Below are 121,896 nucleotides of genomic sequence, written 5' to 3'. Positions count from 1 at the left end.
ATCTCCTTGACAGAGATAAAATGCCTGCTGTGTACCTCAGTGTTTAGAATCCATACAGTTCTTTTCAGCTATGGGTACTATGACCATAATCCAGGGCCATAAGGATGAACTGTTAAGTCAGAACAATTGAGAAGATTCTGAGACAGGAACAGGTAACCTGGAGATCCCTGAATAGCACAAGGAAAAGAACATCATGCTGGAGGGAGGACTTTTATGACAACCATCTCTTGGGAACACCAAAAAAATCTAAACTCTGCCATGCTATTTTACAGAATCACTACCAAAGAATAAAACTATCCCCTACCCTGAGTGAAAGCAAATTTAAAGCAGTCTGTTTACTCAGTCTGCAGTTTTTTTTCCTCTGTTCATTAAAATGTGTTATTGTAGCAGAAGTGGAATTCAAGAGATCATCTCTGGCTGATGGTTTGGTTGGTGAGAATATTAGACTTCAACTTTACCTCAGCAAATAATGGGCTCTCTCTGCAATAGCTGAAACTTTGACAGGAAGGAAGAGACATTAGTGGGAATTTCCCCTAGATAACAGTCCTTGGTTTATAGAAATCCTGTTCTGTTACCTCTAAATGTTATACAGACATAAATATACAATTGCACCAGCATTTACTGTGCTGAATTCGGAAACACGGTGATTCTCTGTGAGAATCTTCAATATTTTTGCTTTACATACCTCTTTATACTCCCACTGACAATCACAGATTTGAGAAACTTAGTGACATAGATACAGAACTTCTGTTTTAATGGACTCAGCGTGTTTTCTAATTCTTGGTCTACCCCAGTTCTATGAAGTGAAACATACAGTCTACTCCTTTTTTGGAAAACTTTTCGAAGAGAGTGGAACAATTACAAATCCAGACCCTGCTGCTTGTCATTATTCTTTTAAAAGGCTGGATTACTGTCCGGATAAGATTCCTATCTACAGTCAATTGTGCTTTTCTTTTTTTTCCTCTTTGATCAGGACTAGGGTTACAACATATGAGGTGGAGAAAATTATCAATAGGGAGTTTTTAATTACACATGGAAATTTTGTTTTATGTAAATGTTTTCTGAGAGTTCTGAAAAGCACATTGTTATTTCTGCATCAGTCCTGTTTTTCTTCTATGATGTTGGATCTAAGTATTTTTTCCAAGTAGAGGTTGTGCATGACACTGCAGCTTGAAACATGAGGGGAAAAAAACATTGCAGAAAATACAAATAATTTTCCCCGTTATTTCTTTTATTGGTAAATACTACAAAAGTAAAATGCTCTGCACAAGATCAGTAATAGCTATGCTTCACTTTGCATGAAAAAAGTGAATGGTTCTCATATTAAAAAAATATAAAATAAAGAAGTTAATCAGTTCTCTATTGGGAAATGAAAATTTTCTAACACATAAAGTACATTTGCTTTTATTGTAAGACTATTTTATTATAAGACATTTATAATATAAAGCAATTCTGACTCAAAAGAATGCTTGTCCTCCTTAGATGTTTTCCTTCCCTGTCATAAAATGCTGTTTAAATAGGGATGCTATATTACCATTAATCTTATCATACACTTCATTTAAGATAATGTGTATGACAGCCTGCCAGGCAATCCTTATTCAAGGAAAAAACTCCCTTTATGTTTGGCAGCAACAGGCCTACAAGACAATTAGAGATCCATTGTGTAAAGCAGGCTAAAGTTTCCCATTTCAATCCAGCAATGGGCCTCAGTAAAATATTCTGATTATTTTACACTCATTGTGCAGTATTTCTTTTTTATTTCTACAAGTTTATAAAATTCAGAAGTTCATTTCTAAAATTTTTAACTAACTTGCAAAAGAGGAACAGTATTAAAAACTGTGATTTCTAAAAACCTGGAAGAACTACTTTTAAGAGTCTGTTGCCATAGTGGTGAATGAATGAGTTCAGCAATCTAGTTTTCCATGCTGGCTGTGGACATCTTTCATTGTTGGTCCACTGGGGCAGGAAGGAAGTGCCTGGATTCAGTTCTTGGTGTTCTGTAAAGCTTCTATGAGAGCTTTGTTGTATTCTGCAACCAGCTTTCTCACGTTCTTCATTATTGGCTGGTAGTCACTCTCCTGACTTTTTGTTGCTATGACTGATTAAAAGAATTAAGGAAACAAGCTGCCAGTATAAATATTAGGATATTAGGGACCATAAGGAAATCGCAATGCAGTAAGTTTCCTTCTGTGAAAACTGTCAAGGGGTGCAAATAATGGAAAAACCTCAAACTGGGTGTAAAAGATTTACACCGATTTACTAGCTGCAATCTCATGCCAAGCATTGTAAAAGAATAAAAAAAAGAGTACATGCCTGAGTCAGTTTTATTTTCATGTATATAGGCAATAGGTCCCTTGTGAAAGACTCTTCTCATTGTAACACTGCAAACAAAATAATTTCAAGTCATAGAATCATAGAATAGTTAGGGTTGGAAAGGATCTTAAGATCATCAAGTTCCAACCCCCCTGCCATGGGCAGGGACACCTCCCACTGAACCATGACTCCCAAGGCTCTGTCCAACCTGGCCTTGAACACTGCCAGGGATGGAGCATTCAAAACGCCCTTGGGCAACCCATTCCAGTGCCTCACCACCCTCACAGTAAAGAACTTCTCCCTTATATCTAATCTAAACTTCCCTGTTTAAGTTTTAACCCATTACCCCTTGTCCTATCACTACAGTCCCTAAAGAAGAGTCCCTCCCCAGCATCCTTATAGGCCCACTTGAGATACTGGAAGGCTGCTATGAGATCTCCATGCAGCCTTCTTTTCTCCAGGCTAAACAGCCCCAACTTTCTCAGCCTGTCTTCATACAGTAGGTGCTCCAAGTCCCCGATAAACTTTGTGGCCCTCCTCTGGACTTGTTCCAACAGTTCCATGTCCTTCTTATGTTGACGACACCAGAACTGCACACAATACTCCAAGTGAGGTCTCACAAAAGCAGAGTAGAGGGGCAGGATCACCTCCTTTGACCTGCTGGTCACGCTTCTTTTGATGCAGCCCAGGATACAGTTGCATTTCTGGGCTGCAAGCGCATGCTGCCAGCTCACGTTCATTTTCTCGTCAACCAGCACCCCCAAGTCCTTCTCCACAGGGTGAAGGCACTCAGCTATTTACAGCCATACATTCAGTTTGGCACTTTGGCTATAAAAGTCCCGGTCCAAGACAGCAGGACTACCCCAAGCAGATGTAAAATTCTGCAGAGGGGTTCACATTTGGATAGGCATTACACTGTAGAAAGTAAGGAGGTGCTTTTAATATAAACTTTTTTTTTTCTTGGCTTGTTTTAGCTTTTCATGTTAGAAAAAATAGGATCTAAGATTCCTGCCTTAGTAAAATATTCCTGCAGAGCCTTCTTTATAGAGGAGGTGGGGTCTAATTACCTTACATTGTCCAAGTTTTTTTCCTGATTTTTTTCACAGCACTTAATCAGATATGAGAAATGGAATATTTGGTATATGGAAAAGATAATGCTATATGTATATCCTGTATTATTATTGTTATTTCCCTGATGCACAGGCTGATACAGAGTTGCCCAAAATATATTCTCATGCCATTTGCTGAGACATGTAGTGAAGTACACTGTTCAACACGTAACACTTGATGGTGTGGTCTAGTTTTGCTGTTACTTTTACCAACTATATTTATACTGTAATAATCATATAACTGTGGGTTATATGAGTCTTTGAGATTATAGATTTTTTATTACCTGAATCATTTTAAAGAAGTTAATGTACTGCAGTGAATTCGAAGTCCCTAAAATATAAAAGTGTAACTATACCATACTCAGTTCTCTTCAATAACTATGGAGAATAATACGAGAACCATCAATTCTAAATAAAAAAATTTCAGTGCTTTCCCTAATTTCAAAAACTACCTTATGAAATACAAGATTTGCTGATGGTTTAGAAGGTCATATATGCCTCATCACTGGAAGTGCTCAAGTCCACGCCGCACAGGGCTTTGAGCAACCTAGCAGAAGGTTAGTCTAGTGGAAGGAAGGGGGTTGGAATTAGATGACCTTTAAGGTCCATTCGAACCCAAACCGTTCTATGATTCTATGATTAACGGAATGTAAGTTTTCAATAAGCAACGCATAATGGGAAAGCTACAATGCACTTCCCCCATCCCAGCACATTTTGCAGCAAAAGCACCTCTTGTCATATCTTACAATATTTGTCTAAATTTTCCCTCTAATATGCAATTTCTCTTTTATTTGATAAGAAATAGAGTAAATGCCCAGAATTTGTTTGTTTACTTTTTCATCAATGATGTCATGGTGTTATAAGATTGCAAATTACCATGTAAAGTCACCATACTACACAGATTTTCCAACAACGCTACACTTGCTGCGTGATTTCAGATAAGACTGGACAGATGACAGGATGATATTTGTATGAAACTTAATGCAAGACTGATTCAACAGGAAAACTCCGGACTGCAAGACCAATCTCATGCTTTAGAATTGTTCCAGATAACACATGAAAGTTTTGCTATATATAAAGTCTATCAGCTAAACAGACATTTGCAAGGCATCTCCTTTCCCCTCCTCCCCTGTCTTCTGCTGCCGTTTCATCCTGTCTTATTCTGCTGGAGGAAACAGACTTCTTCCTCAGCTAATACACTGTATGAATTTTACTGTATTTCTTAAAGAAAAGGATACATTCCTTCATCATAAAGTTATTTTGCTCATGGTGCTGCCACTTCCTCTCCAAATTTATAAGCTGAAAACACAAAAAGAACCAAAAATGAAAACTATTATTATTACAGATGTACTTTATACAAAGATTCTCCAAAAAAACCAGGTTATATGAATACCCTGTACCCTACCACCTGATAAGATCAAAGCTATTTCACACAAAAAACCCCAAACCCACAGAAATTAGAAACAATAGCAAAATTGTTTTAAAACTGACAATGATTAACCTATACATAATTTAGCACTTCATACTTCTATTTATATAAAAGCACAGCAGTAGGTGGAAAAAAAGTCAGCTGAGAATTTAAGACTTGTTGTACAGGGAAATGTGTAAGCAAGTCAGAAGTAAAAAGGTAAACACTGCAGAGAGATACTCATTCTCATTATAGTTCATATCATTTAAATCTCTTTTATAAAATCAGTAAGATCTAAAATCACCAAAGATACAATATTTCCTGACACTGTCTTTGACTTTCAGCTATACAGAAGAAACTTCCTTACTTCCATAGTTTAGTTTCCTGTCTGATGCCAGAAGCTGTGATAAGAACAGAGCTGCAGCAAGAAGATTGTAGGAGTGTGGGTTAAGTGCTGGCACTTCTTCAATACTTTCAGCATCAACAGGAAACTAATGTGGACATTATATCGATGGCTGCTTCCTTACAATACAATTTTATATTTGTTTTTCTGATGCTACTGTTCAAGGTTCTGTATTTCAAGATATGCAGATGTTATTTTTAAATGCAAAACCTGAAAATCATTCTGAGACTAAACTTTCAGTGGAAACTAAGGTAATAAATTAGTAAAATATTGTAAGATTTTACTTAAAAGCTTATTTTTAACCTAGAAGTTGATATGAAAATAATTCCTATATTACACAAAAATCTTTCAGTGAAGAATAAGTTATCTAGTGTATTGGTTCACTGCAAACATGCCAGTCATTTATTTCCAACATATGGTATTTCTGATCAAATATAATATTTAGTGGTGTCTTTGTAGACACTGCTACATGCAATATAGCCAGTACAGTAGCCTGTCTGATATATATAAAAGGATATATTCAGTGCATTTTTGTAGTAACTCCTTGAAGGCCACAGCTCATACAGTCGATTGCTTACAAAATTGCCCAAACCCTCAAGAGATGTAAATACTATTTGCACTTCAAAATGCTTGATGAATGTCAACTAGTCAGCCATTTTATATTTATTTACCCTCATGACTTTTGCACTCATGACATAAAAAGCAAAGAAGCAAATCCTTTTTGCAGCCATTGAAATAGACCTGCCACAGCTTAATGAACTAAAGAAACGCTGTACATTATAATGCTATTTTGTACAATTTTTTTTGCATCATTATGCATATCTTAACAGTGGCTGGGTATCCAGGTCTGATTTGCATAACCTCTAGGAATAAGAATCTGATTTTGCCATAAAACATAAACAGTAACTGAAGTCTTGCGAACTTTGGCATGTAGCTTTGGGGATTTATATCATCACCTTAGAGTTAGCACACAATAATCATATGCTATGAATCTATACATATACCTCCTCATTTACAGCTATGCCCTCTCATCTGCTCCATAAAATTCGCTCCAGAAGAAAGTTAATTTAAACATGTACAAATATCTCCTTCAACTTTTAAGTGAATCAGAAAAAAACAGTTCTAAAGACAAAGATTTCAACATCCTGAAACAATTAAAATCTGTGAAATGAAAATAATCAATTTCCATTTTTCAGCTTATTTTGATGTTGTCCATTTTCTTTCTGTGCATTCAAACCTATATGCCATTAAAGCTTTGTTGCCAAAATGACAGTGATTTTTGGATGTTTATAATGGAAGAAAAAAAGCTGCTCAAGAGTTTATAAACATCATCCTTCCTGATTCACTTTGGAAATGTAAAAGTAAATACAGTCATATACCAAAGTTCCTTGAGTTTAAAAAGTCTCATCAAACCCTAAGAATTCAGTGTTCTGCGAGAAGCAGAAGGATTGGGAAAACTGAAATGGAATTAACAGTACAAGTTGCAAGAAAATTTTAAAAGCAAAAGGGATCTTATCAGACTACCAGTGACTCTTTAAACTCCTCAAGCAAAAGAAAAGCAAAAGGGGAAGAGTTCTAAGCAAGATTAATACAAACAGTTAAAGATTCACCCAATTTTTAAGCTCAGAGAGACCTCTGCTAGTGACTTTGAAATCCAAAGCTTATGAGCAATTTATTGGCAAGATACTAACTTTTGTTTGAAAACAGAAAACAGGGCTACACATTTACAGCACATAACTTTGAAAACTCCCTGAGAAGGGATAAATGGATTCTGTCAATACAATGCTTCATGTGCATGAGAAAACTGAAACTACAATGGAAACAACTGAAGAGATAGTATGTAGCTTGATCTACACCTGAGAATGAGTCTCATTCTCTTGCAGCTCTCTCTTTACTGCCTCATACTCCATATTCAAGTGTTCCATTATTTTCTTGAAAGCATGGGTTCGTTTTGTTAATTTTTCTTTGTCATCCTGGAGTTTCTAGTTGGGAAAAAAAGAAAACACAAACCAGTTAATGGGTGAGTTAATATGCTTTGGGTTACAGACAAATGATTTGAATTTAGCTTTCCAGATGCTACTTTTTCTTCCTTTCAGAACACAATCATAAGCTTAAAGAACACATAATGCTTTTCTCTAGCATGCATGTTCTATCCTAAAAACATTATTCAATGGTTATGATCAAGTTGGAGGCTTGTAGCACTAGCAGGAATGCTAATGTTAAGAATTTGTAGGAAACTTATCACCTGCAAAGCGGGAAGTGCTCTAGATGGAGTTTGTCTTAGAGAAAATACATGCAGAATAATTTTTCTTTAGTGTTTTGATTCCATGATTGCTAAATTCAAACTTATGGGTAGACATGTTACAGCAGAAATGTTTAGATGAATCACTAAATGAGAAATTTTGGAGAAAGAAATTATCAAAAGGTATCCAGTTGATAGCCTGCTACAAATACCTAGTCATATATATAAGCAGAAACATATCTGTATTCATTTGCCCTGGAGTGCAAGCCCCATTTTCAGCCATCAGTCAGGATCCCCTCCACTAGGTGCTCAAAAGCACAAAAAGTCTGCATATGAAAGGATTCATTATTTTCATTACCTGTTTCTTCTCTTCTCCTGATGCTTTCAGAGCTGGCAAATTATTATAGACCTTCAAATCCATTTTTGTTTGTTCTATTTTGTCTTGAAGAGAAGCTAGTTCATCAACCATCTTGCCCTCCAAGAGTTCCACCTTCTGTAGGTCCATCTGCAGTTTCTGGCTTTCTAGATCACAAGTACACAATCAATTAACACGGCATTTTATTTCATGATACATTGTCTACTATATAAAGATTTATTCTATATCTAAGCAACACAAACAGCTCCTGCTTATCTTTCTGATTTTGATATGCATGGGAGTGTTAATGTGAAAGGAAAAAGCTGATCTTCAAAATCATCCTGTAAGTCAGACCCCTGTATTACAATTAGTGTATTATACTCTGTAAGTGAAGAGTATTGAAAATCTGATTCTCTGCATTGCAGTGTGGTATTTCTAATGTTTACAGCAGCAAGGCTGTGAACGGTGGTGATACTTAAGCAGTGGTGATACCTTATGAAGAGTTGACTGCAATAATGCAGACAAATTTATTTATTTATTTGTTATTTATGTTGGTTTTATTCATTTTGCTTGTTTATCATGACAGTTCTATGACAGTAAATAGCCAAATCTGCTTTAAGCATTCACTCTGTACAGGAAAACACTTCCATATATCCACAGAATAAGTACTGTCATAGATTATAAAATGAGCATGTGCTACAATATACAGCATTTACTTCTGACAATCCACTAAAAACAAACAAAAGAGATAATTAAAGGAGTTAGAAATATGGATGCTTACATGAAGAGAGATGGAAATACTGAAACTGTTCAGTCATGAGATGCTCAAGAAAGGACACAACAAAGATACACAAAATAAAAAAAATACACTTTGATCCAGTTCGAGTTTTATTCAGTTTGGGAGTAAGTTATCCACCCTGAGTGTGGAAGAACTAGATGTGGCTAGACTGGTTTTCTGACCTGTAGCCTTGACATTGTCTTTTCTTCATTTTCCTGAACACTTAAACACATAGCTACATAACCTTACGCTTCAGAGCAGTGTCTAACTCAGAAGAATGACACAAATAATGCACGGTTTTTCCTATATTCTAAAATCTTAGGCAAAGTGGGCTACTGGGAGGGATGGGACACCACAAAGGAGCTTCTATCAAAACAGACTGCATATTTTGCTCACAGACTTAGGTTTGTGCTGATCTCCTGGAAAAAAGGTTAGGATTTTTTTCCTCCAACTTTACCAAGGCAGGATAGATCTTTACGGCAGCAGGGAGTGGATATGCACACGTAATAGAGGGCGAGTTCATTTTTCCAAAAACTGTGGGTATGGTTTCCTTAGTGAAATTATTTTGGAAAAACTCATGTGATCAAAACCCTGTCATAGCAAGATTTTGATACTTACCTTTTATGTATTTATGCCATATACTATTTTTTTAGAGTTAAATATTTGCTTTAATTAACATTTCTGGCTTATTACAGAGTGCCTTGATGATTTCTTGAGGAACTTCAAAAATAACAAAAAGACAAGTCAAGACTTTTGTGTAGAGTATGAATCCACCTTAAAGCACTTAAGGAAACACCTTCCCTGTGTCTACAGTATTTTGTAGCTGCCTATAGCTTCACTTTGAAGTTCCTGCTAGATAGCAGAAAACAACTTTTGATTTTCTTATGCATTTACTTAGGCATAATCACAGTATTTTCACTCTTCATATAGCTGTTCTAATATATTTACTTTTTATTTTAAAATTATACATAATTGACTAATTGGGATTTTTTTTTTTTACATGTGAAGAGTCATAACAATATAAATGGCAAAATGCCAGAAAGGATTCTTATGACTGTTCTATCTATATACTGGTAAAAACTATGTTGAGATAGCAGTGGGTTATTCCTATCCATTCATGTTTTCTGGTGAAAAGGGAAGAAACTGGAAGGAGTGAATTTTATCCTTATCCAGCAACAGCCTAAATGAAAAAAAATCAAAACATAAAAAACTCAAAACTTCTCTAGGGGAAGAGACAGGAAGAGGATGCAGCCCAGTTCCTTCTGATACACCATGAAGCTGCAGTGTCTAGCAAGCAATGTGTACACAGTAGCAAACTCCCAGACCAAACTACAGTGACCCAGGGAAATGTTTTTTGGAAACTATGCCATCAGCACTTTTGTTTACTCTTCATGGTTTCCTTTTCTTTTTTTCCTTTTTTTTTTTCTTAAGGGTTCTGCTGGTAGACATTTTTACAGCAATGTAATTTGTTTAAACATAACAAAAGAATCCTGAAGATGACTGTGCTATAATTCAAGGGTTAGGAAGAATGTAAACTGCGCAAACTGAATATTCACTGTATTTTTTCAAGAATCTTATATTACTTAATATAGCATCTGTGACTCCTTGCTTTCATGAGTTTAGTGATGAGTCATATAAATGACCTACTGAAAATTATGTATTGTAACTTCCTTTCAACATGTCTCTATAGTGATATGTGCTTCCAGAATATCCTTATATTGCAAAGTAATAAGAAATGATGCTTAAATGAAAGACTAAAAAGTCAGATTTGAATTTGCAATGCATGGCCCAGCTTTTAAACTACGCTAGAATGGCAAAAGGAGCATTTGCAGACAAGCAACCATTACATGATAAAACACACAACAGAACAATCTATTTCTGTAACACTGTGTGTATAACAACTTACTTGCACATAACTACTTTGAAGTTACAACACAGGCTCCTACTTCGAAAATTACTACCAAGCAGAGCATGTAACAGCCTTCTATCAAAATGATTTATGGTTCTTAATTCCTGCCCCTTCTTTTTAGCCAAACAAGGAAAGGCTTGCTGAACCAATAATGATATTGGCAAAGGCTTAGACTTACGAGAATAATTCCACTGTAAACAATGAAAAAAAGAACTAAATAGATACTTGCCATGGAAATGAAAGAACAATACTGTTTTTTTAAATTACAGGCAAGATTCCACAGATTCTTACACTTACCTACTTCAGTAGATCCAAAATGAAGTAAAAATTAATATCCACTCTGCAAAATCAAAGCCTTATAATTTGAGAGCTATTCACTATTGTTGGAAATTATTCTTTCATGGTACATTCCCTTTTAGAAAAACACAAAACCATAACTAAGTGATTCTGAGAACTACATTTACAAATAATACATGGTTAGATAACTGAGGAAAGTGTCTACTTCAATTTATTAAACACTATTTTAAGACAATGAAAACTGCTTATATTCAAGGTGAATATTAATAAAGTCAAAATTCTATATCAAAGAATTTTGTACCCCTTTATTAAAATATATATGTTTAATGTATATCTGTTCAAAGAAGCATCATAATAGTAAGCTAAATACTCCTAAGGAATACAAAGAACTTGTTACCCACAAGAGTTTGAATTGATTAATTTGCCACTGTATTTTGGTATTTGGAGATCACTGACCTTGTACTTATTACTAATGTAACAACTCAGGTAATTTTAACATTTTTAAGGAATTAATTTGAAAATTCATTGCTGATCTCACCTGTAATCAGATTCTTAGCAGTGCTCTGTGATTTCTGCATTTCGTTTGATTTAAAAGTGAGGTCTTCCTGCATAATCTTCAGTTCTTGATTGGTAACAGATGAAATTTGTTTCATACGATTCACATTCTGTGTGTTACCAATAAAAATAATGAGAATATGATGTATCTTTGAAACAACAAATGGTAACTGGACTAGTAAAAAACTTTCCTGTCTCTGTACATTGTCTGTTATGGGGCTTTTCTTCTGCGAAGACTGAAAATACTGGAAATACTCTGAAGTGACTTAAATGTGACCGATTTTCATTCTGCCAACTTTAGACAAAAGATATACTGACAGGGCAGTGAAGACGAAACAAAGTTTCAGCAAGCATATGCCATAAAAATGCAAGAAAGGTATACTATGTTGCCATTATTAATCCCTACTAAACTGTCATTGCCTAAAATATACCTATGGAATACCATACTGAAAAAGTTTTAGAAGACAATGAAGTGGTGATATAATCAAACTATTACTCAGATAAAAGATTTGTATAAGATTAAAAAAAATCCATAGGAATTAAAGTTGTTGCAAGAACAAACGTTTTGAAAGTGCAAAAAAAAAAAAAAAAGCAGACTGCAAATGGGAACAATTTCTAAAGTGTTTACATTAAATATTACACAGCAGGGTACTGGAATATTGCCAACTACTTAACAGTAGTGACAGAATACCCATGAACTGATATTTGCAGACCTTACGTAAACAAAATATTGCAGTAGTTTTATTTGCAATATTCTGAGATGTTTATAATGAATGGAATAATGTTCATTATAGCAGTGATGATGAGTTACAGCAATTAAGCACACATTTCTTTTACTCTTGTGGCAAGTGTTATCTAATATACAAAAGTTTCTTTCCAGAAATGAAGTTAAATTAATCAAATATGCCTTGGTTTTGTTTTTTGTGGACTTGCTTTGTTTTTTTAACTACAGATGTACATGATGTAGTGTTTAATTCTCTTAGGAGATTGCAATGCAGATATTGGATGGATAATATATAAAAACTATCACCCTTCTTTAACCAAACATGCTCCTGTTCTGTCCTTTTAAATTCCTAGCTTACCGCAGGAAGAGAAAAATACACTTACCCTGCTTGAGTGCTCCAGGAGTGCAACAATGTTGGCTTCTATTTGGGCTTTTCGTTCCAATTCCTGATTCTTCACCTCTTCAAAAGTCTCAAAAAAATCTAGAGATCAACAAACATGATAAAGAAAGCTGCTGCTGTGTGGGTATAGCATAAGCCCTTGTAGTTTCCAGTGAAAACTTTCTAAGCTCTACAGTTTCAGACAGGTTACTTTAAGATAAATTATTTATTTAAGACACAGGTGATAGGGTCCTTGAAATACATCAACTTGTGGGTTAGAATGAAAAAGAGGACAATTTTTGCAGAGACGCATATTTGACATATTTGACGCACATCCTTCTTGGATGCTGTTTAGGTTTACGCCACCCGATGCATAAGGAGTTTCATCGTGATAATTTCTGACAGCGTTTTGAATGCTTGTCCCAGCAGCTGTCGGTCTTAATTCTTCTGAGGGCTATCAAAATGGGCTACTATATAAAGCGAAGAGGTACTTCACTAGGGACTTGATTAACTCTAATGGGGTGGACTAAATGTCAAACATTGCTAAGGACCTGAGACCAATATTCACCTGGTCTCTTTTTCTTTACCTATGATGTCCCTTTGCTACATTGCTAATTTATGTTCATTCTAGTAAGTGTCCAACTGAATCTGGCAAGACACTTGTAATGGTGGTATACCCCCTGTATGTGTGTCCTGGGCATACTACAATGTATTTCTGATGACAGGCATATTGAAAAAAGGGTGCTGGACACATCACATGAAAGTTATAGGTCTATCAAGATGCCAGCCAGGGCTGTAAGTTATGATCGTCCCTCTTCTTTCGGGTCTCCTCCTAAAACACGGCTTACATACACAGAAGCCCTCAGCAAATATGAGTTTGCAAACTTTCTAGCTAGATGAAAAAGAGCAGAAGTGCTTGTTTGAGCAAGAAGGATTAGATAATAGCAAATTCAAGAATGCAGAAAGATTATGAGGATCTACTTAATGGAAATACTGACAAATCCTGAAGGGACAAAGACTGACTAGAGAATTCTGGATTTCAGAGCATCCACGAGTTTTAATAAATATCTGATTTTAAAATTACTTACTAATAAAACATTCATGGATAAGAAAACTACTGTAATATCTGACATCATCTGCAACACTGCTCAAGAAAAGTTAACAGAGATGCTTCACAGAGTACAGCTTCTAAAACTTGCAAAGTGGAAAATTTGCATTACTGGAGCCAGTGGACAATACTAAGACACTACAAAGACTATCTCTGAGGCACAGATTTCAGAATTAAAGATACTACAAATCCTTAGAAGTCAAATGAATTATGTGCATTAGAAAACACATCTGTAATGTGCACACCTGGTTACTAAAAATAACTAGTTCTGATGCAGATTCAGTTGGCTCAGAAAGTTGAAATAAAGTTTTGGTCCAGCTGATGCTGACTAGTAGCTGTAGAGAACAGTACGTGTCAAAAATGTAAAAAGGTATACCTTTTCCCAACACTGCTGTGAAGTAGTAACCAGGAACAGAGTTAAAACCGAAGTGTTAAAAAGCTTGCAATTGAAAGAGGCTAGTCACTTCCCAAGTGCTGAATAAGACAGCCAGGCCTGTTTGTCTCCAGTACCCAGGCTACAAATGAAGCTATTTTATCTCTGTGATGTCCTTTTCTTTCAGAATGAATTTGTCTTGTTTGATTTTAAAGATGAGACAACTATACTTTAATAAGAGGGACAACAGTGTCAGCTCCAAAAAGAGCTCCTTTCTCAAAGGGCACTTACTTGAGTATTTCACACCATCAGTTGTTGTGAAATACAGACAGGAATCTTCTACACTAAGAAAATATCTCAGCACAACAGAACTAATGGAAAGGTAGTAAGGAAGCAATAGTACTGAAATTTTTGTTTAATGTTTTGTATTTAAAACATTTGAGCTCTTCTTTTTTTGTTTAAGTGATTATGTAGGCAGTTTTTACAAAGGGAATCATTCAAACAACCTACCTCAAAACTTTCAGTAACATTTAACTATTTAGTGCTCTAGTGGTGAGCAAAGGCTTCATTAATGTCTGTCTCTTCTGGGGGACTGAGCCACTTCTTTTTACATAACAGATGATGCCATGGACTTTGATGCACCTTAGCAAACAGGTCTTAAATAAGTTGACTGCGATATCTTGATAAGCCTATTTATTCACTTCAAAGGAAGCTGCAGACAATGAGGATATTGAATCTTCCAAAACATGTAGGTAGGTAAGGCAGAGGAGTGAAATAAAAGTGCCTTCATGAAAGAAAAGCATTCTCACATATTCGTAAAATGAAATAAGAACAAAACTAAAATACTTTACAACCACAAATACATAATTCTGTAAAACTGAGCCTGAGTGGAATTAAGACCTAAAAATCATACCTGTATGTCTTGACTAGTGTTTTTTTCCTTTGGCACTTTGGACCTTTTTAATTGTTTGTTTTATTGTTTGGGTTTTGGTTTTGGTTTTTTCAAACCTGCTTTGAATTTATTTAGAAACATCAAGCAAGGTCCATACTTATATCTCATCTCATCGTTTTTTCTGCAAGCAACTCTCCATTTTACCACAGCTGTCTGACTGACCTTGTTTGTCTTGTGGAAGAAAGCTTTAGTAGCATTTATTTTCAATAAACACATATAAGAAGCCTTGATTTTAAAGAATTATATGACGTCTATGCTTTTCCACTTTTAACTTCTGCTTTTAATCAGACCTGAAGAGCTGACTGCATATGTCTTTTATTTAAATTAATTTAAAAAATCATTTCAGTCTTGTTTTCATACAATAAAGCTGTATTCCTAAGACCTCTAATGCTTGATGAAAAGCCTTGAACAATGCTCCAAATATCTGTAACTGTAAGATAGCAATTATCTCGTCTTGAGGCAGATCACAGAAATTTTATGCAAAGATGAGGGCACTGGTTCTTTCCAGCTCTAAATTAATACAAGAAAACCTGTATTTTGCTGGAATTAGGCCTAATTAAAGTATATTAGACTACTTACTGTCCATGCTTTCTTCCCTCTTCTTCAGCTCTTTGTATCTCCAATTTTCTTCTCCTGAAAGGGATGTAACATGGATTTAACTTTATCTGTCTCAGTCCTGGATTCCTTTAGGAAGGCAAAATGTCAGTTTTAAAAATTCAGATTCTACATGCCTAGAAACTACAGGACTCACCCCATGTCGTTTAATGTAATCACTTCAAATGACTATGTCATACATATTTTTATATTAAGAAGAATAGATTAATAAATCATTCTCAATGCAGATTTTAGAACCTTTTAGACGTTAGCATTTTTTATAAATAAAAGTGGGATAAATACTTACTTTGAACAAAGGAACAAGATTTTTCTGATGTCAGGTGAATTTCAAGAAAAGATAACAAATGTTTTTGTATATATGGGCACCAAAATACTGACTACAAATAGCTCTTTAATTAAAATGCATTAATAAATCGTGAGATATCATATGTTACAAATTTCAAGAAGATTAGACAATTCAGCCTCCAAGAATAATTTAAATTTCAAAGAGCTAGATTTTTAATTGTTTGAGTTTTTGTCATTGATAAATTTTCAGCATAATCTTGTAACTTTAAAGAATATAAGGAAAAATAATGAAGTGGATACAGATATAACTGAGCAAGCAAATCTCTCTAGGTCTTTCTACTGGCACATCCCATGCTTTCCTTTCTATCTCATATATACAAACAATAAGAACACCAATGGGTCCCTAGGGAACTGTGATTCTGCTTCGACTTCCTTGCAGCTGTGGCTTTGTTCCTTGCTGGACTCTCTCTTTCATTGTGCAAGGCAAGTCCCCAACACTAAATAACTCAGTCTGTTCTACTCTTAAAAAGTCTAGCTACTGCGAACTATGAAACAGAGAGCTACATGACCTGCCAAGTATTTAAAGAAAAAAAGTTAAATAAAACCCACAACCTTTAAAAAAACTTTTACAGATAAGTTTTTGTTAAAATACAACATTATTACATCAATGTCTTAGCCTCTCATGCAATTTCTGAAGTGTTAAGTCTATTGCATTATGAGTTAATGTTGATTTTGACTAATCAGTTATTGGATCACAGAATCACATGATAGTTTGGCACCCTCAAAGGTCATCTAGTCCAACCCCCCTGAAATGAGCAGGGACATCTTCAGCTAGATCAGGTTGCCCAGAACCACATCCAGCCTGTTCTTGATTGTCTCCAGGGGTGGCACATCCACCACCTCTCTGAGTGACCCCTGCCAGTATTTTACCACCTTCATTGTAAAGAATTTCTTTCTGACATCCAGCCTGAATCTCCCCTTTTAGTTTAAAGCCATCACCCCTCATCCTGTTGCAAGAGACCCTACTAAAAAGTCTCTCCCCCTCTTTTCATAGGCCCCTTTTAAATACCAAAAGGCCACTAATATGGTCTCCCTGGAGTTTTGTTTAGGCTGAACAACCTCAACTCCATCAGCCTTTCCTCACAGGAGAGGTGCTCCAGTCTCTGATCATTTTTGTTAACGGCAAATGCTAACATATGGAACATATAAATGAGTGATTTTTTTTCCTTATTTAGATTTTCTTAAATGAAAACTAAAAATAGTTATTTCTATTAATGGTCTTTTTGTTTTGGTTTTCCTGCTTAAAAATGTTGCTAGCACTGAAATGTTTATCCTAAAACATTCAAAAAATCCTTAGTTGTAATTATTTTACTGGCTATTTTACCTGAAATTTAACTGAAAAAACTTAAAGAGATGAAGTTTTTGGAATGCTTTGTAATAAACAGTTTAAATACTTAGCCAGTATTTAAGTTGGCTGAAGTAAGTTGATGGGGGATGGTGGGAGGGAGGGAGGACAGGAACCTCAAGGGCACACCAAACTGCTGATTTAGAGCAGAAGTATGAATGGCTCACTGGGATTCTTTCTCTACTCACTAGAGAAAAGGACACTGGGAGTCTGGATTTCTGTGTCTTAAAGCAACTCCTTATGAATAACTTCTTTATCTCCTCTATGTTATATGAATAGGTACAATTCCCTCTCTTATATCACAAGTTAACGATATTCTGAATATCCTGTCTGTTCCTGATTGTTGAAAGAAAGCATGTGCTTTCTCCTACATATGCTTTTAACACCTCTTCAACAGAAGTCTTTTCCTAAAATAAAGACATGCAGTCCAGCAATGAATGATTGTGTCTGTAAAAGTTATTATAAAATGCAAAAAAGTAACTCACTTCTTACCTTCTGCATTTCTCCAAAGATACAAAAAAAAAAAAGTTGCAAGCCAAACAAAAAGGAAGAATTAAAGCAGAATACTAAAGTTGGCAATGACATTATCTGGAAATAACTAGTAAGACAGCCTTAATGAATTATTTGCACAGAAATAATGAAATATCTGGAGAAACATGAGATATTTTGTGATGCAAAAGATGAGAAACAGATGCATCTAACATTTGTATAGGGTCAATTTTAGAAATATTTGTTCACCTTCAAAAAAATTACAGCTAAGTTTTATCCTGATTACCTGAGAAAAGGCATAAAGTAAAAAGGACACAAATGCATTAATTCATCTGTCCTACAGAATTTAAATAACTTGGTAAAAAATTTTCCAGAATGTATGTATGTATTTATGCAACTCCTGTCTAATCAAGATTCCTTATAATTATAAGGAGGTTTTCCATGGGATCAATTTCCATTTTAAGGAGAATCTTCCACAGCTACTGAGGGCCTGCACTCAACTGTGGTTACATCAGAACCATATGGGCAATGCTAGGACAAATCCCATCCTAAACTAGCCCAGTGTACTATAGCAGGTGTCTGCTGGAGGCTAAGTTTCTAAGGAAATACTATTTCTAAGCAATTCCAAAACTCTTGTAAAGATCAACATAAGGACTTTGAAAGACAGATAAAAATTCTCTCTACTTTCTGAATTCTTTCTACTTTGTACATTATTATTAAACATCCTCAATTCCACATTTGCTGACAATAGATCAGATCATATAAAAGGTCAAATAAATAAAATCTGTTCTAAAGCTGAGCTGGTTCTGCAATGCTGCCATCAGGAGAAACTCCTATTCCCCAAGTATCCTAAAAACAAAACTGGGACAGAAAACCAGACAGCTGTACTATTATTTTATATGGTATTTTTACTACTTAATATAAACTTGATGAACTGCCCACTAAAGGTGGGTACTCCCCATTTCTTATATCTGAAAGGAGAAGAGTGCACCCCTAAACAGAAAACCTTCTTCTAATGGTGAATAACAGACATTTGCTTAAGCCTAAAAGTTGAAAGCAGCTAATGTCCATAACAATATGTACTATAATACAGATGCAGCTCTGCGTAGGCTGCTAAAACTCTAGTTATATTACCTTCATAATTCTCCAGGTCCATATCAAGTCGTTGTATGATCTTTTTAAAGTGGTTTGTTTTTTCTTTTACTTCTGCCAGCCTGAAAATGGATAATGAAATCCATGGTTAAAAAATGTGTGGTAAAATAATTGCTTTTTTACACAAAACTAGGACAGAAAAATCAAGAATAAAAATAGCAAACCTAAATTTTGAAAACAAAAAATATATCAGGAGGATTTCTGTTATTATAAAAGATTTACGCAAACCACCTGTCATGTAAGTACCTATATCTATTAAATGGAAGTACTGCTACTGTTTATTATAATTTTCCTTTTTTTGGGTCCTCAGTAGTTTTAACTTACTCAACTGGTCCCTCTGTTGGCTGCTATACCACTTTGCAGAGGTACAACATAATTCATAAAATGCAGCCAGGAGCTGTATTCCTGAAAATTACTCATGTGTTCACTAAAATCCATTCAGACATTGCCAAGTAAACCACAATATTACATAATCACCTTAAAAAATTTATGTAAATTCTCAAATATAATTCTCTGACCGTGTTTCTTTAAAAAAAATCTCTTAAGCAACTTGCATTATTATCCACTCAAAGGTGTTAATGTATTAAAAATTAATGAATTATTACAGTTGGGAGTACTGCTTTAAAGAATTCAAAATTGTTTCTAGGAGATTTCAGGAATTATTTCATTCTTTCTGTAAAGAGCAAGAGATCACAAGAGTAAGATTCACAAAAACATTGTACTGTTTTCTCTGCTACCTGCCAATATGTTACTATTTATTGTAACATCTTCCAGAGTTCCTGGCAAATCTTCAGAAAGGTTGAATACCCAAGAATCAAGAAACAATTCCCTGTTACTCTTTGGAATGGAATTTTCTGTAAGCAACTTTGTAACTTTTAGGTTTTAAGAACACATAACAAATAAACTCTTCAAAATGTTACTGCAGCATAATATAGGCTCAACTTCATAGATGTACCAGATGATTAGCTGTTGGATGAATGTCTTCTTCAGCATTAAATAAGTTTATGACAATGCTATTACCAATTTATTACCAATTGATGAGGTGGGCAGCTCGAGAGAGGACGCCTCCAACACGTGAGAGCGGGGAAGCTCAGCGGGCCGGGAGCCTCAGTTCAGAGCGGCGAGAGCCACTGAGGGAGGCCCAAGTCCTCGACAAGACCTGCCCAGGAGCCGGCAGCTCAGCTGACCCGAACAGGGACTCACAGGGGGCGGAGCCAGGAGGAGCGGCACCAGCCCTGAGTGGGTAAAAACCTGCCCCAGGGAGCGCGAGTGATCGGGCAGGTCGAGGCGGTTTGCGCAGCAGTTCGAGCGGCATGGTGAGCACTCGCCTTATGACCAGGGCCCGGTCTGGAAGCTGTGCTCTGGCTGCCCCGGCGGTGGCCAGCGTAGGCACCCAGACAGAGCAGACGAGAGGGGAGGACTTGGAGTATCGAGAGTGCCTGCACTGGCCTCCTGAGGCTAGGGTGCACAATGGGCAGGGCTGCACTCGGTGCGCCCTGGTGGAGATCCTCCTGCAGCAGGTGGCTGCGCTGCGGGACCCTGTCAATAGGCTGAAAGATGCCAGGGAAGCTGAGAGGAAGCAGGAATGCTTGACCCAGGCCCAAACTGTGCAGGGGCATCAAGCGTCCACTGTAGCTCATGGAGGAAAGAAGGAGGCCGTTAAACCGGGAAGCTGGGAAACAGCAACAAAAGAAAAAAACAAACAAAAAAACCCCAACCAACCAAACAAAAAACAACAGAAAAAGGAGGCAGAAAACAATTAAAAGCAAAGGGCTTCCTCCTAAATCTGTTGTCCCCGCCCAGAACTGCTTTGCTGTCTGTCCTGCAGGGGGCTAATGAGGAAGCAAACACCAGAAACAACCGGCTGATGCACTGGTAAATAAGATCACTACTGGTGCTGCCAGGAAAAAGTGGCAGGTCATGGTAGGGTTTTGGTAGGAGGCTTGCCAAGCTGGTCACAGAAGCTTTAAACTAGATGTGCTGGGGGAGGGGGGCATCATTCCATCCCAACACTCCCAGTCAGTTGTCAGCACCTATAATAAATGCTCAGAGCAATGTAGAGATATTCCAGATGCTCCAGCCAATGAGCCAGCTTCATTTGGAGCTTGGCTCAGATGCCTCTATACAAACGCCCGTAGCATGGGGAACAAACAAGAGGAATTAGAGATGTGCGCTCGTCTATGGGGGTATGATATAATAGGCATCACAGAAACATGGTGGGATGGCTCCTATGACTGGAGTGTTGGAATGGAAGGTTAAAGACTCTTTAGAAAAGACAGGCTCAGCAGATGGGGAGAGGGAGTTGCTATTTATGTTAGGGATAGGCTGGAGTGAATGGAACTCTGTCTGGGGACAGGTGATCAGTTAACAGAGAGTTTGTCGGTCAGGGTTAAAGGGAAAACAGTGATGGGAGACATTACTGTGGGGATCTGTTATAGACGACCTGATCAACAGGACTCTGTGGATGAAGCACTATAGACAGATAGGAACAGCTTCATGCTCACAGGCCCTCATTGACATGGGTAACTTCAACCACCCTGGTATCTGTTGGAGGGATGGTACAGCCCAGCACAAGCAATCCAGGAGGTTCCCCGATTGTGTGGAAGACAACTTCCTTCTGCAAGTAATAGAAGAGCTGACATGGAGAGGTGCCATGCTTGACCTCGTGCTCACCAACAGGGAAAGGCTGGTCATAAATGTGACGCTCCAGGGCAGCCTTGGTTGCAGCGATCATGAGATGGTTGAATTCAAGATCCTCAGGACAGTGAGAAGAACTTGCAGCAAGCTCACTGCCCTGGACTTCAAGAGGGCAGAATTTGGCCTCTTCAGGAACCTGCTTAGTAAGGTTCTATGGGCTATAGCCCTAGAGGGCAGGGGGGCTCAAGACTCTTGGTTGATATTTAAGGATCACCTACTACAAGCTCAAGAGTGTTGCATCCCAAGTAGAAGGAAGTGCAGCAGGAGGGCCAGGAGACCTCCTTGGATGGATAAGGAGCTCCTGAGGAAAATTCAAATGAAAAAAGAGCTTTATAGAAAGTGGAAGCAAGGACAGGCAGCCTGGGAAGAGTACAGGGTTATTGTCCGGGAAGCTAGGGACCAGGTTAAGAAAGCTAAGGACCAGTTAGAATTAAACTTGGCTAGGGATGTTAAGGATAACAGGAAGGGATTCTATAGGTACATAGCAAATAACAGATTAGGGACAACGTGGGCACTCTCTAGAAGCTATCAGGAGAACTGGCTATGCTGGATTTGGAGAAGGCTGAGGTTCTGAATGACTTCTTTGCCTCGGTCTTCACTGGCAAATGCTCTGACCACACCACCCAAGTCTTGGAAGGCAGATGCAGGGACTGTGAGAATGAAGACCTTGGGCCCACTGTAGGAGAGGATCTGGTTCGAGACCATCTTAAGAACCTGAATGTGCACAAGTCCATGGGACCTGATGAAATCCATCCTCAGGTCCTGAAGGAGCTGGCAAATGAAGTTGCTAAGCCACTGGCCATCATATTTGAAAAATCATGGCAGTCAGGTGAAGTTCCTGATGACTGGAAAAAGGGAAATATAACCCCCATTTTCAAGAAGGGGAAAATGGATGACCCGGGAAATTAAGACCAGTCGGTCTCACCTCTGTGCCTGGCAAAATCTTGGAGCAGGTTCTCCTGGAAGGCATGATAAGGCACATGAAAAACAACAAGGTGGTTGGTGACAGCCAGCATGGCCTCAGTAAGGGGGAATCCTGCCTGACCAATTTGGTGGCTGTCTGTGATGGGGCTACAGAACTGATGGACAGCAGTAGAGCAGTTGATGTCATCTACCTGGATTTGTGTAAAGCATTTGACACTGTCCCACACAACATCCTTGTCTCTAAATTGGAAAGACATCAATTTGATGAATGGACCACTCGGTGGATGAAGAATTGGCTGGATGGCCGCACAAAAAGAGTTGTGATCAATGGATCAATGTCCAGCTGGAGACCAGTAAGGAGTGGTGTCCCTCAGTGAACAGTGTTGGGACTGGTCTTGTTCAACATCTTTGTTGGTGACATGGACAGTGGGATTGAGTGTGCCCTGAGCAAGTTTGCCGATGACACCAAGCTGTGTGGTTCGGTTGATACGCTGGAGGGAAGGAATGCCATCCAGAGGGACCTTGACACGCTTGTGAGGTGGGATGATGCCAACCTCATGAAGTTTAACCATGAGAAGTGCAAGGTCCTACACCTGGGTCGGAGCAATCCCAGGCACAGCTACAGGTTGGGCAGAGAAGAGATTCAGAGCAGCCCTGCGGAGAAGGACTTGGGGGTGCTGGTCGATGAGAAAACGAACATGAGCCGGCTTCAGTGTGTGCTTGCAGCTGAGAATGCCAACTGTATCCTGGGCTGCATCGAAAGCAGCGTGACCAGCAGGTCAAAGGAGGTCATCCTGCCCCTCTGCTCTGCTCTTGTGAGACCTCATTTGGAGTATTGTGTGCAGTTCTGGTGTCGTCAACATAAAAAGGACAAGGAACTGTTGGAACAAGTCCAGAGGAGGGCCACAAGGACAATCAGGGGACTGATCCCTGTATGAAGACAGTCTGAGAAAGTTGGGGCTTGTTCAGCCTGGAGAACAGAAGGCTGCATGGAGATTTCATAGCAGCCTTCCAGTATCTGAAAGGGTCCTATAAGGATGCTGGGGAGGGACTCTTCATTACAGACTGTAGTGACAGGACAAGGGGTAAGGGGTTCAAACTTAAACAGGGGAGGTTTAGATTGGATTTAAGGAAGCATTTCTTTACTGTAAGGGGGGTGAGGCACTGGAATGGGCTGCCGAGGGAGGTTGCAAATGTTCCATCCCTGCCAGTGCTCAAGGCTAGGTTGGATGAGGTCTTGGGTGGCATGGTTTACTGTGATGTGTCCCTGTGCATGGCAGGGGGGTTGGAACTTGATGATCTTAAGGTCCTTTCCAACCCTAACTATTCTATGATTCTATGATTCTGCAATTTATATTCTTAAGGCATGTTCATAAGGATAGGAGGTATCTTCCTATGCAGAAATAGATGTCCTATCACCACAGATGTTGTTTAGCTGAAACAGAAGAGTATTTTCTATTCTCTGTGGCAGGTTAACACTAGCAGAGGCTGGAAAATGTGGTAATGTTCTAAAAGTCCATAGAAACATACAATGGAATTCAGCTATCTGTCTTTAGGCTCTAAATGTAATTTGTAGGAACAGTATAATGGGATTACTCACTGTCTGTCCATACTCGCTATTTCTTGACTGTCATCCTTAACCTATAAAAAATTATAACAATTTCAACATATGAAACAAAACCTACAAGTGAAAAAAGGAAAACAAAAAAAGATTTCTTAATTAAGTACACAGTGACTAGAGACTCAATATATGAAATCACAAACATGCTGCCACATTGTCCAACGACTCCTCGTTAAATAAAAGTGATATGATTTAAGCGTTACTTCTTCCAAACTTTCTCCTGCTTTCTGAGTACATAATGAAAAATCAGGCACACCAGTGTCATTCAGTCCAATAATTTGTACAGTATATATGGAAAGTTACACAACACAGCTCAGATGCTTGTAAACTAATTGAATTGTTCCTGGATTAATGTGTCTGCTCAGTACCTCACAAGGATACTGTCTGGAATTATGTTATGGAACTGTTCAGTAGGATCAATTTTCCCATAACAACATGACTGATGACTGTGCCAGTTTTGTTCTGTCTGAACCTGAAACATCCCATCCAGCCAATTCATTAATTGCTTTTAATTTCAGATGGTTTCTGCTGCTTTAAGAGCAAATAAAGGCAAGATTCAAACCAAAGTTTTATAAAATATTATCATACCTTAAAATACTGACTCAGAGAATATTTTACATGATATCATTTTATATTCTTACTTGCTTTAGTAACCTTTCTCTTTCCTCCTGCGGAGATTCCATATTCTTATCCTCAGCAATCATTTGATCTCGACGTTCCTCAAGCTCATGGAGCTTTTCATACATTTGCACAGCCTCCTTTTTCACCTGAGAGTGTTCTATTTCCTGTTGGGAAAAGCAAACACCTACTAGCTGTTTTCAGATGTCAAGACAGCGTTGCAGAAATTATGCTTTAGTTAAGCAACACTTACCTATACATTGAAACTGAAGCTTATTTATTACAAACAGTACAGAGACAGTCTAAACAATAAACTTTATAATCCATATTCTCAATATGGTATTTTTGGAATGGAATTACTCAATCAGTTACTTCTTCTTTATGTAAGCCTATCCTCAAGCCAATTTTCGGAGTAGATTAACTACCTCATCATTTCTAGGGGATTACAAACCATATACAGTTTTCAAAAGGACTGGTAAAATGTCTAGGAGTTTCTGAAATTTTATACTTTCTGAATATATATACATGACTGTATGTTTCAGCTGACAGATCCTTTTATCCATGGAAGACCCAGTACAAGAAAATTATACTCAGTGTATTAGAAGTGTTTATGTGTGCATGTGGGATAAAAAATATCCTAGTGAGTACCACTTTGTGTTTCAAGTACCAGCTGCTTTTAAAATGGAATGTGGAAGAAGAAAATCATTCTCACACAACCTGAAAGCTGAAAATACATTGAAAAATCAGGTCTCACAAATCCTTAAGAAGGACGTGAATGATAATGTCATGTTTATCTTTACAGAACAATTCCAAATTAATCAAAAGTCACACACCTCGCTATTGCCATAAAAATTTAATGCTTGGCATCCACAGAAACAATTTTTACCCAAAACACAGAAATCTCCACCCATAATTTCTGCATTATTTTTTACACGAGTTTAGCAAAGATTGGTACAGAGACCACTTGTTATCATACATACAGCTCTTAGAGCCTCCTCCTTTGTATTTAGTGCATCCAATTCCTGCTGTTGAACAACCAATTCCTAGAAAGAAAAAAAAATTTGCAAAATTCACATAAAAATTGCTACTTGGTAACTTTTTTGTTCCGAAACTTATTATTAATAAAATGCTGTAAAACATCTTATTGCTGCTCTAAAAAATTTAAAAGACTGTGTCCAGCTTCTCCAAGTGACTTAGATACAATATTCACCTACTTTCAGCATCCAGCTTTTTCAATAAGCTGTTAGCATTATTTGGAGTTAGACTATGATGAAAAACGTGTTTACCCTTTTACCACTATTTTGTGTAAAATTTAGTACTAGGGTGGAATTTGTCATTTCTTCATTAGAAGTTTAAAGTTAGATTTTAAAATCTGAACTAGCCACCTCAGTTTCTTTACAGTCCAGAAAGAGACAGGCCCTAATCAATGATTTAGCTCATCCTAAGATACCTGAGAAGCACAGGGCTCAAAAGATGCCTATCACTGTATACGCTATACAGAGGAACTTTCTACGACTGTGTGTCTGAAGCTAGATGATCCCAGAGAATCTAGAAATCTTACTGCTTTTGCTAATACAATTTGTGAAGTCAGAAAAATTTTACGAAGCCCAGTTCATTTTTCTGATATACTGAGATGTACAAGAATAACAAAAAAACCCAGATTCACTTTTGCACAGAAGAAAAGTTTCTACAGAAGTGAACTACAAAAATTGCTGTGGTTGTTCTTCCCTTTTGCTTGCTTTTTACACATGATGAAACATTTAAGCACTACAGTGACTTTTAAAATCCTTATATCAGCCCCCAAATTTAAAAGGAAAATAATGAGCATCATTTGTTCTCTATAAAAGATATACAAAAAGACAAAGTATTTTGTTTTAGTCAATCACTCTTTATTTTTAAGGCAATTCTACAACTGATTAAGATACAAGCAAACTTTTTTATTGCATTACTCTGTTCTCAAGCTCTTTAATAATTTGTACCCAGAATCAATAGAGCCAGGCTGAGAAACATTTTATGTAAGTACGAGATCAACCAACCTGAGAGAGTTTTTCATTTGCAGCCTTCATCTCCACGTATTTAGCTTGATTTTCCTTTGACATGTCTTTTATTATGTCTTCTGCTACAACCTTTGCATGTTCGATATCTTCTTCTACATTCTGAATTAACTTTTCTGTGCTGGAAAAACAGATTGCAGTTGTAACTTTTACTAGTTGATGTTTAAGAACCTATTTCAAACTCTGGTATTCCTCCAGCTTCACTGACAACTTGCTCTAGGAGCAGTAGCGCTGGACCATATGATTTCAGAAGCCCATTCCAACATCAGCTCTACTCTGCTTCTATGAATTTTTCAGTGTTCACTTAGCCTGAAATTATGCATCATATTTCAAGACTAAGGGCATTCTTGGCTGCAGTCATTGATCTGATAACTGTTGGTTAGCCAATTTAAAACTTTTTGCATCTTGCAACTTGGGAAGAGTTAATGAAAAATAGAAGGAAAAAAAAAAGTGGACCGCATCTAAAGGAGCGTGACCAGCAGGTTCAAGGAGGTGATTCTGCCCCTCCCCTCTGCTGTCGTGAAACCCACTTGGAGTACTGTGTGCAGTTCTGGTGTCCTCAACATAAGAAGGACATGGAGCTGTTGGAGCAAGTCCAGAGGAGGGCCATGAGGATGATCAGGGGACTGGAGCACCTCCTATATGAAGATAGGCTGAGAAAGTTGGAGCTGTTCAACCTGGAGAAAAGAAGGCTGCATGGAGACCTCATAGCAGCCTTCCAGTATCTCAAGTGGACCTATAAGGATGTTGGAGAAGGACTGTTCATCAGGGATTGTAGTGATAGGACAATGGGTAACGGGTTCAAACGTAAAGAAGGGAAGTTCAAGTTAGATATAAGAAAGAAGCTCTTTACTGTGAGGGTGGTGAGACAACGGAACAGGCTGCCCAAGGAAGCTGTGAATGCTCCATCCCTGGTGGTGTTCAAGGCCAGGTTGGACAGAGCCTTGGGTGACATGGTTCAGTGTGAGGTGTCCCGGCCCATGGCAGGGGGGTTGGACCTAGATGATCTTAAGGCCCCTTCCAACCCCAATGATTCTATGATTCTAAATCCTGAAGGCACGTATCCAGCTGATTTTGCCATTCTTAGCTGTAGGAATCACTCGGAAACAAGCACACAGCTGAAATAATCTTTCATGAACTGGGAAGGGAAGGAAGGTACACACTTCATAGTCTCAAGATTTTTTGTAGATTTCCTTTAGTTATCTTAATTGACTAGCCTCCAGGAATTTCTTAGAAATTAGTAGAAAATAAATGAAACAGACACGTGTCCTTAAGTGCTTGTAATTCTTTGTAAACAATGAACTTTATGTATCACACCCTGCAGCTCTTCTGATGTTTTTCCAAACCATAAGAATTAACACCAATTTCACTACTAGAAATCCTTACTTCAATATGCAAATATCTTGACATTTTCTTCATTTGATGACTGATCACATAAAAAAAAAAAAAAAAAAAAAAGCAAGTATTTTGCTGTCTCCAGCATATCTTTAACTGATTGTAACCAAACTTGCTTGTAAATTCCCTGTGGCATTTCAACTCAGTACTCTTCGTATGATCTGGAACTTGACACCTGAGCATACTACTATTAGACTTCCCTATTGGCTGCAGATCCAATTAAATCCAAGATGATTATAAGATGTTGCTCAACTTGGTCAATCTTTTCCTAAGGATCTTCTAGGTTTATTATTTTTTTTCACTGCCTGCTTATTCATCAGGTACAAAGGTTGAACAAAAACAAAGTGCTGTTGCATCATATTATTTCTTGTCAGTGCACTGAAAAATCTCTATTCTGTACATATGCTGCTCTAACAAGCAACAGAAAGGTAAGACATTTGCCATATCTTTTTCAAAAGGTAGGCAAAGATTTATTAGTATAACTTTATTGCCAGAGTGGAAAAAAATACATCTTGAGAGACATTAAAAGTTCAGGAATTACTATGAACCTTGGACATGAAAAGTTGCTGAGTAAATTGTACTTCAGTAGAAAGCGAGGGAATAGATTGTGTCTTCTCTGGAAAACAGACTAGCTGATTACATAAACTCCAGTACCTCCCAGAATCTGTCTTTTTCTTTACAAATTCAAGAAAACCAATAGGAATTACATTACTATTAAACAATAACATCTTAAAAAGTTCTCAGAGGAAAACTTTTTAAGAAAACGTTTGTAATTACAAGGTATTATGAATGTACTGCCATGCTCAGCTTCTTTCCAAAGTAATTATTTTAAATAGCAATTTGTGGAGTTTAGTTTTAGTAAAAAGCTAAATTGCAATTAAAATTACAGATACTTCCCTTTTCTTCTACTGTTCTTCCACAGGTTCCCACACGTACAATACAGGAAATCAAACTTGTAAAAAAACCCCTAACTTGTCATTAGAAACTAAAGTAAAAAATAGGAACTATGCTTTAGACATATGCCGAGCAAATTTTTATGCAGAGTGAAGTTTGAAACAAGAAAATGATTTTTTAAATTAATGTCATCTTTTTAATTCAGATATTTTAACTTTTTGCTTGAAGTTTTTAAAAACTTTAAAAATTACTTTTATTTTCAACTTGATTGTTATCCACTTACAGACTAATTTTAAAATAATATTCTAATACAAAATAATATTATAATATATTTTTCTCACTGTATTAGAGACAATACTTCTCTTGAAATCTGCAAACTACAACAATATTATTAATCTTTATTTCTATATTGCCTGGTTAAGGCCACTCTGTTTCTGAAAATCTTGGAAGCAGGATCTTTAAGGTTCAAGTATACTACAAGATCTGAGTGTTAACAGTCTGTACTGGGAGTTCTCAATCTGCAAAATGGTTTCTACTAGTAATATACAAACTGGCCCAAAAAATGAAGTACTCAGTTTACCAGCACCACCACTGACAATAACAGCACCTAATACAGAACATAATGGTTGCACTTGATGATCTTACAGGTTTTTCCCAGCATAGTTGATTCTATAATTTTATGATAACAACGTGGCTGCTACTGCTAGTACCCCTTTTCCGTGCCACTGACAATGCCTAACAAAATGGTTTATGAATTCTTTTTGTATTTAATGTACATTTCTAACAGCAGTAGAAATACACAATGGATAAGAGCAGTGTAAATGGCTTTTATTTTCTTATTTCCAAGAAGTTAGGAGGTTACCAGGCTGAACAGCTAGGTGAATGAGGTCAGTCCATAGACACCCTAATGTACAAAAGCAATCAATTAGACTTGACCAATTTGCTCTGTGCCCTCATGTACTCCATGCTTACTGGCAAAGGCCTCCTGGCACTCTTTTTAAACATTTGTGGAGTTTTTTTTAAATCTGACTGGCTGCCTAGGTTTAGCATCGTTCATGCAATTGAGCTTCCTTACGTAATTTTCCCCACTATTCTCTGTTAAATTCAGTGATACTTTCTACAGCTCAAGAGATAACAGGCATTTCGTCCTCGCTATGCAAAAAAGATATAGACAGGCTAGAGAGGGTCCTAAGAAGGGCCACAAAGATGATCAAAGGGCTGGGAAGACTGTAGTATGAGGAACGGCTGATAGAATTAGTTTTGTTCAGCCTGGAGAAAGGAAGACTCAGGAAAGGAAGACCTTATCACCATGTCTCAGTAATTAAAGGATGCCTACAAAGAAGACGGAGACTCCCTTTTTACAAGGAGTCACATGGAAAAGACAAGGAGGATTGGGCACAAGTTACTCCTGGCGAGATTCCCATTGGACATGAGGGAATTTTTTCACCATGAGAACAATGAGCCATTGGAATAATCTCCCCAGGGAAGTGGTGGCCTTGCTGGTGCTGGATGCTCTAAGATTAGGCTGGACAGGGTGCTGGAACATCTAGTCCAGGTCATGCTTTGCCTAGAATGGTTGGACTAGATGATCCATGAGGTCCCTTCCAACCGGGTATTCTATGATTCTATGAGATCTTGCAAATAATGCCTGATTCAAAGGAGATGGATGAGTGACACTTTCTCTGAGAGATGTTAGTGTTGCAGTGAATACCATTGGTCAGAAAAGCTTTCCTGACTCTCAAAACAGTAAGGCTCGAATTCATACAAAAACCCCAGGACCAAGACTGAGCAATGTTTACTTAGTTCCAAAGATCAGAGCAACAACTGTACCTTTATAATAATCAGAAGACCTGGTTTACATCTTATGTTATAGATAATAAAAACATTGGAAGATCAATCTTCTACGTAAAAATTCACAAAAAAACACTTACATAAGAATTGAATAAACCAACAATCCATCTAGTTCAGTATTTTACCTCTGTCAGTGGCAATAAGAAATTATTTCAGGACAGCACACAAGCCTGAATACTTTCTGCAGTATGCTCCTATGACTGTCTTCCAGTACCTTCAGCTGTTTTAACAGGGAATTAATAAGTACATCCATGGCTATTCATTTTACCCATATAAGAAACTGCTGTCTAGTAAATCCCTCTTCTATTTGCAGATACATTCTGCTCACTGGATTTTAGGTTTAGCTCAATAAAGTGAAAGCTGAATGCATTAATTCTAATAACATGTTCTTCCTCTTAATTTTGCATTTCATTGTTTTTGTGTAGAAGAAAAATGATTAAATTATCATTGAAATAACTATACCTATTAATTTGTTCAACTACAGAACCATTGTAGAAACCACTACAGAAGACAGCGTTATTCTCATATTGGTATATAAAAGTGTTGGTTTTTACTAGGCTCTAAACATGACACTGTCTTGGCTTGTGATCTGTGCTGGAACACTGTTTTTGAATTCTGTCTCTGCTGACTGCAACTTTACTTCTCAAACGGTAAGTTTTATATGTCTGTAAATTACCCTTATTTTTGAAAGTTACACTAGAAGCTGAAGGCATTTTTAAAAGCCAGCTTGTAAACATAGAAAGAAAGAAACTGAAGAAAGAAACACATAGAGACAAATAAGATTACATGGCTTTCTGTGAAATGGACAACTAGTTGCTGGCTGTCATTTTTAGTGGGTGAATAACACCGAAACATATTTGAGATGGATTTGTATACCAGCCATATCTCTTTGTTGACAACAGGAGTGCCTTCTTTACCTTTACATTATTTTGGAATAGACCTAAAAAGCAACAGTTATTTGGACAAAGCCAAAAACTGCTCAAGTTTGAGAGATTTACTGAGTTAGCACTTGCCCAAGTCAGATCAAAATGTATGTAAGAAATTTTAAAGGTTTTTTTTATTCCAGAGATTAATGTAATGGATTTTGTATTTACTAGAGAATGGAGGGGAAGGAAGAAAACTTGATTAACAGCCAAGTAATAAAATTGATAAAATTGGTATTGCACTACTTGCTCTGACTCATTGCCCATTGGTTTAGTACTGTATCTACTGCCTGTTAATCTCTGGGACAAAGATGAAGAACAAAAAAAAACACTTAGTGGGTATACAGTGTAGAAAAGGCACTCCACTACATTTGTTTTTAAACCAGCTACCTAGCTATACTCAATCTGGTCACAGCAGTAACAAGCTGAACACAGGCTACTTAGTTAGGAAGAGGAGTAACACAACTAATCAGTTTCCAAGACTAAGAATCTGCTTTAAACCCAGTTCAAGTATCTTGACACTAAACTATAGCTTGCAGTGATGCATGCATGCACATATAAAGAAATCTACTCTTCTCAGTAAACAGTAGTCCTTTAAGGTATAGTTAACACTCTCAAACATGAAAAGACTGCAGCTATGCTAAACTTAAACCCAGAAAATCAAAACTGTTATCATAAAAACAAAAAATCCAACAAAAATCCAACTAAATGTTTTGTTGAAGGTCTACTCGAAACATGATTTTAAAAGTGAATACAGCTGTTTTTAAAATAAAACAATACATTTGAAAATGCATATTTGAATTAATTTTCAGCCTTGGATCCACTTCTTCTCTGACACCTACTTTCCAGATTATGTGGGAAATGAATCCTTTTTCTACTTAGCCAATCTTCACATAGAATCCTAAAACAGAGAGCCCTAACTCCAAAATATTATGCAAAACTATTTGAATATTTGCCAAATAGTTTGAATAATCATCACATAAAAAACCTTGCATGCCAAACAGAGCTCAAGCACTAAGTGATCTGAAACTTCAGGTCTCTATATATTAGGAGCATTCATTCCCCTCTATCACCAGACTACGGGTGTATTAAGAAAAATATAAATAAAATTGCATTAAGAGCACTAGAACTTTTAAAGTCCTGGAACTAAAAAAACCAAAGATTTTTTGTGCCCTCAATAGCCATCACTGACTTCACTGGACTTCCCTATAGTATTTAACTGTTGTCTTTTTTTTCAACAGGTCACTTGTGAGACATCTGGAAAGAACCTCTCTAATATACCCACTAATCTTTACCAAAATGTTACTATGTTAAACCTCAAAAATAATAAAATCACTTTAAACGACATCGACAAAGAGATTCTTCAAAGTTTTATTAAACTCACTGAACTCTACCTGAATGAAAACATGATTATTGTACTGTATAACAATAGCTTCTGCAATCTGACAAAACTGGTAATTCTGGATATCAGCAGCAACCGTATTAGCACAGTTCATAAAACAGCATTTGCAGGATTAAACCAACTGTCAGTGTTGAATCTATCCTATAATATGATTACTCAACTAGATTCTTATACATTTACTTCTCTAAAAAGCCTGACAGCTTTAGATCTACAGCATAACTCTCTGAGATATTTTCATATAAAATCACCCTTTAAATTGATTAAAATAGTTTTAGCTGGAAACCCCTGGACCTGCTCCTGTGACCTCCTTGATTTACAGATATGGCTAACTGCCTCCAGTGTGACAATAGGTAAGTTTTGGTTAGAGCAACATTTCATACTTGTTTATATTAAACAGCCTTATCTTACTTTTTACTGATCTGGATAATATCCACTATCAACTTATTAGTTTTTTGCAATAATACATTAGGTTACCTATGATTTTTTTTTAGATCAGAGTGCCAATCAATTAACAATATCTCATAGCCTTTCCACTGCTTGCATCCACAGAAAATGAAAACAACACTATATGTACGTTCCCAAACACCAAAGAAAAATGCTCCATCAAAACAGCAGCTATTCAACCAGCTGACTGCAAAACTGAACAAGCTTCTTTGGAAAACACTGCAGCTTCCACTTCTGCCATTAAGCTTAAAAGTAGTGCCTTCCTAACAGCTCGGACTCCAAACATCACTGAAAACAATGGGACGCATGCAGGTAACATACTGATGTTCCATATTACTGCTTACAAGCTGTTGGATTTGCTATTCCACAATTTCATACCATTTGTACACCTCATACACTATAATTCTTTCACAAAAGCTGTGATCATGGAACAGGCGTATTTCCAGGTTTTGGTAGACTGCATACAGACTATAGTGAATACATAATAGCTAGATTCTTATTTTAGGACAGTGGCCAGCACACAAAACCAGATTCTAAATAAAGATTCCTGGAAACTACAGTCTATTGAAATTTTTATTTTAAAAGAAGTACAATTGAAAGGATATGCCAAACAAAAGATGTAATATTTTAGGCTGCAGACATCATCACCATACAGAAATTTAAGCCTGCGAAACAGAATTTGAAGTCAATTACTGTTTGGGGTTGTTTGTTTTTGTTGTTGGCGGTCGTGTTTTTTTTTTTTTTCCGAAGCTCAGTCTTGGAATATGAATTTTGCAAAAATATTATTTTTTAGTTTATATGCCCCCAGAATTTTTTCCAACTTTGAAGCTATTGTTTTTTAGAAATATGCATGGTGGATATATATTGCTAAGAAATATAAGATGTACGTGCATGTTTTGGTCACGTGATGTGGCTAATTCCCCAAGAACATAACACCAAAATTCTACTAAAGCTTTGGACATACTCAGTAATTCCCCTATGATTGTTTATTTTGTGAGTTCCCAATTTAACTATGAAAAAATTCATACTAGAGTTCTTGCTGGTATTCCTCATGAGGATGATACTTCCTTTTTTCCTGTCTGTTTTAAAGAGTTACCACTTCCTGGCAAAAGCTGGACCTTCCTAGCAGGTGTCCTAGGGTTTGTTCTAAGCATTACACTCCTGATATTTATGGCTGCAAAATGCCCAACATGGTATCGCTATTTGATAAGCTACAGTCACCGTCGTCTAGAAGAAAATGACTCGGAGATGTTTGAACAGGAATTCTCAGCTGACATGAGTTCTTTTCCTACATTATCGGATACAAACAATGAAAATCCAATTTCCCTTAAGAAAATTCATACATTTGTGCCTGGGGAAGATGGATTTATTGAGGATAAATACACTGATTCTTATGCAACTGAGGAGAGTTAATAATGTCTTATGGATGAAGAACTGATTTCTCAAAACTGTAGTACACTTGTACTTCCGTATTATGCTACTTATGTACAATATAAAAGGAGGTTAACCAGTCCATTTCCTCTCATCTTGTCAAATCCATAACAAGGTTTGCTGCATGAATCATGAAGTTAAAAAAATGTGGTGATGTGCGTGCCTCAGTGTCACAATAAGTAGTTCAAAACATAAAAAAAGTACTCATAATCCACCTTTCATAAAAACCTAATTGGCTACTTATGGCAGGGGGAGAGCTCACTGTATATTGCTTAACATTAACTCTTTACAAAGTAGCTTGTAAAGTTGGCATAATCACTAATGCTTTAATTGTGAATAAGTCCAGAAACGAAAAATAATTTCTCTAAAATGTTGGAGCAGATCACAGCCAGACTGGGGGCTGAATCCAGCTCATTAGGCTATTAAGTTAAACTAAAGCTATCAAAAGAACAGAGCATTTGTTGGGTTGTTTTCTTTTTCCTTTTCCTTTTTACCCAAATTAGCAGAGCAAGAAAGACCAACTGCTCCGTTCCCGTAAGTGAGCCTACATACACTACAACAATAAGTTATCATTACTGCATACCTGATGCCTTTACTCCTTAGTTTGCTACTGAACCAAGTTTCTTCTTTTTATACTTATTTCCTTAACACTTAAAAATGCATTCAGGGATAAAACAGACACATTTGTGAGCTGCCAAAAACTGCAATTTTATTGAAAACTGACTTATTATTACAAGGCAAATCATTTTTTTAAAGTGCTTATCTATACATAGAATCTCATAATTGAGATTGCTCTTGCTTGGAACAAGCAAGACCATATCTCTTTCTCTCGCACATCTCTCGTCCCTAAATTAAACATCTCAGAAACTCACCCTCTCAGCCTATAACTACACAAGCCATTCTAATGGCATACAAATTGTTACTGCAAGCATCTTGCTGTCATCTACCTAATCACACAGGAAACTCAGCAACAGTTCCCACTTCTGATTACTTTTTCCACTCTGGACTCCACAACACAACTCACAAAACTCAGGTTCCCAAAAGACAGGAGTCTCCACTGCCGCTTAAGTCCTCCTGGATGACACAGTAAGTATCTCCTCCAAGCAGTTAATCAGAAGAGTTTAAAGCTAGGAACCCAGCTGCTGTATGGCACTACTATACCATCCTGAAATTGCTCAATTAACACGTGGCATGCCTGGAATTGTTAAGGAACTTCTGAATCAGATACCACCTCAATTTTGTCAAGCTCAGTTATGATTTTAACAGCTTTGGAGAAACATACATTTCATGTACTCACGTTTGTCTTTCTGTGAAAATTTTATCCACACTCTGAGTGTCTTGGTCGTTCTGAACCTTTAACTTAAAAAAAAAAAAAAAATCTGATATAATATACAGTAATAAAGATACACATTCTATATATAAATTTGAAAGGTTTCCTTTGAAAGAGAAGCAGCAGCTCAGAATGCATTAGAGGAAAGAGCAGCAGAGGCCACATGCTCCAGAGGTTTTTCACAGTTGATACCAAGCAAAGGCTTTCTGAAATTACAGTCTTCTACTGGAAACCAAAGGAAGTAAGAAGGCATCTCTATGTTTAAAAAATATAATCAAGTTTGTTACAAATCAAGTCACTTACTGTGGGATCTATTCCTGCAACATTTAGTAAAATACTGTTTAAGCCTACAGACATGATGAAAATGTAACACTTGCAAAGCATTCTTTTCTTTATGACACAGACATTGTGACTTTATTGTGCAATCAAATGCAGGGGTAAATGTTGTTTTGACCAAAGTAACTATTCTAAAATCAAGCTAGTCTCTTCTGCTTATGGACAAAGTTATCCTAAGAGATCCTAAGGAACATGCTTAATGCCACCTGTGTCTTAAGACTTAGAGGAACACTCTATCTGTATTAGAAAATAAAGAAAGGCAAATGAAAGCTCATCGATTTTGTGGGTATATTTATTATTTAATAAATATTTAATATTTATAACATGGGACTAATTTAAAAGGCTGAAGAAACAATATAATTATCTTTCCAGAAGACCGGGCGGCTTTACAAGGCAGTGCAGGCTAGTGAATTTGCCTTTCATCAAACTAGTAGTGTTCTATGTTCCCAAGTCAAATAAAGAATATATCTTAACACTCAAAATTTGGGATGACATCCCTCTTAAATCTAAACCACAGAAAAATATCATGGGGCTGTTAATGCAACGCTTCAGACAACTGTCTCACGGCAAACATGTTGCCCATGGTTTATTTAACTTGGAAAAAAGGGTAAGTTTAAATTAGTGCTATGCCATTTTAGATACATTGTATGTTCAAAGTTCCAAGAATGTAACACAGCATTTCACCCTTCAAAGGTAGCTTATATCCTATTTCTTAACATATTCTTACCATATTGTAATCGTGAATCACTTCTGCCATATCTGTACCAGTATTAAGTATATCCACAACCTGAAATGAGACAGAATTCCAACATATTAATGCTCTCCTTTTGTTTTAAATTACACACAAAAAATCAGACAAGTAAGTAGTAACTCACAAAGCACTTACGAAAACACAGCAATTTTGTGTTATTTCAAATGGAAAACACATGATGTGGGAATCTGAATAGATTACATGCAGTTTTAAAATCATAGAATCATAGAATGGTTAGGGTTGGAAAGGACCTTAAGATCATCTAGTTCCAACCCCCTACTCATGAGCAGGGATGCCTCAGAGTAGACCATGTTGCCCAAGGCTCTGTCCAACCTGGCCTTGAACACCACCAGGGATGGAACAACTATCACTTCCTCAGTGCCTCACCACCCTCACAGTAAAGAACTTTTTCCTTATATATAATCTGAACTTCCCCTCTTTAAGTTTAAACCCATTCCCCCTTGCCCTATCGCTATAGTCCCTAATGAAGAGTCCCTCTCCGGCACCCTTTTAGGCCCCCTTCAGATACTGGAAGGCTGCTATGAGGTTTCCAAGCAGCCTTCTCTTCTCCAGGCTGAACAGCCCCAACTTTCTCAGCCTGTCTTCAGGTGCTCCAGCCCCTTATCATCCTTGTGGCCATCTTCTGGACTTGATCTAACAGCTCCATGTCCTTATGTTGAGGACATCAGAACTGTACACAGCACTCCAAGTTTTCAGAAATTATTGTCATTATATGTAACTGTACATAACCCACAAACATGATGCTGCAGTAGCTTCTTAAATCCATATGCAACTGCTTCTCCTAATGTATAGTACACTTTATTTTCTTTTATGATTTCCTTAGTTTCCATTGTTTTACTTTCCAACAACTGAAATTATTGAGGCAGTATTAACGAGTGTGTTTCATTATTAATACTGAGGTAGTACTAAGCAACGTATTTTTACAGAGAAAAGTTAATAAAAAAGATGCTAAAGTAAAGCAAAAGCAATACAAAGCAAACAAGATATGGGAGAGCATTCAGTATCATAAGTTGATAGCAGCATACCATGTTGTAGTCTGCTAGCTGACCTTGAAATTCTTTGATTTCTCCAGCTAGAGCCTCTGCCCTAAATATAAAACAAAATCAAACTTAAGACTTGTACATGTAAAAATAAAACAATGAAAAGAAAAAGAAAAAAAAAGATGTTAGTGGTTCCTGGAAGACAGCACAATATCTGAGAATAGTTTTGTTACTTAGAAAGTTAGCATTGCATTAGCTGCAACATCTCACCTTTTTTCATATGATAAGTAAACAGATTTCTCTTGCTTGTACATTTCTACTTCTTCCTGCAGCTTGTTAATTTCTGTTGTTAGTTCACTTGTTTTGCTTCTGCAAAAAAATAAACAAAATATTGGAATGTACAACTAAAACACAGAACAGAAACTGTTTTACTCTAGCTGTGCAATCAGCATCTCTTTCTTACACTGCATGAAGTTTCAAATCAATATTTCAAAGAAGAGCTGTGTAAGTGAGGAAAAAATGCGACTGTTTCTAGCAGATAAATTAGTAAGTAGTTAGAAAATCTGGATATGAAATAAAATGCTTTAATTAGCTGTGTGCCTGCTGGTGAAATAGATGTAAATTATTCTCAAATGGACAGGTAAAAAGATCATAGTATCATGGTATATATCATAGTATTTCACAGAGTATGGATATCATCCATATGTAAAATTATGTATTTTAGGACTGATCATTCAATACTGCAATATGATCAACTGACAAAATAGCCTTGTATACAGTACACTTTCTTCTAGGCCTTGCCTTTGTTAGCATTAGCTCAATGTATTATCCAAGTAAACCAACTGAAATGTACACTACAAAGTGCTTAGTTTGTGATGCTACTTCTTCCAATTGCAGCTATCAGACCTATCAAGCATTATAGGTGGAAGCTCAAAATCCCTGACCCTCCTTTTACTAACGCTGGGGGACTGCATATGGTTTAGCAAGTTTAATCACAAAATGTCAAAGGCAACCATTTGGACTTGAACATAAGCATAAAATTTCCTCCCTCCTACAAAATGACCATACCTCTTATAAGAGAACAGATTTTATTGTAAGTGAACACCACTTATCCCATGCTCCTGTTAAGCACAACAAATTTCACGTCAGAAAGTGAACACAGCATTAAACCTCCTGCAGTTTTAATGTGTTCTTAAGACATACCTCAGCAGACCAAGGTAATATGTTTTATCCATTATCTGTCTCTGAGGACCTGACAAAGGACAGTAAGATGACATTTTGTTAGAAAACAACTAATGTTGATGAAGTGTAAATTATGAAAATAACTTGCAGAATTTACAGGCAGAGATTGCCATCTTCTCAGTGTTCTTAAAAAGTACCTCATTATAACAAATCAAAGCAGAAATTAATTTCATACTGTTGCGAAGATATACATTACTTTTTCAGCTGTACTAATAGTTACCACATAACACAGTATTTTAATTATTCTGCAGTGACGGAAGAAGACACAATCTGCCTTCTTCTATGCTTCTGAATGATTTTTAAAGACAGCTCAGGCACAGAAAAGCCTTTGTCATCTATGACTGCCAAGAGAAAAGAAAATAACAGGGATGTTTTAATCTTCCTTTCCTTTCTCCTACTCCTATTATTCACAGCTATTTACCCAGCACTTTGTATAGGAATTAAAAAGTTGCCTTTACAAACCTACATATTTCTTTAAAATGTCTGCAGCCACCTTGATAGCTACTTTCAGTAAAAAAATACCTTTCATTGCAGTTTTCATTCCACTTAAACCATGTTGAGTCACTGGACGGTCTGCAACTTTAATCTGAGACGGTAAGACTCCTCCAGTAGCTGAAGGGCCACCACGAGAAACAGGTCTTGATGTACTAGGAGGCATCTATAAAAAAAGGACCAAATAACCAAACTACAAACCTCCCAACACTGAATTATGACTTTATTATCCTTATGCAACTGTCAAAGCAACTGAAAACTTCTCTACACTGTCTCTACAGTGTTCCTGTAAGTCTTCTAGTATTTACATCTCCTGAGAAAAAGCTTCAGTCAAATGTCTGCTGCAAAACGGTAAGAAATTACTTTTGAACAACTTTTCATTGTTCCTTCTGTCTGCAGCATTAATGCTATTAAGGTCTCCCAGCTGAATTTTTGATGCAAGGGTTCTCTTGAGCCCTTTCAGGCAAAATTAGGAAAAGAAACAAAACCAACAACTCTCTACAAAACTTAAATCTTAAAATTCTTCCTGAGAAACTATCACTCCAGTCACAGTACTAAAAATAAAAGGCACACAACAATAAAATAAACACAACAATAAAAATAAAACACAACAAAGCAAATAAACAAAAAAACCATCAAAATGATAAAAATCTATCAAGGTGTTTTTTTTTTTTTTTAACATACCCCTGTTCCTATTCTGGTTGCTGATGGAGTCCTTGATGAAGTGGTAGGCCTTGTGGTCAACCCTATCCCTGCTCTTGAAGAAGAACGAGCTATTGGAGGTCTGTGACTGCTGGCCATATTTGTTTCTTTTCAAACTTCTTTCTGGAACAATGGATAGAAATACTCCTTTATTTTGCATGAGGTCTTTGAAAAATTATAATGCATCAACTCTATAAAGCTTAATTCTTCCCTGTCAAAAGGAGTTTAATTTTCTTTAAAAATCTGTGAAGCACGTCATTACTGGAAAAGCACTGTACGTGAGAGACAGTGCTCAGAAGGGACCACAGAAGATCCATAAGTAAGGAGAAACAGCAGTGCCTTTTCAGTCTCAAGTGCTTATTCAGTCCTCAGGTGATACTGTTAAAACAGATGACTCCTCCTAATTCTTGTGGCACTTATCGTTTCGGCATCTGCCTACAGAATTCAAGTCTCTCATGAAATGAACTGGAAGTGAACAGCTGCTGTCAATACCCATCTCGGTTATCTGGGTTATCTGGGGACAGTCCTTCAGGCATCACCAGCAACCAACACAAACCCAGAATACACTCCCCCTGACAAATCCTAGCAGCTCTCACCAGCCCCTGAGGAGCAGCGCCACGGCCATAGTACATAGAAACAGCTCTTGAATGGCTGAGGCTGCCAGGCAGTGGATCAGATGGGCCTGTGAGATGGTGGTACTGTTGGCCGTGACCTAAAAGGGCAGAAGTGCCGCAGTTCCCCCGGGTCGACAAAGACCCTCCCCCAGGCGCGCTGAGGGCTTCTGGAGCTACAGAACCCCACGGAGCCGCAGGAGGGCGCGACCCCCTTCCTCTCACCGGAGTCCCAGGCAGCCATGAACTCTCCACACACCACACCGCTGGTATCGCAGCAACTCCACAACCAAACGGCGCCGCGCTAGAGCTATCGCGAGATTTAGAGAGCTCACCCCGGCCGCCGCCGGTTTGCAGCTCGCAGAACTACAACTCCCGGAATGCCTCACGAAGAAAGTGTAGTGCTGTATCCCGGCGCTGGGGCGCGCTGCCTGCAGGGACATGGAGTTTCCTCGCCTGCCTATGGCGAGCTTGCTGGTACTTCTTCCGGCGCGGCGCCCGGCGTTTTCCGCCAGTGGGGGGTGGTTGCTGTGTCAGAGCGCCTCGGCTGCCTCCGGCCATGGCGAGCGATGGTGGCGCGTACCGGCTTCGCTGCTCCCTGCTGGGGCACGGGCAAGACGTGCGGGGCCTGACCCGCAGCCTGTTTCCGCCGGGCGGTTTCGTGTCCGTCTCCCGGGACCGGACTGCGCGGCTCTGGGCTCTTGACGGGTGAGTGCCGGGCCGCGGCCCTTGTCGACAGAGGCGCCGGCGCTGGGCGGCCGCTGCGGGTTGTGCTGTGCGGAGGGAAGAGAGCGGATCTGCGGCTTTGGGAGCCCGCTTGCTGCCCCGAGGGTGTGCCCACTCCTGCGACCCGGCGGGGCTGTGTCGGCAGCGTGTGCCTGTGGCGGCAGTGGTGGAAGCATATTCGCTGGAGACTTCCCGATGGGTTTGGGAATGGCCACTACTTTGCCGCTCGCACAACTGCTTTGGGAGAACGTCGGGGTTGCTCAGGCAATTCACTTAGTGTCGGTGTGTTTAGCGTGCGTTGCAGGCGCGAGTGATGCCCGTGAATCTGTGCGTCTTTTCTCTGCGTGGTATTTATGTTGTTTCCACCTCTTGGTATTCAGTGCCAAAGTAATGCTGCTAAGTAGCAATGTTGCATTTTTGACAGTAAGGCGGTATGTTTTGAGTATTTTTTAAAGCCCCTTTTCTTGCTGAGCAGACTTTGGACATAGAAAAGAATGTGAATCATGATCTACACAGATTTAAATACACAAATGGGAATACTGGAAAAGGAAAAAAAAACCCAAGAAAGCAACACCCAACATTAGTTTCTCTTATTTTCATGTTATACAGGGATTTGTCTTCTTGAATTCACTCAGTGAATTTTTCAGGATATCACTGTGACCAGAAGAGGTACTGCTAAGCAGTGTGAATAGGATATGGGCATGTGTAGGGCAGTGAACACAGGACATATCTCCTTACTAGTCTATAATTCCGAGCTGTGAACTGCAGTCTGAATTTGCTAGACATGGGTATTGTTTCTACTGCTGTCCTGTTGGTGGAGAAGCTGCTGCCTGAGCACTCACACACCATTCAAGGAGTCGCTTACACACCAACCGCGTCTTTACTTGCTGGGACCAGAGTTCCTCTGAGTCATGGGTGGCCCTTCCAACTCGTTGCTCACCGCACCCAAACCCTCCCCATCCTTTAGGCTCACTGCAAGGTTTCCTGCAGCAGTGTCAGCTTTTCGATTCCAGTGAGAAATAATATGAGTGGTACAGCTCTGTGCTGGTGCCTCTGAAAAGGGACCTGAGCAAATAAATCCCTGAGCAATTAGGTCCTTATGAGCTGTGCACGCGCCCTTCACATGCCTTTGTAGTCCAGTTGTGGGTTTTTGTTTTTATCTGGGGTCTTCTAACACTTTATAGGACTCTGTCTCTGTCTTCATACAGGCAGGCTGTTAACTGTTTGAGTTACAGCTTCTGCTGATGGTGGCAGCCTTCTTGTCTTCTGGTTTGTGCTTCTTGTGCACCTTCTGGACCATGGGGCACTAAAAAAGTCCTAGGCCTAGGGTAAAAATTACTTAGCAACAACTAAAATATCAGTTTGCATTCTTCCCATACTAAACACAGAAACCAGCACGGTACCAGATTACTAAGAAAACTAACTGTATTTTAGCCAAAAGCATATCTGGGGGAAAGTCCAAAGCTTATGGCCCAAGGCTTTAGTAAATCTGGCTGTTCATGCTAAACAAACAGCATACTAAACCACACAATACCAGAACTCTAAGTGACTCAAACTATTTAAAACTACTTATTTAACCTAAATAACTAATATCTCTCAAAGCTTCCAGTGAAACAGAGATAATAGGCAAATGCACCTGGAAGCTCACGTATGTGTTCAAATTGAGCTTTGTAGCTCTGGAATTGAGGGAGAGGAACACTAATCTCACTAAGTGTGCCCTCACAAGGGGAAGAACTTGTTCAATTGCTTGGAAACTTACTGCAAGAAAGGAGGTCTAATTCCAACCCATAATTTTTGATGGCTGTGTGAGGAAGACATGAGTAACTTACACAGAGTCATAGCACTGGTGGTTATTATCTCTCTGCTTGGAAGACTCTGGGATTACAGTAGGCAGAGTTCAGTCGGTGAACAGACTGCTGTGTGTTATTTTTGTTTTACAGGAAGGTAAGTTACCTTCATTTGTCCTCTGTGCCTTCAGCAGAGAAGAAGTTTTAGAATTTAAAAGAGTATCATGATTTCTGTGCATATTCAAAGCATTTCAGACATTACAGTCTGAGTAATATGAGTTTGTTTTTTGAGAAGGATGTGTGAGGGGAAGGAAGAAACAAACACAGAAAACAAAAAAAAACCCAAACAAGCAAACCCCACTGCGGTCCATGCAGTTACTGTGTGGGAATAAGTAGCTTTTTCCAGTTAGTGCTATAACTGTTGAGGATGGATCATGATGAAGAGATGAGTGCTGCTCGAGTCAGTTATAATCTATTTAATTATTAAACATCTATTGTGCTCCTAATTAAGTGCCAGTGATTTGGCAGGCAGTAAATGTCCTTCGTGTAGGTACTCTCATATTTTAGGGTATGTTGGGATATGTAGTTGAGGCTTGAGACAGCAATAGATTTCAAAAGGCAAACTGTAACTACTTCTGATCAAATTGAACACAGTGTTTGCCAGTGAGCAAAGACAACCAAAACTAAGTCCTTCCAGGCCTGCCATGGAAGCTTTAAATATCGCAAAATGGGTTGGAATGCTGGGATATATTTTTTCTCTTAAGTTTTTCATTCTTTCTAAGTCATCCAGAGTTTTTATTCAGTGCAGTGCAAGCATAGTTATTAATTCAAGACTTGGAGTATAAAACACCTGCTGTAATTCAATGCCTCAAATAAGTGCTGTTTCTGTTACGACTCTGAACTGATTATCACTTATGTTTAGTCTTAACAGGGGGTTTACTGAAATCCACTGTATGAGTGGACACTCAAATTTTGTATCCTGCGTATGCATCATACCTCCAAGTGAACTTTATCCTCGTGGGCTGATTGCAACTGGTGGCAATGATCATAATATTTGCATTTTCACAATTGACAACCCAGCTCCTCTTTACATCCTTAAGGGTCATAAGAACACAGGTATGTAATAATTTTATTTTGGAGTTTGTTGCATAAAAGCTGACATAATTTGTTACAGAAGAAATGAAGCTAACTCAATTTTGATTTCTTTAATGTTTAGCATAGTAAACTACTTAATTATTGCCTCTGCAAATAGTATTTTATAATTGCAGTTCATATAGTGACAGTTCATTGGAAGGACTTCTGAGTCTCACTGATGAATGCTTAAGCTTTTACATGGCAATTTACAGAATTGTCTTTAAAACGGTCTGCCACCTGGTGTGTGATAGCCAGTTCACACACATAGCTGAGATGTTTGTTCATTGTTGATATCTGTGTTTTGAGGCTGAAACAGTCTTTAAGGAGTTTCTCCTGATTAGAGATACATTGGCCCTGTTTCTTAAACAATCTACACAAGGCCAAAGCCTTCTCACCTGCTGTGAGTTCTTTTCATTAGTCAGTACTGTTTTTCTTGGGTCATCCTGAAATTTTAGGAGGCCCTTGTATTTGTTCAGTCTTTTCAATAGTAACACAAGTTCAATTTTTTTAACTCTGTGTCTACATGACATAAGTCCAGTTTTTAAAACTATATGCCTACAATAGAATAACCTTTTTGCTTAGAGTTGCATGTTTAAGAAGCAGCAATTTAGCAGTTAAGAGCATTTAATTTAAAATGGTTAAATGAAGAGCAGCTAAGTTAGCTCTCACTTTAATAAGCTTAATTTTTATGTCAAAGTTGATATAAGTAGAAAAAATCAGATTCCTAAGTATCTTCTAAAATAAAAGATTTCGCTGCCCATTTTTTAACCTAGACAGGGATCTAATATTCATTGATGCTTTAAATACATAGTAAAGAATAAAAGCTCACTGGAGAAATTTCATCTCTCTTTAGTCAGGTCAGTACAACATGTGATGTATTAAACCAACTTTGTATACCTTCTTTTGAGCTATATAAAAGAAGATTCATCAATTTTCATATTAGCATACCAAGTTTTGCATTTTGTGAGCTGATCTAATATTTAACAGACCTTTGAACTGTCTAATCATTTAATTACTAGGTGTCAAAAATAAACATTTAGAGTCTTGGAGATTTTGAGGGGTTTTGTTTTGTTTTATTTTTTCCCCATTTGAGTTATTGAGTGGCTGTGGAGCATAGTTCAAAAATACCCTGGACTTTCAAAGAGCACTTAAAATGTATTTTTGTATTATAAACCCCCTGGCTTTCTCTGAGAGAATAATGTCATTGTGTAAGGAGCCGTGGAATAGCTTGTGTACTTCATGAGAAACATAGGATGGATGAATGGTTAAAATATTGTGACACATTACCTCCAGAGCTGTAAAAAAAAAAAAAGGCAATGAGGTATTCTAGGCATGGTATAAATTCCACTACAAATGAAGTATTTGTAGCAATTTTTACAGTAATGTAAAATTACATTAATTGTAAAATTGTGTGTTTCAGAGTGCGAGGAAAAATGACGAGGTACTCTTGACAAGTGGCAGGGGTAGAATACTGTCCAGTTCTCAGTGTGGAGTCAGAGAAGGAAGAAAGATAAGGCTATACATTCCTTCAATGAACAATTAGGTGTACAGGGTACTCTATGACTTAACTCTTTTTGTAAACTTATTAGTAAACCATATTATCGCTTCATTTTTACACTTACGTATTACTGGAGCATTTGCAGATTAACTTTTTGCAAAGTCTGTAAATGTTGCCACAGTTTCTTGGTAGTAGTATTTTGCCTTCCAAGGGGATGAGCTAAGTTTTTTTTGTAAGAGATCTTGCTTTTTTTGAGAAGGGACATAAATTAATTCATCATGTTTACCAAATCTTGTCTTTCTCTGTAATCTTAAACCTTTGCTTTAATTCTGTCTCTTGACTAGGTATCTAGCTAGCTTGTCAAAACACCATAGTCTGAGGAGATCTAATAGTAAGAGAAATGTAAAATATGAATGGGTAAAAGATGTGAAATTTTGTAATCTAAAGTGAACGGATTCTTAAGCACCTGCTTCCTAGGTTGCAATGCAACTACAATTCTACTCCTCAAGACTAAATATGCTACTAACACCAAGTAAATGTCCTTAAATAAATCTTTTTAAATTGCTGGTATACGATTGGCGGCAATGTACTTGTCAGTGCTAATTCTAATCTTCGTTCCAGTTTGCAGCCTTTCGTCTGGGAAATTTGGCACATTATTAAGTGGATCATGGGATACAACGGCCAAGGTCTGGTTGAATGACAGATGTATGATGACGTTACAGGTATGAAGTTCCTCAACATGAATATAAAGTAGGTAATCTGAATTTGATTCTGACAAGTCATGCTTGTGAGCTGGGCTGATGCCAACCTCGTGAAGTTTAACCATGCCAAGTGCAAGGTCCTACACCTGGGTCGGAGCAATCCCAGGCACAGCTACAGGCTGGGCGGAGAGGAGATACAGAGGAGCCCTGCGGAGAAGGACTTGGGGGTGCTGGTCGATGAGAAACTGAACATGAGCTGGCTTCAGTGTGTGCTTGCAGCCCAAAAAGGCAACTGTATCCCAGGCTGCATCAAAAGGAGTATGACCAGCAGGTCGAAGGAGGTGATCCTGCCCCTTTATTGTGCTCTCGTGAGACCTCGCTTGGAGTATTATGTGCAGTTCTGGTGTCCTCAACATAAAAAGGGCATGGATCTGTTGGAACAAGTCCAGAGGAGGGCCGTGAGAGTGATCAGGGGACTGGAGGACCTCCCATATGAAGACAGGCTGTGACAGTTGGGGCTGTTCAGCCTGGAGAAGAGAAGGCTGCGTGGAGACCTCACAGCAGGCTTCCAGTATCTGAAGGGGGCCTATAGGGATGCTGGGGATGGACTCTTCATTAGGGACTGTAGTGATAGGACAAAGGGTAATGGGTTAAAGCTTAAACAGGGGAAATTTAGATTGGATATACGGAGGAAATTCTTTCCTGTTAGGGTGGTGAGGCACTGGAATGGATTGCCCAGGGAGGTTGCGCATGCTCCATCCCTGGCAGTGTTCAAGTCCAGGTTGGACGAGGCCTTAGGTGATATGGTTTAGAGCGAGGTGTGCTTGCCTATGGCAGGGGGTTTGGAACTTGATGATCTTAAGGTCCTTTCCAACCCTAACTATTCTATGATAAGTCTAACAATGTTGTTTTGCAGGGTCACAAAGCTGCAATATGGGCAGTGATAATACTGCCTGAACAGGGATTAATGTTGACTGGTTCAGCTGACAAAACCATTAAACTGTGGAAGGCAGGCAGATGTGAAAGAACATTCACTGGTAAGCTTTGCTGCAGTTGGTAATTTCATCAGGGTGAAATGCTAATTTAAAAAATCTGACAAAACTGTAGATAGATTGAACAATGTTCAGGCAGGATTTTTAAAGGCCCTTCAGAAATCACATCACTTTTAAAAGAATTAATTTTTTTTTCCAGAGAATAATGAGCAATGAATTTTTTTATTTTATTTTATTTTTTTTTTAAACTGCTCCCATAACAAAGATTGGTTGTCAGGATTTAGATGTGAGCTAAACAGAAATGGTATACTGCTGCTAATGGAAAGACAAGATGCATTAAAAGTTCTCCTTTTATTTTGTAAAGGACACGAAGATTGTGTGAGAGGTTTAGCTATTCTCAGTGAAATGGAATTCCTTTCCTGTGCTAATGATGCTACTGTTCGAAGATGGCAGATATCTGGCGCGTGTCTGAATGTGTATTATGGACATACAAATTATATATACAGCATCTCTGTCTTCCCTCAGTGTACAGGTAGGATTATTTTTGTGACTAGAACCCAAAATTCTTCCAAAATGAAATGAGAGAGTAGGCATTCTGTAGTTCTGCGGCGCTGCCACAACTAAAGAACTTGGGTAGTGTTTACTTCTTTATTTACAATTATTTCCAATTAATTAAAATGTAATTGTAAAATAATTAAAATTTAATCGTAAATAATTGAAAAAAAAATATACTATGATTGGCTCCAGATCACACCCTTGGCAGAATTGCTCTGGTAGTAGGTGAGATGAAAGGTCCTGGGCTAGGCCAAATTATAATGCTTAAGTGAAACTTCAGCCAAATGATAGGCAAAACTATCATCCAGTTTGTCACCTGTTTTTGAAGTACATTATAAATAGTTTTAAGCATTTTATGTGTGGGGCTTTATTGTGTTTGTTTTCAGAGTTAGAGCTTTAGAGGTTCAGAGCTAACTGCAGATGACAGTTGCAGAAGAAATGCAAAGTCAGTGACCTTTGTGTGGCGTATGGGTTGGCTTTTGAACAAGGAAAGTTCATGCATATTGGTGCATATGCATGTAGTAAATCCCCTATGCTTTATCATTCTTCACTGAGGAGTTTATAGACTTCTGAGAGTGCTTTTATTACTGCATGCTTCCTGAAAAAGTGGGCCTACCTTGCAAAAATCTGAATTTAAAACAAATGCTAAACTATGCAAGTACAGTGCAAGATAAAACAGTGATGGTTACAGAATTTTTCAAAATTCTCTGTTTAAATTCTTGAAAGGAGGAACTAATCTTGTTTGTCCTGAGCATATTTTCATTCCCTGTTTGGCTGCTTGGGCACCAAGGTCTGCACTTTATTATTTTTTGAGAAGACAACTATGAGGTGGCTTTATTTTAGCTCTCTTTTTGCAGTTGAAGAAAACTGTAGATAGGTCCTTCACTGTTCTGATCTTTAGATACCCAGTTGCAGAATGGCACCTAGTATCACAGTACACTAAATATATACTTAAAAAAAAATTATATTTGTTTCTTTTCAGGTTTTGTGACTACTGGAGAGGATAGATCTCTTAGAATCTGGAAGAAAGGGGAATGTGCTCAAACAATCAGACTCCCAGCTCAGTCTGTATGGTGCTGCTGTGTGCTAGACAATGGTGATATTGTAGTTGGTGCAAGGTATCTGGGTTTTACCATCTGTATTTTTAAATCTAAATCTAATATTTTCAAATGCAGCCATCAAAGTGTGTATGGGGATTAAATTTAAACATGCTATACATCATCCAAAAAATCATTTTTTTATGTGAATCTCAGAGGTAGAGTGAGTTCTTCAGGAATGTGGTAAATCATGAATAGACTGAGAATGAAATTAAAAGTACTCTATAAAGACTCCTTGTGATAGGTATATCATACCGTGATTTTTAGATTATACTACAGACAAGGTTACCTGCTTAAGTCTTTCTCTGGGTGTTTTTAACATTAGAGCTAATTTGTTTCATAAAAATAGTTGGGATGGGTTAGAAATAGTTTCTTAAGACAAAAAAGTCACTATTAGAATGTATGTGTTAATTTTGACATTTAAAATAGTATTTTTATTTGAATCTTCTCTCTGCATGCAGCGATGGAATTATAAGAGTGTTTACAGAGTCTTCGGAACGTACAGCAAGTGCTGAAGAGATACAGGCTTTTGAATATGAGCTTTCTCAAGCATCTATTGACCCTAAAACTGGTGATTTGGGAGATATTAATGCTGATGACCTTCCTGGAAGAGAACATCTCAAAGATCCTGGTAAGTTCATATATTTATGTTAGAGATGCCTCCAAATCTTGGTTCTGAGATACTGAAACATCCCGTAGTTTCCAAAATTAAGGCTTTGATCACTTCCATTAGAATTGCTGGAAAAAACAACTTAATTCTGCTCTACTATTCTTTCATCAGTTCTGTGGAGGAAAGACTGTAGTTTAATTATATTTATTTTTGTACACTAAAACGGTAAAAAATACTTCTTTTATGAGATAATTTAGAAAAAAGTGGAACTTGGGATGCTGCAATGCCTTCAGTATGTTTTCAATCCATTATGCCAGCTGTGCCAGTAGTATATGAGGCAGTTAACGTAATTTGCAAAAGGACTACTGAATGTGGAATTTTTTTCCTAAAAAAAAAAAAAGTAAATACAAATTTTCTGCTTTAGCTTTCAGTTTGAAGAACAGTCTTGATTGACTCAGTTCATGCTTTCTGGGTAGTTGGGAGATTACTGACAACACACTGGAAGCAGCGGTAGCTAAGATTACTCTTAAATACACAAATACTTTTTCCCAAGGCAGAGTAAGCAGTGACCTCAAGTCTTGACTCTGGTCAGCAAGTGGCATATGCTTTCTGTCTTGTTAGACCATGGGTGACGCCCTTTTGTTAATTAGAATTTCCCTGGCAAATAGGTAAAGTTTTGAAATACTTGACTTGGATTGCTTTTGCAGTTTAGTTTGGTGGCAGATACCATCACTAATAACTGTAAAATGAATTTGTCAATGTTTTTGCTATTCTTGCGACATATAGTACTGTGCCAGTTTTGGCTGGGGTAGAGTTAATTTTCTCCATAGAAGCTGGAAACAGTGCTGATAATTCGGGGTTGTTTTCCTTGATGCTGAGCAGTGCTCATACAGAGTCAAGGCCTTTTCTGCCCCTCGCCCCATGATCAAGGAGGCTTGGGGTGCACCAGAAGCTGGGAAGGGGACACAGGTGGGACAGCTGACCCCAGCTGACCTAAGGGATATTCCCTATCATATAATTCCATGCTCAGCTTTTAAAGCTGGGAGAAGAAAGAGGAAGGGAGGAGGGGAGATGGATTTCAGAGCGATGGCATTTTGTCTTCCCAAGTCTCCATTACTTATGATGGAGCCCTGCTTTCCTGGAGATGGCTGAACACCTGCCTGCCCATGGAAAGTGGTGAATGAATTCCTTGTTGTGCTTTGCTTGTGTATATGGCTTTTGCTTTACCAATTAAATTGCATCTCAACCCAGAAGTTTTTTCACTTTTATCATCCAATTCTCTATCCCACTTGAGGAGAGTGAGTGAACAGCTGGGATTAAACCACAAGTATCTTGTTAGTTTCTTTGTTATGTCTTGAAATGTCAGTGTCTTTTCATCTTTAGATTTGAGTGGTATTTGAAGACGTTTTTACCTCCCAAAGTAGATCATATTCTTGAATGTGTTTGAAGTCTTAAACACTTCTGTCTACAGGAACAAGAGATGGGCAGACACGGCTTATTGAAGATAACGGGAAAGTCGAAGCTTATCAGTGGAGTGTTAGTGAAGGACGATGGATAAAGATTGGCGATGTTGTTGGTTCTTCTGGAGCCACACAACAAACATCTGGAAAAATCTTATTTGAAGGAAAGGTATATGCAATCTTAAATTGTTTTTATTTCTTCCTAAGTAAAATGTCCAATTTCCCATTAAGCATTATTTCCGTATTTGCTTAAATGAAATATAATCTAGAAAATAGGTATTTGTGGGTACTTTTTTGTCTTTTTTGATCTGTTAAAACTCAGAGGTGTAATTGGGTACTGCTTCATATGTTACTTTCGAAACAGTGGCGAGGAATTATTTTGGAAAAAGGTAAACTGTTAGAGAAATTACCAAGTTCTCTGACAGTTATTGCTAACACCCTGAAAAGTTACTTTTAACTTCCTTTCTAGAGGAAGTGAATTTTACAATTTATAATGGAAAGCTTACATGAAGTATTAGGCACCAGGCTTTCTGTGCCCCTTTTCTATAGTAACTTGAGCCTAAAGACAGATAAGCTGAAAAATGTTTCCTTTACTGAAATATATGCAGGAAAGACTTGTCTGGTGCCACCATAGAAGGAAAGCCTTTGAGATACTAATTTTCTCTCTTATATGTTTTAAAGAAATCTTAGGAATTTGTTATTTTCAAGTATTAGTAGCACGCTTTTAATACTGAAGTTTTATGAGGCATCTAACTGCCCTATAGTTTATAGTATTGTTATTTTGTAATACATATCTGCATACGCATTATCATGCTATATTGTTTTACTCTGCTCTTCTTGAGACAGAGAATTCTGCAAAACACAGGATGTGCTTTCAGTACTTTTTAATTGCAGCCCGTGTAGGAGAGTATTATTGCTACAATCTGCAAGTAGCAGTGTTAAAGTTTTCAGGCTTAGCCCTGGTTGATTATTGGTCTGTTTTTGATACATCCTCATGTAATAACTGCTGACAAACTTCTGTTTTAATTTTTGTTCTTATTCTGCTTAAAGGAATATGACTATGTTTTCACTATTGATGTAAATGAAAGTGGGCCTTCCTACAAACTGCCATATAACATCACTGATGATCCTTGGATGACTGCATACAACTTCCTGCAAAAGAATGATCTAAATCCTATGTTTCTGGATCAGGTGGCCAAGTTTATTATGGACAATACTAAGGGACAAACACTGAGTACAAGTTCTGAATTTTCTGATCCATTTACAGGTAAAAATTTTAAATTTGAATGATGACATCAGTCATTTCTCCTGGTTTTGTGTCATCAGCAGACTTGCTTAGGGTGCATGCTGCCCCATCATCCAGATCATTAGTGAAGATATTGAACAGGACTTGATGTAGTACTGACCCTTAGAGTGCATCACCAGTGTCTGGCCTCCAGCTAGATACTGTGCCACTCCTTACCACTGACTGGGCCTTGCTCTTCAGTCAGTTTTCGATCCACCCCACTGTCTGGCCAGGCAGATTGCAATGTCATAGCTCTTGTGCTTCTTGTACAGGGCTTCCTTGTCTTCAGATGACTGAGGGCCAGGCCCAGAGAGCTCTGACAAGGCAAATATGAAAACTTGACAAATTTCTGAAGTATTTGTCAGAACAAATCTTGAAAATATTAGTAGTCAAGCCAGTTGTATTTTTTTCAGTCTAGTCTTTTTTTTTTTTTTCAGTGGGAGAAAACACCAGTTTTCATAGTAGTCAAAGAAGTGGCCAGCTGCTGTTAAGGCAGTTCACAATATACAAAAATGTAGCTAGAGAATGAACTGAAATTGAGTGAAATACATAAATTACCCTTTTCCAGGCAAGAACAAGTTAATTACTAATGAGCTGAACCATGTTAATTAATTATATCCTGCTTATCATATTTACAAAATAAACCACTTGTTTCCACTAGTTTCACAAAGAAGTTAGAAATAAAATGTCATCACAGTAACCGAGCTAAATCTCTTCTCTTCTAATGAACTAGAAATAAGAATAAAGGCAAACCAGGTGCAGATGTAACTCACAGAGCTGCAGTCATCTGAACTTACATATTTTGATTTGGCTGTGTCCAAAAGTGTAATATATATGTTCCAGAAAACAAATTTCTGACCCTCAAATAATTAGGAAGAATTTCCTCAAAATCAGGGAGCATTTATGTGTATAGGATCAGATTTCTTATAATACCAAAATAGTAAGATTTATATGTTGAGCTGAATTTTTGAGCTGCTTCTGTCTGAAAAGTATTGACATTTTAGTAACATTAAACTGTGTAGCAGTCATTGCTTTTCTTACTGTTTCACTAGGTGCTGGACGTTATGTTCCAGGCTCTTCATCTGGGTCAACTGCAGTACCTGGGGCAGATCCATTTACAGGTAATGTAAAATTTGTAATCTGTCTTGCGAGCATTTAAGACACGTTTGTTCTGGTGTTCAGTTGCATTTAGTGTTCAACTCCAGATGACTATTTCTCGCAGTTCTCTGTTTGGGGCAGTAGTTTGGGACAGACTGATAAGGTGGACATGGACCCTGCCACTGTTAAAATATGTACAGATCTGTTTGCCAGAGGACAGCCTTCTGCTGTCTGGTCTGCCTCATGTCACTCTGTCCTCTACAGCAGAGGAGTAAGGTCTTAAACCTTGTGTTTTGTCAAACTCTTACATGCATGGCCAATGTGGGAACAGGTATGTTCACAGAAGTACTTTTTTTTTCCTTATTATTCCTTCTTTTTCTTTTGTAGTTTCCACCCTATATTTTAGATTTGAACCCTCCCTGGCATAGCTAACATAATTACCTCCATACTAGTTCAGCAAACCTGTTGGAAAAGACATTCTAGCCCTGCATTGTCAGACTTATCCCATCCTTGATAAGTAGTGCTTGCTCCTTCAAAGAATGTCCTGTAGTCTATAGATGCCCCATACTGGCAGTCTTTCTCTGTTCCTGTTCTACTGTGGTCCCCATTTGTCTTCCCTTCCTGGCTTTGTGTGGCTCAGGCTGTGGTCTCTGCAGGTGCATAGACCCTGCAGTTCCTTCACCAGAGGCCTCAATACCACAGAGTCCACCTCCCCTTGGAGAGGGGAGCTAGGTCTGGGCAGCCAGTGCGCTGCCCCTTTTGAAGCTTGACATGTATAAGGTATTGCTGTGATGAGGGTCTTGGCACCAGTAGGTGCCATAAACCATGCTAGAATGTCTCCCAGCTGTGGGTCATTCAGCTTGTAATGCCATTGTTACCTCCAGCACCGTCCTCATACATAGGCTTAGATTTAATCCTTAATTTTAGGAATTGATGAATACTTGTTTTTAACTCCTCTAGTGCAAAATAACACGGAAAATAACACCTTTAATAGTGATGATTGAAAAGTAGTAAATAAATACAAATATACATTGCCTCTTCACCAGTGGCAGTGTTTAAAAAAAGCTTGATGTTTCTGTTCAGGTGCTGGTCGCTATGTTCCTGGTTCAGCATCAAATGAAGTAGCTCCAGTGAGTGGGGGTGATCCATATACAGGTAAGAGATGATGCCTGCTAATGAAAAGCATCCCCGATCTTTGCTTTGGTTTTTTTCTGTTGACGTGGATTCTGTGTTGATGTAAATTTATACTTAATTTAAAATAATAAGCAGATTGAAGCTGCTTTTAGTACTCTTTTTCTAAAGAGATTTCAAGCTCCTATTGCATATGACGTAACTTGGTCATATGTATTGGAAGATATGCAGAAAAAAATTCACCTATTCATTATGAAAGTAATCAAAGGGTAAGATTTCAGGGGCAGGAGGGATCTTTTCTCTAAAATGAAGCCTGCCATTTTCATGTCTTAAGTGCAGTATCCATTCCTATGAAAAACTCTGCATTTAGTTCATGTAATTGAGAAACCACTGTTACTAATTTGCACTCATATAGTAAATTTTTACACAAGGGAAGAAAATTTGTAATAGTATTGCTTTAAATTTTACTGTTGAAAAATAATGTAAGGAATGACAGTTATTTGCATGTGCATTCAATTTTTTTAAAATGTATTTCTTCTGAGTAGTGTTACTCAGGAGGGTCTTACTGGTAGGATATTGTTCTATGTCGGGCACTTTGGTACAATGTTGAACTTTTTGGGTTTTCTTTATGTAGGAATGGGCGCCTACCAGTCATCTGAAGCTAAATTTGAAAATATTTATTTTCCAAAAAAGGACGCTGTCACCTTTGACAAGGCCAACCCCTCACAGATATTGGGTCAGTGTTTTAATTCCAGTGATGGTTTTATTTTTCATCTGTTTGAAAGTAACTTCACTTTTGATTTTTTTCAAAAAGCTAGTTGATCTCCAGTAGCTTTCCTACTGTTTCTTGGTTTTGACCTTTTAAAATTGCATTCATCACTTGAATGGTGCATGTATTTGGAGGCATAGGAGTATGATTGAATTTCATAAGAACTCTACCTAATTCAAAATATCCTTTCGTCCCCACCTTGGCTAATATCTGCTGTTGTTTGATATCTGTTTTTATGAAACTGGTATATTTGAACTGCTGGGTATGCAGGTCTTGTACAATTCCTTCCTGATTTTGCTCATAGTTCACCAGATAGCTATATAATGTGTGAAGTTCCAAAGTATGGCATTTTGCACTTTCACAGGTTGCAGTGTTCATTTCTATATTTAAAAGGAACACTGCATAACAGGAAGAGAAAACAGTATGCAATATTTAGTAGTTATACATGTTTGATAAAAGCTATTATTGGCTTGGTTTTCAGTCTCTTCTGAGGGTTCATTTCTATTCTATCTCATCCTCTATATTTTCTGTAAATGTTCTACATAATCTCTACCCTAGTTGTTACCAGTTTATGTCAGTATGTTTCTTTAGAGTGCCTTAGTACATTTAAGGGTTTTGTAAAACTATGCTTGTATTCATAATATACCTGCTATGTACTAATGTGGTGCTGGTGCTTATGTGTTTATTGACATGGCTGTCATGAATTCTGGAAGAATCATGACTGGGAGGTTCTTAATGCTAGATCTATTTCCAGCAAAATGTTGTATATTAAAATATTTTTTCCAATACTATTTTAAATTACCTTGAAATTTGAATATAGGACATGGTGCAATCGTATTTTGCTTATGGCACCTAAATTAAGTAAAAATACAGAAAATGATTACACTAAGAACATAGTTTTTGTCTAAAAATGGAAAAGATCAAAAAGTAATCACATTTCAGTTATGAAAACTACTGGTGCTGTGATTCTGTTCTGCATTTTTGCCTGTATATAGGCTAAGATGTGAATTCTGAATACTTTGCAGTATATTAGAGAGGGCTTGATTGTTGCAATCATTGTGATGATTAAAACTTAAAATTAGGAAATTACAAAACTCGGAGAAGTAATGTTTAAGATCTAACCCACACCCTTCCCCCCTCCCCCCCCCAAGAAACCAAATTACAGTAGTTGCAACTTGTTTGTAAAATGTTTATGTAGTATTTAATTCAAGATCTGAATTTGTGAAGCTCTAATGTCAGAGATCCATGCTTATTCTACTGGTCTTACAGGCAAATTAAAGGAACTTAACAGCAGTACAACTGAAGAGCATAAGCTTACAGAAGATGACTTGATAGTCCTAGAAAAGTTGTTGTCTGCAACATGCAACACCTCTGCAGAAACACCTACAGCACAGCAACTTCAGACTTTATGGAGAGCAGTTAACTGGCCAGAAGGTAGATACTTATGATTATTTTTTGTACCATCACCTTGTCAATAGTTGATCATCAATACTATGAACACATCAATACTATGAACTAGAAGTCCCACTGTGCTGGCTGTTGCAGTGGTGCTGTCCCAAATAGAAACCAGAAGATGGTAAACAGATGTTAATAGCACTGATAAGTAGCAGGTGCAATGGCACCAATTGCAGAAGTGGTAACTGGTTAGCTTTTGCTGTTGACACAATAGTAAACATAAAGCAGAAAGTTGATGTAAACTTAAGGTATTTCATTATCAGGAGCATCCTCGAGAAAGAAGTGTGAGTCTTGTTTGAAATAAAGCAAGAATGTCAGGTTGGAGTCCTAAATTATCAAATGAGAGATAAAACTTATGGAGATAAATTACTTTAAAAAAATATCTCAAAAGTATCTCCTGTTTAATGTGGCAGAAAAGAAACTAGGTTATATGGTCAGAACTGTTGTTAGTGGAATGACATTCTGAATGAATAGAAGTGAAGGTGATAGAGTTTCATTTGATAACATAGTTCTCAGCACTGATGTATTGGAAAGACCATTTAAGTTGTAAGGGCACATTTGGAAAAATGGATACATTGCATGTACAGATATCTAAACATCCAGTTGAGCTGCTTTCTTGAAATTGCAGTTCAAGAATTATTAATGGGAAAATTATTCTGCTGTTAAAAATTCATGTACATTATATAGCATAACTTAAACTATATTTTGCATAGCTGCTGATGGCTAACATTCATACCTTCCAGGCTCTTTGCATTGTATAAAGCATCAAATTTCAAGATTCTGCATGTCTGCAGAGAAAACTGCCCAGTAGCTAGCTAAGCAGGTTCAGCTTTGATTTGGATACCAATAGCAGACCCAAGAAGCAGATATATTTGAAATTTGGGTAGATTGGTGGGAACAAACTCTGAGTTCCACTTCCTTAGAATGATTTCCAGCTGACCAGCTGAGAACATGTTTTTACTGTTGTTGGTTTTCTTTGCAAATTATACCTGAGAGCTGAAGGTCTAATTTTCTTTTTTTCTCAATTTTCTTTCTGAAAGCAGTTTTGTAGTTATACCGAACTGCAAGATACAGAATGAGGACAAAAGAAGATGCTTGCCTATGTAGGGGTGTTAAGTCACTGAGAAGCTTTCAGAGATGTTTTGGATTAGTTAACTGTATTTTGTGTTTGCCTTCAGTGTTATCAATTAGTTCTCAGGATTTTAAAACTTTTGCAAAGCACTGTGTTTGTCCTAAATTAAGGAGCATGGTCTTTTTGTGATTAATGGAAGTTTTACTGGAATAGGTTTGTCAATACTTCTCTTTATTTTAAACAGCTTGCTTGCTTTCTGCTTGAAACTGTTATTTTTTGTTCCCAAAGCTAGGGATTTAAGAAAGTCTGTATCTGAAAGAAAATCATCAACACATCTGTACATAACGCAGTATTAATACTAAAACATGTTTTGTTTTGTTTCTTAGATATTGTCTTTCCAGCCCTAGACATTCTTAGATTGTCTGTCAGGCATCCCACTGTGAATGAGAACTTCTGCAATGAAAAGGATCACATGCATCTTGCCATCCTCCTTAAATTTCTGAACCCTAAAGGAAAGCAAGCAAACCAGCTGTTGGCACTTAGAGCTCTTTGCAATTGTTTTGTCAGCCAGGCAGGCCAGAAGCTCATGATGGAACACAGGGGTGAAATAATGACACAAGCAATAGAAACAAAAGCAGGCAATAAGAACATCCATATTGCACTTGCCACCCTGACACTGAACTATGCTGTGTGTTTACATAAAGACAACAACATTGAGGGCAAAGCTCAGTGTTTATCAGTAATCAGCACAGTTATGGAAGTTGTTCAAGATCTTGAAGCTGTTTTTAGACTGCTTGTGGCTCTTGGGACGCTGATCAGTGATGATACAAATGCTGTGCAATTAGCTAAGGCTCTTGGAGTTGACTCTCAAGTAAAAAAGTATGCCTCTGTATCAGAACCGGCTAAAGTAAAGGAATGCTGTAGGTTTGTGCTTAATCTGCTATAATTGTTTTTCTTTGCACTTGGGAAACACTGTATGCAGAAAAAAGATGCTTTTGTTCATATTTTGTGACAAACTACAATTGAGAAAACACTGGGGATGAATTACACTTGGTTTGTTGCAAGACACAGAGCAAATAAAACTTTTTACACTCTTTGTCATTTGACTGCTTTTCTGAGGTCTGTAGTGCACAGGATCTTCACAGAAAATCCTTTTGATGTAGCTCAGATCAAAATAGATCACAAAGAAGTCAGACAATCTTGCTATTAAAGGTTACCTAGATGGCAATGTAGGAAGTGGCTGTGATTCAGTGACCATCAACTCCCAGCATTCACCTCAGGAATATTTCTGCTTTTCAGCACGAGCCTCTTTCTTGACTTTTTTTCTTTTTTGGTCAGGGGATACGGGGCTCTGAGAACTGGTCAGTAGTGCTTTTCACATACTTACCAGTTAACAGTGGTTAATATTAACCCTGGTCAAATATTTTGCTAAGGAAATGACATTTATCTCATTTTGCATCTGCTTTTTTCCACTTCCTTTTGAAACCGAGCTCTTTTATGGCTCTTTAACCTAGAGCTAGGTGACTTTTTGAGGGGTGGAATCTTTAACTGTCATGTAGATGTTGCACCTCACTGATAAAGTGAGTATCTTGTAGCTTGTAAAATGGCTTGAACTTCTACAATAGCTTTTAACTTCTAATGACAGGGATACTCCACCATTTGATAGCGAGCATCTCATCCCAAAGCATGTTACATAATAGGTGATTAAAATGAAATAAAAAGTAATTTTTGGGAGAGAAATTCAGGTGCAGAGAACACATTGAAGAGCAGAAACTGGAAGAGACTTCCTAGAGGTGGTTGATACCCCAGGCCTGTCCTTTTTTAAGGGGCATTTAGAAAACGCCCCCAATTTTAGCTTTAACAGCATTAACTTTTGGTCAGCTATAAAGTGGTCAGGCAGTTGACTAGATGATCAATATAGGTCCCTTAGAACTCAAATATTCTAAACTGTACAAATGTAAAGTCAAGTTTTATGAAGTAGCTTTAACATAGTAACTGTGGTGACTGTGAAAAGGGAAAATAACATTTTACAGCTATTTGAGCAGATCAAGATGCTCAGCTCAAAAGGGGATATGATTTCCTACAAATGTTACACTGGTTTAGAATTAAGATGCAATCAAGTCACATTTTTCATTTGACTAATAGAGTGGAAAACATGAAAAAAATTGGCAAGCTTTTCAGAGACATGAGCTCTTCATCACAATACCCGTCTGCCTCATTTGCGCTAGGTGTGAAGGATCATGTAACCAAGAGCTCTAACTTTTTTTGCTCCATCCAGTGAACTGTTACTTTCAGCAGACCTTGTTTCTTGGACGCTTAGTTGCACACTTGTAGTGTTACAATTCTGATAGATTTTCAGATACATATCCTCAGTCTTGATTACACCTTTAGTCACAGGCTTTCTCATTTAGTGCATCACAGGTTCATGTATAAGGCAGTCCAAAAGATTACTCATGATTTACAGTGCTAAACAATAGATCAGCCTTTTCTTGGGAAAGTATCTAAGAGGCTATCTTTAGGAAACATGTCTGTGAAATGATGTGCCTGTCTATTGAATTTTGGTTGCCTATTATATAATTGTTCTTGAAGCTTCGGCTTTTTAATGTGCTTTTCAACTGTGTTTGTAGACATGCTACTTTGGGAAATCTATACTCAACTAACATTTTGGTCTTATTACTGTGGGATTGCTGTGTTACAGATTACCTCTTTAAGTGAAAATTGTCATGAATTTTCCCAGACCAAAAATCAATGTTTGTGTTAATAAATACATTTTGGCAACTCTAAGAAATGGTACATTAAGAGGTACTACAAAATTAATTTCATATTGCAGGGAGATGGTGGGGCACCGCAACAAATCCTTCATTTGGGGATTGGAGCATTGTGTTAGGTAAGATACACAAATCAGGCCAGAAACATTTGAATAGAAGGACAGCTGCTACTACAGGGTACTGTGGTACCTGACCATTGCATGGTTTAGGGCTGTCTGAGGAAACAGAGAGTGGGAGTCATTGGATTCCATTCCCATGGGAATTGTTGGGAGAGTGTCTCCACAGAGAGGTGCAGCAGCAGCCTAGGCTGATAATGAGAAGAAAAAAACAAAGTTGCAATACACACCAAGATCTTACAGTATGTTGTAACATCTTACAACAGGGTTTTTTGTTGTTTCTTTTTTTGGGGGGGGGGGGGGGGGAGTTGGTTTGCTGAGGTTTTTTTATTGACACAGAAGCCTGGTGGTGTTCTTACACTTTCATGTGTTTGTGCAGCTTTCAGTGAAGATTTTCCCAAGCTAGTAAAACTCAGTATGTGCTAACACAGGTTGAATGTAAAAATGGGAGAACCTCACATATTTTACAGAGCAGAGTACCTTTTTTTTTTTTCCTGTTTAGATGTATAACTAAATGTCCTCTTTTTTGTCAGTTACCTTGAAAATAAGTAACTGTTACTGCTCTTGTTTTAAATTACACTGTTCTAAAACTCCGCTGTGGTACAGGTAAGCATGCATGTATATGAACACACACATACATATATATAGGAGTACTACACAATCTGCTGCTGAGATCACTAAGAAGTAGAAGACCTTAAGGTTGTCACCAGGATGAAATTTTCGTTTTGGTGGAAGGATATTAAATCTATGGTTAGGAAGTGTGCCAGAGGTCCATGGTATGCAATATTTTGAGGACACTCAAAACAATTTTATGTGCCTGGCACAGAACTCAGCTGGCTTTCTATCCACAGCATTAAACCTCAAATAGCTTGTTCTGTGTACTAAGTGCTCCTGATGTGATTCATCAGGAGAACAGTAAAAGTATGTTTGAGAGATTTCAAGAGCCCCTTGGTGAGAAATTGTGTCTTCTGCTATGAATTCAAAGCTTCTCAGTTGATAAATCATTATTTTTCATCTTTTTCCAAGCTAGAATACAAGCTTATAGAAAGAACATCAAGTAACATGTAGTAGCACTTTACATTAAACTTTTCTCAGTAGGCCTGCCTTAGGTTGTATGAAAGGGAAGTACTTGGGATCTGCTTAGACCATCACTCAACATACAATATGAAATGTCTTACTAGGGAACTGAATGAGGAATCAAAGCTGACTTAGGTGAACACCAGCTGCTGTACTTGCCAAAACAAATGGAGACTACAGACACATAACTAGGGATATATAAATTGCAAGAATTCCATAATTATGTTTATTATGATGGACCTTGCTCTCCCCAAGGTCTGATCTTAAGCAGACTTTTAAAATCTACTCAGTCATGCTCAGGTTGCAGGCAGAAATAGACTAACGTCAGTCTGCAAACCTATTGCATTAAAATCATTAAACTATACATTCATTAATTGTTGGATGCAGTCACTCCTCTATGATGTAATATGCTAAATTAATCCACTAGAGAAGAGTAGTACTGTAGATCAGTACTAAAGAGGTAACTAAATGATTTAGGAGACCTTACAACCTGCTGGTTCCAATTCTGTGAAGTTATTTGTCTAAAATATTTAGTTAAGCAGTCAGCTTAAGTTGATCAGTTACTATGTCCTATGATCATTTTCCTTTTTTTTTTCCCTCACTCTCCTTTAAAGTATCAACAAATCTAAAGTCTTGAAACAGCAGACATTTCTCACCTTTTAATAATGTGTACTGAATATGCTGTGAGATTAAATGTTCAGCAGCAAGATCATAGAACAATTTGGGTTGTGAGGGATCTTAAAGATCATCTAGTTCCAACCGCTCTTGACAGGCAGGGACACCTTCCACTAGACCAGGTTGCTCAAAGCCCCATCCAACCTGGCATTGCATATGCAATCCTATATATATATATATATATATATATATATATTGAACGGCAACTGCAGACAAAGAGAGGAGTGAGAACCTGTGAAAGCAACAGCCCTGCAGACACCAATGTCAGTGCAGAAGGAGGGCAGGAGGTATTGCAGATGCCAGAGCAGAAATTCCCCTGCAGCCTGTGGTGCAAAACATGGTGAGGCTGCTGAGCCCCTGCAGCCCACGGAGGTCCCGTGGAGATTAAACCGTACCTACGAAGGGTCAAAGATACTTCTGTAAATGGGTGGCTTGCCTACGTTTGCGAACAGTTGTATCCTCACCTCGCTACCCGAAAAACATTACAGGAGCGTCCCAAGACCGCTCCGGGCCCCGGCAAGCGGAAAGCCTGCGGAGCGCGACAGCGGCACCCGCCTGAGGCCAAAGAGCGGCCGGGTCCGTTGCCCATACAGCAGCTGTCCCATCGCGGCCAGGGCTCCGCAGACCGGACCTCGCTCCCCTCAGAGGCCGCCGGAAGAGGCGTGGCACGCGGCGCGGCCGCCTGTGAAGGCTCCGCCGGAAGGCGGGCCGGTGGCTGCGCGTAGATGCGGAGTCGGCGGGCCCCGCGGGGGGATGCCGGGCAGGAAGTCCTCCCGCGACAAGAAGCGGCGCCGGTCGCGCTCCTGCTGCCCCGAGGGAGCCGCGGCGGACAGCGGTGACAGGAAGCGGCGGAGGACTGAGTCTAACCACGGCGCCACAGAGGTAGGGAGGGAGGGGCAGCCTAACGCTGCCGTGTCTCTTCCGTCTCGAACTGAGAGAGCTCGGGCCGCTTCCCGCTGCCGTCCGCCCGTCTCCCTTCCGTGACGCCCGGCAGTCGCTGCCGTTTGACGACGACAGGGGCTGTGGGCCAGCGGCCGTGCCTTCTCCTCTGCTGGCGGTTGCGGCCGGCTGCTGTCCGTACCGGTCATGCTCGGGCAGAGACCGGCCGGTGCGGCCGCCGGGGTGAGGCTGGTCCGTGACCGGCCCTGGGTGTGGGTCTGTCCGAGGAGATGTAGGTGCGCCAGGACACGCACTCGCGTGACGCACCCTCCTCAGTGGTGCGTGGGGTGTCAAAGCGTGTTTCTAGCTGTAAATTACGAGATTGCTGATGTTATTGTACAGCAAATCAGAGAGCTGCATTTCTGCTGCTTTAAAGGGTGCTTTCACGTATAAACAGCAGCTAGGTATTTGCAGCTAAAATTTTACAGCGAGCGTTTAAAAGTATGTTTCACTTCCTTAACTTTTAAAAGTTCCTCTATCATAAGAATGATTTCAGTATCTAGAAGTGTAGCTTCTGTAATGCAGTTACCTTGCAAGCTAAAACACTGTAGGGAAGTTCAGAAGTCCACCTTAAGATGCACCTTACACTTATGAAGGGAAAACTATTGCAAGCATGAATGAGGCTGTAGGTTTCTTTCTTCTGCAGTTCACTAAAAAAGGCGGAAACACTACTAGTTCTCTTTTATTATAGGAAGCAAAATGCAGCGTGCCATCTGGAGAAAAAGTGGAAGAAGCTGATCAACTCAGTGATATAGAAGAAGGAGGATTAGATCTCAGTGTGTCACTCAAACCTGTCAGTTTCTACATCACAGACAAAAAAGAAATGCTTCAACAGTGTTTCTGTGTTATAGGAGAGAAAAAACTACAGAAGATGCTCCCTGATATTTTAAAGGTACTGAAACACACCTTTTGTACATACGTTTTATATACCCTTTTTTACAAGCTTGAATGCTTGTGTAACAAAGCACTTTTATCTCTCGCATGTAGTGGATTTCCAGCTTAAAAGCTGCCTGTGTATTTCTTAAACAAATGCCTTTGACATTTATGTTTTTGAAAGTGAGACTTTCTTAAGATTTGATGTAGTTATTTCAGCTTACTTCTTTCTTCCAGTGCTCAGCCATTGCTGAACTGTGGGCTGCATATTTGCATACTGTCTGTCTCTACTTGTTAGGTAAATGCAAAAGGAATTTCATAATTGTGTGCACTAAGATTCAGTAGTGTTGTTCACTAATAGATATGCTGATTTCTTAATGAAAGCTCGATTTCTGTTCGTGTCAGCTGAATTTCTTTGTATGGCATTAAATGATGAGGCAATAAAACTCCTTCTTGATAAATAGCTTCTGAAGTTGTAACTTTTGTGGACTTCAGCGGTAGTATTCCTAGTTTTACTGGCTTAGTACGTGTGCCCTTTGAGTCTTGTGAACTGCAGGACTTGGTAAAAGTAGGTTAGGTTACTAGCCTGTGCAGAAGAGGCTGCAGACAAAGTGCTACCTGCAACGCAAGTGTTTGTTAATAGTTTTTAAAATGTTGTTGCTTAATTATGTGATTCACCTGCTCCCGAGTGATGGAGAATTAGGACCAAACAGGGCTCTAGTTGTTTGGTGTTCTGTGCTTCAGACACATGGCCCAATATTTCTACTGTTCAGTGTTGCAGCTGCAGTAAAAACTCCCAAGCCATAGGTCAAGTAACTGATACTGTGTATTGCTTCACCTCCTTACCACCATTCCAGAAAAAAGCATACACACTATTTTTGGTAGTTGTCAAAGCTGAAACGCCTAACTGGTGTTCTTCAGCAGTTCTGTCAATGCGGGTCAGAATAGGGAGGGGACTTGCATTCTGAGTTAAGTCTTCATTCAACACAGTTGGAGTGCTACTTACTATGATTACTCTTTTATTCATGATTACTCTTTCTGCAGAAATTTTCAGTAGATTGTGGTCTGTCTTATCTGTCTTAGAACTGTTCCATGGATGAAATCAAAAGGCTTTGCTTGGAGCAGTTGGAGCTATTATCTGAAAAAAAGCTGTTGAAGATACTTGAAGGTATGTATGAAACTTCTAAGTGCCACTGTACCCCAGAAAACAGTCTGCTTCTAAACTGGGTTTTCACTCTCTTTCTAGTTACTTTATAAATACATATATGCACTAATAAGTATATATTACTTATTATTACTTTCACATATTAGTATGCATACATATGTTAGTGTTATGTATATACACCTGTTAATAGCATGTATGGGGTGTGTATATATATATATATATATGCTGGTTTTGACGTTTTAAGCTTGAACAAAATTGTCCATTGACTTAGAAACTATTCAGAACACATTCAGAAAGCAGTAGTATAAGCTTCTTTTCTTTAGTACCCAAATGAAGAACAAAGCTTTTGACTCAAAAAAAAAACCCCACCAAAACAAACAAACCAACACCCCCCCCCACCAAACCTAGGAGTATAGAGGTATTGTTTGAAATCCATTAACTTAGATAATCTGACAGTAAACTGCTTCCTGATTCTCTGCAGGGAAATCTGCATAACTGCAATACTAGTTCAGTTACAGTAGAAATTGTACTAGGATATTTGGTGTAGTTAAAAGATTATGAGTGGATCCCTCTGCTCTGCTGAGACAAATGGTTCATGTACTTAGATTAAGGTTATGACATTCCAGCTTTTCATTATCTTCTTGAACTTGTTATTTGAGGCCTCTAGAATTTATTTGTAAACTTATTCTGTCTTCTCAATGAAGTGAAACTCTTTGAATCTTGAATGTTGCAGAGTACCTTGTATTATTTTTGTCTCCTGTGCTTTATTTTTAGCATCTATAGTGTTGTACTAGCAATGTGTATTCTGTTGGGTATTTTCATAATACTGTAGAACTGAAAAATGCCAGCTCTGTGGCTAGCAGAAAACTCACAAATAAGGTTTTTGGTTTTGATTAAGTCTAATTTTAGAGCATCTGCTTTAACTGAGAAGAAAAAATCTGCTGGTTGCTATTGTTAAGAGTAAGCCTAACTATGTAACATTAATTATATCACCTGCTTAAATTTTCATGTTTGAAATTGTGTGTATCTAGGCAAGATTGGAGCTGATTCTGATCCTGAAGAGGAAGCAGACGAAAGAGGCAAGACTGGAGGTGAATCAGTCCGTCAGTGAGTAAAAGACAAAACATTGAATTTAAGATTACTGAACAATGCAGTCATTTTTTATGAGAAGTGATCAAATAGAACATTGGAAGACTTGGTCACTATATCCTTGACTATGTGATTACTTCAGTTGAATGACAGTGAGCTGTGACTGCTAGCAAGTGCTAAACTATAAAATGACTTTGTCACCTTATAATGTTGTCTGAAGCACATAACTGGGTTTCATAGTGGTTTTACTGCCCACTAGCTGAGGTGTGGTAATTGAACATGTGCACACCCCTAGCCTGCAGCAGAAGTGAAGTAATATGGGTTAGGTTAATGTTCTTTCAGTGAGATAAAGCAGGTTAAGTAGTCCCTTCCCACTTAGGTCAGTGAACTGTTTATTTTCAATTCAGCTGAGGTATATCACTCCTCATCCACTCTCCTGTTCCTTCATTCCTGACCCAATTGAAGCCACATGTTCTCAGTCAGGGATGTTATAGAATGTCTAGAGTTTCAAGAACATAAGCTTCTAATTTCTTGGTTTTAGATTGGCATTTGTCAGTTTCAAAAAGGCCAGTACTTTTTAACCTTTTCTTAAAATACTTGTCTGTTATTTGAAGACAAGTCTTTTGTAGTATATTGCAAAGTCAGTTTATTGAATAGGTGAACTAATTCCAACAGTTTCTATAGAAGTAGTGAAGGGAAAAACAAAGTTACTAGTTAACACCCACAATTTTTTGAGTCTAACTTGGTTGTAAAAGACAAAATAGAAAGCTTTTCCATTTTCATTGCTGACCTGATTACAGTTGGTCCACTGATTCAGTGCACAAACTTGATAAACCTCTGACACAATACAAGACAATATGCCAATGTTAGGTTAGCACATTAAAGTTCCTTGTAGTTGCTGGTTTAGTTAGTTCATTTAGGTGTACCAACTAGAAACAAATGATTAGGAAAGGTGGTGATAATAATCCGTATCTCACATTCTGGTCAGTATTTTTGATTTAACTGACCTGGTTTCTGATCCTGTCTTTGACTAAGAACAAGTTATTGAATGAAGTAGTTTTTCTTTGATCACATCTCATCATACAAATATACTAGCAAATTGAATGACACTAAGTTAAGTGATGTTTCAGTTTTTCTCGTGTGGTAGTTTTAATACTTTCTGGCACTGTTTCTTCTGGCGTTCCATTTAGAGCTGATTTGTGACTGTACTCTCCTTTTTGCTATTTATTGCTTACATGATCTGTGAATGGTGTCAGTACACCCATTTATGTAGATCAATTTTCTTATTTTGGACATCGCCCACTGCTGGCTATAAAAAAAAAAAAAAAAAAAACAAAAAAAATACAAAATATGTTAAATACCAGGTCTCTGTTTAAAGGAGTCTCTGTTAAAGGACTGATATTTTGCCAGTAAATTTCTAAATAAAATGAGAAAACAAACTGGTTGGCTGAGGAAACCATGAAAAATGGCCCAGGATTTTGATTTTTGGAGAAATTACATGATTTCTTTAAGGCCTAATTCACGAGCTCTTTACTGTTGTGAAATACATTAAATGCTCTTCACCTTTAAGAGGTATGGCAGGATTAGTGCTGCTGGATTTCAGGAAGGCAGTTTCATGGCTGCATAGCTCCATGGCTGGAAGGTGTTTCCAAACTACTCTTGAGACATGTATTTATGACAGTAGATTGAGTGAAGTCTTGCTTATATGCATTACTTTATAGTAATAATTTGGGCTACTAAAAGCCTAAAAAGAGGAAATTCTTATTGACAATTAATGAGTTGAAAAAAAAATAAGGAAAGCAAGTGGGATTTACTTTTTTTTTAAATAGCAGGTGTCAGAAGATACTAAATAACCCTGTTGCCTGTGGCAAGTACGAAAGTTCCAGGAAAACACATCCATAGGATATGAATTGCAGTTTGGGAATCTACTGGTTTTATGTTGCATGAATAATATTCCAGGTATAAGCAGTGAGTAAATCAAAGTGAGTTGGTATTGTTTACCTTTTCTCATAGCTGTGGTGAGGTATAGCAGAATTAAAACTGGCCAAGTTCTTTAAGCATTGCTGCAGTTACCAAAACCTGACAAAGCTAGGTCACCTGATGTTGCTGATGAAAGACGTGAGGAGTAACTGAGAGCAAAAATAGGAAATTATGTTTAAAAAAGTAAAAACCTGAGAGATATTGATCAAACTTATAGAGCAGATTGCTTCCTTTGACAAACAGAATCGTTGAGGTGCCCCTCATTCTTGTATCTCTATCTCCACCCTGATTAATATTTCAGATCCAACCAAGCTGGTCAGGCAAGATATGTTGATGTAGGAATTGTGACTTCATTCCCCTTACAATGCAGCGGGTGAAAAAATGGTACTGCTACACAGATGAGTGCTATCTCAGAGCCTTGTGTCGTAGGTCAGCTGTGTTAGCTTTAACAATAAAAACAACAAAACAATGGGAAAGCTGTTTCGATGATAGAGAAATAAAGGAATAGGAAGAAGTAGGTGAAATGGGGAAAATTAAGGTTTTATATTAATCATTAAGCACAGTGCTCAGTAAGTAGATCAGTATTACACTTTTACAACTGTAAAATTCCACAAGCCCTTTTTACTAAATAGGTCTAATCTTTTGGCATTTAGGTTAACTGTTTTTGTAACCTCTGTGTAAATAAATGTAAATGCAAGTTTGCAAAACTTCAGAAAACTTGTGTTTCAGCCAGAACAGAAACAAGTCAGTCAGTACGCAGGGAAGCTAAAGATGCAAGAGTGAACAAACAGGGAAAAAGGCACTGGTAAGATAAACTTTGGTTGTTTGTAATCGTTTTCCCATTTTTAATTGTAACCTGAGTTTAAATGGGTGAATTTGTCTGCCCTGGAAGAAAAAAGACTTTTCAGAATTAAAAAGGCACTTTCTTTTTTTTTTTATTCTTACTGTTCATTCTTCCTAGTTTGTCTTTATTATTTATTTTCTTGTAAATAAATACTTTTTTCTGCATTTTATCAGTGACACAACATTAAAGCTTTTTTGTTTAAATACAGCTTATCTTAATTGTTTTCATGGACATGTAAACATGGGAGGGCAGAATGTGAAAAGCAAATGATACTCAAGTAAAAAAATTGTTAACTGATTGGAAACATCAGTTTATTTCTTTTATTCTTTTATTGTTCCTTAAAAGAAAAAAAATCAACGAACTTGTACCTTCAGCAATCTATATATCAGTAGAAATCCAGAAACCCTAAATTAATACATCTGAAGAAATTGCAAGTGTATTAAAAAATACAGGCTTTCTTAGAAGGGTGTAGTTTGACCATCCCTCTTCCTGCCGCCATAGAGAGTTACCTGTCTCTAAACACCAGCTTCCTGTCTGTACCATCTAAAAGGAGCAGAGATTTAGTTTCTTCAGGTGCAGGAAAGATTGCAAAATGCAGATCTTTATGTGAAGCTTTGGATGGTGTTGCATCTGTAATTGTAAATTGAACATTGAGCCTTCCTTTTTCTACTGCACGTATCCTCATTCTGACATCAGAACTGGAAGTCCTGAGGCTTATTCCTAAATTTCAGCTCTGTAAAAGTTTCACATGCTTCCATTAGCATGTAAAACACTTGCTCTGTTATTTTGTCGCTAGCTGCTTCCTGAGTTAAACACTGCAAATCCTGGAATAAGCCAACAAGAGAACTGAAGAAGCAGGGCAAGTATTTGCCAATAACTGTAAATTGCTGTTACAATAGATAGCTTTGTTACTTCGGCTTTGTGTAGATTTTTGGTTATGCAGTTCTCAGATTTTTGTTACTGTTTCTGTGTTACTGTCTGCAGTGGAATATTGTTAAACCAAGAGCATTGTTGTATGCCACACTTCCAAACTAAATGACAGATAATTAATTAAAAAGAGTTAGCCAGTTCATGTCCTGTTCTTTTCCTGTTCCCTGAATTGACTCTTGAAATTCCCTCTTACAGAAAGACTAAGTAAATTATTTGTTGTAATAAAACATATAGTGAGAGAACAAGCATGCTAGTATTGTTAGTGATCATATATTCATGTGTATAATGTGAACAAATTATCTTTTGCTTTGGAAATCTAATGTGCTTATTTTTTTACTGTGTGAAAATCTGCAATTTAATATTCACCCTTTCAAGAATTCATAGGCTTTTTAGTGCTTTGCAGTCATGAGTCCAGTATTGCTTGTTTTGTTCTAGAAAGGTTAGTATTTTAAAGGTGTGCCTTGTTTTAACATGTTTTGCTGCTGGGTACTGGGCTGTTCCAGCATGCAATTGCCATCTGATATTTACACCTTTAGGGTAATTTGGTTATCTTCACTGTTTGGAATCACTAGAACAATAGGCTACATGAGTCACTGAATAGATATATCTGCGTTTGGCATCTGTTCACTGTCTTGTGTTCTGGTATCTTCAAACTTCACCTGTAATCAGACTGATGTACCTTTCATAGCTCATTAAACTGATTAGCGTCTGTCATTTAGGATACCTTTCCTGAGGACCACTACTTCCTAAGGACTTTTTTTTTTAGTTCTCATTTGTCCTGGAAAACTGCCCTTAGAACAGAAATTTTCAGGAAGCTTATGAGGACCTGGGACTCAACTAGAAATGTTTTTTAGACTTGGAACTGCAAAGACAAATTTTAGTTTAGGAAGGTACATACCCTTTATGCCAAAAATAGCAGAGATACTGATTTCAAGGCTCACTTCAGAGATTTAGATGTATGTTTCTTAACAACAGTTAAAAGCCCTGTAACGAAAGTCTCAGCATGACTGTATCTTATGTTGTCAGGCTGTCTTCTTGCATGACATTAAGATACATTTTTCTGTCACAGAACTTTTCCTCCTGGTTTTTCTGTCACAGAACTTTTCCTCCTGGTCTCTGACAACAGTTTCGACTACTGAAGGTTGATATCCTAGTGACCAACCAGTGTTGCAGTTTTAATCCTTAGCTATCCACTCTTTTGACCAGTACCCCTTTTCCTAACCTGTGCTGCCTTTTACCCCACTCTTCATAATCTGCTGGAGTTGTACCCAACTACCCTCAAACCTAAATTTCTTTGTCAGCTGTGCAGATTTCTGGAAGTAATAGGTTCTATACAGAATCCATGTATGTGAGCCCAGGTTAACAGTGCACTAGTGTGGAGCATGTCAATGTGAAAAGCTAGCATAGGGCAAATAGATATTCATAGCATTTGTCACCAATGAAGTGTAGTAGTTAGCTTCTTTCTGCTGAAGAGAATATACTGTGCAAATGTTTTTCTCTTTAAAAATAATAATAAAATGCTGAGTTTATCTCTTTCAAGAGTGACTTTGAACTTAACTGTTATGCTGAGGGGGAAGTAGCTTTAAAGACTGTTAAGAATATGGAGATACAAATCACTATGATCACTTACGAGCATGGCGTGGAAGAGGGTATTAAATGTGTATGCTGGTGTGCTGTGTCTTAAGTTTAGGTTAATACATCTTCTGCTGCCATTGTTTGAAGACATGATGTTATACTACCCATCATTAACCCTATAAGCAATATAGGTAATTAGGACAAAAAGTATTTTTACTAACAAACTAAACAAGGTTAACAAGTTAAGACCAAAACTAAACGGAACTGAAATGCTTCTGCTTGGCCACAAGATGGTGCAGAATGCCTGCCTGTTAAATGAAGTAGTGAAAGTTCAGAAAAACAGTTGAATGCAGTCAATTTGGAAGGAGTAAAATGTGCTATAGAAGTACTTCTGGTTTTAAAAAAAATTGCTGACATATGTTTCTTTAAAGAGAGCATTGATTTACTTCAATCAGTGATACTGTCAAGGCAACAGGAGGAAACTTTACAGGTTCTGGTGTGTGGGTTTTCTTTATTTGATAATTTCTTCTTGTGTAGCTGTTAAAATGGGTGTAGGTGATTTCAGCTAATGCTAGACCTCAGAAGCTCTGAGGCTTCTGTCAAAGGAGTGATTGTAATTCCTTAGTGAAATTTGGCATTGGAGCTCAGGGTGATACCAGAGATGCGAAGTTTCTTGCCTGGATACTGTTTGTTTGAAGTCTGACTTTCCCATGGTGCTGTCCAGTGCAGAGGTGTTCAGATGTTCAGTTCAAAATGATGAATTGTGTGCGTGTGAGGAAGGTTAGGGTAGGGGCAGCATGAGCTGCTTTTGCTCTTAGTGATGAGCAGGGTATATCGCCAGCTTATTTTGGTCGAAGGTCAAGTGACTAATCATTAGGAGTTGTGTATGTGGTACCTGACGCCGAGACCTCTCATACTTGCTGGCTAGACCAGCCTGAGGTTTCTTAGTGAATTACAAGCATCTACATACATGCTGATGCATGACATTGAACTTCCTTGAGGAAACGCACACATTTTTTATTCTGTCTGGTTTGTGGCAGCACAGTTCTGCAGGCCTCTATGATCTCCTTTGCAGTTGCAGGCACACTACATATATGTATGTATGTATGTATACAGAGATTAGTATCCTCTCATTTGGAAGAATGGTATGGTGATAGAGTTCAGTAAGAAGGCAGGGCAAATCTGTTTATGCTCTGCTGGCCCTTTATAATTTTTTCTTTTTTTTCTTTTTTTCTTTTTTTTTCCTGGTCTCTCCCTCTTTCCACCCGTTTTCTTCCTCTGAATATCCCATGCTGCCTTACATGTTTCTACATTCCCCTTAAAAGACATCTGCCAGTATGTTTTGGGCAATCCTGAAATGCTCTTCCACAGCATCCCATAAAGACTGCTTTCCCCCTGTAGACAGTAATACACTTCAGTCTATAAAGTGATTTCTCTAGCTGACTGCTCTCACAAGGTTTTATTGCCGGAAGGATGGACTGGTTGCTGTACTTTCACAGCCCTAGGAGCAGTTCAGGCAGGGTGATCCCTCTACACTGGTGAAGTCACTCAAGGTTCTCTGCTTGCCATTTTCTTGGGCTCCTTGCCGGGTCTTTGTGCTTATGTTGGCTCACCATTAAATGCATAACCTAATGGACAGGACAGTACAATGGAGAACTGAGTGAAATAAGCCTTGGCAAGTGACAAGAGACCAAAGCATGAAATTCCTGGGAAGGTGTGCTGTGAGTGCGTCATGGACAGATTTTGTTGGTGGTCTGTGCTGGCAGCTGGCCTAACCCCACCCAGTAGTGGAGGTGGGTAGAGAAATGTTAATATCCAAGAGTCTGGCACTTTATTAAAGCAGAGGACCAGCGAAGCTTTGGTCGTAAGCTGTGGCTTGTGCTATGAGTACTGAGGGTATTTCCCCTGGTATAGACTGCACAGGCTAACTGGAGTAGTCTCAGTTAACTGTGACCACATGGGGGTGTGTATTGGAGCAAAATTTCTCACAGTCTGTTTTCTGTTTGATCTACTTAATAACTTGAACATGGTGATGTCATGTTTAAGTCCAGTGATTGTCCAGTGTTCCTTTTCCCCCTAACAGCAGGGAGACTGAGAGTCTCGTTAACATGTCTAAACCACCACATACAGCAGACCTTTTGTTCAACACATACACACAGAGATACCACATACAGCAGACAAATTTTATTTGTTGAATTCATGGGTTTATTTTACATCTAATGAGTGAGGGCTGTAATCCATCCTGCACACCTCTGGCCTTTGTAATACAAGACTGATGACTGGAATGGAAAGCACCTTAGAAAACTCTCTTGTTAAGAGGCAAAGTTTAAATAATTTTCTGAAGGAGTTAGCCATACATACAGAACTTTCTGCTCAGCACATCTATTTGAACATCTAGTTGTTTCCATTCTTTCAGCCCTGCCTTGGAATGGAAGTTCCAACGCAAATTAAAAGGCTGTACATTTTCTTTACTAAGGTGCAGAACACTTAGAAGTCTTTCAGGGTGCTGTGTGCTACACATTCTTTTTTATTCCATGCTGCCATACACATTTATGTAGCGATGAGTACAGAAAGTGGGATAGATAGAACAGTCTATTGATTTGTAATGTTTGCTACTACAGAAAGAGAAAAAGCAATCAAAATAACTCTCTCTCAAACCAGGATGGCTAAAAGTGTTTTGGTGTTCTCCCTCCTGACACAGTGATTGGACACCTTAAAAAAAAAAAAAAAACAAACTGTATTCAATTTTAGGAAAAGCCTTCAGGTCATGACGGAAAAAACCCAAGTGTTAGTCATTATATTTACATCTGTGTTACCAGAATACTGCTATCCTTTTTATAGGGCTGTTTAGCTACCATAGCATAGTTGCGCTGATTCCATATTAATATGTATGAAATCAGTGCCGCACCAATATTTAGGGTAGGAAATCGGTGGTTCAGTTGTCAAGATGCTCACTAAATGTGGCCATTGAATTTGTCCTGTGATTCTGATTCCTTCTGCCTTCCTCCTTCCTGTATATTTCTCAGTATTTTCACAGTTTATGTAATTAATCTGTGCAAAATGTGTGAAGGACATGAATGCTTCATAAAGTATCTTTTCCTCATATTTTGTATAAAGGAGTTGAAACTTTGCAGGTCAAGGGTAAAAATCCTGAAATAGAAGAAATAAGAGAAATGCAGATTCTGAACACAATCTCAGTCGAGTTGCATTTCTTTCTAAAAAGTGTGCCTCTGTGAAACTGTGAGGTTGTGATGTAGGAGAGGTGGATGGTTGTGGGATGATTGTAACTTCATGAAAATAGCTTCTTGATTTTGAAAGAAAACAGTAAACACTATATAAATGCAACTGAAATTATATTTTTTTTTCAAGTCATTCAGCTGTGTGACTGTTTAGAGAAAAGCTCCTAAGAGACTGCTGGTGAAGATTATTAGTCTGAAAGGCCAGAGCATAGTGGAAATAGTTGCTTTAATTTCTCCAATTAAGTTTCACATAATTTCCACGTAATTTCTTCAATTAAATTAAATGCTTCTTAGAAAGTTCTCTTAATTGTAAAAAGTGTAGATTAAAATATTTTCTTACTTGTTTCCAGACAGGACAACAGTATAGACTCTACTTCCTGTCTCAGAGAAGACAAGCTGGAAAGTCAAGAATCAAAACAAGGTATGTAGTGGAGAAGGCTGAAAATCTGTTTTTTTGCTGTTGGGCAGGGGCTAATTCCAGATAACTGACAGCTCTCTTTTGACCAGTAGCTGCAGTCTACTGTAGCTGCAAGAGAAGCACCTTCTTAGAAATCAGCTTGCATGGGGTCACAACATTTCTCTTGGGACCAGTTTCAGAAAAGGAGAAGGGAACATTGAAAAAGACATTGTAGTAACTTTGGCTAGAAGCAAATTGCAGCTGTTCAAAATTTGCTACTTTAGCTTCTAAAACATATCTGAAGCTCTTGTGAGGCTTGTTTAGCTCTTCATATACAGTTTTTCAGCTGAAGAGAAACCTCAGTAATTTCAGTTTCTTGGTACAGGCAATTCCTAATACTGCTATTACCATTTGCTCTATTCTTTTAGAGTCAGTTTTGCTTTCTGTTGAGATGATCAGGAGAGTTGACAGTACTCTGTTTTGATACTCATAGAAATCCATTATAATATAATAATTTTTTGCCAAAGGACTGCTTATAATTTTGTTCAGTCTTAGTATGTGGTACCTTGCTTGCTTTGACTGCAGAGCTGAGGTCCAGTGGTATGGTGCTTAACACCCACCACTCCCAATAACTGACATATTTTTACTTGAAGTTAGTGCCAGGGAAGTGCACGCTTAAATCTTTGACTCTCTGAGGATGGATGTTGCCTTGTATATTTTCTCTTTTTAAATGCAAAAATGTAGTGGGTGAGATACTCAGAAACTACAGTGATTGAAAGAGTAGAAAATGCAAAAGCAGGTAGGTTAGTGGTACACATTTGATTACCTGCTGCACCAGGAAACAGTTTTCCTAACCTGCAGCAGTATTTGTTATATTCCAGTCATTAAATCAGCACTGTGTAACGACTGCCTGTATCCTGTATTGTTTCCTTGCACAAAGCCCTAGAATTGTAGGAATTCTGCCTCAGTCTGCTTATTTTCATTTAGACCAGCTATATGCAGTAACATCAGAAACAGCTTTTCCAGTCAAAGAGGTTTGCAAATTCTTCTAAGCTGTATTTCTCTCCTGCAAAGATCTAACATTATTTGCTTCCTGCAGCTCCTGTTTTGCAGTTCAGAATGTTGTCTTAAAGATGTCTCTTGGAATAACTTTGTAAAAAATGTTGTTTTTTTTTTTTTTCTGAAGTTGTTAGTGCGGGGAATTAAACAGAGAGGGAAGAGTCAAAAGGATGAAAATTTTTAGGAGCAGGTTGTTACGGCTTCGTGAGGAATGCTTTAGATGTTGCTTGTTGTACTATATGGATTGACCTAAGAACTGACAGATTTGCTGCAAATCTCTTACTTTTCTGTTATGAAAGGGAATTGATGACTGTTGTAGGTGATTGCTTCATTGTTGTTTTTATGACTTAATCAACCAGAGTATCATGATGTCTTTGGGCTGTAACAGTGGCTCCACTCAACATGTTAGCTTCAAAGAGCTTTTGAGAATCAAAATTCATCCCTATGAATTTAAAAATGTAACTCTATAATTGTTCTGCTGAGCTGCAGTGTGTTATGCTATGGAGAAAAAAAAAGAATGAGAGGATAAGCAAAAGTGGATAAAATAAAATTAAAAAATGGAATTAAGTGTGCTAAAAGAATTTCGCAACAGTAGCTGAAGAAAAATTGAAAAGCTATCAAAATGAAAAATATAATGAGAAATATGAACCATGATCTTTATTACTGGGTAAAACCACACTTCAAAAGAGGGAAATAAAGCATACCAGCTAATTTAAGATTTGTAGGCCAATGAGCTTGTATTATACATTTTTGGAGGCAGTATTTCTAAATTGGAACTGAAATGCCATGAAAAATCATAGCCTGTGATCAGTAGTGAATATGATTCTATGATTCTATGTGAATATCTTTAATCTTGAATCAATAAAATCCTTGGAGTTAGTTTTAAAATGTTACTGTTGCTTATAAAACCAATTAGAGATTTTTTTGACTAGAAAATAAGAACTAGTTTGTTTGCCTGCCTCTCTCTCTCACTCCCATCCCCTCATTTTTTTTTAAGCAGAAAATGTGCATTAATAGCGTTCTTAGTAGTCTGTAGTGATTATTTTTTTCTCCACACCCTCAGGATAGCAAGAATGTCATAAGCCCCCAAGAAAAATAGATCTTTTCTAAGGCTTTTGTGTACTGCTAATGAATTAAATGCATGCATGTACCAAAAGGCATTCTAAAATAGAATCATAGAATCATAGAACAGTTAGGGTTGGAAAGGACCTTAAGATCATCAAGTTCCAACCCCCTGCCATGGGCAGGGACACCTCGCTCTAAACCATATCACCCAAGGCCTCGTCCAACTTGGCCTTGAACACTGCCAGGGATGGAGCATTCACAATCTCCCTGGGCAACCCATTCCAGTGCCTCACCACTCTAACAGGAAAGAATTTCCTCCTTATATCAAATCTAAACTTCCTCTGTTTAAGTTTTAACCCATTACCCCTTGTCCTATCACTACATATCCTAATGAAGAGTCCCTCCCCAGCATCCCTATAGGCCCCCTTCAGATACTGGAAGGCTGCTGTGAGGTCTCCACGCAGCCATCTCTTCTCCAGGCTGAACAGTCCCAACTTTCTCAGCCGATCTTCATATGGGAGGTGCTCCAGTCCCCTGATCATTCTCGTGGCCCTCCTCTGGACCTTTTCCAACACATCCATGTCCTTTTTATGTTGAGGACACCAGAACTGCACACAATACTCCATGTGAGGTCTCACGAGAGCAGAATAAAGGGGCAGGATCATCTCCTTCGACCTGCTGGTCACGCCCCTTCTGATGCAGCCCAAGATACGGTTGGCTTTCTGGGCTGCAAGCACACACTGAAGCCGGCTCATGTTCATTTTCTCATTGACCAACACCCCCAAGTCCTTCTCTGCAGGGCTGCTCTGAATCTCTTCTCTGCCCAGCCTGTAGCTGTGCCTGGGATTGCTCCAACCCAGGTGTAGGACCTTGCACTTGGCATGGTTAAACTTTATGAGGTTGGCATCATCCCACCTCACAAGCGTGTCAAGGTCCCTCTGGATGGCATTCCTTCCCTCCAGCGTATCAACCAAACCACACAGCTTGGTGTCATCGGCAAACTTGCTGAGGGTGCGCTCAATCCCACTGTCCATGGCAGTGACGAAGATGTTAAACAAGACCGGTCCCAACGCCGATCACTGAGGGACACCACTCGTTACTGTTCTCCAGCTGGACTTTGAGCCATTGACCACAACTCTTTGTGTACGGCCCTCCGGCCAGTTCTTTATCCACCGAGTGGTCCATTCATCAAATTGATGTCTCTCCAATTTAGAGACAAGAATGTTGAGTGGGACAGTGTCGAATGCTTTACTCAAGTCCAGGTAGATGACATCAACTGCTTTACCACTGTCCATCAGTTCTGTAGCCCCATCATAGAAGGCCACCAAATTGGTTGGGCAGGATTTCCCCTTAGTGAAGCCATGCTGGCTGTCACCAAGCACCTTGTTGTTTTTCATGTGCCTTAGCATGCCTTCCAGGAGAACCTGCTCCAAGATTTTGCCAGGCACAGAGGTGAGACTGACTGGTCTGTAATTGCCCGGGTTATCCATTTTCCCCTTTTTGAAAATGGGGGTTATATTTCCCTTTTTCCAGTCATCGGGAACTTCACCTGACTGCCATGATTTTTCAAGTATGTTGGGCAGTAGCTTAGCAACTTCCTTTGCCAGCTCCTTCAGGACCCGTGGATGGATTTCATCAGGTCCCATGGACTTGTGCGTGTTCAGATTTTTAAAATGGTCTCGAACCAGATCCTCTCCTACAGTGGGCCCAAGGTCTTCATTCTCACAGTCCCTGCAGCTGCCTTCCAAGACTTGGGTGGTGCAGTCAGAGCCTTTGCCAGTTAAGACCGAGGTAAAGAAGTCATTCAGAACCTCAGTCTTCTCCAAATCCTGTGTAGCTAGTTCACCCGAGAGCTTCCTGAGGGGGCCTACGTTCTCCCTAGTCTGTTTTTTATTCGGTACGTACCTGTAGAATCCCTTCCTGTTATCCTTAATATCCCTAGCCAAGTTTAATTCTAACTGGGCCTTATCTTTCCTAACCTGGTCCCTAGCTTCCTGGACAACTTCCTTGTACTCTTACCAGGCCACCTGTCCTTGCTTCCACTTCCTATAAAACTCTTTTTTCATTTGAATTTTCCTCAGCAGCTCCTTATCCATCCGAGGAGGTCTCCTGGCCCTCCTGCTGCACTTCCTTCTGGTTGGGATGCAACACTCCTGAGCTTGTAGCAGGTGATCCTTGAAGACCAACCAAGAGTCTTGTGCCCCCCTGCCCTCTAGGGCTATAGCCCATGGAACCTTACTAAGCAGGTTCCTGAAGAGGGCAAAGTCTGCTCTCTTGAAGTCCAGGGCAGTGAGCTTGCTGCACGCTCTTCTCACTGTCCTGAGGATCTCAAATTCAACCATCTCGTGGTCGCTGCATCCAAGGCTGCCTTGGAGCGCCACATTTCTGATGAGCGCTTCCCTGTTGGTGAGCATGAGTCAAGCATGGCACCTCTCCTTGTCGGTTCCTCTATTACTTGCAGAAGGAAGTTGTCTTCCACACAATCAAGGAACCTCCTGGATTGCTTGTGCCGGGCCGTACCGTCATTCCAACAGATGTCAGGGTGGTTGAAGTCACCCATGAGAACGAGGGCCTGTGAGCGTGAGGCTTTTTCTATCTGCCTATAGAGTGCTTCATCTGCATATTCCTTTTGATCAGGTGGTCTATAACAGATCCCCACAGTAATGTCTCCCATGAATGTTTTCCCTTTAACCTTGACCCACAGACTCTCTGTTAACTGATCACCTGTCCCCAGGCAGAGTTCCATACTCTCCAGCCTATCCCTAACATTAAAGGCAGCTCCCACTCTGTGCCTGCCAGGCCTGTCTTTTCTAAAGAGTCTTTAACCTTCCATTCCAACACTCCAGTCATAGGAGCCATCCCACCATGTTTCTGTGATGCCTATTACATCATACCCCCATAGACGAGCACACATCTCTAATTCCTCTTGTTTGTTCCCCATGCTACGGGCGTTTGTATAGAGGCATCTGAGCCAAGCTCCAAATGAAGCTGGCTCATTGGCTGGAGCAGCCGGAATATCTCTACATTGCTCTGAGCATTTATTATAGGTGCTGACAACTGACTGGGAGTGTTGGGATGGAATGATGCCCCCCTCCCCCAGCACATCTAGTTTAAAGCCTCCTTTATTCCTTTTTAAAGGATTGTTTGTCTTGTATCTGGAGCTCATGTCAAAAGAACATTCTTACTGAGAATTATTAAGAAAAAATTGAGAAGTTTTCCAGCAGTAAAACACGTGTGAGCATCTTGAGCAAAAAAGCCAGTGATAGGAAGATAATTATAGGTATTAAAACTATAGGTTCCTGTTGTGGTAGATTGCATTGTCAATGTTTTTTTAATATACTTTGAATGTCAGCAAGATCGTGACTGCAGGCTCTTAAAAAAAGAGCAATTCACAAAGGACGTACTTGCTTGGATTTTGATTGTATAGATTGTTTTGTTGCTGATGATCAGTCCTTGTAAATCTGTACTTCTGCCTTGCAAATTTGAGGTTCAGGAACTCAAAGGTATGAATTGATGAAAGTAACAGTAAAAAAAAAATTAAATCAGTGATTCGATGAAAGGGAATCTTTTAAAGACGGATGTCAACCCACTAATTTTAAGAATCAGTCACAAAATTGTTTAGACTAGAAGGGACTGTTCTGAGACCATTAAACCTGATGCTCCTGCTCAGCTAGAGCAGGGTGATTAGGACCATGTGCAGTTGAGTTTTGAATATGTATAAGGACAGAGACTCCCCAACCTCTCTGGGAAACCTGCACTGGTGTTTCACCACCCTCAAAGTATAAAAGTATGTTCAGATGAAATTTCCTGTGTTTTAATTTTTGCCTATTGCCATTAATCCTGTTAGTGAGCAGTGCTGAGAAGAATTTGGCTCCCTTGTCTTCATGCTGTCCCATATTTTCAAAGGAGAATTAAACAAAATTTAAAAAATGGGTTTGAAATACTGTCTGAATATATCTTAAAAGAGTATTTTGGATATGTAGAGAATCATTATAGACTAAAGTAACTTTCTCAGAATGGTTTGGGTTGGAAGAGACCTTAAAGATCATTTAGTTCGAATTCCCTTGCCACGGGCAGGGACATCTTCCACTAGATTTAGTTGCTTCAAGCCCTGTCCAACCTGGCCTTGAACACTGTCATGAATGGGACAACCACAGCTTCTCTGGGCAACCTGTGCCAGTGCCTCATCACCCTCAGAGTAAAGATTTTTTTCTTAATATCTAATCTAATTTACTGTCATCTTAAACCAATCCCCCTTATTCTGTCAGTATGTGCCCTTATGAAAAGTCCCTCTCCAGGTTTCTTGTTGGCCCCTTTAGGTACTGGAAGCTGCTCTAAGGTCTCTCCTGAGCGTTTTCTTCTTCAGGCTGAACAAGCCCAACTCTCTCAGCCTGTCTTCATAAGGAATGTAAACTTTCTTTGAATCTTTATGGTAAGAAATTGTATGTATTTCAAACCCACAGATGCTTAGCTCTAGAGCCCTGTTGTTAATTAGAGGGAGCACAGCTACACCCTTAGATAGTAATACTACCTAAACTGATTATAAAGCTTTAGAATCAAGGACTTTACCATGATCTATTCTATGAATTGTTTTAAGCAGGAGCAATTCCTACTGTAAGTTCCCATAGATGAAATGATTGGTGAAGAACTAATAATTTCTGAAGCCAGTTTGTCAAAAGCAGCAGTCTCACTGTAGCTAAATTATGAGAACAGTTGTTCAGGTTCTCTTAAGAGTTTTGACTTTCTTTTAAGTTGCACTGCCTCCTCTATTTTTATTTTTTTTAATGTTTTAATAAAATGCAACTTTCACCCAGCATTAAAAGTCAACGCCATAACTACATTCATGTTTTTACTGAGTTAAGTGTCTGAAAGACTTCTGAGAGATTCTGAATTGTAAGTGGAGTTTGGTTTACTACTGTAAAAGAGTACTCTGTTTAAAAAAACATGAAATGATTTTAAAGTGGCATTTCTAAAAGTACATTTTGAAAACTTTACTAAATTTACTTTAAAGATAAACAGTAATCAGTTTTGCACTGCAGAGTCTTCCTTGTTATAAAAAAACCTTATGACATTTTAATTGGAAAGATAGATCATGTAACTCCATAGGATGGAATAAATCTTCCTGGTACTGCTGCTTTGCTATACTGCCTGTTCTAAATGGGCATAAAAATGTATTAACAATTGTCTACATTAGGTCAGCCTTAAAAGTTGGAGGAGAAAAAGAGGAGGAATTAGTTGTCTTCATTTCATGAATCTTTTTTGCAACTCTTCATCTGCAGAGAAACCCTTTAAGCAGAAGTGATACTATAAGTTGAAAGAAAAATGTTTCTGTTTGGCAGCTGTATGATTGTTACACTTGTGTTACAGGCAAGGGAGAAGACAGTGATGTCCTCAGCATAAATGCAGATGCATATGATAGTGACATAGAAGGCCCATGCAATGAAGAAGAAGGCCCAGATGTGCAAGAGAACACTGTCAGAAGTGGAGCCAGTCAGTTAGACGACCTTCAGAAGGACATTGAAAAAAGCGTGAATGAGATACTGGGGTTGGCAGAGTCCAGCTCAAAGGAGCCTAAAGCAGCAACCTTAGCCATTGCTCCATCAGAAGATGTTCAGCCATCTGCACAACAGCTGGAGCTTCTGGAGCTTGAGATGAGGGCCAGAGCTATTAAGGCTCTGATGAAAGCTGGTGATGTAAAGAAACAGCCCTGAGATTGTTTAGAGTAAATTTTCAGTGTTTGTTTTGATGGATGTGATGTCTGTTATCCTCAGTGCTAACCTATGTTTGGGTTGAGTATGACATTCCTCATTCAAAACTTATTCTGTATCATGACCTGTGACTTCAGCCGCTGATAGTTGGCTTCATTGCCTTTAGTGTGCTGCTTCCATGATATGCACAGAGTAGTTTGATGCTTCACAGAGATCAGGTCTTTTTGTGTTGGGATGTCTCCTCAAGGAGTCACAGAGTATAGAGCTATATATATATATATATATATGTATACCAGGAGCCTGCTGCCTTTCAGAAAGGTTAGGAAAATCAAGTTCTTTACAACCCCATGGTTAGAAATTACCAGCTGTTTTGTTTATTAACAACTTGTTCAACTATTTGAGAAATTTGATTTTTATGTACTTCGTTAAAAATAACGTTTTTAAGGGGTCTTTCATTGTGTAACTGCCTTCAGCAGTCTGTGATAGGATTTGAGATTACTTATTTCTCTTTGGCATCCACCTCATCATGACATGGGTATTTTGAAAAATAAATGATTATTCACTTAAAAATATACTTAAATATTAGGAAGTTGAATTCCTGAAGGGAGGGATTTTTTTTTTTTCTTTTCAAATAAACAGTTGAACCATGGGATTTTTAAAGTTATGAAAGTGCCTGAAAGTGACAAATAGTGGATTTTTATACTGTTTGTCATGTAATTTTGTCATTCTGCTGTTTATGTCCTGTGTCATAACTGAAATAAAGAAAATGAGGGGTTTTTTTCTTGACTGTGAAGCTTTTTTGCTATTTCATTTAATATTTAGGGCAGAGCAGCAAATCAGGCTATTTAGAAGACCTTGAGGGTTTTAACATTTAACTGATGTAGTTATTTCATGTCACCTGTAAATAGGAAAACCCACCAAACTTCAGTATAGATGTTTTTTTTAGAAAGGACATTTATTTTATAAGGTTTTGAAATTATTCCACTTTCATCCATTTCAAGGGCATTTCTCTCTAAATTGTATTATAGGATTAATTTTCCTCCCATGATTTCTTACAACAGTTAAAGTAACTGAATTTGTTTTGGTTTAGTGCTGGTTTTATACTTGGCTGCTAATTAAACATATAGAATCATAGCATGCAAGAATGGTTTGACCTAGAAAGGACCTTAAAGATCATCTGTTTCCAACCAAACCACTGTGGGCAGGGATGCCTTCCACTAGTCTGGGTTGCTCCAAGCCCTGTGCAACCTGGCCTTGAACGCTGCCGGTGATGGAGCATTTACCACTTCTTTGGGCAACCTGTGCCAGTGCCTCACCACTCACAGTGAAGAATTTCTTCTTTATAACTAACCTAAATCTACCTTGTTTATGTTTGAACCCATTCCCCCTTTTCCTATTTAAATATTTGTGTTTTCTTTGTATACACACACACACAAATTGATTTTTTTTTTTTTCCCTTAGGTATGAAGTTTGCGAATCTGGTCGTGAAACTATTATATATTGTTAGTCCTGATTTTGCCTTTGTTGTTACCTATAAAGCAAATTAGATACTTAGCAGCAGTACCATAGATAATTTCCACATGCTGTTTTGTAATATTACTCCAGATGTTCTTTGCAAATATCATGTCTTTTTCATTTCCTCCCTTTATTATCTTTCTTCCCTTTCCTTTTTTTCCCTTTAACCTGCTTTCTACCATTTTCCTTTCTTTTTTGGTCATCAACTGCAATGTCTTCAGCACCAACCTTGTATATTTCCTAACGTCTTACTGAGTTCCTCTGGATTCAACACTATTGTGAGTACAATGGTAGAAAAATAGTGCAGTGTAAGTTTGATTATAAACTAAAACCTGTATTAAATATAGCTGAGAATTGCAGTGTTCATTTGCAAAATTATGGCAGTGACCTGAGTGAATTTCTCCTGACTGTATTCTGTTACTGATGGCAGAAACATTTTTTTATTTTTAACAAATGGAGGATGTAAGTTAGAATATATATATCAAATTCCAAAGGTAACTTAACTCTGTGTGTGAGTTGTCTCTACTTAATTTCATTTGGCTGTTTGGTGAACTTGTGATTTATTAGATTACAGGGAAACAAAAGCAGGTAATGAGAGACAGCTGGCAAAACCTGATGTGCTGTTTTGTTATTTGTAAAGTCGGAGGCTAGTGGAACTATGGTTGACTATAAAAATAAGTTTTACTGCTGCTATGCTTAGTTCCTTAAGGCAATGAACACTTTGCCTGCTGTGGAAACAAAAAATCTCACCTCAAGGACATTTGTTTCCTAGTCCTACTGTGCAAACAGTAGGAAAACTTATCTCCTATTGTCTGCCAGTCTTCTTTCCTGTCAATGTTAATTTGCCAATTCTACGGTGTGCCATAGCATTGACGAGGCTTGCAAAATCCCAAGCAATGGGAACAAACAAAAAAATCAGTCCTTAATATTGAAGTAAAATGTGCAATCGGGTAACAGCTGATAGAAAGAATAAATGTTTATAGACCTCTATCTTTCCTTTGCTGCTGGCACTCTCAACACTTGTGGTTTCGTCAGCCACCAAGGTGATTCCCAACTGACTGCATACTCCTGTGTGGCTCACATGTATTTTTGCCAACCATGGAAGTGCAAAAGGTTACTTCATGCAGAAGCCATGCTTTGGTAAAAGTGTCATAGGAAAGCTGGCTGCACATCAGGTTTAATTAAAAATACGTTTCCTGTGCCACCAGAATAACTTAGACAGTCAAATATACAAAGTCCCTTCAAGGATGTTGTAGAACCATTCATTTGGCATCAAGGAATACGGCTAGGAAGACTAGATAAACCAGAATGTAGTTCTCTTCCATTGCCCACTTGCTGGAGGTATGTGACATTTCTTTCTGAGCTAAGCTTCATTTACCTATTGGCTTTCCAGGTCACCTTTAAAAGTTCATTTTGTAGTATGCTGAACTCTCAAAGGTTATTATTTCAAGGTCTGTATCAAGAAGTTGTGTATGCTGACTTTGATAAGCACCGTGACAAAGATGAAACAAGTTTGCTATGCATCTGACAAAAAAGATTTGTAATTACAGCCTACTTAAATTTGAAATGAAAAGAGGAGAAGGATTCCAAGAAAATTAAATGAAGCTGTTTACAAAAATAAAAAATATGATTACGATTGATTACACAAGCGCTAATTCATTTGTAGGATATTGTACCGTTGCTGCATAGGTTGAAAACAGCTCAGATAAATTATATGGGTTCCTGCACTGATTTGTCTTACTGCACAGTTAAAAAAATCAATTTACATGGATTACATATAAATTACATTAACACATAATATTTGAAATGTATTATACAACTTTTTTGTTGTTCGCTTCTAAACATCTCTTTGATTTTTCCTGGAAAAATAAAATTAATTTTTCTTTTGAAGGAAGAGTCAATTTGTATGTAAAATGCAGTCATGAATTATTTATGAAACTTTAAAACAAATCTATGGGTTTTTGATCAACCACTTTGTTGGGAAAAAATATACACTGGATGTTGATCAGCACAAGGAAAAAGACCCTTATTATATTTTGGGCTGCAACAGAAATATATTCTAATTAATTTTGTTTGTCCTTATAGATGAAGCACAGTGCTTTTTTTGAGGAGGAGAGTTGGCTGTGCTTGTATTAGGTAAATAAAAAGGTGTGACTTCCCAGAGAGCCAAAAGTATCTGTTATTTCTGTTCAAATGGTTTAACGTTATTTTTATGGTGATTTTATGGAGAATAATAATTCAAGAGGCCACTTTTGGGAGGCAAATCACAGACATTTCCTCAATAAAGAATTAGTTCTGTTTGTAACACTCTGTTTTGCTCATGAGACTTAGTGCCTTGCATAACTTTTCTTAAACTGTGTTATAAAATACATTATTTGCTGTTAAAATTATTGTAATTATTAGCCACAGTGGATGATCGTTTTGATCACTGACTTCAGGTTGCTTCTAAGTAGGTACAAGTGTAGAACGTAGGGGATCAAATCATCTGGGTAGATGATTTGAGATGCTGCAGTTCTCCCAGGATACTGTTGAAATGCAGCATTAAACATGAACAGCATGGCTCTGTGTTGTGAATCTCACCCACTGAGGCAGCTGGGTAGCATTCCTGCAGCCTTGTCTGTGTTTGCGGAAGCACAGTTTCACAAACAGCAGCCGCAGTGCGGGGACCCGATAAAGGGGCAATATGTCTCCACCAGACGATTCCTTATGTGGTGGGGGCTTTAAAGATTGTAAATGGTTTCTTGGTTACTGTGCTTATTTTTAAAGTATTAGGCTACAAAAGCAGTTGTCTTTACTGAAGTTACTTCCTTTTTGTCTGTGGATAAAGCATGTCAGGGTTTTCCTAAAAAGTAGCAACCGATAAAAGGTTTTGTGCACATGAATGCATAGCAACTTGTTATATGTATTGCATTTTAAATGCCCATCTTAAAATTGTTAGCACTGATTTAGCTTTTTGAGATCACTGATGGTGGTAAATGTGCCCTTTTCACAGAAGATAATTGAAGATTAATTGTGAAGTGGGCACTTTAGCCAGGAAGGGGGATGAGGTGGTTAACTGATGCAGAAATATAGAGAACAACAGTGTAACTTTAGGAGCACAAGCACCAAATTAAAAGCTGATTATGAAGTCGTCTAATTTAGTTCCAGTAATATAAACCTTCATGTTTATTGCTAAATCAATCTGCCATATATAGAGAGCAAATAATGTTTGTTCACTTTATTTATGGCCAAATTTAAATGTTAAAAACCTGGATTTTTTTCCCTCAAGTCTCATGTTTCGTGGGCTTTTCTTGGCATTAATATTAAAATACGTGAGCAGAATACATGACAGCTGGATGAAAATCTAAAGCTTGTAAAAAGGCTTAACCCCATACTAGTTAATCAAACTGATTCTGTAGTCAGACAGGAAATTATCTCAAAAGCCTAAGTGTAAATACTGCATGGTTATTACATTGTACAGCATAAGTAGTCATCTCTGAAAAGAAAAAAAGAAAGTTCATTCAGTGCATCATTGCTTTCTTCAGCACCTGAGAAAATGTCATCTTTCCTGATGGGATCTGTCTTGATTATTGTCAGAGTCAAAACTGAATTTTCATCTTTTGCATCAAAGGGTTCTGCAAAGTTGATCTAGGTGGGTATCTTGCACCATGAAATGTTGAATCTATGATCCTGCATTCCATCTTCCATTTTCTGACTTAGTTACAAAATACCAGTTTTATTTCCCTGGAATACTGTGTGCAAGCTCTGCATGGTTGTATCAAAGGCGTATCTGTTGGGAGTGGAACAAATGCAAAGTCTTCTAAGATCACCATAGGAACTGAGGCCAGGTTGGACGGAGTCTTGGGTGACAAGATCTGGTGTGGGGTATCCCTGCCCGTGGCAGAGGGGTTGGAACTGGTTGATCTTAAGGTTATTTCCAACCCTAACTCTTCTGTGATTCTATGATTCTGTGATACGAGATATGACTAGAAAAGCTTGTTTGGTATAAACATGTTGGAACTTGCCTGTAAAGACTAGCAGAAATAGAGTACTGGGAAAGACATTTAAGATTGATACCAATACTGGTGAGCAACTGTGAATACATTTTGATCAGCTTACTTGTTTCCAGGCTGCCTCCTTTTCTGCTCCCTCCATACTACTGCTGTGAAGCTAGTGTTTACATGGGTACGTAGACAGCCACAAGAAGAAGCCCATCTGAGCAGGGAATCCTGGCCGTTTGTTCCCCCCAGCCTGCACCAGCATCCTGATTGAATTTGCTCTATTGGCACAACAGAATAAGTACTGAAAATCCAACTGCTGAAAATGGCACTGCAAATGGGTTATCTTCCACAAGAGATACCCCGGGTTTTTCCAGTCCTTTAGATACAAAACATCAGAATTAAGGTCCATGATTTATTTCTGTCTTGCTGGAGTGATGCAGATCTCCACTCACAAATGGTAGCTGAACTGCTCCACATGTAAATAATTTTAGCTATTAAATTTGACAGTCTACATTAATCACTGGTATGGGTTTTCTAAGCAGTCGTTCTAATTTGTGCTATGTGTAGCCTGGTTAAAGTTAGCTTCTCACAATTGTATAGAAGTTAAACTTCTGAATTGCATCCACACTAGGGGGCTGTGTTGCTTCAACAATGTCTGTTTCGATGTGCTGTATTCTCGGAGCAGAAACCAAACTGTAGAAACAAGTTGTAAGAACTACTTTTTCTTACATAAAAACAGAGATGGGAGCAGAATAGTAAAGGGGAATGATTTGCAATGTAGACAAATATAAGGTAGGAACAAGGAAAATTTGTTGTATATATGCTTATATGAAATGTTGAATTTTAAGGGCGAAGCAATGCTCTCCTTGTCTTGAGATGAGTGGAAAGGCTGAGGCCAGTACCCTGTTTACTTCAGTCTGAATGTGGCACTTGAGACCTAGGATGTATAACCCAGTTTGTTGGAATTTGGGACAGGTAGGTTGCTCTTTATCAAGATGAAGCAGCTGTAGCATTTTCTCCCCCATAACAGGAAATTTCTCTATGCTGCATATCCCAGTGCTTCTGCTTTAGTATCCTATTTCTTTGGCTGCATCAGTTCCTGTATCACTACAGGATCATTACAGATAAGATTCATGTATCACTATGGTTGTGGGATTTGTTACAAATACAGGCACTCCTTAAACTGTCTGTTTTGGAAGCTGTCTGTTCTATATCCAAGGCGTAATTGAGATTAACTTTCTTTTCAGGCCTCAGCACACTGATGTAGACATTTCAGTATACCTGATGTTTCGGGTGCACTGAAACTCGAGTGGAGTCAGTATTGGAAAACTAACTGTAAGGACCTCCTGCCATTGTAAAGGCAGGTAATGTCTTTGTGTCTTCACTTTCTACTAACTTTTTTAAATACTCAGTGGATCTAAGCAACTCTATTAATATTACCTTCTTTTTTAACTGTGTAAAAAAGGGTATTTTAAAGAAATAAGTTTCTTATAGTACTTATTTTTGTACTAAAATATCATAAAGCTATTAATGTTGCTGCCAGGAAGTTAAAATAGGTAGCATCCACCATAGCAGGGCCCTGTTTAGACAGTCTTAAGTTTTTCTATTCTCTCGTATTTTGTGGGTCTGAAGAGCTACAATCACTAATAGAATAAGGTATCAGGATTTAGGTGGAATTTAGGCAGTTCAAATGTCTTTTATTGCAAATTATTGGTGTCAGGTCACATAATACTAGAGCTTCATCAGTTGTTTCACTGACTATTTTGTATATTCTTTTCAAAAATACAATAGTTTTACCTGCTTTGCACAAGAGCCCATGGTGACAATTTCATCATCTTGAGAGTGTTCCTGTAGAAATGTCTTGGCATGGTGATATTTATCATCGGTAAATTACTCATTTGGTGAAACAAACTGATGCAGGCATTGGAGGATGATGTTTTTACTAAAACTCTGGTAAATCTGTAGCAAGAGTGATGAGGCTCTGCAGGCATGTCTGTGTTTGCAGGCTAGCATCATTCCAGTCTCAGGAATCCTTTATTTTTGCTACGCTGGGGTGTTTTAGCAAAAATAGTGTCTGTATGAGATCTGAGAAATGAAGGTTACTCAGATTTTCATTGTCTCATTAAAAGTATGTCATGTCAAAGATGTGAATGACTGAAATGCTTTTTAGTGGACCAGATTTTGAAAATACATTATATCACTGCCACAGCATTAAATTAACTCTGAAATTTGTATGGGAAGCCAAGACATAAACAACAGAGGAGGAGAAGAGGGAGCCACTGGGCCTCTGATTGTACCATCACTTGCTGCAGAAATAGGTAATATTGACAGTACTCTTCGCTAAATATCAACAGGCCAAAGGGAGTGATCACAGTACTGAACTGCAGTGAGTACTGTGGCTGATGAAAGATGACAGCTTCTAAAGCTGTTGTGGTATCATACACGCTTAACAGTGAAAAATGCAATGAGGATCAGGAATCAGTGAGCAGTATTTGACACAGTCAAATTGTAAATGTGGTTAGAGTTGGAATTCAGACTACCACATTAAGCAAACCTCCAAATGCCAAACTTTCTATGGACCAGTAGGTTTTGTATTTATATTGTTTATTTTATATTTTATCTATTTATAAAGAAGGCTTTTCACGTTAATTGTACATTTAAGCAAAGAACAGTGAATGCTGTCATGAGGAACAAGAATTCTGTTATCTACCCTCATCACGTCTTAAACAAAGGGCATGGATGCAGAAGGAAAGGCTGTACTGAAATGTACATTGTGTTTTCTCTACAACATAAGCCATGATTATATTGTAAGATGATATGAACATTTGCTACTAATGTTATAAATGCCCATACATAAAAATCAGGTTTCATTCCTTATTCTTTAGTACGCGAAAGGAAGAAAATGTTTGCTGTTTGCAGCTCCCTGCATTTTTATTGATAAAATGTTGTAATTAACACTTTGTCTCACTACTTCATTTCATTTTTTTAATGTATATCTCTATGGGGAGCTCTAAACTGTACTTTTATAATGTCCTCTCTCTCTTTGCTAACTTTTATGTTTAGCTACTGAAGAAGATTAATAATCCCCATACCTCGACTGCAGAAATTTAATAAACAAAGCTTAATTAAAACAAGAGAAGCACAATAAACCCAAAGGGTTCTGCTTTAGCACTGCAGATTCATGTAATTTTTCTTTGTTGTGTGTTTTTAAAAATTGGGGAGGGGGGAGGGCTGAAAGAGAACTTCAGGTTTTTGTGTTTAATTGAACTAACAGCATATGCTGATAAGTAATAAATAACAGTGACACAGAGTGACTAAATAAATTACTCAACCAGTGACCAAGTAAAAAACTTCAAGCAGTGATTCATTTGCTGTCTTTCATTGCCACCAGATTAAGAGACAGCTTCTTTTTGTCAGCCTACAGGAGAAATATTTGGTAGTTTAACAACTTCCTTTCCATTCCAGCCACAGCAGCCTTTTAAATGCATTGGATTAATATAAGTTAAGATATAGCAATTAAACAAAAAATGCGGCAATTAAACAAAACTTGGGATGCTCATTGACCTACCAAAAAAAAAAAAAAAAAGAATCCCTGCAGAACCAAATATCAAGAAAGCATCTTGCTGTGGTTCTGTGCACTTTGCAAGAAGAAAACACTGCTGATAGGCAAGGTCCTTGTAGTTTTGCAGAAAAAGGGTTGTTAGTATTGAGTCATGGGTAAAGTCCTCGATCTTAGCAGACTTCTGCTAAGCACTCATCATTCAAGAACAGAATAAAAACAGACCATGTTCTTGCAGAAATAATTTGCTGCTACTTTGTTATACCCACTTATGAAACAAATTGGTTGGATCTTTAAGTAAGTGTGCATCATTTGGAATATTTTCTAGTTAGTAGCTTAATGTATTATGTGGTTTTATTAACCTTACATAAGGTCATTGCTACAAGGCCTGGAAAACAAGAAACTAAAAAGAGCTAAAAATCAACTTTTCTGACCTTTCCATCCCATAGTGCAATAGTAGGATGATAGAATAAGCTTCGAGCTATGCTGCCAGAGTGGAATTTATGGGGCTACTGTAACTTGCACATATAATTCAGGCTGAGGAACTCACTGCATTTGTTGTGCTGATACTTTGCTCATTTCTTTAACTGAATTCCTTTCAGGATTTTGCATCTGAAGACCCAAGCTGGTCAAAAGACATTTTTCCATCAAAGATAATTGGAGCAGCTGCATGAATGTGCTTATGGCAGAGATAGATGCAGTTCAAGAGATGATCATACTCCTTGTTGCATGGCTCATTGTTAGGAAGCTTACCCTGACTGCGCAGCATGATGATGTGATTGACATGGTACTGCCTGGCATCTGCAACAGCTCAGCCTCTGTCCCACTATGTATCCATGCAGCATTTAGGAAACAGAGATCATTAATGAAAAAGAGGGAATTAAAATGTACTAGGGTTTTTAGATATAATGAATCTTGCCACTTCATTGCTTAAATGTTATGAAAGGCGTTCACAGTGCCTGGAAGGCATCCTCAAACTTTTTCACACCAGAACCCAGAATGCCTACTAGGAATTTTTTTGGATCAGCTCTACAGTTTTCCTTGTCAGAGCTGTTTTCTCCACTCACTTAGCATACTAACACCCCCTGATGTAACTAAAGCAACGTTCAACATAGGCTATAATACAAAGATAAACATTTGCTAGGTATTTTCTATGTCTTTTAAAAAAGTAAACATGATTTGATGAGAAGGTAGACTCCTGATCACACTAAAAACTCACTGTCTGCCACGTGTTCCTGATATCTCTACAGTACTGGGACAGGTGCTGACTGTAGCTTCTGCTTCTAGCTCAACACCAGACCTGCATGCAGTATTGAAATTCAGAAAATCATAGAATGCTTTGGGTTGAAAAGGACATTAAGATCATCAAGTTCCAACCCCCCTACCATGGGCAGGGACACCTCGCTCTAAACCATGTCACCCAAGGCTCTGTCCAACCTGACCTTGAACACTGCCAGGGATGGAGCATTCACAACTTCCCTGGGCAACCCATTCCAGTGCCTCACCACCCTTACAGTAAAGAATTTCTTCCTTATATCTAACCTGAACTTCCCCTGTTTAAGTTTAAACCCATTCCCCCTTGTCCTGTCACTACAGTCCCTAATGAAGAGTCCCTCCCCAGCATCCCTATAGCCCCCCCTTCAGATACTGGCAGGCTGCTATGAGGTCTCCACGCAGCCTTCTCTTCTCCAGGCTGAACAGCCCCAACTTTCTCAGCCGATCTTCATGCAGGAGGTGCTCCAGTCCCCTGATCAATCTCATAGCCCTCCTCCGGATTTGCTCCAACAGCTCTAGTCCAAGGCAAACTTGCTGAGGGTGCACTCAATCCCACTGTCCATGTTGCTGACAAAGATGTTGAGAAGGATCGGTCCCATCATCGACCCCTGAGGGACACCACTCGTTACTGGTCTCCAGCTGGACATTGAGCCACTGACCACAACTCTTTGTGTGTGGCCATCCAGCCAGTTCTTTATCCACTGAGTGTTCCACCTATCAAACTGATGTCTCTCCAATTTAGAGACAAGGATGTCGTGTGGGACAGTGTCAAGCACTTTGCATGAGTCTGGGTAGATGACGTCAGCTGCTCTGCCCCTGTCCATCAGTTCTGTAGCCCCATCATAGAAGGCCACCAAATTGGTCAGGCAGGATTTCCCCTTAGTGAAGCCCTGCTGGCTGTCACCAAGCACCTTGTTGTTTTTCATGTGCCTTAGCATGCCTTCCAGGAGAATCTGCTCCAAGATTTTGCCAGGCACAGAGGCAAGACTGACTGGTCTGTAATTCCCTGGGTCATCCATTTTCCCCTTCTTGAAAATGGGGGTTATATTTCCCTTTTTCCAGTCGCCGGGAACTTCACCTGACTGCCATGATTTTTCAAGTATGTTGGGCAGTAGCTTAGCAACTTCATTTGCCAGCTCCTTCAGGACCTACGGATCAGACCCACGGACTTAAGCACGTTCAGGTTCCTAAGACGGTCTTGAACCTGATCCCTCCTACAGTGGACAAATTCCTCATTAATTATGCCATTTCTCCCAAAGCCTATGCTTTATACCTACAGGTATACAGGTATTGTAGGTATAAAACATTTTCAGGTAATCATTTCTCTCTTCTGTTGTCTCTGTACTACTTAGAAATAAATATTAACCATGTACAGGCTGCTATGTGTCTCTCTCATTTATCTAACCTTCTGAATCACCTTTGCCTCAGTTGTCATGGAATGGTAAAGTGCAGTTCTGCACTTGCACAGCATTGGTTTAAGTCCTGGACACAATAAAGGTCTGCTTTGCATGTGCATCCAGAGCTGTGTGTGCTGCTGTTATGCCTGGACAGCAACCATAAATTGTACTCCTGTAATGGTGGCAATATAAGCTGCATAACATCCTCTCAACACAGAAAGATGGTTCCTACCATGAATTTCCTTCTTATGCATTGCAAAGTTATAGATCTGATTTGCTGATAATCGCTGTTTTGGTTAACCCTGCAGAGCTATCACAAGAAAGGCAGAATGGATTGAACTAGTGCAAGTTCCTTTTTTTCAGTCTTCCATATAATATCAACTTAGACTTGGCACCTGTGTAACTCCATAATTTGGTGCCCTTTGGAATTAGGTCCCTCTCCCTCCTTAGGCTGTTTTCGTACACTTTACTTTTGTATCTTCTCAGTCAACAATTCTTATGCATCTTTCATTTTTTGGGATCAGAAAAATCTCCATTTTGTGTTGCTCCTTTCCTGAAAAAAAACCCCAACCAAAAAACCAAACCCCAAAACAAAAGTTATTCAGTGCTCAAGATTCCTAGAATAAAAGGCCCAAATGGCAACTATAAATCAAGCCTAATTAAATTCTGTTGAGACTAGAGGATTTCCATAAATTAAATACTTAATTATGTTAATTAAAAAATATTCATGTTTTTTTCTTTCTGGGACTTTGTCTCAGTCATTATATCCTGTTATACCTTGTCCTGGCAGCCTGAAGAGCCCTCTGTTATCAGGCTTGTGCTTCCTGAGTGGTACTTAAAGACAGTGACCAGTGCATCCACTAACCTGCTTCTATTAAGGTAGAAAGATTGAGATATTTAAAATCTTCCTCTGCACTGCACCATTTCCATTTACTTAATCCATCTTTAATTAGGTCTTCCAAGAATCTTCTTCATCATTCTAGTGTCTTCCATGAAATGAGAATATTGGAGCTTCAAGACAGCAGGGACTTTGTGTAGTTTACACTCCAACCCCCCGCCCAGAGGAGACTCAGCCCAGAGCAAGGGGCAGACCAGGTTGCTCAGAGTTTTATCCCCTGGGGGCTGGAAACTCTCCAAGGAGGGAGGTTATACGGCCTCCCTGGGCCAAGATCCACTGCCCAGGTGCCCTTGTGGGGGAAAAGCTTTTCCTTATCACCAAGTTCTCTGGACCTGCTCAGCTTGGTGCCCACCAGGACCCAGAACTTTCTCCTCAGAGCTGTCCCTGGACCCACTGGCATCACTTCCAGGGCTCTGCTCCTGCCTGAAGTGCATGGGAGTCTTGGTGAACCTTTCCTTCTACCAACCCCAGTGCCTCTAGAAGGGACATCAGGACTGGAATGACTGTTCTATTATCATTAGCATTCATGCCAAACAGAGAGTACATCTTTCTCTACTCCTTGATAGTTCCTTATTTTTAATACTCAGGCAACTTCTCCTGCACCAGTGTCCCACATTCTGAATTACTGCTGTCCAGGATGTGAGCTCCCGAGCCATTTTTAGCTGCTGCTCTGAGTTAGGCTCAAAGATTCCCATCTTACTCTTTATTTTCCCAGTAAAAAAGGGCATCGAATATCCTCTTCACTGTTCTTACATGATATCTTGCTCTGTTCTCAGTCTAGTGTTTGGTAGTGGTAGAGGTACCTCTTTTGTATCTATGGTGAAAAACTGACACTCTTTCATGGGAAACCCTGATAATCTGTAAACCTTTTTGGTTTAGCACATTCATTTTCATTCTGCAGACTGACCTCCAAGGCTAGAGCTGATGTGCAGTTACAGTAAACACTAACAAGAATTTCATGAAGGCAGAACCTGGGCACATTCCCAGGGTGGTTGTCTCTGCACACGTGTTCTAATTAGGGTTTTTTTTCACTTTTTCTGCAACTGTTTATCATGCCTGTTTGCATCTCTCTCTCTGGTTTTAGGCTGTGTCTCAGTCTCCCTGTGAAGGCTTCTGCTAGCAGTGTTTTGCTGTCTTTGACCACCCTATTTGCCTTTCCCAGAGAGCTAGAAATTTCTCTTTTCTCCTCAAAAGTACAGCCAGTTCTTCCTGTAATCCTGAGGCTTATATGGTGGAAAACAACTACAGATATCATCCTTACCTGCCAGGTACTTCTCCTGACCCTGTTCCTTTCACATCCTTTCTCACTTCCTTTTCTGTTTGTGAAGTACAGCCTTGTTTTAATGAGCCAAATCTTTCCTCGGCTAATAAGAACAGAAAGGATTTGTGTTTTTCACAGCCAACAAGCGTTTTATTGGCAGCAGCTAGAGGTTGTTAACATACTTTTGGTCTGTGGGGAAAAAAATATCGAGCAGGTGCTTTATATATATATTACTAAAACAAAGAGGAAGCATATATTATTTTATCTAGAGAATTGGTTGGGTTTGTGACCGAGGTTATTAATTTCAATGAAGTTGGTAATCCAATTTCTTGGTGTTTCAGTGTAGCACTGTCCTTAAAACAAAACTGACAAAATCCAATATGCACATACTTTTGGAAAATTATAATTTTTGTTAGTTCTTAAGGCAATGTAAGTTTTTTCAAAATCAAGTATAAAATTTTTTTCTGCAGTAGATATCTGACTCAACAGTGTTCAAAACATGTTTCAGTACCCAGATGGTACAAAGTTCCACGCTAAGAGAAGAGCTGATCATGAAGTGCCTAAGTAATGAATAACATTAAAAATCTTTTAATTATTGAATGTCTACATTACTCCAAGTAAAAATGGGAAAGGAGGGAGAGTGTTTACAGCAGCTCACACTCTTTGTTTAGAAGGACTGCATGTTTCACAGCAGAGTATTTGTATTATGTCACCCTGCTGCATCATGTCCTCTTATTCCATGTAAGCCCCAGTATTTCCAAATGACCAGGCTATCAGTCTCTGTCTTGTATAGATAACATGCATTTGTAGATTATTAAATAAAAATATAAGAATTTCCTCGTCAGTGTTGTGCCTGTTTATACCATATGATGCTCTGAATCAATATTTCTTTTTCTATCTGATGTATTTTTGTTAGTGAAAATATTTATTTTGCTAACACTGCTAATGAATTCACTGCTGTCATATCTGGATACAATTTATATGGGCCATCTGCAAAGAATGCGAAACAGCTTTCTAGATAGTTTATTAGACTGCCTAAATTTGTATCCTAGTCAGACTGCAAAATTTAATTGAGGGGTGATTTCTTTTGTCAAGTTTTAGGCCTTCTATTGTTGAGGTACTGCAATTTTTTTCTGATTCAGAAAGCTAGCAAAACTTTTGCTTTTTAAGGTTTTATCACGTATAGTAGGTTGTCTCCATGTGAATAAAGAGAAGGGAAAGTACAGTGCTACTATTTACTGTGTGTGCATGTATGTGCAGCATGTATGCATGTGTGAACATAAATAAGAAGCCTCTTTTTCTCTTTTTTTTTGCAGCAGATGGAGGTAACAAAGAATATCCTTGGAGAAGGAGTAACTGGAAAATCATATGGGATACTGGATGGGAAAGGTTTCTGCACAGAAATTCTTGGAAGAAAAATCAGAAATAAATCATGACAGGTACTGAATGAAATCAGTGGCTATCAGTATTTTCCTCAACTAAATGCTTTCATTCCATGAAAAAACACTGACAGTGTATAGGAAGGCTGACTGGATTCACTAAAGTGTGCCTGAACTAAAGGGTCTTTAAGAAATAGGTTTCTCTTCTGATTCCATGCCTTTTGGTTAGGGAGTTAGTGGGTTTTCCCTAGCTGCTTAATAGGAGTATCTCTATAGCTGTAGTAGTGGGGTGAGAGGGAATAATAGACAAGGCATTACTTGTGTAATGTAAGGGACTTGGTGGACATTTTAATTTCTCTTTATAAGTGGAAAAATTCTAAATAAGGGCAGGAATGAAGCTGGCTTACGCACTTTCATGGGAGGACATTGGGAAAGCACGTGGTATTTCTTTAGTAATAAAGTAATTTTAAGCTTGCCTAACTTTTTAAGAGCTAATGATAGTTTGAAACAGTGCTGAAGACTTTCTGAGGAGATTAATTTGTCTCCTGGAGTAGAGACCTATGTTGGCATAATCCTGCAGCAAAGCTCCAGGTAGCCTCTCCCTGGGCACAGCAGTGGCCAAGGCCCTTCTGCTGCTCTGAAGCACTGCCCCCCCACCAAAAAGAAAGACAGGCTCAGCACACTGCAGCAGGTGTGCTAAACTGGTCAGTGAGCTAAGATGGTTTTGAAGTACACAAAATTTTCTGTTTTGACAGGGTTGCTTCTAACCCAGGTTCGGCTCAGTGTACAGTGCTGCTGAACAGTTGTGCTGGTGCAGCTGAGGGGCAGCACAGGGCAAAGAATGAGACCTGACATCTGGGGCAGGAGCCCCTTACAATGACAAAAGCTCATTACATTGTGTCCTAACATCTGCAAAGCTCTATTAATACAGGTGTGCTTCATGGGACATGTAGATGCATCTGTCTTACCGGATGACAACTTTTAAAGGAAGAAGTTAAGGAAGGTAAAATAATGCTTTTCTTACAAGAGCAAGTAGTGATAGGGCAAGGAAAAACGCTTTAAACTAGAAGAAGATAGATCTAGATTAGGTACTAGGAGGTGAGACACTGGCACAGGTTGCCCAGACGAGTTGTGGTTGCCTCAGTGTTCAAGGCCAGGTTGGACAGGGCTTTGAACAACCAGGTCTAGTTGAAAGGTGTCCCTGCCTGTGGCAGGGGGCTTGGAACTAGATGAGTTTTAAGGTCCTTTCCAACCCGACCCATTCTATGATTCTGTGATAATTATTAGTCCATTACATGCACATATTGTTTCTGAAATATACCAAGTTCCTAAATTGTGGGTAAAGTTCCTGAAGTAATTCCTTGCTAGGGTAACCCAAGTGATAAAAGCCACAAAGTCACTTTTATGAAAACTCAGGTCACTGAGGTCTTTGAAAATGATACTTCTGGCCATGCATTAACCACATCAAGTCTTGGTAATATTTGCATAGCAGTCTGGAGGTGTCTCTTGAGGGAACTGACCGAGCTTCCTCATTAACCAAAATATGGCAGCAATGGAAATGGAAGTAACAATGGAAAGAGAAATCAGGCAGAAGTGCAGGTGAGTGGCCAGGACTCACAGGAGTTGAACTGAACTGCATTCAGAGGTGTCAGAACCAGTGTGAACAGCTGGGCTAAAGGGATGTGGAGCCTCCATCCACAGCAGGAGCGCATGGATAATGCCAACCGGCTGTGAGTGCAGGCTGTGAGCTAAGCAGCTCTCAGTTGCTCCTGGCGAGGGCAGCAGAACACAGGATTTAGGAAATTTAGAGCGTGCGGCTGGAAAACATTTCTGTACCTTGGATACCACACTGGACCATGTAACATTATGCCTGAGGGGCCTTACAATACCGTTGCATGATGCACTGAATGACTTTGCAGGTTTGATTTGTAGAGATGCTCTTTAAGCATTTGCAATCAAAGCAGACTGTATTTTTAGCAAAAGTATTACAGGAATTAACATATAAAAAAATGCAGGAGAAAGACAAAAACTGTGCAAGATATTTTTGCTTCTGATATAATTTTCACAAATGAAGCAATTTCATGATTGATTCATTTGTGAAATCAATCAGGATTTTCACAAATAAATCAATCCTGGAGCTGTGCCTGAGCCTGGGTCCCCTCACTGGGACTGATCCTGACGCCTCACAATAGGCCAATGTCCTGTCTGTGCCTCTCCCATCCCTGTCACAAGAAGGTGTCTGATGCTTGGGGCTCCCTGGCAGGGTAGTGAGACAGTGTTGGCTGCCACGTGCTGCCCTGCCAGCCCCAGGGCAGCCCTTGATGCTCCCGCCTCCAGCAGCCCCCAGGCCCAGACAGGGGGCAAAGGTGGTTTTGTGACTTTTGCTTTGTTTTACTGTTTTGCTTTATTGTCCTTATTCCGGGACTCCTGGCTGAACAGCATGATCACATGGCATTTATTCATGCTCATGCTTAAGAAGCACTAGAGGGAAAGCAAATAATTACGTATTAACACAGATAAGAAGCAACAAACTCTTCTGTGCCCATCACAGTCATTTGAGAAATGTTCAGCTTCCTCTTCCCATGTCCTTATACATTAAGAAAAAAAAAACCTGTTGAAAGCAAAACCCACAGAGCTCAGATGTCTTCTTCCCACCAGTGAGTCTGATATCAGTCCACCCATGACTAGATTAACTGAGGTGGCTTCTCAGGCCTTTGTGGTGGCATATTTGCAGACCAGGAAAGCCAGGAAAGCACCACCTTTGGAAATACTGCATATGAGGAGCTTTGTACTAAAAGGACTCCTGAGAAAATGGCTTCATTCTATTATTTTTATCTGTCTTTCTAATCTCTCAAAAAGACTTTATCCTGGTTTAACTGGAGTTTACAGCTCTCCTACATTTAATATAATATGCAGCTTTCACAAATGTAACATTTTAAAACAGTATACAAGGGAGGCTCTTTAAATAAAGCCAAGCGTGATATAGTTCCATTTCCTTGAATATCTGTGTGCCTCTGAAAGTTTACAGCACTGTCTTTCACTTTTGACTCTGCCGTTTCCTTGAATGTTTGTTTTTTATCCAAACAAATATAATTGAGTTTTGAGGTAAGGTTTCACAAAAATACTGAAAGCTGCACAAGCATCCCAATACAGGTCATCTGGTCCCATGTTCCCTTTATCCCTTTATCTTAGAAGTCAACAGTTAAAAACATTTCAGTTTGTTATTTGAGTCCTCTGTCTGGTGATGGAACCAAGGAGACAGGAATATGAACCTCTGTGCCAGTGCAACCAGTTGCTTTCTGAAAGCAGAGCAAGACCAGTGTCCATTTTCTTTATAACTGCTAATACCAGGAAATAAAAAGTTCTAGAAATCCCGTGTTTTAGCACTTACCGGCAAGTGTTTTGCACACAGAAGCCTCTATAGCATGAGCCAAGACCTTGCTTTTTAACCATTAGTTCTTGAAGTTTTGGAACTTTCTGCATAACTTTTTTCTATTAATCAGATTTATAAAACAGAGATGGTGATTGGCAAGACAGCTTTTCATCTTGGGAAAGCAGTATGGCACTTGTTAGCTTTCCTGTCCAGGAGATTTGACAAAAGAGTGAAACTGAGCTCAAGCATGATGAATCACGATTTCCAAAATCTTGAAAATGACTTTCTTTAAAGAGTTTTGAAACATATTTTTAAACATGGCATACTTTTTATTTGCTATCTGCTTTTTTAACTTGGGTCTGATGTCTTCCGACTTTTCTCCACAGATGGGAAGACAAAAAGCAGCTTTTGAAATACGACCTCAAACCAAGAATTTCCTTGTCACATAGCTCCAGCAGCAGAGGCTTCATGAGTAACATGTTTTGTGATATTCATAATAAAATCAGATGTATTCCATCATGCTTGGAGGTTAATTCTCATGGCACCCACACTTGTGTATCAATGTCATTAGGGTGTTACACTGTGCTGAAAATCATCTGGGCAGATATAATCAGTGAAGATTCATGAGAAAGACATTTAAGGTGGTGGTTTGTCCAGTACTTTGAGTGCTATGTCTATCTTTTTTGTCCTCACAGTTTTCTTTGTTTCTGTTTTCTGAAGGTACATTTTAGAGAGGAGGGCATTTCTGCCTATCTTACCTTTGGGTTAGGTGGACTGCCTGTGCATTTGTATAAAAGACATACCTGACAGTTTAACACTGTATGCTGTGGTCCTAGGACAATAATGTACTCTTTTCTCAGTTCAGATTTCAAGACACCTTCACTCGTAATTCTGTCACCTTCACTAATCCTTGCTTTAGTTTTGTTGCCCTTACCTTTTCCCCTGCAAGCTTAATCTGACCTTCAATAGTTTTGTCTCTTTCTCCCATGCTTGTTTATTTTATTTGCTCATTTTTCTTCTGGAACTTCTGTGTCTCTCAGCAGTTCACCCATGGCTCTTGTGTTGACTGCCCCTTCCTCTCCCTCTTTAATTTTTCTGTTTTCATTCTTCTTTTTCTGAGAAGTTGGTATCTGTTTTGTTTGAGTTGTAGAGGTTTCCTCCAACTTCCTTCTACATACCCCGATTACCTTTACCTCCTATTAGTGTCTACGTAAGGTTATCTTGCTTTACTTAGATTTATTGTCCACTTGACCAACACCATCTCCCTCAGGACTCCTAGTCATGGTCTCTGAAATCTTTCCTGTAAACAAAGGTGAGCAGCGTTGCTTTGCGCTACAGCCTTCTGGGGGGCCCTTACATCTCTGCTGTTCTGACTGCAAGCAGAACTGTTGGAGGCAGGGATGGGGAGTTATTAACCATTTTATGCTGTAATTTTTTTATTGAGTGTTTGCCTGCATCTGTCAAGTCAAGGCAGTTGGAGGTTGAGCAGGATTACAAGAGATTGCACTAAAACAGCCAAAGGAGAAGAACATCGTCATCTGTAGATGATCATCTCTAGATGTTATTGTGCTCCCTGGGCTCCCCTGTAAAAGAGATTCATGGACATACCGGATCAAGTACAGAGCAAAGCCACAAAGATGATGAAAGGACTGGAGCATATTTCCTGTGAGGACAGGCTGAGAGAGCTGGGACTGTTCAGCCTGGAGAAGAGAAGGCCAGGGGTGACCACATTGCTGTTTATAAATATCTCATGGGGGAAGTTAAGAAGTTGGAGCCAGACTTTCCTCAGAGTGCCCAGTGACAGGACAAAAGGCAATAAGTACAAACCGGAAGACAGGAAAGTCCATTTAAACATAAGTAAACACTTTTTTTACTGTGTGGGGTTTTGAGCACAGGAACAGGTTTCCTGGAGATGTTGTTCAGTCTCCATCCCTGGAGATATCCAAAACCCTGAGCCACCTGCTCTGGCTCAGCAAGGGAGTTTGGCCATGCAGTCTCCAGAGGTGCCTCCAGTCTCAGCCTTTCTGTGATTTAGTAACATTTTAAAGCCTCCTCACAGTGGGATTTATCATGCTGTTAATTTATCACAGCAAAATCATTAAGGAATTTTGCTTGCAAGCAAAAGGGGGTTTCAAGATTAACTTTATTATATCTGCAAACGAAGTCCCTTTGCCCTGCTAACCCTAATCTGCTCTTCAGATGTGCTCTAAGTGATTCCTGCACATTTCTCCAGGGAATCCTGAAGCCCTGTAAGCCACAGTAAGCCTTGTAGTGATGAGAGTAAAGGTCCACAGAGCTTTTGCAGAAATATGGGGCTCCGTTCTGCATCCTTTTGAAAGCAGTCAAAATGCTTGGTTGGCTGGTGATCTTGGTTTTTATTCAGTTCCATTACTGACAATGTTCCATGTGGCAATAACTTCACCAAGAGATACTTAACAAACTTAAAAAAAGTTTTGAATATAAAGGTTATATTGTCAACAGAAACTGTGGTTTGAAAGAACTAAATAGGATTATGAAGATTATCCTTCTTTAACAATGCCTTAAATTTTTATCTCCTTATCCCTTCCTCATTGCTTTCTCTCTCAAGACATTATGGTTTATTGTGCCTCCACTAGGTACCTTGCATATGATTTACACACTGAATGACTCTGCTTTCAGAGCAAGGTAATGATATAATATCCCCATTTATATTCAGAACAGTCAACACTTTCTAGCTCTCTGAATAATAAAACCACCTGCATTTAATATACATAGAAAAATGGGAAGGCAAATAGCAGATATGGCACAATCACATAAGTGTAATCAGATAAAATATCACAATATTATAGCAGATCAGCATCTGGTAATGACTTGAATTTTAAAAGACTGACAAACAGCATGGCCTAAAGCAATCAGGCATACCTCATTTGGAGCTACTTATCGCAGATTTGATTGCTCTTCTCATATGTTTCTGGGAGATTAAACATTCAGGCTTTCTTACTTTAACTATTGCTGTGCTGCATCTCTTTAAGTGGAAAAACACCGTCTTTTTACCTTTTTCTCCCAGAGCGAGGAAGCAACAACAAATTACATAGTGGAAGAGGGGGCCCAAGTGTTGCAGTAAACTAAGCCAAGCAGCCCTTCTGCAGTGTGTGTGCAGTTGCACATCCGTCTCTGTCCTGTGTCTCTGCAGTTGCTGCCAGAGCTTAGCTGCGTCCCGGCTACTGGAGAATTAGTGGAAACAGAAAGGTTCTTTTTGTATCTTTCAGGCCCTATTTGAGAGGGCTGTGGAAGACTTTCTTTGTGCATCCCACTGCACTGAGTCGGACCCTGGTGTTATTTTTGGGTCACCACGTTGCCTGTCTTCTAGTTATTTCTATGTTTCTCTCGATATCAGGACTTAGCTGTTAATGAAGGTGCTGGAGTATCACCCAAAATCACGTTAGGAGCATGTTCTTCCCTCTTTCCCACTCCCTTGCCTCCTCCCTGACCTTTTAATAGTATATTCTCCTTTCATTTGGACAAACAGTTCAGGTCCTGTCAGGACTGAGGATTATGTGCAACAAAATACAGCTGCAAGCTTCGTTTTGCACATCTAGATTTAATGCAAACATTAATTGTGAAGAGCTGCTCTAATTTCTTCTTTCTGATTTGGTGTCCCAGGTGATGCTACTGCCGGAAACCATATCCCTTGCCTTGCCACATCTTGAGTGCAGGGAGTTCATTTGCTCCCAATTACTGAGCTTGTGATCAGACTCTGCATGCTGCAAATTGAAACACTGCATCTCCAGAGTGCATTGGGAGCTACACACTTGCACTTGAACCAGATGTGATTAAAGTCTTCTTTTTCCATTTTTTATTTTACATCACAGGACCCTGTGCTTACTGTAGCACCAGGGAAGTTTTAACTATAGCTGAAAAGATGCAAGACTAGAACATCAAAGGAAGAAAGGGAACAGCCTATGCTGCATTTTCTCCCTGCTTGCTCACACATGAGCTTAAATAATATCTCAGATGTTTTGCATGTAACTATGAGAAAGACTGTCCAATCAGAAGATATCAGCATGATTTATCAATGTGAAATCTGAAAGCAAAGAGTGCCATTGGGTCCCAAGTATATGGTTAAGAGTAAGCTGCACCGACTCTGGAAGAAATCATGTCCAAAGAGGGGTGTGCACTTCGGAGGGCAACCTATGGAAGATCTATAAGTGCATATGGAAGATACTGCAAGTGCCTAGTAAAGACAAGGCACTTGTAATATCAGCATAGTTTAAGTACCCATCTTAACTCATGAGTCCTCAATAAATAGCAACAAATGTTATGGTTATATTGAGTTGACTTTTATGGGGAACTCTCTGGGCATCATTTTGGCTCCCATGAGCTAGATCATGTGAAATGAGAACACATGAACTTCACCAGTAGCTGTATAACTAGAAAATGAGACTTTCCCACCTTTGTTTCTTCTCCTGCTTTCTGGGTGTTAAGAGTGGAAAAGCAGAATTTAAAAGCTTAGACACAACATAGTTCTTCCTGTGAAATCCTGGCCTGTGGCTCCCTCTCTCTTTGAGAGGCTGCATTTTGTTCTCCACTGCCTCGTGGAAAGTGAACAGTGAATGGGGGTGAAACTCTACCCTTTTCCTCAGCTGCTAGTGTACACATACAGTATCAGCTAGAGAGGAAGGAGTAACAGAACTAAACACATGTTACAGAGAAGAGTCATAGAGCTTGATGTGACCTATTCCAAGCCACTTCATCTATACCTAAAAACCAAAAATGCATGGAAAGCATGACCAAAAGTTGCATCTAATCAGGAAGAGAGCAAGGAAGAAAGAATTGAATGTGTAAATGTTACTTCCTATCATATGTTTAAACTTTTTGAAACACAAGTATAGACTTTTTTTCTTTCTTTTTCAGATAACACAAAATTCTTTAAAATGGAGAAGGGGACTCAAAGTGTTCCTGCCATTATATTCACTGTTATGAGTGTATATTCCTGTACTGCTTCATTACTGCGGATGGTAAGTGACCAAATACATTAGCCATCCATTGTGTACAAGGAAAATGAGGGATGAATTGTCATGACTTCTTTCTTTGTATTGATAAGATGTGTAGTACCAAGATGAAATATGATCTTTTGTCTTCCACTCCTTAATGCTTCTGATTCCTGTTCTCTTCCTGTTCTCTTGTCCTCACACCTTTATTAACATCCTTTAGTTGGTAGTGTTAGTTTATGATGACATTGTCAATCATAGGTCAGTGCTGTTGGTTGCATTTCAGCTGGCCTGGAGTGCAGACAAATCAGTTTTGGGGGATCTAAAGTTACTGCTGTTCTTGTCCACAGCTTGTTCTTTGGTGAAGCCCTGGGCACAGTGAAATAAGAAATAAATCTTTCACTTCTTTACTGCAGACAAGACTATGTGAAATGTGTGTCTGCACACATTACCAGTGTAATGTGGCTTTAGAAAGGTGGTCCAATGAGTATTCCAGGGACCTTGCCTCTAGAGCTGTTTTATTCCTGCTTTGGGGGCTGAAGGGAGGAGCATTTTGATCTCTAACAAATAAGAATTTTTGATTTTCACTTTTTTTTTAAATTTATTCTTTATTTGTGTACAGAGGATGAAAAGGGACTCAAACTCAGACAGACTCCACCAAGATTTTTCTGTTTCTCAGACATATATATGGAATTTCTCCCCTTCCCCAGGTGTTTCTCTTCTGCCTGTCCTTTACATGTTGAGAAAATGAAGTGTGCATTTAGTTTTACACACAGCTCAGGGCTAGCTCTAGGTCATGATTCAGGGGTCCAGCAGGACCAGTAGTGGAGGAAAGTCCCACAGTGGGGCAGGAATCTGAGCACTAGCTTTCCAAACGGATGGGACATGAGAGACTTTCATGCAGCTTCTAATACCAGCCTTATCCTTCACCCACTGTTGGATGCCCTCTATCACTGCACAACCAGGCAGAAATCCCTTTCAAACTCCACTTGGAGTATGAATGGTTCAGCCTTTCTCAGTAGGAGCCATCTAACAATTTAAACTCAATTTCAGATCAGTTTTATAAGACCTCTAACACATTTTCTTCCTCAAGCTAAGGCATAACAACTAATAATCAACAGAAAGATGCTACAACTTGTCAGATTCAAGTTACCAACATTGTCTGGTTGGGCTTGGGGGTTGCCCCTGAATGCACTGCTCTCCACCAGCTGTAGATTCATTAACTCTTGCTGTCACAGCCTCAGATTGAACTGTCTCAGTCTGCTGGAATTGCTGCTCATTGAAGACCACAGGTAAAAGGGCAGATTCCCTCTTTTTCTCCTGCTTTTTTAGGAATTCTAACTTCCTTCATTATGCTAGAAAGATACATACCTCTACATGGATTGTAATATCTATACATGTAGATTTTATTCCTCAGTTTTCTGCTGAAAGTAATGCTGAACTCTATGCCTCTTTTTACAGACATGAAAAGCATCTGTTATCTCTCATAGCATGGAGAGTTGTTGAGATATATGTACAACTTCATAGGATTTGAGTGCCAGATTACCCAAAGGCTTCTTTGAAAATCTGAGCTTAAATGTTTAAGCTGCAGAGAATTTCAGGTTACAAATACTGATTTGCTTTGAGAACAACTTGCAGGAGCAAACTTTCCCCCTCTTGAAATTCTGAACCCATATCCTCCTCTTCCATCTTTTCCTCAGATGATGGCTTTTTTTCTTCTTTGTCTTTGGCTTGTGATGTAGAGTATTATGCACATGAATATGTGCAAAATGAGTGTGGTTTGGTGTGCTAAGAAGTGCGATTTATCTGCACCCCTTGGATAAACAGCTTCCTCCAGTGTCAGAGAAAGGTGAGATACAGAAACCTGACAAGGAGCAGAGACAAAGAATTATACCCCATAAGACAATTGTCACTCATTTTAGAGAGAGTAAAAGCGACAAAAAAGATTGGTTTTAGCACACGCACCTACAAATCGCCCCCTGCCCCTCCCTTGCTCACATTCACTATCAGGGAGCTGTTTCCTGATTTGTTACTTAAAAAGCTGTCATTTGACTCCATCACTTGAAAGGGATTTTTTCTTTATTTTTATGTTTATTTTTTAATGTGTGTAGATAAGGTCTCAAGCAGTCCAGAAGACACTGCAGCCCACAAATGAAATATCACAATGCAGAATTCCACATCCAAATGTCAAAAGAGCTATTGCTCCATACACAACCAAAAAACCCACATCAGTGCCCTCCCAAAAACTAAAATAGAGTAGGACCCTCCAGCATCCCAGATTTCCACAGAGAAACTGGGAAACACAGTTAATATTCATTATGCTTCTTTATGCACACTGATATGCTGTAAGATTGCCAGTTTGCAGTCTGGGGGGGGGGGGGGGAATGAGTCGTTATGGCACAGGAATGCCTATATTAGCATTAGTAGGAATCACTGAGGCTTGCAGGGGAGAAAAATAAACTCCTCCCTTGCTTACTTGCCATTTCACAGCTACCACTGATATTTTGCAACAAAAGTGTGACTGAACTGTTTGCAGCTGTTCTGAACCCGGATTGAGAACCCCTAGTACTGAAAGCTAGTTAGCACTTCTGCTGAGTTCAGATAGCTAATTTTCATTATTAACGGAGGTTGAAAAGCAGTCAATAGTGTGCACTAGATGTACATTAACTTCTGCCTCTGATTGGTGGTTTCTCTACTAAAATCCTCATGAAACCTATTTTTCAGTTAGTAGAAAAACTGTCATTTTGAAGGAACTGAGATACGGTTTTTAAAATGTTACAGTAGCTCTCATGAATTGTGTTTGGGAAAGCACTATTGGCAAATAGCTAAGTAGGCTAAATAATGAGAAAGACAATCAACATATTTTTAAATGAATCGATGTTATGGCTTGGCTTGTCTTTGTTCCTATTCAAAATTAGCAATGAAAGATACTGCAGCCCTACTAGTTTCTTACTAGGCTGATAGGCACAGCTGATCATGCAGCAAAGAATGATAAAAATGAGTACATTTATGCTAATTTTAGTATAAACCTACAAATCCTGCTGGAGGTGATGGGGCAAGATGAAGAGAGAAGACATAGGTCAAAGTCAGAACCCTATATATCAACTTTTTGTTGTCTTTCTTCAAACCTTAGTGACACTGGAATCAAATTCTAAAATAATTCCGCAGTTTGTCTTAAATAGAGACTGCTGAACCAAATCCAGGCCCCATGTTGCAGATTATAAATCTATTTCTCTAAGTTTCTGTTGTGAATTGAGCCTCAGTTCCTGAGAATTTTTTTATCCATAATTCAAGACGTGTATTGTGGTGTCACAGTAGGAAAGGATGTGCTTATGGGAAAATAAAATCACATAATTGATAGAAATTGTGAACATACCTGTTTTGGCTTTCATACTGCCTTTGTGTATCTGCTTTTTTCCAAATTCTTCCTCTCAGCAAGAATATTTAGAGAGGTAAAGGCATTGTAGTTAATCTTGGAGAACTGCAGCAACAGGTGAAGAAAATGAAGTCTGAAGCCTTGTTTGTTGAGACAGTGAAGGAGTTAATTGCATCAGACTAGATCAATGAAGAAACATTTATTTCATAAAAATTCTTCTGTTTCAGACTATTTTTCTTTTCATCTCAATATATTTTTCAAAGTACAATGGGGGGAGGAGAAAATAATTTCAGCAGAAGGAAGTAGAGGAATAAAATTAAGAGCAATGCATCAAATATTCCTGGCTCCTGGTCTGGTGATGGTGGACACCAAGTTGACCATGATCCAGCAGCATCCTAAGCTGCACTGGGAGGACTAATGCCAGCACATTTACGAAGATGGTAATTGTTCTATGCTTTGGAGTGCTGGCTCCACTTCTCAGCTCCTCAGATATATTGGAATGACTCCAGAGAAGGGCCGCAAAGATGATGAAGGAACAGAAGCATCTGTAAAGCAAGGAGAGACTGAAAGAGCTGGGACTGTTCAGAAGTGAAAGCTCAGGGGTATCTTCTCTATTGTATAAATATCTGACGGAGCAGCGTAGAGGTGGGAGCCAGACTCTTCTCAATCATGCCCAATGACAGGACAAGAGGCAATACACAGAGGCTGAAATAATAGAAAGCCCATTTAAATACAATCCAAAATTTTTTACTATGGGGATGTTCAAAAACTGGAGGTTTCCAAGAAAAATTATATTAGGTTATCTCTGTCCCTTGAGATATTAAAAACCTGACTGTACACAATCCTGGATGCCCCGCTGTAGGTGGCCCTGTTCTGAGCTGGAAGAGTTGGACTAGATGAGATCCAGAGGTGTCCCTAGTCTCAGACACTTTGTGATTCCGTGATCCTTGACAGTATCATCCACTACTGGCCTATAAAAAAGAAGCGAATGATTGAATCTTGATTATTATTCTTAATTAAAAGAAATCACGTACAGCAAAACTCTCCAAATCCTAATAGTCAAAAAAACTCCAAAAATCCTAATAGCAAAATTTCTTTTGGAACTGAGGGCAATTTCTCTCAACATAAAAAATGTTCTAGAAAGATGTATATATGTTTATTCCTGAAATTTCCATGATAAATAGACATCAAGCACATATGCAAATAAACAACTTTAACGAACATGTTCAAAACAGCATCTATTTTTAACTAGATGCATGAAGCTTGTGTTTAACTGGAAATTGCAGGGAGTCTGAAGTTAAAGCTGATTTTACCTTTCACTCTGGGGAGTGTAAGCAAACATCAGTGGCATTATGTAGCTGTCATTTCATTCAGTTATTTAAGAAGGAAACTTAAACGTTCACTATTTAGCACTTATGTTCTGTTTTGTGAGCATTTTATTCTTTTGAAAGTCAATTCAAGCCAATTCAACCCTGAAGTCTGTTTTCAACACATTTGGGTTGCAGGGACACAAGAAGCACCTCTATAATTTTCTTATATTTTAATTTAATTTATTCCAGTTTTCCATAGCACTGAACTTAAAATCAGGTCAGCTAGACAGAATTTATATCTGGAAACTGATTTTGGATGAAAACACTTTCAGCAGGTGAAATGCACCCCCACCCCCATGCTAAATCCACAGGGTATTTTTCTCGTTCAAACAACCTTCTCTGCAGGAAGATCTTTTGTTTCTTGGTTTTACAGCATGCAGCGCAAATGTAGCAGGTCCATTATGCAGAATGTGAAACACAGCCACTGAGAAAGCAATGAATTAACCTTATAATCACTGTGAATTAGCTAGAATACAAGGTAATTTGCTAATTTCTTGTGTGGGTACCTCTCCAAAAGCATTTTCCCTTCTTTAGTGCTTCCTTTCACACCTTTAATTCTACCTCAAGGGAAAAGTGTCTGATCTTGGATAAATATCACATGATTGTATGATTAAGGTATGCTACTACATATTTATCTTAAATTTTCATTCAATCCATCCTTTTTTTTTTTTTTTTTTTTTTTCTGGCCATATTAGGGCCTATAAGATGGAGACCAAACTTCTGCCTCTCATATTAACAAGTGACTAATTCCATGAAGATCGTTGCTGGTCTAAAGTGCCACAGAAGGTGGTGTGTCCCAGGAATAATATCCATGATAGCCTTAGGTAGTAATATGATAGTGTTTTTGCTTCTACTCCTTTTCTGACCCCTGTAAGAGATTTGGGTTCATAGTGAGTTTCTCTCAAGAGCTATGTCCTGGATTCAGCAAGGTGCAGACCCTTTGTTTCATGAAGGTTTTCTGATTTAGAGATGTTACTAACGAAGGTGAAGATCAGCAGCCACATGGATGTGAGTGCTTTATTTCAGCTGTGCTGAAACATGACAGTTTTTATGATGCCTGCCGTAAAGCTTCTTGGGAGTATAGTCATTAAATGCAGTCATTCTGATCCTGTTTTGTCCATTATTTGTATCCTCTCATTCCAGGTGACAATCATTTTTTTAAAGTACACGCCATGTGAGCCGGTTGAATGGAGAACCGTGAAAGACTTTAATAAATTATACGTGGATTTATTAATTCTTCTCAGGGCCATGCTAACAGTGCTGAAGTGATGGGAAATTTAACTCATCCTTTTAGTTGTGAGAGCACCACTAGTTTAAAAGAAAATAAAAATAAATAAAAAAAGGGAGAGCGAGAACATTAAAGTCAAGTCTATTTTGGCACCATCCCAATATCAAGGTTAGAAAACTTAATTTTCTTATCTAGTGAACATCTAGTGAACATCTATAGCTACCCTCACCTTCAGTAGAGGCATCCTTTTAACAGACTAAAACAGCAGAGAAAGGAATAGTGTGAAGGGCCTGACTGAAAGCTAATAGAAAAATGATGTCTTGAATATTGTGATGTAGCACACAATTTCTTAAAACACGTTATTCTGAAACCTTCTGAAGTAATAATGTTCTACTTGGAAAATAATCAGAGGACACAAGTTGTGAGGGACCAAAGTGAAAACCTCATATCCCCTAACCAAAGTGTCTGTCAGATTTGAACACTAATGTTGCACTTTGCTTGGAGTAGTGAATTAGATGAGATACATAATCTGAGGTGCTTTTTCTGCGGGGTATACTAAGCAATTTATTTTCATTTACATGAGCTTTTCTATGTGAGAAACCCTAAGTTCCATTAAACTGTTGAATAGAGACAATTTCCATCTGATCTGCTGCAAAACACAAGTGTTTAAATGAATATATACATATGTATGTACCTATCAATCCATCTGTATACCTACCTAACTGCCTTCCTACCTGTGTGCATATATATAAGACAATCCACTTAGTGTAGATGATACTGTATATCAAGTAGTAGAATTAAGTTAATGGGTCTTGCTTTTGTTTTTTTTTGTTGCAGGTTTTTTGTGTTTTGTTTTTTTGTTGTTTTTTTTTTTTTCCTTATTACCAGTGTTTGAAGGTTGGATTGTTTTTGTTGTTTTTTGGTGGTTTTTGTTTGTTTGTTTTGTTTTATTTTGTTTTAGTTTTGTTTTGGTTTTTTTTGTTGATTTTCTTTTCCCCGAACTGATGATGTGTTAGTGACAGAATAACCAAAGTTATTAAGAAACAAAAACCTGCACCAGGGTAATCCCATTGCGGGATTGGGAAGGCAGTCAGAAAAGTCCTTTACATTTGGTTCTGAAACATATTTTGCCAAAGGTAACGAAAGCTAATGCTCCATTTTTATTAAGCATCTAATTGCAATATCAATTATATCCACTTATACTTAAGCTGAATGTTACTGGAGGAGGCAGATAGGCAGCAGTGTGCTTTTGCAAAATAAAATAAAGTAAGCAAGTGGTAAACAGATTAATAGTGAACATCACTTGTGGGAAAACGAGACTGTAACAAGCCTGTGTTTAAAATGGCTGGAAAGGTTAAGCCACAGAGATCAAATCAAAATTGTGAAAATTCTTTAGGGTTCAGGGTACAGCACTTATATTATGGAGGTGGGTTTTCCTCTATTTCTTTATTTAATTGAGTTAGAAAATACAGTCAATGCTATTTTTTATCTTATTTTATATCTGTACTTAGTCTTGATGATACTGCTAGAAATTAAAAAAAAAAAAAAAGAAAAAAGACATTAGTTTCATTGCATTACTTTGAATTAACATCAAAAAGAGTGGAATCTGACCTGCCAATTCTACCCAGTGCTCTTCTTTTCTTCAGAGAATCTAACTAAACATGAAATTGACTTTGAATTTGTCTATGAGTATTGTTTATCTATAGAACCAATGGATATTTTAAAGTCAGTATCTCTGTGGGAGAAAACGTGTGCTCATACAGTTTAAAATTAGTCTGAAAACATGTTTAAGTTGCTAATATTTACTGAAGAAAACTAAGGGCAAAATTTGACACCCCTATCTCTTGTAGATCTGAAAGTCTAAATTCTTGTGTAAATCTGCAAATTGGACCCTGCCTTTAAAAAAGTAGGTAAGAGAAGTGATTTCCAACATCACAAGTTGAAAATTAGTTATGGTTTCCACAGGACAAACAAACAAACAAACAAACAAAAAACAAAACAAAAAAGAAAACATTACTTGGGTTTTGAAATTCAGCAGGTAGAAACTCTGTGATCATACAAGGTTATGCTATGTTTTGGTGCATGTTTTTCTCAGTTAGAAATAGTTATATTCTCCTGGATATAGTGGAGCTACCAGTGAAGATATTCTGATTTACGATTATATAAGAATACGGCATGCCCATTTTTTCTTCTTTTACTAGAAAAGGCAAGAAATACCTTTCTCTTGTTAAGGAAATGCCACAGGTTATTCAGCTAACACCAGAAGTGAATAAAACCAGACCTCATCAATAATTAATGAATTCTGCCTTAATGTGATCATTATAGGTTGATGTCATTCACCTGGAAGCTATCTCTTAACCTAATAACACCAGGAAGAATGAGCTGGCATGACATTCTTTGTCGGATGCTAGGATATACCTACAGGGTACTCTCTTAACTTTTTTTGTTTCTAACATGTAATAGAACGTAACATTTTGGAATGAGAAAAGCACACAGCTCGTTTGTAATAAAATTACTACCCTTGACTTGGTAGGAAGTATTAGTTTCTGAAGCAGCATGTAATGATTTAAAACCTGTCACACTCACTCAAATATTAGAAACTGTGTATCTCTAAAAGGCAAATAACTTGTTGAAAGCCTCTGGATAGTGTTGAAACAAGCTGTGTTATCTGGGTTATGTTTTGGACCATATGTTTCGGTTGTTATAATCCTTTGATTTAAATTCACTTGCGTGGAGTTCTTTTCACTGGATTGCAAACTTGTTTTTTTTTGAAGTTGGTTACAGTTTGATGTGGAGATGTGAAGAAAACCATTTCCAGTTCTAGATGACCTTTGAAAGGGTTGTTTGGAGTCTGGTTCAGCTCCCATTCTATTTAATGACATAAACTCTCCCTGACTGATGCAGTAGGATGAAAAACCTTACAGGATCCAATCCTTCTGTCTGTCAAATGCTTCAGATTAGTACTAAGTGCCCTTACCCTTTGTGAATGAGAGTTAAACATGATTATTTGCTAAATGTATTAGTGACTTATTAGGACCTATTGTGGTGAGTTATAAGATACATAGATTTTTTTACTGCTCCCCTGCATGGTAGTGAGTATCCTTTTAGCTGCAGTGTAATGTGAGAGGTAGAGCTAAAAACATGTCAGAGGGGAAAAAAAAGTTTCAGATATAACCACAACGGAGAAACGGGTATAAAAATCGTACACAACATGCTGAACTGCCAAGCCAGACAGCACTGGGAAAAGGAATGATGTATTGTTTTAAACATCTTTTCCTGAGGTGATATAAATGGGTCCAGTGTTTTCAGGCTGACTCTATGTTGTGTTAAATCAGTGCAGAACTGAAGTAACACATAGGGATGTGCTTTGTTTTGAGCCTCAGCACGTATTAGACCCAACAGCAAATTGTCACTCAGTGTAACAACAACTAGTATTTTGCCAGCTTTGTGCTTATTTTGGTAGGTGTTATGATGACTCAGAATAAAAAGAAAAAAAATCTGTGGTGATGGGTTTGCAAGCCAAGCATAAGAAAAGACAGCAGCAGAAAGGATGTACTACAAAAATGCTCACTGGATTGCAAAGCTGGAGTTGACAGAACTTGGAATTGTTATACCACATGCTTCCTCATACTTCCCACAGACAGCTCTCCCAAGAACTCTTTTTCCCTGTTATACCACATTTAGTACAATGCTTTTGTTGCTTTTGTGTTTTTAGGTTATAGGCACATCTCAGTTTTGTACACAAAGTGTAAAGACCAGTCCCAGATACCAAATTTGAAAGTAATAGGCTTCATGCATTTCCATCACTGGAGCTACTGAATGTGCATATATATGGCTCATCGACTAGTATCATTGCATGTGCGTGAATGCCTTCAAGAGTCCAGTTTGGTCTGATAAACCCAGAGGACCCTGGTCCCTTCGTGGGATTATCATAATGTGTACAGAGCCGCAGTAGGCTAGGGCAGAATATCATACTGCCCTATGAGAGGAGCTCTTTGTGCATGCAGTTGCCATTTCTGGGCACTGTGCCTGACACACAAAAGCCGGGTACAGTCCCTCCTCAACCCCTAAGTGGCAACATAACAATGGACCAACAATCAGAAAATATTCTTCTACCGGTGCTGTTGAAGTTGGTAGGTTTGGAGAATTACCCCTTCAGGCAAAACTGATAAATGAGGACTTGAGCAAAGGACAAGTATCGCCATCCTTTCTTTTTGAAGGAAACACAACCTGTTTGGAGCTAATTCTCCTGCTCCACATGCATATGATGTCACTAGAATGGATAAAAGTTGTATTTACACTGGAAGATTAGAATGTAGGACCTGATGATATAGGGATAGAGCTGTACAGGTGGAGAAATTACATTCTCCTCTTGTATGACTGGGACATGTGAGTGCACAGATGTGTGTGTCTCAGCCTAAGTGCATGTGAATCTTGAGCCTTTGAGCCACTTCTGCAGATCTTGTGAGGCTGCGAAATACTTCTCAAATATTCAAATAAATTTATTCACATGTAAATGGAGTAGGGGGAATTGCCCTGAAAAGTGATCTAGTATCAGGCCAGAAATTTTAACATCCCTCATCTTTCAGCTATTGCCTGAACCACACATACAAAAAAACTACACTGAAAGCATGGAAAAAACCAATAATATAGCACAGTATAGGTAGCTAACTACATACCATTAATCTGCTCTGAACCCTGTTTTCTGAGATTCATTCATTTGTTTTGTCCCTTCTTGACATGAAAATTGCCTTAAGAGAAGTATGTGGAGTGCATATTGTGCTTGTCACTATCTGCTTGCTTCACTTTGAATTAGGGATAGAAGAACCTGAGGCTGTTCAGAAAAAAAGATGTTTAGTCAAATTTTCAGGTTGTCTCTTTTAATGTTCTGGAAGCTCAAAAGCTTTTAGTTGCGAAGGGAGGATCTGAATGCCGTGGAGAGACTCTCACTGGTAATAATGGAAGTGTACATGGTAGGGAAAGTCAGTGTTTGCCCCATTGGCTTGTTTAAGGTGTATTTTGAAAATGAAGGTTTGCCTATTAATCTCTCATGTTTTCTGTGAGCTGTTGGCAATGTTGCTTCCTGGAAGTTGCAGATTCTTTTGCTTCATCTGAGATTACATTCAAAGCCAACTAAAAGGAAGAAGCACTGGTCTGAACACCGCACCACTTGGGGTAAAATCAGTGCATATTTGTCTGAAATGAAATGTGAATGCAGATTTGTCTGCAAAGGCTATGCAAATGTACTAGATGCACAGTGTCAATAGAGAAGCCTGGCTGCTCACTATGCTCTCATATTTTTGACTTCTCTACTTGAAGGGCAAAATCAGAGTTGTAACCCTTATATGAAGATAACTGTAGCTGGATCAAATGCAGTATTTGCAGCTTTCTGTACTACTGCTTGTTTCACAGCAGCTTTCAACCTGATCAGAGTGACCTTCTGTCCAAAGCTTTTCACTATCACTGCCACTGAAAAAACTTGCCTCATCAACCAGGGACGAAAAGTGATCTCTACTCTGCTCAGCTGCACCTGAAAGGCTGTGAATATGAGAAATTCCAGATTCAAACATAATCTTGAAATACCTGAACTCAGCTGAGAAATTCAGTGCTTGTTGAAATGATCATAATGTCATATTGCTTTAGCAGGGTCAGGATTCAGTGCATCTGTCTGTGATATACTTACTATGTTTTGGAGGCTTGCAGCTGGCTAGTTTCGGTCCAAGATTCTTGGCTAGCAAGACTGTTCTCTGTCATGTTAATTAATGTTGACACTATGCTTAGTTTTAATACCAAAAATATGCCAAGAGTGCACTCTAAACAAAAAACCCAGTTAGGTGTTCTGGAGCCTGCTCAGCTAAACTAAAATGAAAGTGCAATGGTTTACTTTGATCAGTATGTGCAGAATTATTGGCATAGGAGCCTGTATTCAACTTGCTCTTCATGGCTGAAGTAGGATAAACTTTTCCTCAAATGAACATGGAAAAGGCTCTTCATTCTTTAAGAGTATTCATCCCAGCTTAAATACATATGGGGAGGACCTCTTTTAATTAGGGACCGTACAGATCAGGATGTTCAGCTGCTGAGATATTAATGGATGCAAATTTTACTTTTAACTACTTATGGTGCACCTACCTGTTTATGATCTCTTGGTTACACACATTTGCAGGCATCTGTTCGAATGGCATGTTGCCCACTTTCAAATAGGTCAAGCTCTTGCCATAAAACATAATAACCAAGGAAACTTGCCTTATGTGTACAGTTTGCATAATGCTTCAGGAAACTCGTCTCCAGAAATAAGCATTATAGTGGTGCTTCTGCCAGTTCCCATATGCTTTCTTATACTTGAGTATGTGTCTTGACATTTAAAGTTATACTTCTACACCCAAAAGAGACCCAAACCAGACCCATAAAGAAGTTCTGTCAAAAGTCTTTTACTGTAATTGGAAACTGTTTTGGAAAATTATGTGGATCGCTGGCGCTACTAAAGTGTATGCTAAAAGGTAGGTCTGCCTATAGGCATCTAACAGTACATGCAAAGGTAGCTCCGTAGCCAGGCACAACAGCAACACTGCTTTCAGTGGCTGTTGACTGCTTTATCTGTTAAAATATGTGATGGTGTTTAGGAAGCCCTATATGAGAATGCCATGGAAAATGGCAAGAACAAAACAGAAAGACCTCAGAAAGAAGATCTGTATAAAAGAAATAGCAATTCATTAACTCTGCTTGTTGTAGTTATGCTGGAAGACATTGAATAGAGAAGGGAAAGACATATTTCCCACTTTATTCAGAGGCATGCTTACATTGGCATTTCTCTGGCATGGTTGGTGTGCATTGAAAGTGAATTAAATCCTGACTTTTACTAGCATAAAAGGACTGGTAAATCCATTACCTCTGATAACAGAATGAGAGATACTTGACTTTAAAAATGTTCAGAGTTCATCAACAAAAGTCTGTTCTAGGCACCTTTATCTTTATTTATTTTTTAGTGTCCCCCCCCCCCCCTCGCACTTGTCAAACCCTAAGACTTGAAAATCTTTTAAATACATGGAATTTTACCAAAGTTATGTTTTTCAACACTCAACCCTGCCAATTCAAGACTAAACCACTGCCTTGGAGACCTGGTTCATATCTCTGTTGGGCTTTTTCCCCCCCCCCCCCCCCCCCCACCATGCAACTGCCTGTCATACTGCCAAGATTTCTTCCTCTGTATGAGGAAAAACTGGCCCCCACAAGTCACAGCTGTCTTGAACACTTCAGTGCAACCCCCACAGCTGGATCCAGTTTCCCCTGTGGAATCAGCAAGACTACTGAGGGTTGCAGAGATGGAAGAGATGCACATTTTCTGATGACCTTGCTCCTGCATGTTCAAGAGGCTTCTGTGCTGTCTCAGGGGCTTCATAAGCCCTACAGGGCCCATGTGTACCTGTATACACACAGATGTGCAAATTCACACAAACCCTAAAATTCCGATGAGTAGTGCACAATTCTCTTTTGTTCTGCTCAGATTTGTTTGTTTGTTTGTTTGTTTTGGGGATGCTTTTGTTGCATTTGGTATTAATTTAATTACCTGGGTGAAAAATCAAATTTATTTTATTTCTTAAGATGATTTCCTCTGTAATGGTGTATTTACTCTCTCTACTGTGGGGACAAGCCTTTTACCTCTTTCATAATTAAGTTCAAGTAGTGCTAGCAAAGCTATATTATAAAGTCCTAATTAACTGCTAAGAATTACGGTATTCTACTGAAACTACTTCTTAATTAGCAGGCAACCAGCAGAGAATTGGTTGCATGCCAGTGTGTTGGCTTAATTTTCACAGGTACCGGAGCCCCTCTGTGCTGTTTGAATAGCAAAAATTTCAGCTGCAATTGAGACTGA

General features: G+C 38.6%; 4 protein-coding genes across 6 annotated transcripts; 3 read left to right on the top strand and 1 right to left on the bottom strand.

Moving 5' to 3' along the window:
- Nucleotides 1–1,388: 1,388 nt before the first annotated feature.
- IFT74 (intraflagellar transport 74) lies at nt 1,389–41,852 on the bottom strand. Its single transcript, XM_061361040.1, has 20 exons — nt 41,796–41,852; nt 40,942–41,082; nt 40,288–40,423; nt 39,727–39,775; nt 38,794–38,892; nt 38,569–38,629; nt 37,499–37,558; nt 36,403–36,464; nt 26,748–26,886; nt 25,692–25,754; nt 24,735–24,878; nt 24,073–24,113; nt 18,834–18,913; nt 15,485–15,538; nt 12,477–12,574; nt 11,353–11,479; nt 7,834–7,997; nt 7,090–7,215; nt 4,661–4,721; nt 1,389–2,098 (listed from the first exon to the last, which is right to left on the bottom strand). The coding sequence occupies exons 2-20, from the start codon at nt 41,056–41,058 to the stop codon at nt 1,983–1,985; spliced, it is 1,797 nt and encodes a 598-aa protein (XP_061217024.1). The 5' UTR covers nt 41,059–41,082; nt 41,796–41,852; the 3' UTR covers nt 1,389–1,982.
- Nucleotides 28,246–35,158, top strand: LRRC19 (leucine rich repeat containing 19). 3 transcript variants are annotated; one of them, XM_061361042.1, is made up of 5 exons: nt 28,246–28,588; nt 31,463–31,555; nt 33,070–33,580; nt 33,756–33,986; nt 34,765–35,158. In XM_061361042.1, the coding sequence occupies exons 2-5, from the start codon at nt 31,472–31,474 to the stop codon at nt 35,085–35,087; spliced, it is 1,149 nt and encodes a 382-aa protein (XP_061217026.1). In that variant the 5' UTR covers nt 28,246–28,588; nt 31,463–31,471; the 3' UTR covers nt 35,088–35,158. The 3 variants fall into 3 exon arrangements, with proteins under 3 accessions (XP_061217026.1, XP_061217027.1, XP_061217025.1); XM_061361043.1 differs by having other exon boundaries at nt 28,458–28,588; nt 33,780–33,986; XM_061361041.1 differs by having other exon boundaries at nt 28,550–28,588; nt 31,390–31,555.
- Nucleotides 41,853–42,077: 225 nt separating the features above from the next.
- On the top strand, nt 42,078–60,631 carry PLAA (phospholipase A2 activating protein). Its single transcript, XM_061361045.1, has 14 exons — nt 42,078–42,278; nt 45,006–45,199; nt 47,337–47,437; nt 48,333–48,453; nt 48,773–48,940; nt 49,946–50,081; nt 50,522–50,691; nt 52,142–52,299; nt 53,181–53,397; nt 54,468–54,536; nt 55,597–55,668; nt 56,279–56,380; nt 57,683–57,847; nt 59,327–60,631. The coding sequence occupies exons 1-14, from the start codon at nt 42,130–42,132 to the stop codon at nt 59,884–59,886; spliced, it is 2,382 nt and encodes a 793-aa protein (XP_061217029.1). The 5' UTR covers nt 42,078–42,129; the 3' UTR covers nt 59,887–60,631.
- Nucleotides 60,632–64,185: 3,554 nt separating this feature from the next.
- On the top strand, nt 64,186–85,223 carry CAAP1 (caspase activity and apoptosis inhibitor 1). Its single transcript, XM_061361039.1, has 6 exons — nt 64,186–64,458; nt 65,207–65,407; nt 66,472–66,556; nt 67,585–67,660; nt 76,561–76,631; nt 84,099–85,223. The coding sequence occupies exons 1-6, from the start codon at nt 64,330–64,332 to the stop codon at nt 84,440–84,442; spliced, it is 906 nt and encodes a 301-aa protein (XP_061217023.1). The 5' UTR covers nt 64,186–64,329; the 3' UTR covers nt 84,443–85,223.
- The last annotated feature ends 36,673 nt before the right edge of the window (nt 85,224–121,896 follow it).

This window comes from Neopsephotus bourkii, unplaced genomic scaffold (assembly GCF_033783945.1).
Source record: "Neopsephotus bourkii isolate Nb327-2 ecotype Australia unplaced genomic scaffold, CSIRO-AGI_Nbou_v1 NB_1051, whole genome shotgun sequence".
Classification (NCBI taxonomy): Eukaryota; Metazoa; Chordata; class Aves; order Psittaciformes; family Psittacidae; genus Neopsephotus; species Neopsephotus bourkii.
Note: the sequence above shows the minus strand (reverse complement) of the source record. Positions and strands in the feature narration are given on the sequence as shown.

Bases quoted from the DNA above. Each gene is read 5' to 3' on its own strand.
- LRRC19 (XM_061361042.1), top strand. From the start codon at position 31,472: ATGACACTGTCTTGGCTTGTGATCTGTGCTGGAACACTGTTTTTGAAT. The intron at 31,556-33,069 runs GTAAGTTTTATA...TTTTTTCAACAG, and splicing joins GCAACTTTACTTCTCAAACG to GTCACTTGTGAGACATCTGG. The intron at 33,987-34,764 runs GTAACATACTGA...TCTGTTTTAAAG, and splicing joins AAACAATGGGACGCATGCAG to AGTTACCACTTCCTGGCAAA.
- IFT74 (XM_061361040.1), bottom strand. From the start codon at position 41,058: ATGGCCAGCAGTCACAGACCTCCAATAGCTCGTTCTTCTTCAAGAGCA. The intron at 37,559-38,568 runs GTATGCTGCTAT...GTCTCATTTCAG, and splicing joins AGCTAGCAGACTACAACATG to GTTGTGGATATACTTAATAC. The intron at 7,998-11,352 runs GTGAGATCAGCA...CTTGTGATCTAG, and splicing joins TGCTAAGAATCTGATTACAG to AAAGCCAGAAACTGCAGATG.
- PLAA (XM_061361045.1), top strand. From the start codon at position 42,130: ATGGCGAGCGATGGTGGCGCGTACCGGCTTCGCTGCTCCCTGCTGGGG. The intron at 47,438-48,332 runs GTATGAAGTTCC...GTTGTTTTGCAG, and splicing joins GATGTATGATGACGTTACAG to GGTCACAAAGCTGCAATATG. The intron at 55,669-56,278 runs GTAAGAGATGAT...TTCTTTATGTAG, and splicing joins TGGGGGTGATCCATATACAG to GAATGGGCGCCTACCAGTCA.
- CAAP1 (XM_061361039.1), top strand. From the start codon at position 64,330: ATGCCGGGCAGGAAGTCCTCCCGCGACAAGAAGCGGCGCCGGTCGCGC. The intron at 65,408-66,471 runs GTACTGAAACAC...TATCTGTCTTAG, and splicing joins TGCTCCCTGATATTTTAAAG to AACTGTTCCATGGATGAAAT. The intron at 67,661-76,560 runs GTGAGTAAAAGA...ACTTGTTTCCAG, and splicing joins GGAGGTGAATCAGTCCGTCA to ACAGGACAACAGTATAGACT.